Source organism: Cornus florida, unplaced genomic scaffold, assembly GCF_030987335.1.
Source record: "Cornus florida cultivar Cherokee Brave unplaced genomic scaffold, ASM3098733v1 CherokeeBrave_3.0.0_Hap2_Chr03, whole genome shotgun sequence".
NCBI lineage: Eukaryota > Viridiplantae > Streptophyta > Magnoliopsida > Cornales > Cornaceae > Cornus > Cornus florida.
The window spans coordinates 4,364,090-4,508,268 of record NW_026775573.1 but is presented as its reverse complement, the minus strand read 5'-3'; the positions used below and the strand labels follow the sequence as shown (position 1 = coordinate 4,508,268).

Below are 144,179 nucleotides of genomic sequence, written 5' to 3'. Positions count from 1 at the left end.
CTCTTCTTTACCAAATACATAAAGTGTGACAATGATTATAGTAATCTTTATCATGTTCCTGAAGCATATTTAATAGCAACTTAATCAAATATTGACAGGTGATAAATTTAGAAATTTATATTTTTAATAAGGGGTAAGTGCAAAAAGTATATCTTTCGTAGCATTTTTATTCCTTATTTAAAAAGGTGTGCAAAAAAACACCCCTATTCCTTTCAATTTGTACAAAAACACCCCTTAATTAATATAATACCCATTTTACCCTTTTACTCTTCCAAAAATGCCCTTACTAAACCTTACTTCTTCTTCCTTCTTCTTCTTTCATCTTTTTCTTTGTGTGCGCGCGCGCAGAGGAAAGACATCTAACTCTCTCAAACCACTAATGGTTAGTAAGGCTTAAAAGCCTTAAATTAGAAATAGCATGCAGTAGAACAAAATTAAATGAATCAGATAATTAAATTAATTATTTTTAGACAAAATAACACAACAGATTGAATCAATACATTGCACTTGTAGATCAAGCAACAATGTATGAAAAGAGAGAGAGAGAGAGAGAATTTGAGAGAGAGAGAGTATCAGCGCATCTCCTAGAATAAGGGTAAGACCCACCATGAGAGGGTTGTCGTTCACAGCAGAGACTCCATAAAAGGACTCCAAAAATGGTTGCTCTGTTATATTCAAATACTCATGCTCAAACCCATCAACCCATTTGCTAATTAACACAAACCCAGTAACAATTAGACCCCAAAAACTCATAACCTTCCCCATCTCTCTCTCTTTCTCCTCTGCTAAGCTATTGCATTACAAAACATATATGTGTGTGTGTGTGTGTGTTTGTGTGGTATATATATATTTATATATGAGAAAATTTATACTCTCTAATACCTAGGAGCTAAACATGGAGACGAATTGAAACAATGTTAAGTATATTACTAATTTGGCACCATACGGGTATGTGTAATGAATCTGGTTATAGAAGGAAAGAGGGGTTCTAGAGAGAGAAAGAGGTGTAGAGAGAGAGAAGGGGGAGTCAGGAGGTGGATCTCTGTAAAATTAATTGGCCGCGAGACTATGGTGCTTTTGCCGGGCTGTTTAAAGATTTCACACACACCTGGTTTTGCGGACATGAACTGGTCGGTAAGGCTTAAAAGCCTTAACCACGAACTGAGTTTGGTTTCGCCGACACTAGGAGCTCGCAACTGGGTTTCGGTATTACTCACATTAAAAGCCAACCTAGAAAACTTCAGAGAAGATAGAGAAACCTCAATCTATAAACCTTTTTTCTTTTTTCTTTTTTTTCTTCTTCCTTTTTTTCTCTGAGAGGTATGCTTTCAAGTTTCAAACATGTCACTTCCACATCATGTATATTGGGATTCATTATATACTACAAATTACTATGTTTGTGAGCATTTTCTATTTTCTGCCCAATAAAAATCAGCTCATTTTAAATACTGTACAAAATAGTGGTTAAAGAGAAAATCAATACTAGTTTTCAATTTAGGGAAAATGAGTGGTTTGCAATTCCATTGATAGATTCAGTTGGACAGAGAGCTAAGTAAGAGTTCAAATAGCATGGGTTTCGGTACTTGAAGCTTCACCGGAAAGAATGGAAGCTTATGTTCAAAGCTTTAGAAAGATGGATTCTGGTTTCGCAGAGGTGGGTCGAAGACGTCCAAACAAACTCTCGCCCGATGTGCCCAGTTAGCAGCTCCGATGATAAACTGGATCTCCAAGCTCCAAACTTGAGTGACAACACAGCTCCGAACTGTGGTTTAGACGCGATCTTGTTGATTCTGAGGTCGCAGAGAGAGAGGTGGAGGTTGCGGACGGCCGAGAAGAGGCTGCCGGAGAGGTCACAACAGAGAGCTTGTGGCCGGGGAAGAAGAAGAAGAAAAAGGAGGGAATATGGTTTTTTTAGCTACCCTTTTTAGTAATTTCACAAAATATTAATTTTTTATATATTAAGGGCAATTTAGTTCATTTTTTTAAAGAGGACCTATTTGCACAAATGTCATAGTTTAGGAATGTTTTTTTGCACGAAAAGGGTGCACTATAGGCGTGTTTTTTGTACTTGACTCTTTTAATAAAATATTGTAATACAACCACTATAAATGTTTGCATGACTTATTTGTCAACATACACAAGGCAAATTTTACGAAACTCCCAATACTATCTTCTTTTTTTTATTAAATACTCTCAACCTACTTTAAAAAACTCCCGATATTATGAAAACTGATCACATTGCACCGTGCCTATGATAAAAGGATGAAACTACCCTTCTGATAAACCAAATCAATTAAAAAAGCCAAAATAAGGATTTTGTCAATTACTAAAATACTCTTGGTGACATTTAAGTCACCAAAGCACAAAATGACTGTGTGTTGATGCAAATAGAGCAATATATAGAGAGAGTGAATAGTTTTAGAGAGAGAAAGTAAAGGTTGTGTGATGACTTCGTCGGCCAAAGAGGTGAAGGAGAAGAGTCGAGATCGATGGAGAAATGGCAAAGGCGGCAGCTTATGTGGGCTTTGGTGGTATTGACATGGTGTAATGTGAGTTTTGTCCTTTTATCACAGATATGATGTAATGTGATCAATTTTTATAGTGTTGAAGGTTTTATAAAATAAGTTCGAAGTATTTAATACAAAAAGTGATAGTATCAAAGGTTTTGGTGAAATTTGCCCACATATATATATATATAACACTTTAAGTTGTGATGTGACGGGACAATTGTTAGTTGCTAGCATATGGGCCCTTTCCAACTACGAGAAAGCATAGAATAGAAATAGAAGCTGCTCTAAGCACATAAAAACTATAAATTAATTAATCATGTTAGTACAAATATCAATATCTTATATAATACCAAACTTATTTAAGAATAGGTAGTTAAATATTTCATTTTCTATGTTACTTCTTTATAGGAATTAAGTTAATTGGATTGTAATTTAAATTCGAACACTGTTAGATCCCCCAAATCTGTAGGTAGTAGAGAAAGATTTGGCTGTTAGAATTATAATTTTAGTTACATACATTGTATCATCACACTGTATTGTCAAACCTTACCTACAACCTAAAACATTTTAACTCAATTTTTTAAGTTTAGTTTTATAAGAAATAATATTTTACTCCATGTATATTAAATAACTTTGCGTCATATGGTTACATGTTACCTATCATTTCCATTTTCTAGTTTTTATTATTATTATGTTTTTAACTAAATTAAGATATAACTAATTTTTTTATTATTATTTTTTAAAGATATTTTAATGCTACTAAACACAACACAGAGTACTTAAAAAATATATAAAACATAAAAAATAGAAAAGCTTCAATTTGGAGTTGTATTAAGCTCAAAAAAAAAAAAAAAAAAAAAAAAAAAAAAAAAAAAAAAAAAAAAACAGAATACGGAAGTACAGAGGGCATACCCTCAATTTGGAGCAATTTTTTTACGCATAGCAACGATAGATATAATGTCAGTGTATTGAAGTTAGATTTTTTACATAACTTGAAATAAAGTGACATAATTCATATCTCATCTCACGTTGAGTGTTTTTCATTTTTCATCTATAAATCATTAGTGTTGTATACTAACCGTATTAGAACATTTTGTTGTATGGAAATTTATTGAAATATATAGTTTATTATTTTCATAAAAATGTGCATATGATAAAATTTGTGCATGTAGAGTAGTTTTAGGCTGCTTCTTTGTTTTTAAAGATTCATTCACACACATTTTTTGTCCACGCCCGAATTTGAACTCTTACGCTTTCTCTTTGAAAATGAAAAAGTTATATCATTAGACTATGTGCTCTTTGATAAAATATTTATTAAATTTATCAAGTAACGATCATTCATCGATAAATTTTAATAAAATTTTTGTATCTTCAAGACAAAATAGATCATAATATATATATATATATATATATTGGATGTATATATATATATCCAATATCCAAATTAGCACAGTCCGACCCCCTTCTTAAAGCTGAGAAATAGAAATGCCACGGACCAACAAAAAGTCCCGGACATACCCTAGACACTTTTAGACACAATAAAAAATCCACATCTGGTCTTTTTCTTTTTTTTTGTTATCTCAATCACCATCATAAGAACTTTTTTTTGAATAATATAGAATATATAGTAATGTGTATATGTAAATACAACCATGTTTGGATCCTACATTTTCTAATACATGAAATTTTTTTTTTTTTTGGATGGTAAAGCAAACACACACACATACTTTTTTTGCCCACGCCCGGGCTCGAACCCCTCCCCTCTTCTTTGAAGATGAGGAGGTTATACCATTAAGCCAAAAGCCCTTTGGTCTAATACATGGATTTTTATACTATATTTGTGGCAGCTTATTGATGGTCCATGAGTCATGACATACATAGTATTTTTTCTTTTACATTTTTATTTAATAATATACATTTTTTTCTCTCTTATATTTGTATTTAAAAATATAAAAGGCTAAAATTAATATATATAAAAAAGTATGAAATGTTGAGATAAGAGTTGGTAAAAATTGGTACATTGGAGAAAATTATAGAAAGAATAAAAAAAATTATAAATATATATATTTAGGTGGCTTTTTTATAATCGCATTGTAACATGATATGAATCAAATACAAGACCAAACTACCCATATACAACAAAGTGTAAAAACAAAAATATATATATATATATATATATATACAACAAAGTGTGACCTACGCTGGTCCCAAGTACTTGCACACATAATCCTTTTATGTATAAGTGTCTGTACACGAAAGTTAACAACCTATATATCTGTAAGAAGCCCTTTGAGTGAGCTCAAGGTAAAGTTACAAGAAGACCTAAATGTCAGCCTGTCACCCTCTGTTTTCATGACCCTACAATTCTTTAACAAATCACCCTTTTTTTTTTAATCAACAACTTTAAAGAGTTTAAACACCAACTAAACAAAAGCCAATTGAAAGCATTTTCAGAATTACAACTCTTTAACGACTTGATTGGATATCCAAATATAATCAAAGCTAGATGACTCTGTTTCCCATAGCAATTGAAGGCACAAAAATATCCTTCCTACATATGCCCTTAAAATGAAGGTATCACCACCATTCACAACACAATCTTTTGAACATAGTTACATGCAAATAGATATGCATTTATTTAGCAGAAAAAAGTTAGAGAAAAAATATGTGTGTGTGTGTGTGTAAAGAGCCAAAGATAGGGGACCTCATTTGAAAGGGGTGGGTGAGCTCATTAAACAAGTAAAAATGATTATAATAAGTGAATTATATATAAATTATAATTATGATTATAATAATGGGGTTGTTTGCAGGGCCAAGAGTACTTTCATTGTCAATAGGAGCCAAACTATTTGGTTTAGTAATAATAATAATAAAAGCCAAAAATCAATCTCATATGCAACATGGTTCCAATGGTTTAATATAATGATTGTGCTTATGAAAGGCATAATAAATTATAAAATGATGAGCTCCCAAGGAGGGGAAAAAAAAAGAAGAAAGAGTTTAAACTAATCATGTAGTGGTCCAATAGTACAAGTAGTCCCATGTGATTTGGATCAGGAGAGACATAAAAATGGTTAAACAAAACATCAGCAAATTCAATGTATGATAATACCAGTGTTGGCATGCATAAATTAGTTGATACACTAATATAAAATATAAACATACAATAAAAACAATAATAAGAACAATAGTATAATGCACCAACCATAATAGACAATTAGCAGAAAATACAAGCAATTGTGAAGTTCTTCAACAGGTGCATGTAACTAAGAGGAATTTAAGCCAACATCCTATGATTGAGACCTGCATTGCTCAAAATCTGTTGACATCACACCGTCACGATAACCATCCTATTTTTATAATCTATAGCCTAATGTTTAAACATCGACCTTCCCAATGGTCTTGCTTGGATGAACAATATATACTAATTCATTATTCCAAACAATAGCCGAACATACTGAAACATATTTGGGAAGAACAAGATTTGCGAATTCTCGGACTCAAATCTAGCTAAATTGTGCCTTTTTTTGTGCTTGTGTTTGCCATATACATATGCTAATCGTACCACCTAACAGAGAAGCAAAAGAGAGGGTGACCAGAACTAAGTTTTTCGATCAAGTATCAGACTCGAATCAACTCACTCTAAAAAGATGGTTCAATACTCATCCTAGGTTAGCACTAAACTGAAAATCAAAAAGTATACCAGAATCTATACTGGCAAAATAAAGTAGCAACTAAATTAAATATCAAATGAAGTTTTGTAAAGCTCTTATTTGAGCAGCAGTTAGTTAAGAAATAGAAATATTAGTCCCAGTCGGAACAGGTTGAGATTCTAAAAATCAGAGAGCTTCAGCGGAATAGAATCTATACACATTCTGAAGCTGACAAATTTAGGATTCATGAAATAATCAATTCATGGAAAATAATGAAAGGGGAGAATTAGCATACACATAAAACAATCTTGAAAGAAGATACTAGAGGTTTTACAGAATTTAGCAAGAATATGGTTATGCATACAAAGATATCTAGTAATAAATCAGAATAGGAAAATCCATGCATGTTAGAAAATAACAGGATTGCGTGAATATTTTTAGAACTTAAAGATTTTACAAACAATTTCACAAACAATTTGGGTTTCAACAACACATTTTTAACATTGGTTATGTATGCTAAATTGAAATAGTGCGACATTGTCAAATTCTCCACATATATGGGTTCAGATTCTATAACAACATGTAACTGAGAAAATACATCGAAACATGCAACACAAAGACATCAATTTAAAGGGTTGAATTCTTATTTTTTCCATTTCTTGTTTTGCCTTGTCATCAAGTGTACAACAAATAGCCACCAGGCCCCAACATAATTAGCACGAACTGTTGTTTTTTGCATGGTAGCACGAAACACCATAACAGTTATATCCATATCCAACACAAGAGACTGAAAGAAAGATAACTATACTAAGACCATCCAGTTACTAAAACATCTGGTTCTTTTTACTTGGAAACAATCGACCTAAACCACAAAGACAATTAGCAAAAGAAAATCACAGGCAAGATAACTGAAAAAGATCAGCTATTATAGCAGTAAGTTATGATTCATGAGGCACCTTCACACGGGACATGTTGATGAACTTGATATCACAATACCGCTACTCAGCACCTCCAAGCTGAAGCTGAAATGAGCTCTTTTCGCTGCCAGCAGAGAACAAGTGAAGACTGTTTCTTCTCAATATGGAATCCCTGAACTGGAGTCCTCTTCACTACACACTCAGCTTGGGATTCTGCAAAATTACTGAAAGTTATCGGAGAGAACCCTGATGACAAAAAAAGGGTCCTCCAATGTGTTGTCTTCTCAGGGGAACGGTAGCGACCCATTACATTTTTCTCAATTTCTGGTTGGAGCAAGAACCTCTCAATCTTTTGCCGAGCATCCATATTCACATTAACAGCATCAAGAGACTCGAGTAGGTTTGAATAAGATTGAAGGACATGAATTACATGGTTTGGGAAAATGAGATCAGTCCGGTCGCAAACTCTGTCCACACAGACCACAATTTTTGGCGAGAGTTGTTTAACAAAGCGGAGGACCAAAGGGAGAGACAATTGGTAATTGGAAATTGAACCAATTGGGAGATTAACCGCAATAGCCTCATTCTCAGAGACATGAAGAGGCAGAGACCATGAAGCAGTGTTCAAGCAATCAAGGCTTACAATTTCGAACTCAAATGACATATTAATTTCAGTAGCAAAGTGGTTCAAATTTTCATTAGTGAGACCGAGCTCGAACTGGTCATGGGTTGATGGAGAGGCAAACGCAGTGATTTTAAGGGATGGAGCGCCACCACTTCTTAAAGCAAGCTCCTGCATAAAGGAAGCCCATTGCCCTCCAAAGCCAATATCAAAATCTATAATATGAATTCTATCAAATCCTTCTAAGACTTCAAGCAGAGCTTGATTGCAAGTAAAATTAGCGAATTGAAGGGAAGGTGAGACTTCAGAGAAAGATTTGTATGCACCGATCTTGAAAAGGAGATTGAATGGTGAGGAATAAAGTGAAGGGGATGTGGAGGGTGTGTTTGTGTGGAGGAGCATTTGCAGGGCCTCCTTACAGTAAAAAGCAGCCCTATGAAAAGGCTTACCAATTTGAGAGAGCTGGTGATTGAGCCGCGCCAATATCCCTTGCGCGAGTACTGAATTCCCTGTCTGGACCAGCTCCGCCGCGTTGTATAGCTGATCGATTATTGCCTGCTGCTGTTGCTGGTACTGCTGGTGTTGAAGCCCCATTTCGTCGCCTACCATTTTCGGCCTTGTCACCATTGTTGGCCTCTGTTGCAGATAATGAGGAGCCAACTGAAGCTGATGAACAAGCCCCTGAGGTGATTGCTGCTGTTGCTGTCTCCCAATGAGTAACTCTTGCCCAGAATCCGAAAACGGGACCTTTGGGATCGAACAATTTGGTTCAAACCCTCCAGAGTTGTGCCTCTTGGGCTGTGGTGGCAAAAAAAGGTGCTGCTCTTGTTGGGTGTATGACAATGGCAAGAAAAAAGCTGGGTTTTGGGTATGCTGTGCTTGGTGCTGGTTAATTAGCACTTGGGGATTGAAAATCTGAGGCTTGACATCAGAAGAATCAAATGGTGGGTGTTGATTAAATGTGGATGGAGATAGTGAAATGGGTATAAGATTGTTAGATAATGGAGAGAACATGTGATTTGGAGTAGGGTTAGGAAGCTTGTGATTAGGAAGAGTTGATGATGAGTTTGGGGCCAAACCCACCTTTTCATTGTTGAATTTGTTGGTGGTACTGTGAGGAAACCCTGAAGTGGGCAAAGTAGGGTTGTTCATTAGAGCCATCAAATTCCCACCACCAGAGATAACTGGGTCCAACCCCAGACCACCACCACCACCCCCACCCTGATCTACAATACCAAACCCACCATTGAATTCAAAATCCGCCGCCGGACCACCACTTTGCAGCAACTTGTTCAATCCCATAGATGGGTCCTCCACGTCTCCCATGATCCACCTCAGTATAGACTGCTCTTGGCTCGGCGACCCCGCTGCAGATTCCGACAGAACCCCCTCCCATTCCTCCATTCCCATCCCACATTTCTCCCCTCCGCCGGTGGCGCCGCCGCCGCCGCCGATCTCCAGGGCGGGTGGAATTGGGTGGAGCTCTGAATTCCCACACCCTGATTCAACTCCTATAATGGAGCTGCTGCTTTCTTGCTGCACTGGCAGCCATTTTTGGGAGGAGTTTCCTGAAACTGCCGCCACGCCGGCTGTATCTGTAGAACCCCCGCCGCCGCCGCCGCCGCCCAAAGAAGACGACAGCGTTGAAGTGGAAGTAGGAGGGCTTGGGTTACTGATAGTCTCCAGGACAGAGGTAGGCTCCCAATCTACAAAGCAAGCCTCCTTTTCCCACTTCTGGACAACCAATGGATTTGAGGATGGTGAAGAAGATGATGATGATGATGATGATGTATTCTCTGCAACAAGCTCCAACTCTAACACCCCCTTCCCCTCAAAATCATAGGGTAAGGGCATCCCCTTCATCTAAAACACCCACAAACCCACAATCTCTCTTCAGCTCCAAAAACCCAAAATCAAAACTACCCAAAAGTTCTCAAACAAAGATAAACAACATATCTATATCTATAATCACAAAAAGAGAAAGACTACAATAAATGGAAATTTCAAAGCTACACTAGTTAAATGCATAGAACTGAAGAGACCCATTTCACCAAACAAACACATGAAGCAGCTCCTCTGTGCGTATGTGTATTTTTAGCATGGTATGCGTGTGTAAATATCTCACAACCCCATGTTTGCTATCTCCTTGTTTGTTGTTGTTGTTCTCCTTCTTGGGTTAGTCTTCTTGGTTGTGGTGGTGGTGGTTGTTTTACTCTTCTTCTCTTCTCTTCTTCTCTTGTCCTTGTAGTACTGTCTTCTGTTTTCTGCCATGGATGCGTGCAACATAAAAAAGTAGAGGAGTGCCCTTCATCTCTCCTTCTCTCTCCTCTCTCTATCTTTTGTTTGTTTATTTTATTTTATTTTATTTTTTCTGTTTTTTATTTAATTTTTGTGGCTTGTCTGTAGACGTAGTTATCTTCCTGCCAGGGTTTCTATCACTGTCTCCATACCCACGCTAACTTAAAGCGATTGAGATCACGCTCTGGTTAAATGTCGACATAGCTATATAGAACTATTTGGCTTCTCTTTACCTTTTTTTTTTTTTTTTTTTTTAAAAAAAATTATATATATAAATAAATAACTATTTGGCCTTTTTTTATCCAAAAAAATAATAATAATAACTATTTGGCTTTAATTGACTAAAATTACTTTCTCTTTACTTTGTAGAAGTCCAATTTCAGGTCCTCTTTATAAGGACAAAACGTGTATGTAAGTGTAATTTTTAAATAAATGGGGCGAAGTTATTTGTAAAAAAAAAAAAAAAAAAAAAAAAAGAAGTCACAGTTAATATTAACAATTATACTTTTTAGTTGGGTGACATTAAAGCAAATATGATTGCGGGGATTGCCGCTCATAAAATAATTTTTTTTATTTTTAAAATACTAATAATCAAAAAATTGTTCAAAAATTCTGTTTGATTTTAAAGACTCAATTATAAAAAATAAAAAAATTAAGAATACTGTCGTTTATAGTTTTCAGAAAATGTAAATTTTTTAGAACTATACAAATCAAGCAATTTTCTATTATTTATATATTTTTAATAGAGGAGTTTTTTTGTGACAATTCTGTAATTGAAAAATTAGCATTGATATATAAAATGTTATATTGAATGCAATTTGTTTTATTTATGTGAGGATAGATTTGTCCGTGTTGATATATGGTCAAATATTTTACAAAACTTATTGGTTCTTGTAATAAAAGGCAAAATTTTCAATGGAGTGGAGTACATTGCAAACTATTGTTAAAAAGTGCTTTGATAAATGTAAGAAGAATACTTCTAATATGAAAAACATTTGATTATGACACCTCCAATAATATCAAATTCTAAGTAGACTATCCTTATTAGCTCTAAAAAGGACACTTAAAATGCTATGATTGGTGGAATGGTTGGATTAGTCTTCACGAGCCAAAAGGCGCGTGTAGAACATATCCTCAGTGCTTTTCTCTTTTTATGTATTTTTTTACACTGACCAACGCGATATGGAGAGAAAGGTGAAACATATCATATTTCAGTAGTACCCTTATGTTTTTCAACTATATTGTGCGTTTTATTACATTGTAGGCATTAGCGGAAGGGGGTATTATGGTAATTGAGCCAAGCTGCTCCTGATGTCCTGAATTTCGAAACTGAATCTGACGGCACGAGATGTTGAGAGGCTCTCTCTCTCGGGGTGATTTTGAAAATATCGAGAAGGATTTGACGGATGAGATTTTATGAGATGTGTGGCTGTGATTGCAGTTGTGTTACATATTCGTACAAATTGATAATGCACCCCTTAAAATTACATTCGTGTCCTTGAAATATTTTGTTATTTATACTAAATTTTACATCACTTTAGTTAAATGTATATAAGTTATAAAAAAATTATTTTTTTATTTAATTTAAACTCTTCTACTTTAAAATCACTACCGTTACTAAAAAAAAAAAAAAAAAAGTGAAAAATGTAATTTTATTATATATAAAAATGTAAATAGGTCTATGTACATTGTACCTCTTAAGGCTCTTAAGAGGGCTTGGGGTTGAGACTTTGGATCAATGAGTTTGGTTTCAGTTTGATTAAGTGTCTTTACACTCGAAAAGATCTCCAAAAAAAAAAAAAAAAAAAAAGAAACACAAGTAATGTATATACGTTTTGTAAGGACCAGGGGCACTTTTGTCAATTTAAGGAAGGCTGAACTAGTCATTAGTGTATTTGGTATGGGTATATTAGTCTAAAAGTTAAGAGTGTTGTGCAATGGGAATGGAATAATGTGTTTGGGACTAAGCTACCAGCAACTAGGTGAAGACAATCCAACACTTTTGGTATAGAATACTACAAAGAAAATCCCTTTAATTTAAGCCCTTTTAATCTACTATGAACTTTATTACACAAATATTGAAATTTGTTTATTGAACTCTTCAAATTTAATTGATTTATGGAATGATATATATCACTAGTGAGATTCATTTGATATTTAAAATATATATATTGTATAAGAAATCTATTGGAAACAATTAGTTAACTCATTCTGATGGGAGTGATTGGAATTGTTGTTTCAATGTGTAATATGATTTCTTCTTGAAATTATGTTGATTTTGACAATCAAACTACCTTAACTAGCTTGCTAAAGATTGCTGCAAAGGCTAGATTTTCACCACCTTTATCTACCCAATGAGTCATAATTCCTTAATTTACTTTGCTAAACTCGAGTTATGTACCAATTTTGGGCTATCCTTCTTGCATTTTTCCAACCATGAATGCACGATCTTACTTTCTTTATGTTTAGGTAAGAGCCTACTGCTTTGCTACACAAGTCTTCGGCTGTAAGGAAATAACTTCTTCTCAATATTAATGTGATTAATTCGTAATCGCGTGACTGGTCGGATTTCTTCAACATTTAATTATCTTTAAGAATTTGAAACACTACCCAACAAATTATCCTATAAATATATATATTTTTCCTTAATATATAAAGGACTGGTTTCAGAGAACTATCTTACTAGTTATTATAAATGCTCTTATATTTTGAGACTTGGGTTTGTGAAGACATCTTATGAGGAGGTACTATATAATATGATATTTTATTCGAAGTAAAGAAATTAAAGAGGAATAGAGAGCATAGGAATCCCAAAACCAACACTAGTACCCAAGCTACAAATCTATCCCAATTTATTGATATACTTGCTTCCATTTTCACTCCCAAGTGTTTTGATTAATCTCAATGATCACCAAATCATGGTGACTTTTATGGTAGGATATCAAATGCAAAAACTAATACATATTAGGGCAATATAAAAACAAAAGGACATTATGCTACAAAAGATGGCATAAGTACAAATTTCAGATAAAGAATCATATAAAGTGGGACTATAGAGCATATATAGGGCAGCACTTTGTAGGCACTGAAGATTTCTCTGACCTTACACAAATATCATACTTCATTCACATTTTTCTTCTCAAAGTTGCTTTTCAGTGTTTTGTTTAGGTTCATAAATGATCAATTCTTTGGCCACATTAATAGTATTATTACTTTATATACTCTATAGTCTATCCTTGCCCCAACAGTTTAAAATGCTGAGGGTACTATGGGAATATGAATTAATATGTGGGATGGGGGTGGTTTAGTTTTCTAGACAAGCTTGAATTTTTAGGTATTTATGTGGAAGGAAAGGAGGACAGTTGGGTGTGGCATGAAATTAACTTTGGAAACCATATTTTGGAGTTGTCAGGGAGAAGGATTAGTTTAATCTCTTCCCCCATGTGATGGCTAACATCAACAACTCTTTTCTTCTATATGAAGTGGAAAGTGAACACAACTCAAACCCTCTTTTATTGCCTCCCCCTTGTTTTTATTTTTCTATTCATAATTTTATGTTTTTTTTCTCTCTCTCTCTCTCTCTCTCACACACACACACACACCTTTTTTATTGGCTAAAAGGGATGATAACATGTACTTTTCTCTCCTCTCAAGGCACCCTACTACTCGAGCAATAGTGTAATACAAACACGAACAACTGTTACAACTTCCATTCTAAACAACTAAAAGCTAGAAGATACAATTTAAAGTCAATAATCAATTTTTTTTTTTATTTTATTTTATGAAATAACAAAATATTTGTTGGTAACCAATGGAAATTACATCAGATGATATAATCACTTATTTTCGAAGGAAGGTTGAGTCTTCCATTTTGTTAGACGACAATCTTGAACAACAATAATGTGTGATGAGGTATAGTTAGAAATTGAGTGAGGGTATTTTTAAGATTTGTATAAAATATAAAGATATTTTTAAAAATTTACAAAATTTATAGGTAACTTTGTAAATAAAAAAAATTAAGGGTGACTACCCCAATCGAACCCTTAATCGGTCCAACCCTAATTGTGAGTACACATCATACAACATAGTTTGTTTCTAATTGAACATTCCTAGTTGAGTTTGTTTCTAATTGAGCATTTCTAGTTGAAAAACAAGTAACATTATTTAGGTAGGAGAGTTTGAACAAAATAAGGGAGATAAGGCTCCCAACTTGAATACATTCAATTGAATCAAAGTACTCCTAATTGAGTGTATCTAACTAATAGAAGAGTCTATAACTCTTCATTCTATTCAAACTCTTTAATTTTAAAATTATTACCATTGAAAAAACAAATATAAAAGTCAAGTAGAAGTATCTCCCAATATCTGAGGCTGAGTTATTACTTTGTAATTCACAATGATTAATGAAATTCATGAAAGGAAATGGATATATAGATGAAGAGCAATTGGAACCGCCTTTAGATCCAGGGATTAGTCGGTCACAACTACTACAGATTAAAGATTAAAAAATAAAAAATAAAAACATTAGATACAGATTAACATACAATGCATGCAATCTCACATAGATATGCAATTCGAATATTTTGGTGTTTGACCTTTCTATATATATTTCTTTCCAGAATCTATCGTTCTGAATGTTGAATGTGTGTAGGGTTTGTATATAGACACATTGTTGGTAACAATAAAATATATCCATTTTTAATTGCAGTAGTCATCTGTAGCATTTCTTATTAAAATGTTCATTTTTAATAAGAAAAAAAAAATATTGACCAAATAATACTTTACTTTGTCTGTTATATTCGTGCCAAATAAGAATCTGTTTGATTCTGTTCATAACTGTTTACTATTTATTAGATAATAAAAAAAAAAAAATACAGAAAACAATTCAATTTGAAATGACACTCCTTCTCTTTTATGTGAAAACTGTTTTTTTATTCTCATTATTCTTCAAAACTGTTTAATAAGAATCGGAACCAAAAAAATAAAAAAATAAAAGAAGAAAAAGACCTGCCACGCCTAATATCAACCGGACTGGGCCTGGTATGGCCTGCTAAGTATCGTGCGATCCAAAAGTACTCAAGGATGTCTCGGCCCAACGGCCTGGGAATATTGGATTCTCTGGGTAGAGTGGCTTAGCAATCAACCAAAGGCACTATTATTATTATTATTATTATTATTATTATTATTATTTCAACTCGTAAGGGCGCTGTGCCCAAGGACCGAGCCAATGAAGGCCTAGGGGGGCACATGCCCCTCCTGAGTTAGTCAACAATCTATAATATATGTGGTAATTTTTTTAAAAAAATTTCATATATATGAAAAAATTTATATCGTGCCCCCCTAAATTTTTAGTTCCTAAAATTATTTTTTTATTTTTTCTTTATTTTCTCTTTTATCGCATTCCTTAAATTTCCTTACTAAAAAAATTCAAATTTTTCTTCCTCAATTGAAACTTTTCAACTATTTCCTTTTAAAGTTCTCTCATTTTTCTTTCCTTTTATATTTTAATTTTTTTCTTCTTTATCTTTTGAATTTTATAGTTATTATATATATATATATATATATATATATATACTCCGTATTATTATTTTTTTTTTTGACAGCGTGTCCCCCTTCACTTGAAATTCAGGCTCCGTCACTAGCTATGCCTGTGGCCAAATGGCCTAGGTTCGGTCCGATTTCCCATCCTATATATGTCAGTTGTTTTAACCTTAAAAAAATAAAAACTTGTACGTACGTAGGGAGAGAATTAAAAAAAAAAAAATACAAAATACAAAATTTATTCCAAGTTTCTTCTAAGTTCTAACAACTAGAAGAGCCCGTCCAAGCTTGTGGTGAAGGGCATGGACATGCTCAACCTCATTTTGAAGATTTTTCCTTGTTGTTTTCTCTCTTTCTCGCACTCTTTTTTAACTTGGGGGGAGAAATGGCATCCTGGAACTCGTCTCCCCATCCTGAGGGAACAGGTATATCGTTCGTCATAGACCATGCAGGAGGATTGAACTTTACATAATATGCATTCGTTCCGCTGCGAGATTCAATCCAGAATGCATCTGCGGGCTTTGGTCCCCACACTCTTCCTTCTTCAATCCTTTTAATTTTTAGAGCCTCTCGCTCCATCTGGGATTGTAGACGGCGTTGTTCTTGCTCCTCGGATTTGTTCTTCCTCGCTTTCTTGTTTGAGACTTCCATCTTTCCGATAGACTGTTTGAGCAGGTGACAATTAACACTACAACACAACACTAGTATGATTATCGTTACTTTGATTAAGAAAGAGATTAATTAAAATATTATAGGGGAGCGGAATTACCTCAATGTTTGAACACTGCAAGTATGGTGTTATCGGCGTTTAGTTGATTCTATGGAGTAAACGTTGCCTTAGCTACCCCTTTCACTTTCTGTTGTAAGACATGAATCTATATAAATATTAATACGCAGAAGGTTCTAGGTTGCAGGTTTGCCTGCAGGTACGTTACACGTTCAAGTTTACCTGATGACACATTTTTTTGTATTAACATACACCTGTTAGTTTCGCTACGTTATTAACATGCAGAAAGTTGCATGTCGCGTACTCACCAGTAACATATGTTGCACTGCATGCATAAAGTTGCATGTTATGGTGTCACAGCAACAAATGTTGCATGTTCAAACGTTTTATCCCTATACGTTTTATATATGAAACTCATATTTTTTAGGTCTGAGTTCACGTTTAGTTGTTTGTAAGAGAAATGACTATATTTATACATTGGATATGCACAAACATCAACACACAGATTATTATGCACAATAAGAAACAACACTGTAAAAACATAATGCCCACAGAAGGCGGCGCTCAAGCTATATATATATATATATATATATATATATATATATATATATATATACATATACATACATACTCCCTAATTGTATAATATATCTTTAGCAGAAAAACATAATAAAGTTGCATACGAAAACAATTATAGATTGTTAACAATGAGGGTAAGGTGAAGTCATTCATTGATAAAACAGAAATCAAATTTTAAAGTGATAAATTGGTAAAAATCCCAACCTCATGAGCAGAATGGTTGTGCAGTGAGAATCACACCATTAAACAAACTATGTTGCAAATTACCCAAATAATTGTGTTGAAAGTGATAAATTGGTAAAATCCCAACCTGAGCAGAGAGAATCACAATAACAAACAAACTATGTTGCAATTACCCAGGTCCAAAAGTACTACTTAATTATGTCATGACCAGAAAGGTTGGTTCTCTGGGTAGCTAATGGAGGAATTGCTACCTGTTCAGGAACTTGTGAGACTGGACCTGTCCAAAAGTACTTAACTATGTTTTCTTTTTTTCCTAACCCTTTTTTTTGTTTTTTTTTTTTTTTTTTTTTGGCAAACAAGACTACATAAGGATTACATAGTTCAGGTGTTGCAAACATAACAAAAAAACGAAAAAAAAAAACAAAGAATCCACCCAACAACAGCCCACATACAAAGCCACCATAAAAGAGACCCAATTACACTGTAAACCCAAAGGCACAAATAACTGATCATTAAGCCCATTGGACAATACCACCAGCCCATCCAAATATTGAACAACAACAGTAATAAGTAATAACCACAAGTAATGGGCCGAACACATCAGAAACAGCTGAAATGATGTCCTTCCCACGCATCATAATTACCATCAGTACTATCTTTGATAGGTGGGCCCACAACTGACCCACCATAATTACCATCAGTAATTTCTTTGACAAGTGGCAACAAACTAGGTCGACGTAACAGCGCAGCACATTGCCGGAACGGAATGGAGTAAGAGATCGCCGGCGTACAGGCATCCTCATAGGCTCTATCATCATGAGCGCCAACTACAACATAGGACCCCCACCAAGCATATTTAGTAGTAACAAATATCCACATCGGGTATGTACTAACCTGGCCATTCAATCTGGCAACGTCTAGCCACGACCCATAGTCAGTGGCGGCCGGAGTAAGCACAGCGTTGATCGGGGCTGAAAATAAGTCCGGTAAATAACCTACCACATCATGGCCATGAACCAACAGAACATAAGCCTTGAAACTCCAGATTTGATGAAACATAAACATGACCCTCTCAAGAATGATTAAAGTTGGCAGCCAGAGGTGCCCAAAAAGACGTGGATAATTAGCCAGTATACGTGGTCGACACCAATACAGCAAAGACAACTCTGCATCCCTATCATCAATAACCTCCCTAGACAAACATCGCCGATCATTGCAATGAACGAAAAACCCATGGGAAGAGGAAAAGCAAAGCAAGTAAAATCTTGAAAACAATAAACACTAGGAAACACAGCACAATAATCAGGAAAACAAAAGAAAAAGGCCCAATACCCAGATCAAAAGGGAAGAGCAGCAAGGATTGGGTCTCAATCCTTACTGATAGGGAAAAATATAAACTTACCATACCCTCGATAAGATTGATTAGATTTCATTATCAAGAATAATGAAATCAAATCTGACGTGGTTCAACAAGTAAGAATAATCCTACTATAACTGAAGGAGGTCAAAAGGATTAAATCATATCCCGACAAATCTGGCAATAAATCTTATATGATTTCGCACAAGCGAAAGATAAGATTAACCATCGACATCAGCGGAACGATTTTGATTCCAATCGACAGCCATAAATAGGACATCAAGCCATTAAAGAAGGTACGACGTAAAAATTATGATTAATCTATGCCTTCTTTTTAGACCTCCGTGACTAATTTGATCATCGGAGAGCTCTTGGCAGACACCATACTGGTGCCATTAAGGTTTATCGATCTTCTCCTCTCTTCCTTGCAGGAAAACGGTATCGTATCAGACTGCGCGAATTTCAGCCTCAACAGTTGGCGTCGTCTGTGGGAATGACAATTCCCTTGAATCAATTAATTACTCGTTGGGTATATACGTTTGCAGTCCGGTATGGTTACCGAAGGAACACCGTCGCAGGGATCTGGTCAAAGGGTAGAGTCGGGTGAAAACCTAGACGTCCCAAACGACCAGGCACGGCTTGCAGCGTTGGAACTACAGGTTCAAACTCTGAGTCAAGGTATGAACCAGTTGATCCAGCAAAATGCAACGCTCTTACAACACCTTGTTCCACCGGTTCAACAAAACTTTCCAAGACAAGATCTCTCAAGTCCAAACGGAGGTAATGGGAATCTTGAAGAGAGGGATAATCATTCCCCCCAAAATGAGACTAAAGTGGAACAAAGCCAGGTAGGAACCCGACATAGAGAGGTGGTTCACCCATCTCTCCCATGGAGTTCCCGACCTCCTGAAAGCATAGCCTTATGTCTTAAGGAAAAGACAAAGAAAGTTACCCATCTCGACTTGCAGATCAAGGATCTCAAGGGGAAAATGGAAGATGTAATGCAGGCTATGAAAGGGAAAGGTCCTGCAGCCGTAGATGACCTAGTACAAAGGACCAACTTGCCTTTCAGCCCCGCCGTTATGAAATGTCCACTACCTAGCAAGTTCAAGATGCCCTCGTTCGAAAGCTTCGATGGGACCAAAGATCCCCTCGATCGATTGGAAACTTTTCAAGCTCTTATGCATTTACACGCTGTGCCAGATGAAATCATGTGCCGAGCTTTTCCCACTACACTTAAGGGATCGGCGAGAGTTTGGTTCAACAAGTTGAAGCCAGGAACCATCAACACCTTCGAAGAATTGAGTAAGCAGTTTTTGAGCCACTTCATTGCAGGTCAGAGGCATAGGAGGCCAGCTACCTACCTGTTTACTATGGAGCAACAAAAGGAAGAGTCGATTAGGGAATACATCACCTGATTCAACGCAGAGATGTTGCAGGTAGAAGAGGCGGACGACAAGGTAGCTTTGACCGTTTTCATAGGAGGACTCCAAACCTCCAGATTCTTGTTCTCCTTATCAAAAGAACCTCCCACCAGCATGATAAAGTTGCTGGTCAGAACGCAAAAACACATCAACGCTGAAGACACCATGAGTGCACGGAAGGAAGGAGAGGACAAGAAAAGGCCAGCCCCTCTCGCCAGGGATGAAAATAATACCAAATATAAGAAATCGTTCTTCAGCCAGAGTGGCAGCACATATCATGAGAATGACTCAGATGAGTATACCGACTAGAAATTGTCTCACGGCTGGAATTAGCCTTATCAAGTCATTCACAATAAAAACTGGGGGCATCTTAGTTAATCATTTTAAATGGAGGGTAGCTCCATCACGTGTTATTTTGTTTTTAATAACCCTTGAGGCAATGATGGTCTTTAATAAAATTCCTTTTAGTTTATACGTGCAGTATCCTCGTACTATAAGGGATAGTAAATGAGTGTCCTGTATTATAAGGACCCGGGCTAAGTGAATCCCATAATCCGTATCCCCGTACTATAAGGGATAGTAAATGAGTGTCCTGTATTACAAGGACCCCGGCTGAGTGAATCCCGTAAGCAGTATCCCCATACTATAAAGGATAATAAATGAGTGTCCTGTATTACAAGGACCCAGGCTGAGTGAATCCCGTAATCCGTATCCCCGTACTATAAGGGATAGTGTAATACCCCTGATTTTAAAAGGATAGTCTCGGTATTTTTTTTTTAAAAAAAAATTATTTTAATTGCATTTAATTATTTAGTTGATTTCTTGGCTAATTGTTTACTTGTTTAATTGATTTAATTATTTGTTAAATGTGTTAATTGATTTAATTGTTTAAATGAAATTGCGTGTGATGATGTGTATTTATTTAGGAATTTAAATATATATATATATATAAGGAAAGTCATATATATTTATATATTACATATAAAAAGGATTACACATAGATTATACGTACCATATATTTTAGTTACCTTTTTAGTATTTAGATTTTATTTTATTTTTATTATTAGTTTGGCTTGGATTGGGAAAAGGATTAGTGTTATTTTATTTGACTATAAATATATAATTATAGGGTTGTGAAAGAGGTTAGAAAATATATTACGTACTATATTTTAGAGAGAGAAAGAAGGAAGAGGAAGGAAGAGAAAAGGAAGAAGGAGGTTAGGGTTTTTATCTAATCCCTAAAGGCAAGTTCTTTTCTAACTCTTCTCCTTTGATTCGTACCCTATGCATGCTCGATTAATTCTAGATTCTTTAAATAAATTGATTAGATTACTTTGGAAGCTACAGTTCGTGTGTTTTAGTAATGAATTTGTGATGAATTTAACTCTTTACGGAACTGGGTATGGTTTGTTGGTGGTGTCATTATTAGTATTTTTTTTAAACATGAATTTGTTTGCATGAATAATGGCTTAAAAGAATGAATCAGTTTGTTACCACAAATAGAATTCGTTTTGCATAAACTAAGCACGCCGAACGAGAAGGAAGGGATATGAAGTCAAAGGCTTTAAATAATGATGCAGCAGTTTACTTTTCTAATTTAAATTTCCTTCTCTTATAATGATGCATCAGTGTGCTTTCTAGTGTAAATTTCGTTCTCCTCTAAATGACGCGTGAGTTTGCTTTGTAAATTTAAATTTCGTTTTCTTTTAATAATGCATTAGCTTGTTAATTTTAATTGAAATTTAATTTTTGGTTAGGTGGGTAGGAATAAATCTTGTATTCATGGAAAATAATAATAATAATTAGTTATGCATTAAACAGTTTTTAAATATATATATATATATATATATATATATATATATATATATTTATTAATGTTATAATATTAAATTAATATATTTTTGATTGATGAATCTGAATTAAATATTTATTTAATTTAATTAGATTCATTAAGAGTTGGAATGCATGTTTTAAGTGTACATGCTAAGTATGGAATTTAATTAATTTTAGAAAGGATAAATTAATTAAATATTGTTGGATTAAATTAGTTTAATCAATTGTTTAGATTTAAATTAATTTAATGAGTACATGGGGATGTACAATTTAATTGAGATGCATGTTAAATTCTTGTGATGTAAATTAAATGCATGCTAATTAGAATTGATATTTTTGCTGAAATAAATGCAAAGGACGTGTATAAGATTTATATCATATTTATTTGGTTTCTTAGATGTCAAAATATATATATATTTACATTATCCTTGGATTAGAAACTGTTATTTGGATATGTTATGGATTAATGCACCATTATGGGATGGGGGCATATTAGGGACGGATTAACTTACGAGTTAAGTCCTACCTATTTTTAATAAGGGAACGAATTAACCATAGTGTTAAGTCCTACTTAGTCGTGTCAGGTCAACGGAATAGTTGGATGACATAGTATTGAAATAATAATTGGATAGTTTATTTTTGATGGTTGGATAGGACGGATTTTAAATATATAATTATACACCATGATATGAGCTTGAGTCTCAGGATCAGTGGTTAGGGTGCGTATATTGCCAGGGATGTGTAGCTAGATATAGCGTAGTTGTGTACCCTGGTAGGTCTAGGTACTCATGCCCACTATATGTGCGTTTTGCATGTTGCCTACTATTCAGGTTGAGACAACTCTATAGTCTAGTGAGGTTCCTTTAGTGTGTGTATATATCTATATATGGACTATTTGGTTATTGTTGAATTAATTAGGATGTGCACGTGTATCGGGTCTCTGTTTGGGATGTAGTAGATTAGAACTTGTATGTGGGCCTGACCCACCATTATTTTTCAGGTGTTCGTCAGTTCCAGTCTTAGAGATTGTTCGTGCCGAGCAGAGACAGCCATTCATTCTTCCGACTCTACGTAGGACTCTTCTTCATTAGTAACTTATTATTTTTTCGATTCAGTTATGTCAGTTAGGATATTATTAGGGGTCCACAGTATGGATTCCCGAGTTGTAGTTTAATTAATTACTGGTATCAGAAGATTAGAGGATTTTATTATGGAATTTTAATCATTATTTATTTGAGGATTTTTAAATAAGAATTTATTATTTAGTTTTCCTTTCAGCTTATCTGTTTCTTTTTAATTCATCTTGTGTTCCAATGCTTGTTTAAATATTAATTGTTTGATATCCCTTGTATTCTGTGCTCGGACTTGATCACCCGTGGCTCTAGAATCGAGGGGTATCACAGTTGGTATCAGAGCACTCCAGGTTCAAGTGTCTCTAGGGATCTATCGTTTTAAGACTTCCGCGTAGCGTATTCTTTTATTTAGAGCCTAAGATTAGGATTCGTTGTATTCTTTACGGTTCGGTTAAATCGTACTAATGTCTGTCTTTCTATGTTAACAGAATGGTTAACGCTAGAAGAAGACGGGACAATCAGAGAAACAGGCAACGAAGGGAGGCGGCTCATAGGCAGCGTCAGGAGGATGAGGGTCAGTTCTATGTGGAGCATGAGGAAGTTCAGCAGACTCGGGATCAGGGAGGAGATCCAGAGTTTCCTCCTCACATCAATGACCTTATTGCTCGGGCTATAGAAGCAGGGGTAACCGCTGCACTTCGGAATCAGCCTCAAGTACAGCCGGCACCGTTACCGGCACCGGTTATTCGGATTGATACTTGGGAGAAGGCTAGGAGTTCTTTCACAAAGGGGAGCCCACCTGAGTTCACAGGCTCCACCGATGCGAGAGCAGCTCATCAGTGGAAACAGGACATCGAGCGACATCTTCGCTTGGTTCAGTGCACGGAGGTTCAGAAGCAGATGCTTGCTACTTTCAAGCTAGTTAGGGATGCACTACAGTGGTGGGAGTCAGTTACCACCGCAGCGGAGAGGATGGCATTGACTTACGATCAGTTCAGTGCACGCTTTGATGAAAAGTATTTCCCTTATGCAATCAGGGCAGCCATGAAGACTGAGTTTCTTAATCTGCAGCAGGGGAACATGACAGTAGCGGAGTATGAGCAGCAGTTCACACGCTTGTCTCTCTTTGCACCGGAGGAGGTGGATACAGAGGAGAAGAAGCGCAACAGTTTCGTCAAGGGACTGATGTGGTCTATCAAGAGAGCTATTACGGGTAGTCCAGCCTATACTACTTATGCTCAGGTGGTAGACGCCGCTCTACAGCAGTATCAGTTGACCGTGAATTTTAGACAGGCCAAGGGTGAAAAGCGGGGTGATCGAGACTCTGCTAATCAGTCAGCTGAGAAAGGGAATGGGAACGGACACCGACAGAATGACAAGGGCAAATTCCAGGGACATCAGCCTTGGAAGAAGCACAAGGGTGGTTCAGATGCTCAGCAGAATGGGGCACCTATTCAAAGGCAGCAGAATGGGGGACCACAGGCAGGACAGGGTCAGCCACAGGCTAACCGACAGAGGAGGCCATTTGGTACTTTCCAGGGTAGTTGCTATACTTGTGGAGAGTATGGTCACACTTCCAGGCAGTGTCCTACAGTAAGACAGGGACAGAGACAGGGACAACATGTGCAGCAGGGGCAGAGGGCACCAGTGCCTTTACCAGCTCCACAGGTTCCACGGATTCAGGGACAGACATATCCAGCTTTACCAGCGCCGCCGCAGCCTCAGGGACAGGCATCGCAGCAGTTACATTATGGCAGGGTGTACAACCTCATGCCACAGGATGTTCGGGCACCTCAGGCTATTGAGGGTAAGTTTCCTATTCATGGTTTACATGGACGTGTTTTATTTGATACGGGTGCTACACACTCATTTGTAGCTAGGACTTTTGCTGCTTTATCTGGGATGAGGACGAGGGTATGCACTAAACCTTAAGGTATTTCTACACCATTGGGCGATACAGCCATTTTACATGAGAGTGATGGGCCTGTGACACTAGATATTGGTAGACTCAGATTTCTAGCCAATCTATTGGTCCTGGACATGCACACTTATGACGTGATACTTGGGATGGATTGGTTATCGCATTACCATGCCCAAGTTAATTGTTATGATAGATCAGTTATTTTCACTATACCTGGTCAGGACATGTACGTCGTCGCTATGCCGCGTTCTAAGGGGATCACTAGCACCTATTTGTTTCATATGGAGGAGGAAACGGATGAGGGGACTACTGTATTATTGGATAACATACCAATTGTACAGGATTACCCGGATGTATTTCAGGAGATTCCAGGGTTGCCGCCTAGTCGCGAGATCGACTTTGTGATAGACTTAGCTCCAGGCACTACGCCTATTGCTAGGGCACCATATAGGATGGCACCAGTGAAGATGCGCGAGCTGAGGGATCAGATTCAGCAGCTACTCAGCCAGGGTTTCATTCGCAGGAGTACTTCACCCTGGGGAGCACCGGTTTTATTTGTGAAGAAGAAGGATGGTTCGCTCCGCTTGTGTATAGATTACAGGGAGTTGAACAAGGTTACTATTCGTAACAAGTATCCTTTGCCCAGGATTGATGACTCGTTTGATCAGTTGAAGGGAGCTACGTATTTCTCTAAGATTGATCTGCGGTATGGATATCATCAACTTCGGGTTCGGGAGCAGGATGTCCCGAGGACAGCGTTTCTCACTAGATATGGATCTTATGAGTTTCGGGTGATGCCGTTCGGGTTGACTAATGCACCAGCGGTTTTCATGGATTTAATGAATAGAGTCTTCAGAGCTTACTTGGATCAATTTGTCATTGTCTTCATAGATGGCATTTTGATTTACTCGAGGTCAGAGGACGATCATGCTAGACATCTTCGGATAGTCTTACAGACGCTTCGTGAGCATCAGTTGTATGCCAAGTTTGAGAAGTATGAATTTTGGCAGCGGGAAGTGAAATTTCTGGGTCACGTGGTGTCAGAAAGGGGAATAGCGGTGGATCCAGCCAAGGTTTCAGCGGTGGTTGAGTGGGGACAGCCTACATCACCTACCGAGATTCGGAGTTTTCTCGGTTTGGCAGGTTATTATAGAAGGTTCATCCAGGGGTTCTCAAAGATAGCGGGACCACTCACTCATCTGACTAAGAAGGGTGTACGGTTCGTGTGGGATGAACATTGTCAAAAAGCTTTTGATGAACTGAAGACTAAGTTGACTTCTGCACCGGTTTTGTCTACCCCACAGAGCGGGATTGAGTATCTTGTCTACACAGATGCTTCTTTGCAGGGTCTGGGATGTGTCTTGATGCAGGAGGAGCGACTAATTTCGTATGGATCTCGGAAACTTAAGCCTCATGAGCTTAATTATCCAACACATGATTTGGAGTTGGCAGCGGTGGTCTTTGCCTTACGTATTTGGAGGCATTATCTGTTGGGTGAATCCTTCAGATTATTTAGTGATCACAAGAGTCTGCAGTACTTGTTCACTCAGCGAGAGCTGAATATGAGACAGCGCCGATGGTTGGAGTTTGTGAAAGACTATCATTTCTCTATCCAGTATCATCCAGGGAAAGCGAATGTGGTGGCAGATGCACTCAGTCGTCGACCTGTTAGTAGTCTTTCCACTCTGTTCATTACTGAGTGGAATGCGTTGAAGAGGGTGGATGAATTGTCAGATACTTTCTTGGCTTGCATGGTAGTTACACCTTCTATCATTCACAAAGTTTTGAAGGCACAACTCATGGATCAGCAGTGCATTGATAAAGTTGCAAAGATAACTTCCGGAGAGGTTCCATTCTACTATGTTGGGGCTGATGGAGGTTTGAGGTACAAGGGACGGTTAGTGGTACCTTCTGCTGATGAGTTGAGGAAGGATGTGATGACTGAGACTCACCACTCTGAGTTTTCGGTTCATCCTGGAGGTGACAAAATGTATCAGGATATGAAGCGGCAGTTTTGGTGGGCAGGTATGAAGAGGGACATTACTCTATTTGTCTCACGATGTAGTACTTGTCAGATGGTCAAGATTGATCATCAGAGGCCGCCAGGAGCTCTACAGCCACTGCCGATACCGGAGTGGAAATGGGAGAGCATTTCTATGGATTTTGTAGAGGGATTACCTAACTCGTTTAAGAATCACAATTCCATTTGGGTCATCGTTGATAGGTTGACTAAATCTGCTCATTTCTTGCCTATTCGCACTGATTACACTTCGGAACAGTTGGCGAAACTTTACATTACAGAGATTGTGAAGTTGCATGGCATTCCGTTATCTATTATATCGGATAGGGATTCGAGCTTTGTATCAGGGTTTTGGAAGAGTTTTCAGCAGGCTTTGGGTACAGAGTTGCATCTTAGCACTGCTTATCATCCTCAAACTGATGGACAGACCGAGAGGGTTAATCAGATAATGGAGGATATGCTTCGTTCTTGTGTCCTTGACTTTAAGGGCCATTGGGAGGAGTATTTGTCACTTGTGGAGTTCGCATATAACAATAGTTTTCAGAAGACTATTGGTATGGCACCGTTTGAGGCATTATATGGACAACCATGTAGATCTCCTGTTTGTTGGATGGAGGTTGGCGAGAGTCGTTTTTTGGGTCCTGAGTTCATTAAGGATACTTCTGAGAAGATTGCTCTTATTAGGGATCGCATGCGCACTGCCCAGAGTAGGCAGAAGAGTTATGCGGATCGTCGTACTCGTGTTTTGGAGTTTCAGGTTGGGGATCAGGTTCTGCTCAAAGTGTCTCCTATGAAAGGTTTAATGCGCTTTGGAAAGAAAGGGAAGTTATCACCACGGTTTGTGGGTCCATTCATGATTACCGATCGCGTGGGAGCTGTAGCTTATCGGTTGGCACTTCCGGATCATTTGGATCGCATCCACAACGTGTTTCATGTTTCCATGTTGCGGAAATTTCTGCGCGATGAGGATAGGTATCAGCACATAGATGTGGGTGAGATTGAGTTACAACCGGATGCAACTTATGTGGAGCCACCATGTCGTATTATAGACCGTAAGGATCATGTTCTTCGCAATAAAGTCATATCGTTAGTGCGTGTCCAGTGGAGTCACCATAATGAGGCTGAGTCTACTTGGGAGCAAGAGGATGTCATTCGCTCACAGTTTCCAGATATAATGGAAGAAGGTAAGGGCGAATTCCGAGGACGGAATTCCTTTTGTTAGGGGGGAAGAATGTAATACCCCTGATTTTAAAAGGATAGTCTCGGTATTTTTTTTAAAAAAAATTATTTTAATTGCATTTAATTATTTAGTTGATTTCTTGGCTAATTGTTTACTTGTTTAATTGATTTAATTATTTGTTAAATGTGTTAATTGATTTAATTGTTTAAATGAAATTGTGTGTGATGATGTGTATTTATTTAGGAATTTAAATATATATATATATATATATATATATATAAGGAAAGTCATATATATTTATATATTACATATAAAAAGGATTACACATAGATTATACGTACCATATATTTTAGTTACCTTTTTAGTATATATTTATATATTACATATAAAAAGGATTACACATAGATTATACGTACCATATATTTTAGTTACCTTTTTAGTATTTAGATTTTATTTTATTTTTATTATTAGTTTGGCTTGGATTGGGAAAAGGATTAGTGTTATTTTATTTGACTATAAATATATAATTATAGGGTTGTGAAAGAGGTTAGAAAATATATTACGTACTATATTTTAGAGAGAGAAAGAAGGAAGAGGAAGGAAGAGAAAAGGAAGAAGGAGGTTAGGGTTTTTATCTAATCCCTAAAGGCAAGTTCTTTTCTAACTCTTCTCCTTTGATTCGTACCCTATGCATGCTCGATTAATTCTAGATTCTTTAAATAAATTGATTAGATTACTTTGGAAGCTACAGTTCGTGTGTTTTAGTAATGAATTTGTGATGAATTTAACTCTTTACGGAACTGGGTATGGTTTGTTGGTGGTGTCATTATTAGTATTTTTTTTAAACATGAATTTGTTTGCATGAATAATGGCTTAAAAGAATGAATCAGTTTGTTACCACAAATAGAATTCGTTTTGCATAAACTAAGCACGCCGAACGAGAAGGAAGGGATATGAAGTCAAAGGCTTTAAATAATGATGCAGCAGTTTACTTTTCTAATTTAAATTTCCTTCTCTTATAATGATGCATCAGTGTGCTTTCTAGTGTAAATTTCGTTCTCCTCTAAATGACGCGTGAGTTTGCTTTGTAAATTTAAATTTCGTTTTCTTTTAATAATGCATTAGCTTGTTAATTTTAATTGAAATTTAATTTTTGGTTAGGTGGGTAGGAATAAATCTTGTATTCATGGAAAATAATAATAATAATTAGTTATGCATTAAACAGTTTTTAAATATATATATATATATATATATATATATATATATATATATTTATTAATGTTATAATATTAAATTAATATATTTTTGATTGATGAATCTGAATTAAATATTTATTTAATTTAATTAGATTCATTAAGAGTTGGAATGCATGTTTTAAGTGTACATGCTAAGTATGGAATTTAATTAATTTTAGAAAGGATAAATTAATTAAATATTGTTGGATTAAATTAGTTTAATCAATTGTTTAGATTTAAATTAATTTAATGAGTACATGGGGATGTACAATTTAATTGAGATGCATGTTAAATTCTTGTGATGTAAATTAAATGCATGCTAATTAGAATTGATATTTTTGCTGAAATAAATGCAAAGGACGTGTATAAGATTTATATCATATTTATTTGGTTTCTTAGATGTCAAAATATATATATATTTACATTATCCTTGGATTGGAAACTGTTATTTGGATATGTTATGGATTAATGCACCATTATGGGATGGGGGCATATTAGGGACGGATTAACTTACGAGTTAAGTCCTACCTATTTTTAATAAGGGAACGGATTAACCATAGTGTTAAGTCCTACTTAGTCGTGTCAGGTCAACGGAATAGTTGGATGACATAATATTGAAATAATAATTGGATAGTTTATTTTTGATGGTTGGATAGGACGGATTTTAAATATATAACTATACACCATGATATGAGCTTGAGTCTCAGGATCAGTGGTTAGGGTGCGTATATTGCCAGGGATGTGTAGCTAGATATAGCGTAGTTGTGTACCCTGGTAGGTCTAGGTACTCATGCCCACTATATGTGCGTTTTGCATGTTGCCTACTATTCAGGTTGAGACAACTCTATAGTCTAGTGAGGTTCCTTTAGTGTGTGTATATATCTATATATGGACTATTTGGTTATTGTTGAATTAATTAGGATGTGTACGTGTATCGGGTCTCTGTTTGGGATGTAGTAGATTAGAACTTGTATGTGGGCCTGACCCACCATTATTTTTCAGGTGTTCGTCAGTTCCAGTCTTAGAGATTGTTCGTGCCGAGCAGAGACAGCTATTCATTCTTCCGACTCTACGTAGGACTCTTCTTCATTAGTAACTTATTATTTTTTCGATTCAGTTATGTCAGTTAGGATATTATTAGGGGTCCACAGTATGGATTCCCGAGTTGTAGTTTAATTAATTACTGGTATCAGAAGATTGGAGGATTTTATTATGGAATTTTAATCATTATTTATTTGAGGATTTTTAATAAGAATTTATTATTTAGTTTTCCTTTCAGCTTATCTGTTTCTTTTTAATTCATCTTGTGTTCCAATGCTTGTTTAAATATTAATTGTTTGATATTCCTTGTATTCTGTGCTCGGACTTGATCACCCGTGGCTCTAGAATCGAGGAGTATCACAGATAGTAAATGAGTGTTCTGTATTACAAGGACCCCGGCTGAGTGAATCCCGTAATCTGTATCCCCGTACTATAAGGGAATAGTAAATGAGTGTCCTGTATTACAAGGACCCGGGCTAAATGAATCCCGTCATCCATATCCCCGGACTATAGGGGATAAGTATCCTGTATTATCAGGACCCGGACTGAATGAATCCCGTAATCCATATCCCCGTAATATAAGGGATAATAAATAAATGTCCTGTACTACAAGGACCTGGGTTGGATGAATCCCGTAATTAATATCCCCTTACAATAAGGGATAGTAAATAAAAATCCTTTATTAAAAAGGTGAGCTGAGTAAAACTCGTAAAGTTCAATTCTCTTACTAAAGGGACGAGCTGAGTAAAACTCGTAAAGTTCAATTCCCTTATTAAGGAGTGAAACTCATATAATTTATTCCTTTATCAAATGAAGAGTACTGTTCCCTCAGGTGCAAAAAAAAAAAAAAAAAAAAAAAAAAAAAAAAAAATCCTGAGTTACTATTCAATTGAATAGTGCCCACGAGAATAGTACCCACGGGTACTGTTCACAGCGGTATTAAAAAAAAAAAATCCTGAGTTACTATTTACGTGAATAGTACCCGCGGGTACTGTTCACCAGGGTTGAAAAAAAAAAAATTTATTATTATTATTTATTACATTCCCAAAGCTAGACGTGCAAATTTGGGAATGGGGGGCAACTGATAGGGAAAAATATAAACCTACCCTACCCTCGATAAGATTGATTAGATTTCATTATCAAGGATAATGAAATCAAATCTGACGTGTTTCAACAGGTAAGAATAATCCTACTATAACTGGAGGAGGTCAAAAGGATTAAATCATATCCCGACAAATCTGGCAATAAATCTCCTATGATTTCGCACAAGCGGAAGATAAGATCAACCATCGACATCAGCGGAACGATTTTGATTCCAATCGAAAGCCATAAATAGGGCATCAAGCCATTAAAGAAGGCACGACGTAAAAATTATGATTAATCCCTGCCTTCTTTTTAGACCTCCGTGACTAATTTGATCGTCGGGGAGCTCTTGGCAGGCACCACATCGGTGCCGTCAAGGTTCATCGATCTTTTCCTCTCTTCCTTGTAGGAAAACGGTATCATATCGGAGTACGCGAATTTCAGCCTCAACACTTCCATTGCACGAAATCCCCGACTTTAAATCCCACAACTTGCTTGTACCTTTTCAGCCGAACAAACCAAAGGGGAGATAGAGATGAGAGAAGGATGAATTCATCTCCATCACACAAGATCAGAAAAGATAAGGAAAAAAAAACAAAAAAAAAAAAAAAGCAAAAACCAAACCCAAATCAGTGGAATGGACAAAGGATAAGAAAGGGGAAAATGAATGAGCCACAGAACACTTCTTTTTTTCCTAACCCAACCTTCTGTTTTAGATGTTATTACTCTTTTTTGTTGGTGTGATTAGTATTGGCCCCGGTAAAGAGTTTGTGTCGGATGACTAGTTAAAGAGTTAAGTCGCAAAATCCTTCGCAACGGGCGTCGCTCTCATGCGCTTCTGCTTTCACGCTCGCGCACGTTCTTGCTCAAGTTTTCACTATTTGTGATTTAATTTTGTCGTTTTCGCACTCCCGCTCTCGAATTCGCTCCCGCTCTCGTTCCCACTTTATGTGACTTAAATTAAAAGTTTGTTTTGGTTATTACTATTTTAAACTTATACCTCATCACATGATAATCTACTTACAATTTGATTTCCAAACCAAAGTTCTCATTGGCTAATAGTACAATTACTTAATCTTAATCAAAACTAAGGTCAACAAAGATATTAGTTGAATATATAATATATTTAAGAAAATAGAACTAATCCATTGAACAAGAGGAAAAGAACAAGGAAGTTTAATATTTACAATATTATAGGACATGTATATAAATGATAATTAAAAACAAAACTGGATCATTAATGTTTAATAAAGTACAAAAATATTAGGCTGTTATCCCTTCTCTTAAAATTACTGCAATTCTATCTCTTTATGTTTATTGGTGCCCAATTGGTCCCACAAACTTTTGTTAAACAAAATAAAAGGAAAACTCAAGTCCACGTTGCTGATAAAATTAACAAAATAAAAGGATGACTCAAGTCCTGTCAACCTTTATTCTCTCTCGTTCCCTACCAATAATGGATGTTTTTTTTAAAAGGTTGCTTCATAGTTCAAGGAACCAAGCAACTTTGAATCAGTCTTTCTTTCTTTCTTTTTTTCTTTTTTTTTTTTTTTTCTTTTTTTTTTTTTCCTTTGTATACAAACAAGTTTGATTTACTGATAATATGAATCAATAATTTATTGGAACTCAGTCCATCCATTTCCAAACTCTGTGTACAGGGATATGCAAAGTCAACCATTTTAGTTTAGAGAACAATGACATATATAGTACTAATTAATGAATTCACAACAACTTTATTACTAATGAAGTATGGTACATGGGAAATAAAATATTACCTCTCTAATTTTTTTATTTATTGTTTTTTTGATTTTGTAATTGATTATATGTGCATTTGTACTCTAAGTAGAAATGACATACTTACCGGTGATTAAATAAGTCTTGTTTTATATATTAAGTATTTTCATACTCTTTTTAAAAAAGTAAATTATTGAAAAAAAAGAGAGTAAAAGATAATAAAATAGAAATAAGCAAATTGGGAGAGAGAGGAGTGCTACTAGTGAAAGAAACTCAAAATTGAATTCTAAATAAATTACTTATTTAGTATTAAAACTTATTACAAATAAAATAATAATTAATTATCAAAATTAGAGAAAAAAAATATATTATTAAAAAAATAATTATTAATAATGTACTAAAATTTTTTGTACTTTTAATAATATATAGTATAGATATAATTAGATTTAAAAGAGTATTGTGTATGAATTGCACGTCTAATTTTTAATCAAAATTTAATTCTAAATAAATTACTTATTTAGTATTAAAACTTATTACAAATAAAATAATAATTAATTATCGAATTTAGAGAAAAAAAATATATTATTAAAAAAATAATTATTAATAATGTACTAAAAATTTTTGTACTTTTAATAATATATAGTATAGATATAATTAGATTTAAAAGAGTATTGTGTATGAATTGCACGTCCAATTTTTAATCAAAATTTATTTATAATTATATTAAACCAACTTAATTTGACCAAATTAAGCTGATATAATTTATTTTAAAATATTTTAAACTGATTTTTTTTTTTTTACAATGAGATAACTTTTAACAAGGGCCAACATAATAACGTAACTATAGAACTTTTTACTCAAAATATCAAATACCGTTCATGCCAATCAAATGAGGTTGACCACAGGATAGCCTTGCTCAATAAATAAATAGAGTGGGGCTTAGCAATTCAACCAATGGCGCTATATTTCAACCCTCTTCATCACGGAATCAAACGCTATCGATAATTCCTCAAGAACTCGCAGAGAGACAAAAAGAGATAAACACAGTTTATTGTAAGTTTCTTCATCAGCAATTCGTTAATTCGATGTATTTCTGATGTTCTTAAGTGTTTCTTCAGCAATACTGATCGTTTCAAGTGTTTAGTCTTCGCAGAGTCCGAGTTCTCGTTCACCCTTATAATCCCATCTATGTATGTTGTATGGATCTTAGGGTTTCTGATTTCTTTTGATACCCATTTGATCGACCATTAAATTTATAGTTTTTGATTGATATTTTGATTTATTCTCAATTTGTTTTTTTCAAATTCAGGTTTTTGACTTTTTATTTTTGAAGTTATTGTTGATTTACATTATAGTTTTAATTTGTTCTCTGGTGTTCTTTTGATGGGTTCTTAGTGCTTTTCAGTTGTTCCTATTGAATCTAATTAGGGTTGTAAAATTTTGGAATTGGGCTCTGATCACGTGCTTAGTCTGCAGTCCCAAAATAAGGGTTCTTATAACTTTAACAAAATCTAATATATTTTGTTATATCTTAATAGTAATAATGGAATCGCACTCGTGAACATTTGAGTCTCTCATTGCAAGATCCCCAATTGCAAGGGCTTTTGGCAGAGTTTGATTTGACTTTGATATTCATGTACAATTGTACCCTATCCCATTAGGAGAATATTATGTTTGACTATCTTGGATTCTTGATTATGCGATTTTTTCCCCCTTTTGCAGTGTTTGCAACAAAGATGACTAGAAGTTGCTTCAAACAAGAGCATGAATTTGGTAAGAACTTGAAAATTTTAAGAGTTTGTTGTATAGGCCTATCTTTTTGTTGACATTGTTTGCATATATATATTTGTTATCTTTAATTAGTTGGAAAACAATATTTTGACTTACAAAAAAAAGAGGAAAATGTTATTTTGATTTTCAATTGACTACTTAAGTATATGGTTTTTCTTCAGAGAAGAGGCGTGCAGAGGCAGCAAGAATTCGGGAGAAATATCCAGACAGAATTCCGGTGAGGATAGGCATTAACATTTGTTCCTGTCTAAATTTCGCCTCATGCACTCAATTAACTTGTTCAGTTTTGTTATATGGTATCCTTTTTATAATTTTTATTCAATATTAGAGCTCTGAGATGCGAATTAATTCCTGGGTATGCATCTAGTGTGGCAGCGACTGCTTATCAACATTTCCATACTAAGTTTAGCTGTTGTTTCACCAATCACAATAATCACATAGCTTACAGCTGATTGTGATTGCTTAAAATGATGACATGCTTCTTTCTGTTGACTTTTTTCTGGAACTGGTAAATGATAGGTGTATTGGAAGGTTTGGTGGCTTTTACTTCAGATGCAAAAGCCCCATGCCTAGATCTTCTGAAATACTTGATTCTTTTGATGTCTATGTTTTCACTCTATTATTTTTAGAATTCCAAGGGCATGAGGCCATTTTGTAGGTTTGTTTTAGAAAATGCAGTTAATCACATTATGTAAAGGAACAAACTGAACTGCTAAAGTTAGGACGGCAAAACAAACCAAGTTTGTAGACTCCTTGTAGATTGACTCGTGAAAAGTATACAATCATTTGGCTTATTGGTTTTGCTAGCTGCACCAGCAGAACTTTGGAAATCATTTCTTTCGCATCCAACAGGGTGTCATTTCTGCACATCAGCAGAATTTGTTGTGCTGTTTCCTAAAATGTTTAAAGTTCTGAATGGTTTAGCAGTCTCAAATGTTTTAAGGATTTCCATTTGATATTGAATTTTGAAGCTTTTTAGAATGTGAATAACTTGGTTTTTGTGATATACATTTTGTGTTGTGAGAATGTAAGCAAAATTCTTGTCACGATTTGAGGATCTGCATAGCATTATGATTTGTGTTTCATGAAATTCGGAAGAAGGATTTGTTGTCTACATGTGAGCAAAATATAGCATGGTGACTAATACAGTTGTCCTGATGTGAATTGGGTGTTTTTGTAACTTGAATTATTTTCCATGATATAGCATCTGAACTATTAAAGCTGCTATACCTGAACTATTAAAGCTGATGTTAGTATGTCGTCCAAGAACAAGATCAAAAGCATGACTGTCCAAATTAGAATGTATCTTAAGATCAGATTTGTCTCCAAAACATGTACTTAATATATGAATACACCAATTATACCATTCATATATGCCTAGAGTGAGGCACATGTAGGTTGCAGACACATTGAGAATGCATTTGAGCATCTGTAAACTTCTTGAAATTGAAATTTTACCATCAAAATTGTAAGTTTTGCAAATCTAATTGCAAAATTAAACTTTTTGAGCTCAAATCCAATTACTCAGCAGCATGCTCTGTTATGCAGTTTATGATTAGAACTTGAATTCATGGACTACTGTCTATTAATTTGAGTGCTATCTCCTGCCATCCACGAATGTAAAGGTGCATGGTTCCAGTCCCGGATGGAACATGGGTAAAACTTTGCAGAAAAAGAAGGAAACCTGTATCTATGAGAAATTTTGAAATTGGTTGTAACCTCTTATATATTTGTAGATCATAATATTTATGATTGTGATGGATGATAACAGCAATCAAATGAGTATCGTCTGGAGATCAGAGTTTGCTTCTACTGATATTTCCTTTTATTTTAAAGGTGATTGTGGAGAAAGCTGAGAGAAGTGATATTCCCAACATCGACAAGAAAAAGTAAGTTAAGATCTCACGTGCTAATGATTTGCCTTTGATTTCTCAGTCTTTCTGTGTCTGGGTCATTCATCTTTTCTTTAGCTTGAGTAAAGCTCATGACTCTAAGCCTTGGCCTAGGCTTTCTTTTACATCCTTTTGATTTACTGTTGATAATAAAGACACCACCTTGAGTGTTCCCTCTGTGATGAGAAAGGTATATATACCACAGGGCTGCTTGGACAGTAATTATTTTAGTCCTTACATGCTTAAATGCAGTAAGTCTTTTCTTTCCTTGAATCTAATAAAATCTTCACGGATTCTTTGTATTGGCTGTCCTAATGATTAGGCAACAATTTACCCGAGTGCTGAGCTAACATTTACTGGCGAAAAGCCAGGAATAGTTTTCGTGTTTATATTCTTATTAAAAGTAGTGAAGCATTTTTCATTGACTTGAATAAGAAAATTACAGATACCTTGTTCCAGCTGAGCTGACAGTGGGGCAGTTTGTTTATGTAATTCGGAAGAGAATTAAACTGAGCGCTGAAAAGGCAATCTTCATATTTGTGGACAATGTCCTCCCACCTACAGGTAACTGCATTCAAGTTCGTCTTGGGTCATAATTCATGTCCATTTATATTTTGCAATCTTAAGGCAATGGATGTTAGATGACGTTGTTTGTCTTCACGAATTTTTATTTTCCTTTTGATATTGCAGGAGCAATAATGTCTACTATATATGATGAGAAGAAGGATGAAGATGGCTTTCTTTATGTTACTTACAGTGGAGAGAACACATTTGGATGCCAGATTCTTCAGTAACTCAAGGTTACCATAGTGTCCTCTTATTTATCATGTGTGTTGTTAATCATCACCCCCATTTTCTTATGTTAAATAAGTAACTCTTAAGTTGTACAGCTATACACTGTGAATATATATATTTCCTTCAAAAATCTATTTCGTTTCTGATTAATAAATGGTTCGATTTTCTTCAATTTGTGTGCCTTTATGGCTGATCGTTTCTCCCAAATTATGGTTTGTGTATGCAAGACATTTCCTTTTCCTTGGGTTGGCTTGACAAGGTAATCAATCTATTTTGTTGTTGCATTAAAAATAAGTCCATTGTCTTGAATTCCCTAGCGGTGGAACACCCGGACTTTTCCTCGTAACTGTCAAAAGTCTCAGTAACTTTCAGTTTATGTGGAACCTTTCAGTTTATGTGGAACAGAAGATTGTATGTGTCCGATTGATGAATAAATAAAGCAGAGCCACATGTGCTATCATTTATTGGGTAAAAAAGTTTCGAAACTACTAGAAAAGTAGAAACTAACCAAAAGTACCAAAGTCACAAGGTCATAAATTAGAGTAGTTTAGCATAGAAAAGGGCCAACCACCATGAATGTAGTCCCCTGCCATCTCATTAGTTTTTCAAAGTGAGAGAGCTTGATGGTCAAGCACTACTATGTAGGGCCAAAATGTGTTAGTAGATGTGTTATTTATCATTAAATAAAAAAATAAAAAGCGAAAACAAAAACACATATTGGCTATTAATCTTGTGTCCCTGTAGCTTAGCACATCACTTTATACTTAAATGGGACCCTCAAAATGTGTTAGTAGTAGACGTGTTATTTATCATGAAAAACAAAAACAAAAACAAAAACACACGTTGGTTATTAATCTTGTGTCCCTAGTTTAGCACATCACTTGATCCTTAAATGGGACCCTCAGACACATTACCATTCCGTCTTGTGATGGTTCGGGACTATATGGTTTCGGTCTATCAGAACATAATACATAAGGAAATATTTAAATAAAATTGACACATTTTTTTACATATCGAGTTGTGATTAACCAATCATATAGTCCCAAACCTTGAAAAAAATTATCCCTTTTTGCTTTAGCCTTCCTAGTTTTATCCAATTAGTGTAAATTCGAGAATAGTCACTTTAAGGACAGTATCTCTCAGGACTGCAACTCGGGCGAGTTTGAAATATAACTTGACATCAACCCACCACATGAGATGCTAAATTCAAGTTCAATCCTGACTATATCTTCAACCTTAACTATTCAATCCAAGCCCAACCCATCCTTCTACTTTTAAATTCGGACTTACAACTCGGGCTTAGATTTTAGATAAAAACTTCGTGTTAATTCGGGTTACTCATGTGGCTAATCATTACATCGAAAATTTAATATGATTTTAATTAGTTTTAGATTAAATTACTCTTAAACAATAAAAAGTTTAAAGATTTTTTTTTTATTTTTTATAAATTTTTAATAAATATAATAAAATTTTTAGAAAATTAATTCTCTTTTTGTTAACATACAATAAGTTAAGATTTAACAAAAGAAGTTACAAAAAAAAGAAAAAAAAAAGAAAAAGTAATCATAGTTTAAATATTATATATAATGTATTTAAAAGTAAAAATATATATATAAATAAGATTAGAATTGAGGTTCGGGTTAGCTTGGGTTTCTAGCACTTTAACCAAAGTTCAACCCTAATTAAATTCGGGTTGAGATTTTTTAACCCAAACCCAACCCTAATTATAAAAATGATTGCCCAAGCTCGAGAAAAATCGAGCTGGGCTCGGGTTGGATTCGGGTTATCCAACCTAAGTTGCACCATTGGTATCTCTTATTCACCCGACTTATATTGGATAATGACTTTATTACCCTTCAGAACTCACCACTAGCAAACTAATAGGGAGACTGTTAGTCTAGAGAGAGAGATTATCACGTGAATGTGTACAGAACTCTAAATTAAACATCCCATGGACATTTAGCAGTAAATCTATGGAAGAATGATGTTGCGGTGTTTAAGAAAAATAGACGCCGTGGAGACAAGGGTGCTGAGCAGACCGAGAATGCTAATGTTTTTGAAGACATCGTGGAGTCGATTGTCAAAACTCTTTCACTAATCCCAACTCAACATATATGCACACATCATAGGAATGTAAACCAAACCCATGCATCAAATGTTTTTGTCAAAATGTGTGTGTATATATATTTATATATTGAAATACTTGGAAGTAAGTGAGGTCAAAACAAATGTACCAGAAATAAACAAATTAACAATGTCGCACCAAGTCTTTGGCGGTCATGAGTCAGAACGTGTGTGGGACTAGGTTCACGTGCCAAATTCCTCTGGTCACGCGTGTAGGTGGCACGTGGCTTCTATGACCGGTATTGACGGTTAGGGTTCTCTCCTTTGTCCCTTCCAACACCAACATGGTAAAATCGCGCCCACGATTCACGCTCTCCTGTACCTACCTCTCTCTATCTCATTGGACTACTTCAAATGTCTGATTTAGAGGCCTCTTATGAGTGTTAAATTGGTTCAAATTCAGACTGCAAATTACATTCTTAATTATAATGTCATTGTAATGAACTTATATAAATTTTGTAATGCCATTTACCCAAAAATAATATAAAAAAAAAAAAAAAAAAATGGAATGCCAAAAGTTTTGGACTTCTTTATTTCGTTTTTGCAGGCGATCGTAATGTCAAGTCTCTTAGAGTATTTTATAAATTATCACTTGACACATACAGTTTCCCTATCCCACATGACAGGTGCAAGAGCCTATCTATAAATTTTAGGTAATTAAGAATGTAAAGTGATACCATAAGAAGAAAAGGAATGCATGCATTTTTGCTATGTGCTATAGTCATACTATAAAGGGTGTGATTTGGATGTCTTTGAGCTAGCTAGTTAGCTTCCATTTTCTTGTATGGATACAAATAAAAGTCACACCCTTTGATCATCACTTTGGGGAAATCAAATATGAATTGAAAGTCTTTCAATATTTTATACATACAAAGACCAATCACCCTTTGATCATCACTAGGGTAATATCAAAGTCTCAAATTTTTTTTTTTTTTTTAAAAGGTAAGTCTTTCAATATTTTATAATTCATATTATTCTAGCAATGTTAATTTGTAGGGAGGGTAAGGGACATATATCCTTGTCATATATTTTAAATATTAATATATCTTGCTGGCTCCAACTTGAAAAGGGTTTTTACTTTTTGATTTTGGTCTACAATAATAATAAGTGGGCAAGAGAAGTAAAAACAAACAAGGACCACAAGCCATGAAAATTAAAGAGCTAGAACTCTACACAAATTAAGACAATTAATTAATTAGTATTTGTAGTACTACTTCTTTGGTGGAGCAAATTAAATATTGGACAGGCTCTTGCTTTTTTGTTTTTCTTGTACTTGTTTTACTTTCTCATGCACTCCTCCTCTTGACCTTCCTTTGCTTCTTTATTCAAAGTAAAATCTCTCTCTCTCTCTCTCTCAATAAATTCACCAGAAGTCTCTGTGTTGCTTCTCTTTTCTTGGTGAGTCTGTGTCTCAAGTCCCAATTGATTGATCATATCATATGTGAGAGGGAAGAGACAAAAGGGACACCACCCATATCTTCATTTTTCCATATATCCTACTTCTCATCACCCATACACCTGCAACTTCTGTAAATTAAAGAACCTCTTAACTCCAACAAACACTACTTTTCTTCTCTTTCTTGGGGGGGCCATCGAGTACATGTATCTTTGCCGATTAACCAATTTTTAAACGCTGGGGTAGATCGTAAAGAGTGTTCACTTTCTTCCTAACTACAAATATCACCAGCTATTACTTCTAGCTACTACTTCCACCACTATACCTATACCAATCTAAGAACACAAAAGTTTTTTCATCACAATCTTCCATCTCTTCGAGCACTTAAATCCATCTTTAATTGCTTAATATGTCCATTATATCTTCCTTTATTGTGTTTCTTCTATGTCTCTCTTTCCATGCATGTAATGCTCGGCGTCTTGATGCAACTACTAAGATGCCTGAGAATAACTTTTACCTTTCTACCAAGGTTGGTGCAAGTTGTCTATCATTTTTTTTTTTTTGTTGTTGTTGTTGTCAGTACTAGTAATTAATTGATGAAGAGATTTAAAATCGATCATCTTCTTTTTTTTTTTGCAGAATGATGAGAAGGTAAGTACTGTTGAGTTATCAGCTTCATCAAAGGTGAAGGCTTCCTTGTCAAACCAAGAGAGCATGCCTAAGGAAAGTAAGGTTGATGGAGCTGATTATAACAAGGGATTAAGTTCAAATCCAAAAGATGAAAGAGTTGAAATTTCAAGGGCTGTACAAACTCATGAATCTCTTGCTTCTGTTTCTTGGCGCATGCCTCACAAGAAACACGGCGAACCCCAACCGGGGTTTAATTTGGACTACTCACCTCCAAAGACACACCCTCCTGTCCACAACTAATTGAGCAGCTGCCTTGCTTTTCTTCTTCTTCGTCTTCTCCTCCCTTTTTTTTTTTTTTTTTTTGGTATTTTTTTTCTTCACTTTCTTCTTGTCTTCTCTTTAATCACAGAGGGAACAAACTGGTAATCCGAAGTAGTTGAGCCTTCTAACCTTAATATATGCTCCTATGATCATTACTGCCTGCATTGACATAGTAATCTTAGATGATGTTACATGAATTTATGGATGATATCTATCGTGCCTTGCGTTTTAATGTACATTGACAATGTACTAGAAATTTTTGAGCATTAATTTATATATATACTATCCTTCAAGCTAGAGATGTTTGTTCATGACCATATATATAACTGAATGATAGGGGAGTTCAAGAAATGATATATGGCATTCACTTTTCATATGGTTTTGTCATTGGCAACTAATTATATATATATATATGTGGTGCAGATTAATTAATTGGTTCATGAGTAGTACTATGTTTGGAAAATCTACATTATGGGAACAGTACTTGTGACCAAGAATTATACTAGCTAGCAGATTGGTGCATGGGCAAATTAAGTTAATTGTGGAATGTGGTTATCAGTTAGTAATATTAAGTCAATTTGCCCTAAATTAAACTTCTTGGTCAGCTAAATTAGACCACAAATTAAAATACTTTTACCACCAGAGTGAATGCTACAAGACTGAGAGCTAATGTCGTTGATGGTTTAAGCGAACAAAGTGGATGTATGAGTGTTATCCGCTAGGTAAAAGAAAGAAAAAAAATATTATTATTATTGTTGAGAAGCCTGGTGGATTATTAGTCTAGCATGATCAACCATAGTCATAATTAACTTGAAGTGTACTCAACAATACATTCAATCATAGATCTATACATATTTAGGCCTAATGATGCTAAGATTGTACTATATTTTTCATTCTACCTTGTTTTTTTACCTTTTCTTTTCTTTTCTTTTTCTATGCTAGTTGGTAATTAACAAATTCATAAGACTGCCTATCAAAATGAATAGTCCAATATATTATCGTACTAAACTAAGTACGTACTGTAGTAAATTAGCAATTTTTAAAACATACCTTCATTTGGCATCGATTGGAGGACGTGTCATTGCTCTTACCAATATTCTGCAATTTTACAATATCCTCACAATGATAAGCTATTTATCTTATGTTAAATTGTGACTCGTGATTCTGTGAGAATATGAATATATTGTGCTTGGATGCTGATTGATATCATTAAGAAATTTGAATTTATTTATTCTCGCATCATTCATAAACCGTCTGATTAATATATGTAATGCACCTTTTTTGTGGCTCATTTCAAAATTAAGATCTCCCCTAAATTATGTACTTTGCTTTTGAAGGTCATTGACGATAGAACATTATAAATAACTCGTACCATCCTCCTAAAACTCTCATATTCAACTGGTTTTTACTGATCCCACAGTAATGTATCTGCCCTAGTCTAGTTGTGTTTGTGTATGTATATGTGTCTATATATACACATACACATTACATATATACATATATGTATATTGCATCTAAAACATAACCAGGACATAGGGTGCAACCATCTCGAGGGTGTTTCCACAACAATTAAAAAAAGCATGTAATTCAATGGTACTTTAAAATCCCAATAAAGAAAACTAAGAAAAAAAATGTAAAGAAAATGTTTATGGTGCAATGAAAACAAACATTCCGAATTAGAAACCTAAAACAAGGTGACAGGTCAAAGAATGTGGTGGTTCCCAATGGGATCGAAAAGGGAGACGAAGTTGCACACCATCAATTAATTCCCCAAATCGATCAGACAGCTTTGTTAAATCATGTTCTCTCCAACTTTATTTTAAGTTTACTAAAGTACAATTACAGCTAATAATAATTGTTTAATTAACACAAATCCAAATCCCCCACCTTTGTTTGGATTAATCTCTCCACCTCATAAACCAAAAGAACCAATTTGAAATTATTATCCATCATTATTTGTTTCTCCTAGTTAGATTACCTGAAACTAACCCATTCCTCAACCAATTAAATATAGTATAATGTGTGTGTAGATATATATATATAGATTAAACACTAATCATCGATGCACGCTTCTGCTTCGAAAGGTGAGTGTTTTTTGTCACTTTATGATGAGTAGCTAGTATAAGAGTATATGTTTATGCATATTATTCATACATGCACATTCTGTACAGGCCAAATTGACACATATAACGGGTGTTCGACAATCCCATGGAAATGAAATCATATAATTTCGTATAGGGATTTAAGAGATTAATACCTATATAATTGACTTTTGACCTTAATGCTTTTCACTTAAAAAAGCTGCTTTAAAGTTTAAACTAACTTTTGTTTCAGTACGTAACACCTGATCAGAATTGTTCAAAATGATTCTTATTATTATTTTTTTTTAGGTCTGTGTAGCCTAAGAATTAGTAAATGAAAACAGTGCTACATTGGCCCACTATTTCGATGAATGTTGGCTCCTATTTAAGAGTAATATACTGGCTCGACGTTTTAACCCATATGAGGCCCAATAAGCCCAATTTATTTTATTTTCTTTTATCTTCCAGACAATCTGGCTTCGAACATGCTCCACGATAGAATTGGATCAATCGACGAGATAGAATTGGATCAATTTATTTGGTTAGGAGGAGGTTGATCAATTTAAAGGCCCGTTTGGCACTGCTTGTGTTTTTAGTAGACAAAAAGGAAAAGTAAAAGCGATCACTTTTATTTAATTTATGTGTTAATGTTTGAAAATTGCATTTTAAAAGATTTTTTTGATCACATAAGAGTTTTTCTATTTATTTGACAAAATATTTGTTGAAAGCATTTTTTTGGATTGCTTGGTAACTTAAGGTAGTTAACTTGGTTTATTTATTTATTTTTTATTTTTTATATCCAACTTTTTTTTTTTTTTAACACACACAAATAAACCAAAGGATTCAAAGTTATGATGTTATATTTTTATTTTATTTTATCATTATATCAGTTTATGAAATTTAAATGCGTGAATGTAGAAGCATTTCTTTACATATATTTCATATAAATAAACAAAGGCCTCAAACATTTTATACTTATTTTCTTAAAATCAATACATAAATGCTGGTATTATTATTATTATTATTATTATTAAGGGTAATTTTATGTTCATTGTATATTATTATTATTATTATTGATAAATGATGTGAATCAAGTTAGTTACGAGTTATATTCAACTTCACTCATAAGATTACTTTCCTTCGTCAATGAGAGAATGAGATCCTTGCCAAGAAATGTAAAACAACATTTGAATCATGTAATACATCAATATGTAACAGGGTTTTGTTTAGAAGTTAAATTTTTTAGATTTTAACTGACTTTACATTTTTATGAAGATATTGTAAAATGCAAGTAGTATGAAGGGATCATCATACCATTCTTGCATGAAATTTTCATTTATAAAGTAGCATACTTTTGTGGTAGTGACACAAATGGTGAATGTAATTAATTTAATCCAAAAATTTTAGATGAGTGTGGTATTAGAGGAAACTAATAAAAATAATTACATGATATAGCCTTCAGACTAACTATTTTTTTTGGGCAGTAATATACAAGGCGTTCAACTACAGTTTCTGCTTTTGAGATTGATTTCTTGCCGTTGGATAAATCAGATTGTATACTAAATATTTGAGTGTCTACTAATTCAATTAAAAACCTACCAATTCGGTAGGAAATTGTGATTCTTTGAATATCAAATTGCTCTCAATAATCTATTGTTTAGGAAGAACTAATCAATATATTTGAAATAGTTCTAAACCATTATGAATGGATGGAAAAAAAAAAAGGTTGGGTTGAAACAAATGCAAAAACAAATTGAGCTAAAAAATTCAATAATATACTCAGCATTTTTTTAGTAGTAACAATTTAAAAATTAATTATAAGTCACTCCTTTTGCTAAAAATTCAATAAAATTCATTAAGATACATTAAAAATCTATTTTTTTGGAATTATATTATAAAAAGTAGCGTGCATTTTGTAAATTATGTGCAAGATTAAAAAAAAAAAAAAAAAATGCACGACTTAGCTAATGTGGATAGAGACCCAATTCTATTACATGCCAACCGATATAACAACAATTACAAAATTCTAAAAGGTGAAATACTGTTTACAAATGCATGACTACAGGCGAATCTCTTGCTGCAACACTGTTTACAAATGCATAGCAAAGCTACTGACCTCAAGCTGCAATCTACCCTACCTCATTTCATACACCAATCACAAGCAGCATTCATCAAAGGGAGAAAAATAACTGATCCTATCCTTCTAGCACATGAGTTACTAAGGGGTTACCACAAGGATTCAAAACCTGCAAGGTGTGTCATCAAAATTGATTTGAAGAAAACTTTTGACTCTGTTAAATGGGATTTCATCCTCGATAGCCTCAAGCTGTTCAATTTTCCAGAAAAATTCATTAACCTAATTCATGCTTGTATCTCCACTCCTTCATTTACAATTGCCCTCAATGGGGAATTTCAAGGTTACTTCAAAGGGAAGAGAGGGTTGAGACAAGGAGACCCCACCTCACCCTTCCTCTTTATCATTGCAATTGATGTTTTATCATCCATAATCAAAGAGTATGTGGCAAGGGTCCATACCTTCAAATATTATTGGAGATGTGATGCCCTTAAGATCACTCATCTATCTTATGCTGACGATTTGTTGCTGCTTTGCCATGGGGATATCTCTTCTATTTCAGTCCTGGAGTGTGCCCTTGACCATTTTTGCACAATGTTAGGTCTGCAAATTAATCTTTCAAAAAGCAACCTTTTCTGTTCTGGTGTGGACTATCACACAGAAGCTGCAATTTCTGAGCTACTTGGTATTGGAGTTGGGGCTCTTCCAGTGAAGTATCTCAGGGTTCCATTGATATCTACAAACCTAAAGTCTATCCACTGCAGTTTACTCATTGAAAAGTTGACAAGTAGAGTATTCCACTGGACCTCTAGAAGCATTTCTTATGCTGGGAGGTTGGATCTCATCAAATATGTCCTTGTATCATCCCAAATTTACTGGTCCAGCATCTTCCTTCTCCCAAAGGCAGTTATCAATGAATTGAACAAGATACTTAGATCATTTTTATAGTCAGGGCCTGAAATGAAGTCATCTGGAGCTAAGGTTTCTTGGGACAAAGTTTGTAGACCGAAGGAAAGTGGTGGTCTGGGCATCCCTAACCTTGAATTGGCTAACAAAGCTGGCATTCTTCACCACATTTGGGATTTGAAAACTGGAGACAGGGATCGGCTTTGGATATCATGGTGCAACACACACTTAATCAAGTCCAGTAATATTTGGTCCACCAATATTCCATAATCATGTTCTTGGAATTGGAGGAAAATATTGCAGCTAAGGCACTATGCAAGGCAGCTGATCAAGCACAGAGTTGGTAATGGCAATGACACACCCTTTTAGTGGGATAACTGGAGCATTGGTGGTCCACTATGCACAAGGTTTCCACTATCCACACTTACAGAAGCTGGATTTAATGTCAATATCAAAGTCAATCTTCATTGTCAATTTTACTTGGTTATTTCCTGAATGTCTATCAACTATAATCCTTGAGCTACTCTCCCTGCCTCCACCATGCTCCACAAGAAATGACAAGCTCTCCTGGATAGCTTCCAATTCTAGTAAGTACAACTTGAAGGAAACCACCTTATTTCTTGCAGGTCAATCCTCAGTAGTTCATTGGTTCAACTTGGTATGAAAAGCTCCTATAATTCCTCGCATGAAATTCAATATGTGGTTAGCTGTGCAATCAAGATTACTTACCTTGGACTCCAAAGCAATGGCACTATATCACAACATGTGTGTTCTATGCAACAGCAACCAAGAATCCCATGATCATCTTTTCTTCAAGTGTTCTTTTGTTACTCCTATCTGGCGATTCATCCGTGACAAATGCAACCTAATTATGCCGAATGTGAATTGGGAAAACCTAATTAGATGGCTCTCCTCACAGTGGAAGAGGAATTCAGCACAGAACTTTCTGCGGAAGGTATGTCTCTCAGCTTTGATATACCACACATGGGAAGAGAAGAACGAAAGAATCTTCAAAGGGAAAAAGTCTTCCACTAGAGTGGTCTCAAACAAAATTTGCTACACCATAAAATCGATCTGAAGCTGGGATTCCTTCATGATTGTTCAAGCTCTCGAAAAATCCTCTATGAGTGGAACCTGTCTCCATCTTGTTGCCGTCCGCCACCTCGTCCACCTGATCTTGCTTCTTGAGTTGCAGATGCAACTCATCATCATTACTTCACTGGAATTGCTTCACTGGAACCACCATTAACGGTCTGATCCGTTAATACTTGTTTGTTATATCTATTTAGGTTGGGCTAGGTTAGGCTTTTCAGCACTCTGGATTGGGCTTGCCTATTTGGGCTTTGTTTTCCCCTTCATTGGGGCTGGTCTCTGACCAAAGGCCATTCTATTCATATATATATTCAGTTGCTTTAGTTTCCAAAAAAAAAAAAAAAGGTTTAGTAGAGAGTTAAAATTCCAATTCAAATTTAAAACTTACAAACATATTCTATTATTGAAATTTTTTGCTTCATGTAGTTTAAAATGTTAAATTAAAGTCTTCTTAATTAACAACGTATCCATTTTTAACCACGAAGAATGCTGCAGAGTTTTAAAATCTGAGTTAAATCCATCCAATTCAAAATTTTCTAAAATAAAATGAGAATATTATATTCACATATAGTTTTAAATAAAATTGTTATTGTCAAATCCTTTTAATTCAAAAACATTGCAAGAAATGCCTTTAGCAACAACATAGTTTTGAATTTGTATTATGGGTTAATTGCAGTGTCACACTTGGAGGTTTTGGTCAAGTTCACTCAGCTGCTCGCCAGCGTGAGTGTAGTCCCAGAGGTTTGAAAATTTTACATACACACCCCTTCGGATCTCTGATGTACAACAAAATGACCTTTTAACCATTTAACTTGTCAACAAAGGCAAAGAAGTGTGAATAAACCAATATAACCCTCCATATTCCTACAACTACATGTTCTCAACAATATGTTGGAGTTATCTTTCAAATTAATATAGTAACTCTATATTTATGAAGACAAAGTATTGATATTACAGATATTACAAACTTTAAACTTTAAACTTTAAGTTTTTCACCTGATGCATTTAATTTACTATATTAATATGTTATTTATGAGTTAAGTTTAAAGTTACATTAAATACTTAATTAATGTCTTCTAAATATATTAGTATAAATAATATGGCATATGAAGCCTACGATACACAATCTCTAAGCTAGTTAGAGTTAATCAAAAGGGATTTGAAAAGGTGTTTTCAAACTATTGATTTTGAGTGTGTGAGTTTCATATTTTCTGTTGATCGGATAGAGATAAATACATAGGTTCATGAAGAAGAAATGCAACCTTCATGAACATACAGTTTTGATATATGGGCTTAGTTGAATCCCAGAGATAGTGCTGCCATTTGTCTTCCGTTGCACGTGGGAGAGACTTCAACTATCTTCAAGAAGCGATTACGCGCCTCTAAGCCTCGATACTCACCGTTTTCAATATTTTGGTTCCAACAATTTGAAAATAGTTTTCTCTTGAATGGATTCATTTTCGTTGTTGTCCATCACTGATTTTTCGGTTTCTCAACCGAATATCGAGGCTTTGATGGCGTGTGTATATATATATATACACCCCAACGGTGGAAAAGAAAATTTTATTTTTCCTTCGATAATTAAAAATCGCTTATGTCATGATTAAGCCATGTCCAGCTGTTCTGGGTGACAAAACACCATTTGATCAAATTTTAATTTGATTAATGAGAAGATCACAAGGTGGATTGAATTGGCATCTCATCTTACTAAAGGTTACCAGAATTCTTCCATACCTAATGGGGGAATCATGTAACCCAATATCATATGTTGGTGGGCACAAGGGCAATTGGATGAAATTGCAATTCTAGTAAACTGGTCATTCTAAAGGATGAACACCATATTCCTAATATTCATATGAATATGGTTTATAATTCATTTCCTTTCGAGTGTGGCTTCAATGTTATCTTTGAATATGGTATGTTCCTTGAAATAATCTTTTCATTAAAGGTATGTCTAAATTTGTGCAATAATTTATATTTATATTGCCAAAGTCATTGATTAATAACGTGTTATAAACATGGTTAATGAACTGAATCTTTTATCAAAGGATTTGTCAGGAATTGATCGAAAGGTTATGGTAAAACCTATATGGGTCTATGCATTATAGATAACATTTGAAAATTTAGTGGTCTTTCATAGATGTTGAAAGAAATATGGTACCTTTGAACTAATCCCCATCGGTCACATTATTGATGCTCATTTTGAATATACTTATGTTTATTCCTTGAATTTTAAAAGCTCTAGTAGGTCACTTTTCGTATGATTATATCATATTTTGTGATGAAAGAGAAGATCACAAAAGAAGTTTATTACCTTTCGGGACGCATGCCATCAGTTGATTGAAACTAGATAATCTCTGCACATTACAATTAGTTAAAATCATGCAAGATCTATGACTTGTGAGGGGGATCAGATGATAATATAAGAGGAGAACTCTTCAACTTCTAAAGTGACATGCATAAGCATAATTTCTGGTAAGTGATGCATCTGAAAGATGTCTTTAGATTTGTAAATAATGGCTTCGAGGTGAGTTCTAAATTCATCAATTTTTCATCCAAAATTGGTATGATTGTCGATTAACGGTATGCTTTCCAGTTATAAAACTGATTTTTGGTTACTATAAATTTCTTAATTTATGGCATGTCATATATTTGATTACATGAGTTTAAATTCATTAATCAAAGGATAACCATTGGTAAGGTTCATGTGGATCAAAGCATTACATGTAGCATGTAAACTTTTATTGATGTGTTGAAAAGACACTAATACTGAAAATTTGATCCATATTGACATGTTTGAAATGAGCTAATTATTTTCATGAAAGAAAGTGATATGTTATCATTTTATTGATGATACTAATTTTTATTCTTAAAAACTCATTTTTGAAAGCTCCTAAATAGAGGAATGAAAGTTTAGGAAAGCAATGATTGCAGCTGAATTTCATATTGATGAAAGGAGATTCCAAGGGAATTCTAGCAATTATTATTTGCGTATTAGTTCTTAATTTGAACTTTTGACATGATGGATCTTAGGGAAGCTAGTGTGATTGTGTAAATCAAAATGTGGGGCCTCAATATGGATTTACTCTCACGCAATCCAATTTTATCAATTAATCTTAAAAGGTTCAAAATCTTATCAGATGCTACAGTCTTTGTTCTTATTGATCCTAGATCAGAGTCAATTTGCAATCAAGGTAGTGCACTGAATCAACTTGAATTCTCAAATTATTGGTGGTCATTATGATCCAATGAATTGCACCAGGGTAAATACAACTTGTTATCAAGTACAGAAATAATCTGGGAAGAGATCATTGAATTTCTCTTATGAGAATATAGAGGTACTTGCAGTGTACTATGGATCATGGGTTGGATTATTGCAAATACCTAGTTGTTTTTGCTATGGATGCTTAAAGTTCGTACCAACTTGGATCTTCACCGTGGGCAGAGTTATGATTTATTGAAATCAAAAGAGTGGACTTGTATAACTTATTCCTCGATGGAATCTGAATGTTATTGCACTTTCTTTGCTGGAGAGGAAGTTGACTGGGTAAGAATCTTACTGGAGAGTATTATTCCAATACGAAGTAAGCCTATACCGCTCTTGAAATATTTTCATGACAATAAGGTTGCGATGCTTCAAGCTCATAACGAGTGTTACAATGAAAAGTCTATACATGTGTAGTTGAAGCACAATCATCTGGAAGAGATCCTGGTAAATGGATTATCATAATTTACTGTGTGAAGGCCAAATCTAATTTGGCAGATCCACTATCGAAAGACATGTGAAGGGACTCAGTGCCCAAGGCCAAATCTCATTTGGCAGATCCACTGTCGAAAGACATGTGAATGGACCTAGTGTCCAAGGCCGAATCTAATTTGGCATATCTAATGTCGAAAGACATGTGAAATGACTTAATGTCTAAAGCCATATCTCATTTGGCATATCCACTATTGAACGACATGTGAAGGGACCTTGTGTCCAAGATATCTAAAGAGATTGGAAAGAGCCTGTAATCGATGTTATGATGTTATGGGAACCCAACCCAGTGATATTTCTCCTGGGTTCAATGGGAAAAACAAGTAACATAATAACTTGTGTGAGCACATTAATGTTCCTTTCCTTATGATGTGATGTGGGTGCTCAATCTTGTAACTGAGGAGGTTAAGATTTTAGATCTCTTAATGAATCTGTAGATCAATTTTCAATTGAAGTGTACATGATCACTCTTGATAGATTCACCGTATAATCAATGAGGAGGTTAAGACATGAGTCTCTTAATGAATTCTATAGATCGGATTTCCGATTAGGATGTACACAACCACTCTTGATAGATTCACCGACTTATCTTGCAATGAGGATGATGAGATTAAATTCTCTCAATGAGTCCATAACTGGTATTCGGTTGGAGTGTGTAAGGTCACTCTTGATGGACACACCTATCTGAGTGTGGAAGTAGGGCCGCTTCTATAGGATCCAGACAGGCTTGATCCTTAACGACACTCAGAAGTATAGATTTCGGACACATGGCCGAAACGTGTCGAGCTTTAGTACTTTATCTCCGAACAGAAGTGTGCATGTAGTATTTCTTATTCATCAACATGGTTCTTAGTTCAAGACATCGTTCACTAAGTTCCTAGATGAAATCAAGGGTGCTTACACTAGGTAATGGTTCAAGTCCAAAAGACACCATTATTGATGCACATGACTGTATCGATCAACAAAATGAATTTGAAACAAGTGGGGGATTGTTGGAGTTATATTTCAAATTAATATAGTAACTCTGTATTTATGAAGACAAAATATTGATATTACAGATATTATAAACTTTAAACTTTAAACTTTAAGTTCTTCACCTGATGCATTTAATTTACTATATTAATATGTTATTTATGAGTTAAGTTTAAAGTTACATAAAATACTTAATTAATGTCTTCTAAATATATTAGTATAAATAATATGACATATGAAGCCTACGATACACACTCTATAAACTAGTTAGATATATAAAAAAGGATTTGAAAAGGTGTTTTCAAATTATTGATTTTGAGTGTGTGAGTTTCATATTTTCTGTTGATCGGACGGAGATAAATGCATAGGTTTATGTAGAAGAAGTGCAACCTTCATGAACATACAGTTTTGATATCTGGGCTTAGTTGAATCCCGGAGATAGTGCTGCCATTTGTCTTCCATTGCACGTGGAAGAGACTTCAACTATTTTCAAGAAGCGATTACACACCTCTAAGCTTCGATACTCACCGTTTTCAATATTTTGGTTCCAACACAATATATATACATATATATATGTCACCTGTTGACAGCAAGATTGGGTGAGCTTCAATGATGGCGATGACCAATAGACCAAACAACTTATTTATTTATTTATTTGGACAGATAAATTTTACTCTCATTATCGAGTCGATGTTGAGTGAACCTGGTATGCAATGCCAATGATACGCCTAACCAATGAACATGCAAAATTTAATCAAATTGATATCATCTATACATAAAAACTGTTTAATTGAGCTGGTGCAACTTATACAGAAAAGTTGTTATTAGTCCAGAGAAGTTATTTAATGCTCCTGACGAATCAGTATTTAACATATAAACAATTGTGTCCGAAAGATATTAGCTTTTTCAGGGCCTGTTTAGTAACACTTTTACTTTCTGATTTTTACTGTCAATTCCTAAAATTGTGAAGTAAAAGTGAAAATTATGTTTAGTAATATATTTTTACTTTTTACCTATTAGAAAGTACTTTCAGATTTAATGAAGGAAAGAGAAAGTGAAGATTTGTTACTTTCTCTACTTTCTGCACTGTTTATGAGAAGTATTTTCTCTACTGTAGCTTTATTTTCCAAAAAAAAAAAAACTTAAAAATTATTATCACCAATCTCCACGTTGCCTCCCTCGACCATGGCTACCGGCCTATCGCTGCCGCCATCACCTCCACCCACCTCCTCCCTTTGTTGACATATTTATTTGGATTTAGTCTTAATTGAAACACACTTTTGAGGAAAAGGAAGAAGAAGATCAGGATAGTGATGGTGTGCGCTGATCTGTAGTGGAGAATTTGCCCAGAGGTTTCTCAGATCGGAGGTGAACAGAAAGCTCCATTCGCAGAAGATCGTAATTTCCGAGAACGACCACTTTGTGGTGGTGGATACTGAAACCACCAACTCAATAATGTTGGAAACGCTGTGGGAGGTGCAGAGAGGATTCGTCGCAAGGGTGATTTGCGGCTATGAGGAAGGGTTGTTGCTGGTTCAGTCCAGAATGAAGACGCTTAATTTGTGGAACCTTAGGATTGAAAAACAATTCTTCATGAACTTTCAAGTTTCTAGAATTGAGAGGAATATAGAGAATTGAAAAAAGAACGTTCGTATGGATATGATGTATCCCCTACCTCGGCTAGAGCTTGCCCCCTTCCCTGAGATCCGATGCGCCTTGCCCCTATTCCACCGGAGCTGGCGGCAGTGAAAGTCTCGCGGGAACAACGATTTCTTGGCAACGCTGTCATCGAACTTTCTTCTTTCTTCTCTTGGAAGCGAATTTACAGCTTTTCCTTCTCTTCAACTTGCCGATCAAGAATGGGTCGGTCTTGATCAATACAGCAATGATGATGATGATGATGATATATATATATATATATATATATATATATATATATATAATAAAAAAGTAAAATTATAATTATAATTATTAAACTTGCTTCCTAATTTTTTACTTTAAAAATATTAAAAGCATAACAAATTAATAAACATAATTTTACTTTATATTTCAACTTTAGGAATAAAAATTATGATTTTATTTTTGAAGAAAGTAAAAATAAGAAAGTGAAAGCGTTAGTAAACGGGCCCTCAATTTTTTGTTTCCGTGTGATTCGTGTGAAATAGCTATTGATTGGGATCAATGATTACAAAAATCCGAATAAAACTTATATTATTCACACACTTTTTATAAAGGTAAAATATACAGTATTATTTACACATTTGATTGGCTTGGAACCAAGGTCTTGGAAATGTGTAATAATTACTGATGCATATTATTGGTAAGTTGGTAACCAAATGACGTGGTATGTGGACTGGCAATATCTTCCATTGTCATGCTTTCCCGCCAATACGACATTTGGGGTTTTAGGGATTCAAATTTCAACTCTGCTCACTTCCGATTTCTCCAAAACCTGACTCAGACAATTACAGAGAAGAAGAAGCTAGTGAGAGAAAGTAGAGATGGATGTGAAAGAAGCAGGCTCTTCACTCGACTCTCTGATCTCTTCATTCAACACACGCATAGCAGAACTTCAAGAACTCGTCATCGCTCGAAACAGTAAGTCTCATAACCTTCGCATTCTCTCATTCATCTTCAAATTCCATCGAAACAAACTCGCATATCTCCAATCGTTGTTTTTACAGTGTACGCTGCGAGCAGCGTCACCGATTTGTCGGCCGTCGATGACACACTGAAGGCCATGGAGCTTCAGGTACAGCAGATCAAAGACCGATTGCGAGAAGAGACCGAAGCTATCCCCAAAGCTAAAGTACCATTCCCTTCACTCATTCTTCACTATTTTCTTCTGTATTACTTACAATTAAGTGCCCTAATTTTAATTAGGGTTTTTTTGGATGGCAATGTTTGGCATTTGATTCAGGAATTCTAATGATTTCTTCTTCTTTTTTTTTTTTTTTTTTTTTTTTTTTTTTTTTTTTTTAAATATTTGTTGATTTGGCGAAAAGATTAAGTAATTAATTATAGTTTCTGAATAATTGGGAAAAAGAAGAAGTTGAAAATTTCGGGTTGATGGTTGTAATTTTATAAAGTGAGACAAATTTGGATATTGGTCAATACTATATCTTTAATTAGTGAAATTAAAAGCTGTGATTAAAACTGAATTGGTTTTCTTGTTCTGATTGTAGAAACTCATTGAGGCTTCGTTGCGGCAGCAGAAGAAATTGGAGAGTATGTCGGTTTATGTTCCCTTGCATTTGCCTGAAAGAGTGGCGGTCATAAATCAGGATCATAGTAAACGGTAATTTTAATTATTTGCTCCATATTTGGATTGTTTTAATATCATTTTCTTAGGGTAGATATGCAGAGCTAATTCTCCATTTTTTTTTTTTTCCCCATTTATTTAGTTTTATTGAATTTATTTATTTATTATTTATTGGTTTCAGTTTGCTGCCAGAAACCTTGCAACAAGATTTTGGTTTTGGATCTATGAAGCTTGAAGAGGAGTCGGTGGTGGTACCCAAAGTATTGGACTCTCTCTCTATGTGTGTGTGTTTGTGTGCACAAATTTATGAATCTAACTATCGAACCATATATCTGTTTTTGTATTTATATTTAGCGTTTATTTGTTGATAGTCATAGGATTTAGATAAATACACACTCTCAATTTCAGCTCATAATCAATGTGAGACTTGGAACAACTTGAACTTCTTTTGAATGGATAAGCTAAATTTTATTTCTTGCACTCTATTTGCACTTCACATTTGCACTTCAAACACATAATAGTTAAGGTTAATAAACCAATCTCACATTCTTTCTGCATAACTCCTTCCTCCCTGATGAAGAGATGAATACCGAGAAGGGTGTCTGCGCCATAAGGCATTCTAGCTCTTTGCCATGCAACATTCTCTAAACATGCCCTGTGGTGGTCAAACACTCGGTCAACGTAGATAAGTTAACATAGATAAGTGTCAACATAGATAAGTTACCAAATTTTGGAAAAATTTGTGTAGGAACGGGACATATTAGAGATCAACTTAGTCTTGACGATATATAAAATATACCAACTTGCCTTTTGGAAACATCAGATTGGGAATGTATCAAAACTGAAATGGCTCATCCGAAAATATCAAATTGACACTAACCACATTTTGCACAAAAAATGATCTACCAGATGTGAAAATTTTACTGTAATATAATAAAAAAGTGATTTGTTTATCACCATCGGATTGGAAGTTGCTTTTGATAACAATGTCACACTTGCTAAACAATGACTCCTTTTTATTGTACTGTTGGTTTAAAGATACTGACCATCGTAGTGATTATATTAAACCAAGTTGTTTGCTTAACATGGAAAACAATGTGAGGAAAAAAAGAAGCATATCTGTCCCTAGGTGACATTGTTTCAGGATATTGGATGTTATAAAGATTTGCTGAAGATACAGAATAAGGAAATTTATCTTTGATCACTTTTTTATGTAGTCTGTCATTCATAAATTTCAGGAGAAAAAGGGTCGTGCCTCCCCACCATTATGGCACATTACTGCTGATGAGCTGGCTTCCTTGTCATCGTGAGTACATTTTGACCTTTAAGAAGTGTCTTGATCACATACTTGTGTGTGTGTATATATAGATATTTCTTACTTGCAGGATAGTTATGCTACATGGTTGTCACTTATCAAAAAAAAAAAAAAAAAAAAAAAAAAGAAGTTATGCTACATGGTTATCTCCTTATATTCCTTATTCCATTATTATTATTTTTCTTTTTTATTTTTGGAAGAAGGGGAGGGTTTTAGGACATTTTAGATGATCGTATCTCGTACATTTACTATCCCTGATTCTTGCCAATCACAGGTACATGAGAGGAAGGCTCACGCTAGACAAGGTCAATGCGGCTATCAATGACATGGCAGCATATGCTGAGGCAAATGCTCAGCTTATTGCTGCCCCAAGAAAGAAGGTGTATTTTACTCTCTCTCTCTCTCTCTCTCTCTCTCTCATTCTATTCAATTGTTACTAATTTTGTTTTACTGTCCTGATCATGGTACCTTTATTTGTGAAGTTGGCAGAGGATACCTTGGAAAGAGCCCTGGTAAGTGAACTTAATCTAGGTCTTGGAATTCCTTTTAAGGACTGGTTTCATCAGATGCTTAATTCTTCTCCATAAGATACCAGTATTTTTCTGGATTTCAACACCTTAGTCCTTCCCAAATTGTGCTTGGGTGGTGCTAACACAGACTATATTTCTAGCACTAGGATTTAAGATTGAAAATTTTCCTGCCATTTTCAAGAATTTGGCTTGTGGTTTTGTGGGCTCTGATTGCTTCGTCATGTTCATAAATGTATTGGTTCAGTGTTGATGTGCGACTAATTTTCAAAATTGTGATCAAACTTGCAGCAACTAAGAGATATTGCAATGACAGAAGCAGTAAAAGGCAAACACTTTTTTCTTGAAATGGATGTAAAAGGGCCCACCTTGAAGCTTGACAACACTGGAAAAGCAATACTGACTGTGAGTGTTTTTCTTGTTAGCTAGGTGATTAGAAATCAATCAACTGCATGCAAAACCAAAGGGAATACAGTATTGTGTGGCATAACGTGAACAATAACAATTGCTTTTTATTTTAAATGATCCACAAAGTATTCACCTTTTTCTTTTTGTTCCTTTTTTTTGGGAATTAATTGGTTGACAAGAAGATATATTATGGATAAAATTATATCCTCCAAAATTGGAGGGAAGTGGAATTCTCAGAAACAAACCACTTCTTGGGAATTGCTATTTAGGCAGCTCTCATTCATATGATTCTGTGCGAATCCTTACTTAAGAGTGGTAGAACTAGAATAGAAGTTCCATGCTATACGATTTTTTTTATTATTTTAACCTTGATATAGTCTGTAAACAGAAACTACAAGAGCTTTTTATGTTTGTTTAAAGTAGCTCAGTTACTTCAATCATTATGAGTTCATCCTTGCAATGTGGTGATTCACAGGTCCTTCGGCACCTTGGTCGGATAAGTGAGACTCGGATTGAGCATCACCGTGTTATCATCCTTTTAAAACCTCAATGAATGGCTCCGTTTCCACAAATAATTCACGAAACAATGTAAGCTTATTTTTGTTTTACCTTCCAGTTTCTTTTTTTCCCTCTAAAATTGCAAGTTATGACTTGGTACTAGCGCATATTTCCTGAACTTGCAGGAGCAGAAAAGTAAAAGATGCAACTCATGAAGTAGGACATGATGGAATAGTAGACTTTTGAAAGTTGTAAGAGAATTGTCATACGATTTAGATCTCTGTTTCATCCACTCTGCACAGATGAGATTGTATTTTTCAGTTTATTTCACGGATGGCCGTTGTTTCTTTGATTTTAACCCTTAATTCCTAGTCTTCTCTTTGCTGAATATACATTGTAGAATTGGCTTTATTTGTCCTGATGATATGCTAGTCTGGTCTAAGAAGCTGTTTGTTGCAATGAAACCAAATTACAAAGTAAAATTGAAAGTTATTATTATTATTATTGTTGTTTTTTGTTTTACTATTATCATTTTCATCACCTAATTACTCATTAGTCATGATATACTATAAGTATTGAAAAAAATTTAAAGTGAATTTTAAATAGGTAGCTAACATTATTGTTGTCCATGTTAAAACAATTACTCATTCTGGTCAACTTCTATATTGATGCAAGTCTTGACACATCTCATCATAATAAATCGGATCTGAAAGGGACCAAACTCCGCATTTTTCTGTCCTATACACTAACCAAAAATCATTCCATGTGACTCATTTAAGTACTTATAACTCATGCATATAGGACTTAAATGGAATAATGAAGCTCACAAGCATTAGGGACAACTGTGTTGGATGAAATGGCTTCAAAGTCTCTTGCATCCACTGTGCTTCTCCTCTCTCTCAACATTATCTTCTTCTGTCTGATCACTTCCATCAAAGTTACCGGCTTCCTGTCACCGAAAACTTCCGAACACCATCGGGCACGCCCTCAGGCGAAGAAGACATGTCCAGAGAATGTACTGAAGTTCGGGGTATGTGGAGGTTTGATGAATTATCTGATGCACTTTGAGGTCGGTAAACCGCCGATGAATTGCTGCAAACTCATGAATGGCATGTTTGAGTTCGAAGCTGCTGTTTGCCTTTGCATGGCCATGAAAGCCAATATCATGGGCTTCAACATGAACATCCCCTTCGCCATGACCTTGATCCTGGATTTCTGCGGAAAAAAGACCCCCCCGGACTACAAATGCAAATAGTAGTGTTTTATCTCTCATTCTCTCTTCATTTATTTTTTTATTTTTTATTTTTTACCCATTTCTTTAATTACATTCTTGATTTGTTTAGGGTAATTACAAACCCATATTGATTTGATTTTTGGAATGGTTTATTCACACATCTCATCAACGATGACAACCTCCATTTTGATGGTATATGTCACGCTTTGGGAAACAATAAAATTCGCATTGTTGATGAGACAAACGTATTTTCCTTGTGGAAGATCAATTTTTATGCGTTTTCATATAATTTCTTGCATCATGATATAGTTTTTAATGGTTCAGTCCTAAGTTTTAGAAGGATTACCCTATTTTGAACCAGGTAGATCCGTTCAATTTTCCAGCTAGACTTGAACAAGTCAGCTTTAGTGTTGTAATATTATGATATTAACCATTACATTGATCGTATATATTTCGGACTCGTTGTTAAAGGAATTCTATATATTGATTGAGTGTACGTGGTCATTGTAGCCAATAACTATTCTATTTTCATTATATTTTGAAGTTTTAAGTCTTTTTTTTTTTTTTTTTTTTGAGGACTTTGTCTGTCTATTTGGGTGATAAATTGGGCAGAATTGTTAATTCTGTGAAATTTAGTTGCACCCGTTGCACCGTGCAACTGACGCATTTGATCTATCATTATCGTGTAATTCACAGGCTGGGTTAGTCTTTGTGTGCCCTACATTTCCCTACACTCTGACCAAGCGCCCACGCGTGTGTTACACGGACGGTTGAGATATACCCGTTCCCATCCACATTGCTGGCTAACATCAAAAGAGTCTATAGAAGTATGTGTAAATAAGAAAACAACATATTTTTCACTTGACCATTTTTCAGTGAGCTAGACTCAAGCGACATCACTTTCAATTAAAGAAGTAAAATCTGCTCCTAGACATTAATATTGCTTTATTTATTTGATGAACAAACATCAATAGGTACATGAGACACCAATACAAATTAATGACATAAACACCACCACAGAACACACACAACCACATCATACATGGATAGATGCACAAATTTCATTCACATACAAAGCCCTCTGGCACCTTCTTTCCACATCCATTAACAAGCAAACTGAGGGCAATGGGTATCTTGAGCTTGATGACACCCAACACATTGGCTTTAATAGCAGTACACAAACACAATGCAGCTTCAAGATCAGCTAGACCTTTAATTAGGGCACAGCACTGTTTGCTAGGTTTAGCCCCAATAATCTCTTTAACAAGCCCCAGCCATTCACCACAAACACCAAACTTAAGGGTGTCTTTCGGGCACTTGGCTGGCGTTTTAGGGACGGAGGGTGCCGAGGGAGTGGTGGTGCTTGGAGGAGGGCAGGGGACATTATGGCACGAGACGCAGCAAGCGAAAAAGATGATGTTAAGTGAAATGAGAAGAGCAAGTAGCTTAGGGCCAGCCATTTTTTTTTTTTTTTTTTTTTTCACGCAACAAAGTCCAGGCACTACTCATCATATATAGGAAACATATGTGAAATTGAGCATACATTGATGCATATCTATGAACTGGTGATTGACATTGCCTGAAAATCTTAACGTTTGTCCATGACCACTAAAATTGGAGTGGTCCTAAAGCTTGTGACACATCTCATATACCAGTCATGTGTATTCATCTCAAATAGGTGAAGAGATGTGAGTCTAGAAATGGTCTGAGGTGGACCACAGTGGCCACAAAAGGATGCCCCATCTGGTCGGCCGGAACTGCTCATCTCCAAGGGAAAGAAAATTATTTTTGGTGAGTGCCCATTCAAGATTTTTAACTTTGTAATATTAATCTGAAACAAGCAAAGTTAGAGACAGAGATCGCACGATCTTAAATGAACTTGATCGATTGTGAACTCTCTGTAGGCCGATGATATTTTTTATTTTTTATTTATTTTTTATTTTATTATTATTATTATTATTTTTAAATTATGCAATGGAGGACTTTGATTGATTGATTGATTGTACTTTCTTTTTTATTATTTTGAATATTTTAATCCTTCAAAATGTATTTCTTTTTAGGATTAATTACACTCACACCCTTGAGGTTTATACTATTGACAGCCAGATGAAAGTTAGTCTCTTTTTGAACACTCACACCCCATATCAGAAATTGCAGCCAAACAACCCCTAAAAAGATGTAAAATGACACTATTGCCCTTCAATAAAATAATAATTCTTAATCTAAAATATCAGAGTATTTAAATGACCAAAATACCCCTCAGCAGTATTAAATTACAGCCAAACAAGTCCTCACCCTCACCTACCACTACCGCCTCCCAAAACTCGGCCACCACTACTAACGCCACTTCTTAAAACTCCTATACGCCTTCACCACAATGGCCACTGCCACCTCCTCCCGCCATGGCCACCTTGTGAAACCGCTGCCTTAATCGTAACAAATCGTCGTTCTTATCTGTGTTGAAGACAAGCAACAAATGTGTATGATGTGAGCCAGATCAGTCAATTCAGATTGAGTTAAATTTCGGCGTCGGAGGTTTCAGAACTTCGTCGTCATCTAAGGGAAGGGGATGGAACTGTTGGGTTGGATCACCCTTTTTCCGGCCCAACCTTTGCCGGAAGGGGCATCACGCACCCCCACTCACCATCAATGCGCGTGGAGTTGCACCACCTATGTACCTTCATCTTCTTCCCAACAAACCCAGAACGCAACCACCAGCCCACGTCGTCATCTTCTTTACGGGCGTCGTCACAATATGGTTGCAGCGTAAGCAGTGTGATTCGTAGTCGACGTTATTCCCGGGCATAGTCAATTGCCACCGCCCTTCTCCATTTCCACCACAACACAAAAACTCAAATAATTTATACTCAACCATGCCGTCAAAGCCAAACAAACCCCCACAACACACTGCCACTACCATCACCAATTGCTAATCTACATATACAGAAAAACACACGCACCCAATTCCACCAAAATTTCAGAGACCTCTGACTTGGTATAATTTGTTGTGTATATATATATATGTGTGTGTGTGTGTCTGATTCTCTCTGAATATGGGATATATATATATATATATATATATATATATTGCCTATGGAATTTATTTTTGTATGTTGTATGTGGATTTGGACTTGATTAAGCTGGGATTTCGTGATGGATGTATATGGGTGGCGGCGGCAGCTGTGGAGTGGCGGCGGCGGCGTCTGTGATATGAAGGTAAGGGTAAGGGTGGTTTGGTCCAATAAAATGAGTAGTAAAGGTTAAAAATGTAATTCCAAGGTCAAAATAAGTTAATTATCAAGTCAAGGGGCAATAATGTTAATTCACTATGTATTAGATGTGGGAGGGGTATCTTTGTCAACTTTATCAAACCTGAGGGGTGATTATTGTTCAAAAAGGAGTCAACTTTCATCTGACTGTCAATAAGGCAAACCTCAGGGGGTGTGAGTGTAATTAACCCTTCTTTTTAATTATAAAATAAGGTAAAGTACAACCACCCTTCATGAGGTTTAGTAAAAGGACATTCAGAGGAAATTTATCTGTTTTTTGGACAAAGACACCCCTTGAAATTTCAAAAATGGATAAAGACACCCATTTACATGAGAAATTAACCGAATTACCCTTTGACTGTTTAGGAGACTTTTTTAACTTTACAATTTAATAAATTGGACCAATCTACCCTCATGAACAATTTATGCATAAAAAGAAAGTAAAAAAAAAAAAAAAAAAAAACTTTATATTGTTCACTTTTTTTTTTTTAATTTAAATAAATATCCCAAAGTTTTAAAAATGTAGACGTCTAAAATGATTTTTTGATTCAATACATATATTTCAATAAATTATATTTTATTATTACTTATTTTCTTTTTCTTTTTTATTTTTAAATTAAGATGCTTAATTTTTTCATCTTAAAAAATTAAACCAATCTCTTTTCTTTAAAAATAAAAAATATGGTACCAGTATAACTTTATTCATCTTGATAAGGAAAAATATAAACCCACCCTACCCTCGATAAGATTAATTAGATTTCATTATCAAGGATAATGAAATCTGACGTGGTTCAACAGGTAAGAATAATGGAGGAGGTCAAAAGGATTAAATCATATCCCCGACAAATCTGGCAACAAATCTCTTATGATTTCGCACAAGCAGAAGATAAGATCAACCATCGACATCGGCGGAACGATTTTGATTCCAATCAACAGTCATAAATAGGGCACTAAGCCATTAAAGAAGGTACGATGTAAAAACTATTATTAATCTCTGCCTTCTTTTTAGACCTCCGTGACTAATTTGATCGTCGGAGAACACTTGGCAGGCACTACATCAGTGTCGTCAAGGTTCATCGATCTTATCATCTCTTCCTTGCAGGAAAACGGTATCGTATCGGATTGCGCTAATTTTATCCTCAACACATCTTAAATTATATATTAAATTATATATCAAATATTATGCATTTCCCAACATAAAAGGGAAAAAAATAATAATAATAAAACAAAAGAAAAAAAAAAAAAAACAAAGGCATACATAAAGTTAAGATGCATAAAGTTAAGATGGTACCTATTTTCTTTTATGTTGAGAAATGCATAATATTTGATATATAATTTAAGATGCATACTATTGTGCTGCTACTGTATTTTTTATTTTTAAAGAAAAGAGATTGGTTTAATTTTTTTTTAGATAAAAGGATTACGCATCTTAATTTAAAAATAAAAAAAAGAAAAAAAGTAATAACAAAATATAATTTATTTGAAATATATATATTGAATTAAAAAATCATTATAGACTTCTACATTTATAAGAAGTTAGGACATTTATAAAGTAAATAACAAAAATAAATAAAATAAAAAAGTGAACAATATAAAGTTTTTTTGTTTTTTGTTTTTTACTTTTTTTTTATGCATAAATTATTCACGAGGGTAGATTGATTCAATTTATTAAATTGTAAAGTTAAAAAGCCTTCTAAACGGTTAAAGAGTAATTTGGTCAATTTTTTATATAAAGGGATGTCTTTGTTCATTTTTGAATTTTTAAGGAATATCTTTATCTAAAAAATAGATAAGTTTCTTTTTAGTATTCTTTTGTCAAATTTAAGAAATGTGGCTGTCCTTTACCTTATAAAATAATAGAGATGGTATGGCCTGTGAAGCCACATGTATACTAATCATATTCCACTGAATAAAAATCTATATTATGATATAAAGTTTAAGTCATCTAGTAATTTCTCCACCCACTTTCTTTGAAAACAAAGGCAAGAGACAGAGATGGCACGATCTTTGAAAGTGGCGGTGATCGGAGCCGGTGCCGCCGGTCTTATCGCCGCCCGTGAACTTCAAAGTGAAGGCCACCGAGTCGTCGTCTACGAAAAAGGAGACCGACTCGGTGGAACATGGGTCTACGACTCTCGAGTCGAGTCCGATCCACTCGGACTCGACCCGAACAGAGAGATCGTTCACAGCAGTGCATACCAGTCGCTCCGAACCAATCTTCCTCGGCACGTGATGGGTTTCTCGGACTATCCGTTTACTGTTGGGAAAAATGGGGATTCGAGGAATTTTCCTGGGCATGAGGAGGTGCTCCGGTTCTTGAATGATTTTGCCAGGGACTTTGGACTCACTGAGTTGATTCGGTTTGATTCTGAAGTGGTCAAAGTTGAGCAGCTTGACTTAAGAAATGACGAATGGATCGTTGAGTCGAGGACGAGTGGGTTGAGTTCAGCGGATACCTTCGAGGCAGTAGTAGTGTGTAATGGTCACTTCACTGAACCACGGTTAGCAAATCTTCCAGGTACTCTATGCTCTGTTTTTTTTTTTTTTATTATTTTTTTTCCGATAAGGTTTCTTATCTCATACAACTACTATGACTCAATCTATATGCATGTATGTACTGTATATATATAGGATAAGTGTGTGTATATATATAAAATATGAAGTAGTGAAGCCAATGAATTAACCAACTAATTTAAAAAAATCTTAATGCATTTAAAATAATAAGTTGACCTTATAATGCCATTTTAATTTCCAATAAGTTACATTGGCATAGTTTCTGTAACATAGCTCATATGTGATCTTATACTTTCAGTCTGCATCTAATAACTCAATTATATATATATATATATATATATAATAATAATTACACACACAGATAAGAGGTAATGCATAACACACTGCATTGAAGTTGACAAAAATTAATATATTATATATCTTGTCGTTGAAGGTTAAGGCTTGAAGGTTTATTGGACGCACCCAACTGTCAAAACAACAAAATAAAGCTAGTCAACAAAATAAAGCCAGTTCTCATTGTAATGTCCGTTGTATCTTGGTCTAATCTCTAGGCCTACTATCCTTATTTATTTTAATAAATTGACTCCACCTTTCAAAAAAAAAAACCAAAAATATGCCACCCAAGTTGAAATTGAATGTGATTTATGCGTTAAAGAATTCTACTTCTTTGTTGTGCAATAACAACTGTCCGGATAGAATACATTCCTGTATATATAGAATGTTTAAGGAGTAGTCTTTTTTTAATTAAAAAAACCCATTAAAAAAAAATTAAATAAAAATGATTTTCATATGTATGCAGGCATTGAGAAATGGTCAGGAAACCAAGTACATAGTCACAATTACCGTGTTCCCGAACCATTTCGGAATCAGGTATGTTACTCTGCTATTTCCACGTTTTGTGGTTTGAAAATTCTAGGAAAATTAAATTACCTTCAAAACAAGATAGTATCTGGTTCTTAAAAGCAATCTTAAAATGTTTAAAATATAATAGATGAAATGACATGTACTAGAAAAGGTTGGAGACCTTGATGAACCCAAAAATTTTGTTAAAAGAGGGTGCTATTGAAGTTTTTTCATAGTTTCAATGGGCGCATTTTTAAAATTTTACAAAATGTAAAGGTACATAATGCAAATAAAAAAAAAATCAGTGGGACACGAGAAAGACTTTCCTGCACCTTTAATAATTAGTTATTTGTGCCATCAACTAATTATATAATGTTACATAAGTAAAAATATTTTATTTTAGTGGATCCTATCAGTACGTGTCAGTATCTAATCAGTTGGTGATAGCTAAGCCACTAATACAACCCACACAATTAAGTTTTTCAAATTGAACACCACATAAGACCGTGCTTGGTTGGAGAGAGATAATTCACATGGCGGATCCTATTGACGTGAGATTAATATATTAAGACGAGGATGATAATGACGTTAGTGGAATTAGCACACACACCAAATAGAGTTCTTATACTTGTAATTCGATCTATTTAATTGTTGCAAGTACTCCCTGAAAAATTCCAACTTACAGATTGTGGTTATGGTTGGAGCTGGGCCTAGTGCGATTGATATATCCAGAGATATTGCTAAAGTTGCCAAAGAAGTTCATCTTTCATCAAGATCCCCTAGTGTTAAAGTCTCAAAATTAGACAACTGCGACAATATATGGCAGCATTCAAAGGTACTAATATATATGTTCCCTTGGACATCCCATGAAATTTGTATATTTATACAACACTCTTCAAAGACGTCAATTACTTAAAATCATCAATAACATCATGTTGCAAAATCATATGTATATATCTGTTATTTATTTATTTATTTTCAATAAAAGCATTTCAAGATGTGAAATGATGAATTTTAATCTTGTTATAGATTGATTATGTCTATGAAGATAGTACGATAACTTTTGAAGAGGGATATTCTGTTAAAGCTGATGTCATTTTTCATTGTACTGGGTATATATCAATTCCGAACTAGTTTATCTTTTCATTGGCTTGTTCATGGATGACTCTTATATGTTTGTATAAAGGTACAAATACCATGTTCCATTTCTGAAAACAAATGGAACTGTGACAATCGATGACAACCGTATCGGACCACTTTATAAGCATGTCTTCCCACCCCAGCTTGGTCCTTGGCTCTCCTTTGTTGGAATACCTTTTAAGGTCAGTTGTTCCATTTCAAATTGTTGATTTTTTCGTGTCGATTCAAGCAAGCAACTATGAAATTTATGGTAAATTATGTAGCGGAATTTTTTCTTTACAATAATTATTAGGCCATTGTATTTCCTTTGCTGGAGCTACAATCCAAGTGGATAGCGCCAGTTTTATCCGGTAAGGTGTCTCTGCCATCCAAGGAGGAGATGCTGGCTGATGTTGAAAAACTTTACCGGCATATGGAGGAATCCGGGATCCCCAAGCACTATACCCATCAAATTTATCCACATGAGGTTTTCATTCCCCAGTTGCCATTCTTGTTGTACTCTTCACTTTTAAATTTCATTCCCCAGTTGACAAGTATTGAAAAGTTGTTATAGACATTGATGGCTCTAGACATATATGCATGGATATATATTTATATATATATAAATATATTTCATGGTTTGATGGCAGTTTGAGTACATGGACTGGTTGGCTGCTCAAGTGGGAATACCACCTCTGGAGGAGAAGAGAAAAAGGTTATACGTACAAATTTGGAAGCTTGCTACTAGTTCTCAACCGGAAGGATATAGGGACGAATGGGATATTGATAACTGGATAAGCCAAACTATTTAATTACTTAAAAACAGCATACTCTGCCGGGGTCTGAAAAGGGTAAGATATATACAGTCTTTAACTTTTAAAAGATTGTTTTCGTGTTTCGTACCATAATCTTCAAATAACAATGAACCAACTTTATCGTGTTTTAATCTGTATACAAACATTTTATTGAAAGCTCATTCAAGCAAAATGATTGTATGAAAATTACTGGAATAAGATTCGCCAAAGAAATCTGTTTCTTGGTAATGTCCATTTCGTAGTTATGAACAGTAAGGTTTACATTGTGCAAAAAGTGGAACATCCCTCTCTCACGCACACAAATGGATGACCAAAAATTTGGTTTTTTAGTCTTCATCTCACAATCATGATTTTTCTCAGAAACATATATTAAGGCAGGCCTGCATATGCTGATCTTATTTTTGATAATTGCCCATTCAAGATTTTTAACTTTTAAATATTAATTTAAAACTAACAAAATTGGAGGCAAACATATGATACCATTGAAAGCATATGCTGCTATATAAGAAAAAAAAGGCAAATTGAAATTAGGTCATTTTTCAACCGGATGAAGATTTTTGTTTTAGATTTCACGTATATTTGAATCAATGATTTAACATTTTACTTACACCCCAAATATCAAATTTTGAAGAGTCAGAATATTTTTTAGGTGTTAAATGACTAAGTAATCCTTTGACCTCATAGTTTATGCAATGTATTATTTTCCTTATTGTATTCTGGACTCCTTAGGAGGGTTAAGCTTTCACGGATCTGAAAATAATTTTCCTTTCCGGCCAGGTGATTAGTATTATTGCAAAACATCATTACTTTCCACTGGTGTGAGATGCACCTAACGCACTCATAAGACACCCAATATATGGAATCAGACATTTGAGGGAGACTTTGAAATGTCAAATCCAGAATTTGACAGATATGGCTTAATCCCAAACAGATATGAAAAAAGTGTTCAAAATCTAGCGAAACTTTTTTATGCATCAACGAGTTCAAAATCCATATGGAGAGAGAATAGGGGCTTTTTTGTCTTTTAAAATTATATATATTTTGTATTAAAAAATTAAGAATAAAATGATTAATTCGCATGTGTTAGATGTCAAAAAGCATATTGGGATGTAAGTGCAAGTTGAAATCAAAATCTTTATTTAGTTGAAATATAATTTAACTTTAAGGATATCAGTGTAATTTATCTTTATAAAAATTATTGACAAGAATGCCAAGTCCTTGCATTCTCTGAAACACCAAACTCGAGTGAAAAAATAAAAGAACTTAGGGCCTCTTGGGTTTATATTTTTTATTCTCAAAGAACTGAAAATTAAAAAAAAGTACAAAAATTCAATTTGATTGAAAATTTCGTTATAAAATGACATGTTTTGAGAGTTATTTTTATAATTATTCGGAAATAATTTTCTGTCTTTTGAATTTTAATAAATTATTCTTTGAATTACAAACCGAACATACTCTTGATTTTTCCTTAGCTTGAACTCCTTAAATTGAATCAAACTAGTATCAAACAAAGAATAAAATTTGAGAACTTTAAAAATAAATAAATAAATAAAATAGGAGCCCTAAAAAAAACACATATAATGGTTCAACGAGCTAAAGCTCCAACGCAACTTAAACAGGAGTCCATAGCTACAAAAGTGACCGTTAGTCTGGAAAAGTCAATCCGCGGATCACAAATGCGACTTTCAATTTAGCTGCAAGGCACAGTACAAGAAAATTTGTCGATGGTGACAAAAATTTAGTGAGTCTCAAATAAAAAAATTATCATAAGCTACGAAATTATATTATTTTAATTAATTACAATTCGATATACAAACTAATGTATTAATTTTATTTGCGTGTAATTTCAAGCAACTTACTATTTACTGTTTAGAGAACACAGCACACCATTTTTAATTTTTATTACTTTTTATCCGATTATATTATCAACTTTTTCTTTCAACTCTCCCTCCCTCTCTCATTGCTGTGCCCATTGTCTTAGGGCTCAGTTTGGTACAATGAATATGGGAGGAACAGAAAAGGAAAGAAAGAAAATAGAAGAAAATAAAAGATTATGTTTGGTACAAAATATTGGTTGGAAAGGGAAGGGAATGGAGGTGTTTGAAATGAAAAACAAAAGTATAAACAGCAACTTTTGTTATCTTTCAAATTCAAAAAATGGAAGGAAAAGAAATAAAGTTAATATTTTTAATACCAAATTTGCCTTTATATCTGTAATAGAAATATTTTATGAAAAATAATATTATTACATTAGTTTCCTTTCATCCCTTTTCCCATTATTACTATCATTTTCTTTCTATTCTTTTATTAATCAACCAAAAGTCTCAATTTTTTTCTTTAGAGATTTTTACATATTCCGACCAATTAATAACTAGATAAATGGATAATGTGTTAATTTTATTTAATTTTTTAATTACGTGTGGGGTTGTAATTAGTCGACACCATGTACAAATTTTTCTGGTTTCTTCTCCTTTCATGTCTGATTTCGCTCTCTCTCCCTCTCAATTGAGCTGGGTTCAATACAGCTCTCTTTCGTCCTTCAAATCCATCCAAACACACATTTAACAGCTACTCTCTCTCTAAAATACTGTCTCTCTCTCTCTAACATTACTGATTTCTAACAAGGAAACACGCATCCTCTCGAAATTGTTGGCCGATCACTGAGACTCTGACTGTTCCCAGGTAAATGTCTCTCAACTTTAATCTCTGTCTGTATCGCTCTCTCTGTGGATCAATAATTTTATAGGTTTCTTCTAATTCTTCTACGATCTGTTTGGTTGAATGAGAACCATAGGAAAGTAAGAGAAAATTGGGATGTTAAACACCAATTTTTAGCCCCAAATTAAGGCTCGGATTTTTCAAGTTCGCTTCCGATGATTTAGCAGCAATCGAACTGTTAACAGTTTTTTCTCGTTTTTGGTTTGTTTTTTGTTTTGGAAGTGTGTACAGATCTGAGTGTGTGAGGACTCGATGCTTATAAAAATTGATTGAGTTGAGTGGATTTAGCAGAAATCGAACCGTTTGTGTGTATATACACTTGTATATATAATATATGTATACATGTATATGTTTGTGCTTGTTAATGATTTTGACTAGTATTATACGTAACTTAAAAATAACTTACACTGCCACTGAAGTGGTGACTGGTGAGTCTCTCTCTATAATACATCCACATGTGTGTATGTTTGTACATTAGTGTGTGTCAGAAATTTTGGTAGACCATCTTGCACTACTATTTACTATTCTGTTTTCATGTTTCAGCATTGTTCGAGTTTTATTTTACAACTCCCAAATAAAAGCACTCTAGCTGGAAAAAAGGGTAGAGTAATGGGATCACAATAGGCACACCTGGAAAAAAAGGATTAATATAGTTGCTAATCTTGTTATGATATTTTTATTTCTAACACCTATGTTAATTTACTGTACATCAACTATAATGCGATCTTGTTATTTCGAATACTAACCTTGATTTGAGATAATTTAATCTGCTTGATTAATGTAGCAACCGTTTGTTTTCTTCTGTTTAACTAATTTTTTTGAGGCATTGGCCTTTTTTTTTTTACTTATAATTTTTAATTCCCTATTGCAGATGAGGAGAGAAGAATTAGTGAATTGGAGAAGAATCTGAACTGTTCACTGCTAATTACTCCTAAACTTCATGAGCTATAACCTCTCCAGAAGGTATATATCTTCATATCTATATATCTATATTTTTTCATTGTTAAGAAATATACTCACACACTCACATGCCCCTATGGGGACTTGAACACTCAACCTTCTACTTTGGAAGGTGAGGAAGTACCACTAGGCTACAGCCTTTGGTTGTATTTTGTTCTTTTCATCTTACCCTCAAGTATCTACTGTTCTGTCATGGAGTTTTTGTCTCCTGTTCAGTTGTAAATATTTGTGGTAAATATTAATTTACTGGAAGATTTGTTTATATCTATCCTAAGACTATTAAAAATTTCCCTCTTTTGAATATCACAAGGAGATGAAATTGAAGCGAGTTAAGTAGTGGTTAGCTGTAAATTTGATACCAGACATGGTCAGCTTCAGAGCAAATTGGCATTAGTTTGCAATCTTATATTTTTTCCCCTTTGCCCTTGGACATGGAACTTGAGAACTACTGCTCTGCAGTTAGCCACATACCCAAGGATCCAAGGAAAACCTAATTGGACTTTAAGGGAGAATTGATACATGCTGTTTGATGCATGTTTAGATTGAACTGAAGAAATGCAGAATTATCGTATTATCTACTGTATTAAAAGTTGTAATTTGTAAAATATATACCATTCAATCATATGCATTAACTGAAATATGTGATTAGCCCCTATGTTAACCCCTTTTACAATAAGAGTAAAAGTACTCTAGCTAAAATTAAAGTTCCAGAATGCAATTTGCTTTGTGTAAAAGCACAACAATCTGGATTTCTTCAGGTTGTGTTGTGTCAAGAATAATAAGGTAGACTATGACTTAGCATTACAAATAACAGATTGAACTACTCTTAGAGGCACTCTCTTCATGGGTAGCATTTTTTCTCCTTTTATTTATTTATTTATTGTGAGCTGGAGGTAGTAAGATGCATAATTAACGTATAAAAAAGTGTCTTTCTTCTTCTTATTTGAATAGCCCCTATGTTAACCCCTTTTACAATAAGAGTAAAAGTACTCTAGCTAAAATTAAAGTTCCAGAATGCAATTTGCTTTGTGTAAAAGCACAAGAATCTGGATTTCTTCAGGTTGTGTTGTGTCAAGAATAATAAGGTAGACTATGACTTAGCATTACAAATAACAGATTGAACTACTCTTAGAGGCACTCTCTTCATGGGTAGCATTTTTTCTCCTTTTATTTATTTATTTATTGTGAGCTGGAGGTATTAAGATGCATAATTAACGTATAAAAAAGTGTCTTCCCTGGTGTGGGTTGTTGGGATTCTCTTGTGGTTCTCCTTCTCTTTTCCAGTAAACTTCATTTTACCTTACTCTATAAAAAACTATATTTTTTGTTTCTCCTTGCTCTATGGCACTTACCTGATTCTGTTTTTGCATTGGTTTTAGGCTGCATAGGCTTTGAATAATAGTATGATTGATATTCTTCTTCTTCTAGTCACTTGTGCTTTAATTTGAATTTTATGTTGTTTTACAGAAGCGTAATTCTACAAACAAGGTAAATCGTGCCAAGCAACCCACTACACATACCGCTGGATCAAAAAGCTTTGCACGGTTGCATGATGAAGAGGTAATATTTTATTTCCTATGTAGCATACTTCAGTACTATATGTTGTTGTGGATTCAAGTTTGAAGGAGATCTGGAATGTTTTCTATTTTATTTGAGGATGGTCTAAAAGAGGTCTCATGGAGATGATTTAAGCTGGGCAGATATGTATGTAATTACCCATAAGCAGAAGAATGGGCAGCCTATGGATGATGCATCTGCAGCTATCATTGTAAGTTGAATCTTAGCGATATAGAACTCATTTGCAGCTAATCTTTTCCATTTTTACTCGTCAATCTGCAGCTACCCTGACTTTTGATGCCTTTATGTTTTAGTCCTTGAATCTGAAATAAAATGGATAATTTTGTTTACAAGCTACATAGCCTTAATGAAGGAAATGCGACAATATTTATGGGGCTATGATCTATGGTTCTGCAGAATCAGTTCAAAGAATGAGCAAGCCAGCAACCAACACAATCTGCTGTAGCTAGGGATGACTTATTCTCTTGAGTTATGGGAGAAAAAAGACATGTATTTGTGGGGCAGAAGACCTAGTCACATTCAAATTATGAGGACTGCTTCCGAGGCGAGAAGGGAATCCAATGAAGAGCAGATGCAGATAGTGATGAAGAAGATTGCACGACTGGAAGGGGAAAAGCACACTAATAACTCAGACCGACAAGGTTCTACTAAATCATATCCTCATCCTTCTAAACTCTTTGGATTCCCAACAAGTAACATCATTTATATTGTCTATTTGTAAAAGGTTTTAGTTTGTTAAATTGTTTAATTTTCATAGGTTCATAACGAGATCGGAACTTCTCAAGCACCACAACATGCAAGATCATCGTCCTCTTCAAATAAACGTGTTGTTCCATCCTCTAAGGTATATTTTACATCATTTATTTTCAATGTTATGGCTGACTCCAACGTGTGTTTACCTGTAACTGTTTAGTTTTAGACTTTGGTTAGGATATATAAGGTGTTTACTACCTATTTGCTTTCAGGAAGAATTTAAATGATCTGGAAATTGACTGTTTTGCTGGTCTTTTACCTCAAGAAGAGAGAATTGTATTTTTTAGATCATGGCTTCAATGAATATATGCTGTTTACAGATATTTCATAGCCTTGCTTATTGTTTTGTTAACATGCTGTTATAAAACTTCATTGTGGTATTTGTTAATTATATATATGCACCAAATCTAATACCGTTGAGCAAGTTTGTCAAAATAATTTACAGGTGCGGGACCAAATTTTCCAGGTTTAATTTTAGAATTGATAAATCCAAGTCTACTTGATATAGCCGGCTGCTGCCTTTCTTAGCCGGAAATTTCACGGAAATTATATGCAACAAAAAGCTGATCAAATAAATAATCTTTTGTATGCTTATCTTGTATTCCTACACTTTCCTTTTTCCTTCTGTTGGTGCGAATAATTCTCGGATTTTCTATTATTAATTGGGACTTAATTCCTTCTCTTAATTGCTTCCTAGCATTAGTACAATGACCAAAAAGAAAGCTGCCATGTAAAAAAGTGATCATGAGAGAGATGGGTAAGATAAATTAAAGTAGTAGTATTTCTAATACGAGTAGAGAATGCATACAACAAAAGAAGACTTGTGAACTAAAAGTCCATGTATGGGAAGGAAATTAAATAGACTCAAAATCACCATCACCTATTTAGATACAAAATGGTGACACTTCTATTTTTACTTCATCTTTTTTCCTTATGCAAATAATGATGTTAGTTCCTGCAATTCTATTGCTCTTATCTAAAAATTATAATAATTTATTGTAGGAAGGAGAAGAAAAAACAAAATCGTAGCCATTAGACATCCTTCACGATCTCATTTCTTCTCATCAGTTGTATCACTTGCAATGACACCCTGACTTTAAGACTCGTTGTTTGGTACAATGGTAAAATCAGGTTGTCAAGTATGTTGATATATGTTCTTTTTATATCTGCAGGTTCAGGGTCTGATTGAAGTTCTCTTGTTGAGTTCTGAAACCCTACTTTTGTCAATGGATTCTTACTTAGAATAGTTCCTATTGCCACAATAGGAACTATTCTAAGCAAGAATCTAGTGTCAAAAATAAGTGACATTGAACTGGGACCTGACCATTGGGAAGCAAAAATTTTGGTACCGATAGCACGACAAGAGCCTTTACCGAGACCGGATAAGCTGTTTGAAAGTAGTTGGTGATTCTGGTGGAGCAAGTGTTGCTTCGGCATCTTCTCGTGTATGTACTTCTCTGTCAATTGTTTTTTCAAAGAAAGGGGAACAAAATATTGTCATTCCACCTTCCATGTTCTGTTAAATTTGTATCCTTCAGTTCCTTTCCATCCTGCCAAGGTTTTTTCACTAGAATTTAATCCTAGAACACCATATTATTTCATTTTCGCTGCATGTTCATCTTACTTCATCAAGCCTTCTCTGCTCTGTGGTAAAGTCACTAGCCACTGGCTTTTTTTATTGCATTTAGCCCTTGAGTTTAATCCCATGATCATCATCATATATTTCTCAGAAGCTATTTGCTGAATAAATATAATTTACTCCGAACGTAAAATATTTTCCTAAGTAAAGATTGTCCTTTTTCAGTTAATATATATATATATATATATATATATATATATATATATATATATATTTATTTATTTATTGTTTCTGTGTGTTTAGCAAAGGTGTAGGTCAAGTCCATGATAGGCCCATGTGTAAAATAATTTGCCAAAAATTGATGAATAAGCTATTTTTGTTAGATTTTAATATCTATTTTTTTCCTAAATATTTTACGGCAACCAAACACCATAAAATAAAAAAATTGTTTTTTGAAAAATATTTTTTGTATACAGAAAAAAAATAAAAAAATATATTTTATATCCAAACAAACGGAGCCTAAAATCAATATGAATTTATGTTTGAGTAATCGACAATGAAGTTATTTACTTAATGGGGAAAATATCACTTACCTCCCTTGAGGTTGGGCCTAATTACAGACACGATTCCTAACATTTCAAAAACTATACCAACCTCCCTCCAATGTTGCCGACAATGGAAATTCATGTTAAAGAGTAAAATACCCTCCATTGTTATTATAATTTTACTGATTGATTGAGGAATTCTCTTGTAGGCACAAATAATTCGTTTATCTAAAAAGCTAAAAGAATAATTACAATTCACTCAAATAAATAACAACTAATAATAAGAATAATTCAGAGAGAAGCTTGTAATGCTTGGAGGTTTATGCCTCTTTTTATATACAAAAAGATAGTGGAATTATGGTAGGATTCGCCTTGTTTGTCCCCTAATTCATTCCATATATAATTCTTTATTTATGAAGTTCTTTCCTTCTATAATTCTATCCATACAAGACTTTTCCCATGCAGAACTTCCTTATACGAAGAATCCTTTGATAAAGAGGACTCGGTTATGATGTAAATGGGCCGGATGGATCTTTAGCAGGCTGAGAGGTTAACACTAGCAACCTTGGATCGATATCAACTTTGTTTAGGCTTGATCGAAATTGGGTTCTGATGGGCTGTTAGAGATCCAATGAGATATACCTCATTTAAATGATGTGGATGATTCTTATTGGAGGGAGATTTTTCCCTCCACACTTTGCCTCCAATTCTCTCTTAAATTGAACTACGGCTCCTAATTAGAAGGGAATTAAAGTTGCACGGTTGCCAATTTTGCAAGAGACTGTTCGAGAAGTGACCATTGACATTCTGACCAAAGGACTCCTTGAAAGCTTACTCTTGCCTTCACTGCACCAATTGCTTTGTCGTGATATTAGGTTAGTTCTTCATTTATCTTTTTCTGATTTTGTATCATGAGTACTTCATCTACTCACGGTCACATAGAAATTATGGATTCTGAAACCACACCGTCGTCATCTCTTGTTTTTCTTAGAGTTCCTTCTCCTAAGGTTTCCAACCCTCTTGAGTATACGAACGATTCTATTGTGCGAATAGATGATTCTATGCCTCAAGCAGTGGTATCCACTTCTGGATCAGATGATATTTTTACAAAGAGAGAGAGAGATGATTTTGTCAGTCCGGTGTATCAAGTTCACTATTGATTTCGTAATGGAAGAATTTGAGATTCTCCAGGGGGGAGAAATTGCTAAATACCCTAATAACGCCGATTTCAGTTCTGGTGAAGGGGTTGGTGAGAATGAGTTGCTTCTATCTGTTAGCCATCTGAATGCCCTTCGCTTTCCCCTCCATCCCTTTTATCATTTAATCTTCAACAAGTTAGGTATTGCTTCTCTTCAAGTAAACCCTAACTTTCTTCGAATAGTGTCGGCACTTTTTATATGTCAAAGACTGGAGAGTCTTGATTTGACTGTCGCTAACTTATTGATCATCTACACTATTTCCAGACATTAGACCGAGCTTGGCCGTTATTATTTTACTTCCTCTCTTCAACCGAGGATATGTACCGACCTCCCCACTTCCGAGAAGAGATGGAAAGAGATGATGGTTATTGTTAAGGGGAACTGGTCTCTATCTCAATCAAGTAAACTTCCTATTCCCCGTAAATTTGAGATATTAGGTATAGAAGATTTACTTTTTCTTCATAAAAAATGTTCTGGCTGCTTCACATATCAAGTTTTACTTTTTGTCATATTTACGAATTTCTTGATGTTTTTTCAGCAACGTTCCCATCTTCTGTAGCTAGGAAAAGGCTCGTTTTTCTAGAAGAACAAGTTTGGAATAACCCTCCTTCTGCTGAGGACCTCATTTCTTCATCCAATTTAAAGGAACTTGCTTCTAGTGCTTCATCTGCTGACCTCATGGATTTGTTATTCCCTTCTTTCGATAATTTTCCTTTCACCGACGAGGAAAAGAAGAGGGCTGAAGCTCTCAAGAAGAAAGCAGTAGAGGGAGAGCCCCTTGTAGTTATACACTCTACTGAGCAAGAAAAGGAAGTTGAAGAACTTCCTCTGAAGAAAAAACTCAAATTAAACCCTTCTTCAACAACCAAGAACAAGGGCATTACCTTCTCAAAGAGTAGAGGGAAAAAAACTGATGAAGCCGATCCTGAGGAAGAGGTTAGGGCTTTTGTCCTGGCAGAGAAGCAGGAGAACCATGGAGGCCCACTTTCTCTAGGGCTGACAAGTCAGTTCTTCATTATGGGGACTCAATAGTCACAAATCCTTCTGCTGCATTAACAATTGCCCGAGGGATATGGCTACCCAAGGTTGAGGAAATTATAGGTAACATAGGGTTAGAGCAGCTGCTTCCTTCTGCCCCTATTCGCACCATGGAGGTTTGTCCTCTTTCTTCCCTTCATTATTCTTTTGTTTACCTTTTCATTTTACTCATTTCATTATTGATTATGTAGAATCTGTATCACACCATGGCCTTGTGTGCGACTGTAGAAACTTAGTCAATTTCCATCCAGAAACTGGAAAAGGACCTAGCTACGGCTGAGAAGAAGCTCTCCCATGCGCATATGGATGTAAAAATGGCTTATGACGCGAGGGATGTATACAATGGTCACCTTGCATCTGCTAAAGCCAAAATGAATGAACTGGAGGCTGAGAATCTTCGCTGGAGGGATGCGGTTAACACCTGTACCACCGCTAGGAAGCAGATGCAGGAGCGTTATTCCTCCTTAGTGCGCTTGTCTAGTGCAAAGGCCTTCCGATTCGGCTTTGCCCAAGGTTCAAGCGATAAATTAAAGGACTCGGATGCTTTTGATGCAGATATGGAGGTGTCCTTTCCTTATGCTGAGGGTCCGAAGGCCCAAGAAGCTGAGGTTTTATTCGCTGAGATGGTGAAGTCTCACCAAGGGGACACTCCAGCTCCAAGCTCCTCAATTCTTCCAGCTTCAAGCCCAAATGTGGTTGATACTTTTGATTCTACTTCTTTTGATCCCAAAAGGAAGTGAATTAATGTAATATTTGTCTTGAACTAGTATACTTTTGTTTGTGAACAATGGTTGTTTTAATTTTCTTATTTGACATATCTTTTGGAGGATTTCCATATCTTTGAGTATTTCCAAGTTATATATATATATTTTGAGCAGTTTTCCATGCCTTTGAGAAGAATTCGTTTTCTTTGGGGCCCTTGGACTTGTTATGGTCCGAGGACATAAAAAATGATAAGTAATAAGAAGAGAGTTCCCATGATAACCGAGTCACGAACTGGAGATTGTTGTATCACTCGGTGATTTACCTATCAAGGGAACCCTTCTTGTTATGTGTTGGCTTAAGGTATGAGTATATCAATGCCTTTCTTGCTCTTGTATTTTTTCGATGTGGGACAACTTGTACAAGGGATTTAGCCAAGTTCGACCAACTTCATGGGCTTGAGAGGAAGATATCTATGAAGAGTACTTGTCCCCATTCAGGACTATTTATTAACACCTTCGGACTCTTGGGGCCAAAGTACGTAATTCCTCGTGTCTTAAAGGAATTTATTGATACCTTCGGACTCTTGGGGCTCGAAGCATGTAGTTCCTCAGTAATAGTGTATGCCTTAGAGAAATTTCATTGATGCCTTCGGACTCTTGAGGTTCGAAGCATGGAGTTCCTTGGCAATAGTGTACGCTTTAGAGGAATTTTATTGATGCCTTCGGACACTTGAGGTCCGAATCATGGAGTTCCTCGGCAATAGTGTATGCCTTAGAGGAATTTTATTGATGCCTTCGGACTCTTGGGGTCCGAAGCATGGAGTTCCTCGACAATAGTGTTTGCCTTAGATGAATTTTATTGATGCCTTCGGACTCTTGAGTTCCGAAGCATGGAGTTCCTCAGCAATAGTGCATGTCTTAGAGAAATTTTATTGATACCTTCGGGCTCTTAAGGTCCGAAGCATGGAGTTCCTCAGCAATAGTGTATGCCTTAGAGGAATTGTTTAATATCTTCAGATCATTGATATTTGAAGCTTGAAATTGATGGGCAATGGGATATGCTTATGAACTCTTGAGGTCCGAAACTTTAAAAGAGGATGAGACCATGAAAAAGAGTCACCGAGACTATGTAACCTTCCATACATGTGATTGGGAATCTATTTGTCTCGAAGACTCGTTTTATGGCATTTATTTACAGTACGATATGGTTATATTAATTATACACTCTTTTTATTTTTAGTTAATGTGGACAAAAAATAGAGTTAAGTTTTAGGTCAAATATTTTAGGCTTAAAAAATAGAGAATTATTGTAAAGAGTGCCCGCTGGTACAAAGGCTTAAACACAATTCGTGTTGGCTTAAAAATAGAGAATTATTGGCAAAGAATGTCCGCTGGTACTAGGGCTTAAACACAATTCGTGTTGGGCCGCTTTTGTTACCAGTAGGCCCACTTTGCAACATGCTTGCATACTTTAATTTTTCCTTACATAATGTTTAAAGTTATTTTTTATCGATGTGGGACAACATTCATATATATATATATATTTTTTTAAGAGAGAAAATTTCCTTGTCGTAATATCTATTTAGGGTATTGGTTTTGCCCCCGATTACAAATTTTTTTTTGGTGAATTAAGAAACAAATATCCCACATCGAATAGAAAATAGCAAAAATATCAATATATTTGTGTGGGTGGGAATGACCTCATATGGTAATGAAGATCGTTGGATACACGGAACTATTGATTGCTCGTGTATCCAATGCTCTCTATCTTTTTGAGTAGCACTACATCATAAATTTACAAAAGAGGATGTAAAAAGATGTAGTAAATAAGAAATTTTATTATGTGGGCCATAAAAGCCTTATTCGTAAAAGGAAACATAGAAAAATTGACGAAGTTTTCTAATGGTAGTACCTTTTGAGGTGTATTGCATTCCATGGGCGTGCAATCACTCGCCCATCAGCTTCAGTTAGCCTGTAAGAGCCATTCCCCATTACTTTCGTAACTCAGTAGGGTCCAGTCCAATTGGGTTGCAATTTCTTTACGTGTGCTGTCTCCTACTTCAGCACCTAATCTCCTACTACAAAGCTTCTGAACCTAACTCGCTTGTTGTAACTGTTTCGCAACTGCTGTTGATATGAAGCGAGTCGAATTGCTGCAGCATCACTCTTTTCTTCCAAGAGGTCAAGGCTGTGTTTAAGCTGCTGATCATTATTCCATTCGAGTAGCAAGTGTGTCCGAAGAGTTGGGATTGCTATTTCTGTTGGGATGACATCTTCGGACCTATAAGCCATTACAAAAGGACTATCCCCTGTTGGCCTTCGTCGAGTGGTTTGATAAGCCCAGAGCACATTGGAAAGATTCTCGTACCATTTAGACTTGAGTTTTTCCAGTTTCTTTTTCAGACAGTCGAAGATGGTCCGATTAGTTATCTCAGCATGTCCATTCCCCTGTGGATGGCTTACTACTGCCAACTTCTGTTTGATTCCATGCTCGGCAAAGAACCTCATTGTGCTCCTGTTGTCCAGGTTCTTTCAGTTATCCATCATGATGACCTTCGGTACTCCAAATCGGCAGATTATATTGTTCCACAGAAAGCTTTTCACTTGCTCGTGAGTCACACTTGAATAGGCCTCTGTTTCCACCCATTTTGTAAAATAATCCGTGGCGAATAACACGTATTCCTTTTGCTCATGAGTTTTGGGTAAATGACCTACTATATCTATTCCTCAGTGAATGAATGGCCATGGATTTGCCATAGCGTTGACATTTGTCGCACCTCCTGGCATATTCCTCGGTGTTTCTAGCCAAGTACGACCAGAAATAACTTTGAGTTAAAATTTTATGGGCGAAGGCTCTTCCGCCGGAGTGGTTGCCGCAGTCCCCATCATGTACCTGCTTTAATACCTTAAGGGACTCCGTGGGAGTTAAGCACTTCAAATACGAGCCTGAGAATGACTTTCGGTATAATCAGTTATTAATGATGGAGTATTTGGCTGCTGCAAACCTTAATAATCGGTTATTAATGATGGAGTATTTGACTGCTGCAAACCTTACTTTTCTGGCCTCATCCTTTTGATTCGGAAGGATTCCATTTTTGAGATAGCTTTCCAGTGGATCCATCCAGCTTGACTCCCTTGGAATTTTTGGGATTACCATTACTGGCAACTGAGGACCTAAACTAGGTTCTTCCAAGGTGTCGATAGGCACGACTCGGATCAAATCTTCATCCGAGGAGGAAGTCGTGGTAGCTAGTCTGTTTGCTTCAGAATTCTTTGCTCTTAGTACTTGGTGAAATTCGATTTGATCGAATCCATGCGTAACACTTTCGATAGCATCCTTGTAAGCCTTCATTCTTTCTTCCTTTGGTTAATACTTTTTTGTTACTTGATTCACAATGAGTTGTGAGTCACTACAAAATTTTAGACACTTCACCTCGAGTTGGCGTGCCAGCCGAAGCCCAGCTAGCAAGGCTTCATATTCGGCCTCATTGTTGGTGGCGGGAAAATCCAAATGGATTGATTGTTGCAACTTTGTTCCTTCTAGAGTTGTGATGATGATCCCTTCCCCTGCATTAGTCAAGTTTGAGGAACCATCAACATGGAATTCCCACTGTGGTTCTGGGAGTTCTAGCTCTTCAGGCTTGTTTTTATACTTCAGGAGGAAATCGGCCATGGTTTGTCCTTTGTGTGACACTTTCGGCTCGTAGGCTATGTTGAAAGAACTAAGCTTGATTGCCCATTGTGTAATTCTTCCTAACAGATCTGGCTTGGAAAGGATAGCTCACATAGGATAATTTGTAAGGACCACTATGCGATGAGATTCAAAGTAATGCCGAAACATTTTTTTTGCATATACTAAGGCTATTATGATCTTTTTTGCCTTGCTATATCTTGTTTTGGCATCAATCGTTGTCTTGCTTGTAGACTGGATGTTGATTCCCCCCTTCCTCTCGGATCAAAATTGCAGTTGTGGCTGTGTCGAAAATTGCTAAATACATGGTGAGGACTTCTTCAGGCTTTGAGGCACACAAAAGAGGGGGTTTAGTCATGTAGTACTTAAGTCTAGCAAGAGCTTCTTGCTGCTGAGGTCCCCATATGTCTCTGTTCTTCGAGCGTATAGCATCAAAGAAAGGTTTGTACTTATCAGACAATTGGGATATGAAGCGACTGAGAGCTGCTATTCTACCGGTTAGGATTTGTACTTCTCTGCGAGTTTTCAGCTCCTGATTCTGTACTAGGGCCTGGGCCTGAGCCGGGATTACCTTTATTCCTCTTTTGTTAACAATATGGCCGATGAACTGTCCTGAAGAAACTGTAAGGGAACATTTAGAGGGATTCAACCTCATATTATATTTTCTCAGAGTATCGAAGACTTCTTGAAGGTGCTTAGGGTGATCTTCTTTCTTTTCACTTTTGACCACCATGTCATCGATATAAAGCTCAGCTGTTTTGCCCAGCATCTTATCGAAGATCTTGTTGACGAGGCGCTGGTAAGTTGCCCCTGTGTTTTTAAGTCCAAAGGACATAACTTTGTAATAATAAGTTCCTTTCTCTGTGATGAAGGATGTTTTTTCTTCATCCTCTGGATTCATGGGAATCTAATTGTATCCGGAGTACGTATCGAGGAATGTTAGTCTCTCATAGCATGTGGTAGCGTCCATCATCTGATCTATCTTCGGTAGCGGAAAACTATCTTTGGGACAAGCCTTATTGAGATTGGTGAAATCTATGCATACCCTCCACTTTCCGTTCTTTTTTTGGACCACCACCACATTCGAAAGTCATTGTGGATAATGTACTTCCCTGATAAAGTCCGCTTGAAGCAACTTGTCTACTTCTTCAGCAATGATTCGATTTCTTTCAAGAGCAAACCTCCTATGTTTTTGTTTGACTGGTCTGTATAAAAGATCCACCTTCAGGTTATGGCATGATACCGAAGGGTTGATCCCTGGCATGTCTGAATGGGTCTAGGCGAACGTATCTGCATTTTTTCGAATGACATCAATTAACACCCCCCTCTCTTCGGCTGAGGGAGAAGAACCCATGTAAGTGACTTTCTATGAATTATTGAGGTTAACTTCTACAGCTTCAAGAGATTCCTCGGTGGGCTTTGCTATTTCTGCCTCTACTTTGGCTTCTGAATACTTGGGTAGAGGGCTCTGTAATTGCTATTTAGCAACACCTTCAGGGGTTGTATCTGATTTGGATAGCTTAACTCCTTTCTTTGTTTGCTTCAATGTCAACATGTAACACTCTTTTGCATCAATTTGATCTCCCTAAAGGTTAATGACTTCTTTTCCATCTGGAGATAAGCATCGCATCACTTGATGTAGGGTAGACGACACTTCATTCATTCGGTGAATCCAACCTCTTCCCATAATGAGATTATAGGAAGGATGAATTTCTGTCAAAACAAAGTTTTCTTTCAGTGTCTTTTTTGCAGTAATGACTGACAAATCGATTATCCTAATAGGGTCCATTTTCGTTCCATCGAACCCTATCAAGGGGCTGGATGTAGCTCGAATTAACGACGATAGGATCTCTAACTGCTCAAAAACTGTCTTAGTTATAATATTGGCACTGCCGCCAGGATCTACCAGGACTTTTTTAATCATGCAGTTTGCTACCAGAAGACTAATAACGAATGAATCTTCGTGGGGAAGCTGTACTCTGGATAAATCTCCATCTCTGAAGCCGATATTGATACTGCCCGAAGTGATAGTATTTATTGAGGATAATTTTCTTAGCTTGTGGACAGCTCTCAACCGAGAGCGGTACACCTCTTCTGACTCTTGGTCTTTATCCGATTTTTCATGTATTGCATGAATGACCTTTACTTGATTACCTTATACTTTCCAAAGATTAACTTTCCTCGGTCTAGTATGTTCTTTTGGCCCGAGATAATCTGCTAGGTCTCCTCTGGCTATCATGTTTTCTACTTGTTGCTGAAGGGATCTATAGTCATTAGTTGTATGCCTATAATCCCTGTGGTAGGCGCAGTGTTTACTTTTGTCCTTTTGCTCCATGGGTTGTCGCATTGGCTGAGGGATTATGAATCTTGCTTTATTCTCCTGGAATAACCGAGCCAATGTGGTACGAAAATGTGTTACTTTCTCCTCAGTCTTCTGTCTTTTCTCAGGTATTTGGGTAATTGGTCCTGAGGCATACTAATTTCTTTGACTTTTTGAACTCGAAGTTTTTTCCTGAAGCTTATTTTCTACCGTGACGAGGGTGACATGTTGTGTTCGGTGGGCTACATTCTCCTCAAGCCGAATGTAAATTTGTGCCCTGGCATTTAGAGTTTGCATATCTGGAGGAGAGTATTTAACTAAAGAGGTATGAAACTTAGTACCTTGGATCATGCCGATCTTGAATGCTTCTACAACAGTCTCAGGGTGACAATTTGCTATCTCCGAAGCCTCCATGTTGTATCTCTTCTTTTCTACCTGATGGTGAAAAGACTAGCGACAGTATTTTTCTGCTTCTTATTACTGCAGTATTGTGCTAAGACCATAGCGCATAAAGTTTCATAGTTCGGAATGGACTTATGTGACCTATTCTTGAACCATTCCAATGCAGCTCCCATCAGACTAGTTGGGAAAACTTTGCACATGAATGCGTCATTATTGTTATCTAGAGCCATCTTCTGAGAGTAGTGATCGAGGTGACGGGAAGGATCTCTTGTGCCATCGAACTGAGTGAAGGCAGGCATGGTGAATTTTTTAGGCCTGTCGACGTAGTATATTTGATCATTGAATGGAGTCTTCACTAGAGAGGCTTTATGCTCTCTGGCCATCTCGGCGGGTGTCTGAATCTACAGGAGCTTTTTCTCATCAAAAACCTCCTGGACACTATCTTGAATGCCATTTGTCCACACTGTGAGTTTGTGGCTGGATTCGGCCTGTTCGTCTTAGGCACGATAAGGGTGGTTGTCTGAAGCCACTGCCTCGGTTCTTGTCCTATGCTCCTGCCGACTCTCGTTGGCTTAAGCTTCGTCAACAGGAGGAATATTGTGGTTGGGGGGAGCTCCTACTACATTGCTTGGTGGTTGTTGTGGTGCTATCTACGCCATGGCTTTTTGGAGAGCATCGTTCTTTTGCTGAAGCAACGTAATCTAAGTCGTACTGGCCTCATTTGCTTGACGGAGGGTTTCGAACTGTTGCAAGAACTCTTCTCGCATATTTTGCATTAGTTCCGTCTGTTGATTGGCTGCAGCTACAGCTCCTCCAATTAACATTCTGGATCGTAGGAGCATAAAAGATTTCAATTCACTTGTGGGAATATATTTCTATACGGACGGCGCCAAAGTGTAGGTGCAAATAATTCGTTTAACTAAAAAGTTAAAAAAATAAATACAACTCACTCAAATAAAGAACAACTAATAACAAGAATAATTCAGAGAGAAGCTTGTAATGTTTGATGATTTTTATTAGAGGTCTATGCCTCTATTTATATACAAAAAGATGGTAGAATTATGGTAGAATTTTAAGCAAATTAGTAGTTTATCAATAATTAATTAAATATATTATTTATATATACATATAAAAGAGGTTGCACCCTTAGAATTAATAGTCACATGTAAAGAGTTGTGTCGGTTGATGGAACCACACATCTCTTCATATATGAATGAAACGGTCCTAACCCTCACTATATATATGTGTAAAAAGTCTGGAATCCATTGTCTTGTATGCAGAGAGAAGAATAGAGGGTTGAAGAGCGTTTCTGCTTTAGTGTTCTCTTGAAACATAGTTTCTATACCAGGTATGTCTTCCTCTATATAAATTTATGTATTGGAGCCATGAATCCTATTTGGGTTGTAATTACTTACATGTGGTATCAGAGCCAACATGGACTCTAATGGATAAATTTGATTTATTTGTTAACATTATATTATTAATAGTATAGTATAATACTTATATATAATACATATTTGAGATGGATAAGGATAAAGATATATATGTATATATATATTTTGTATTTCATGTATATATATCGTGATAAAATATGTATATACATAAATTTCATGTGTGTGGAAAGCATATTTAGTATGCTTATATTTTATTACAAACATGTATGTACAAGGTCTTCAAAATTTCTGCTAATACTGAAATATGAAATATATGAATTAGTCTCTATACGAGTGTCATCACCCAGTTGCTTTGACGTGAATATTTTTCATGCACTGTTAACATGCTGATGAATATTTTCCTACACAACAGTTATTTATTATAACATCTCTCTAATTTCTTTAGAATGAATAACTCATTCTAAAGAGAATCCTCTTTAGAAGTAAATAAATTTAATCACATGCAATGTGACAAATGCAATGAATGTCGCTTATTTGGGTGTCATACATATTAGACGGCAATATGAATTTATAACATTCATGTACCAGTGTTATGTACTGTCAATAATATTAACAGGTCACGACTGTTTATGACAGTTATAAGTGAAATAGTACCGCTCAAACAGCATCGTACCATGGCATGTTTTAGTTTGGGTCACAAATATCCATTCGACATATATATATATATATATATATATATATATATATATATATATATTTATTTATTTATTTATATGTATGGATGTCATTTCTTTGATTTTCTATCAATAATCATGTCTTATGATATTAATAATCATGTCTTTTGAGTTTAAACCAATAGTCATGTCTTTTGGGTTTAAACCAATAGGCGTGTCTTTTGGATTTTAACCAATAGGCATGTCTATGCAGCTGCTGATTATGCGTGTTGCATGCACTTGTATTTGCGTCTATGCACCAAGAGTTATACATGTGGTATTCTAGGGGTGTTTTGCTATAGACTCATAGCAAACTCAATTAGAGGGCATACACGATTCTACTAGAAATTTCTTACATTAGATGACACATAAGATTCTTTATTTTGTAGCATGCATAAATTTTAAGGCTTGAGATTTGATTTAGTGCTTTAATAATTTTCGTAAATATGTCATTTCTATATCTGTTATTATCACTAGTTGAATGTTTTATATCTTTGATGATATACATGGCATAATCAATGATTTATTTAAAGTTTCATAGTATATAAGTTTATGAAATTATACATGTTATTGAAATTATATACATAATTATGCATGTGTCTTATGTTATAAATTGTTGCATAATATGTATACGTATATGTTTGATTCATTCGGGGAAATTGAATCATATTTTGCAATTTTAAGCACAAGTGTCGTTAAGTTTGATTGAGTATTTAGTCATCAAAGTGGCACACTCGTGAAAATTTAAATGATATTTGTAATTAGTTGTAAAATTATTATTTTATTAAAGTTAAATGATTGTGTTGGCGTTTAGTAAAGACGAGCAATGATCAAGCCCAAAGGTGGGTCATTGAGTTTGTCCAACTAAGTGGATTGAGGTAATTAATGTAGAAGACACAATTGATAACTCACTACGCCCAAAGGAGTATAAGTTGTTATTGTGTTTTCTATAATTAATTGGCTTCAAAAGTGAAAATTATTTCACCCGTGGGAGACTAACATATGATAATTTTGGCCCAAAGGAAAGATTATTATATGCTATATTGATTCCAGTTAGAGTTAATTATTTTGAGGCATTATTTAATTAACTCTGGAAAGTTTAGTTGACATTTCCATCAATTAAACTGTAAATGTGTGGCTTTAGTTATTCTCAAAGTTAGTGGGAGTAAAATTCATCTTTGCGTTAAATGTAAATGATAGTTATAACATTATTTTAAATGAGATTAAACAATTTGTCTCAAATATTTGAGATGAAGGTGTTGGTGAAGCCTCTTTATTGGCATTAAGTTTCACCTAAATGAATCTTGTGAAATTTTTGGATTGTCACAAAGAACCTACTAAGATAAAGTTCTGAAAGTATTTGACATATAACACTGTAGATGTAGAATTGCACCCATTGTAAAAGGTTGAGAAATTTGGTAATTCAATTGCCAAGAAAATATCTATAGCAGTATTAGGTAAAAGACATTTTCTACGCATTTGGAAACCTAATGTATGCTCAGGTTTTGCATATGGTTAACTATAATATAGCATTTGCTATTATAAAGTTAGACAGATATTACAGTGATCCTGGTTAGGATCTATAGTGAGCGGCAAAGAAATTTATAAAGTATCTGCAAATGATTAAGAACCATATGTTTTATAATAAGACCGACAGGTTTGGGGTAGAAGAAAAAACTGACTTTGCTGGTTGTCAGAATAATATACAAATCCACCTCAAGTATTATTTTACTTTTATTATAATTGATAGAAGCGGATTTTATTTGCATGTTATAAGGCCATGTTTCATGCATTATAAAATATTAGTTTTGGACTTCTGGTCAATAATTCCGCTACAGTTTTGTATTAAAGAAACAACAAGAGTTCAAGTTGGTCTAAAATACGACCGTTAATACCTTATTGTGAAATAAAGGATTTAGAACCAGTTAATATTAATTGAGCACATTAGTACATAACAAAAGATTGTTGATCCCATGATTAAGGGTTTGCCGTTAATGTTGTACAACAAACATGCATATTTCCTTAGACAACATTAATTTACTTAGTTAGTGGAAGGTTGTATTTGGCTCAGGTAAAGACCATTTTATTTTGTGATCACATTTATTATCCTCATATACTAGATTTTCCATATTAGTGCGCATGTTTATGGAAAATTTATGACTCAAGTGTCTAGTTTTGAGACACAGTGTGTCTTTATTAAAACACGGTAGGACCGATGCATGGAATGAATATTTTATTAAAATATTTTCACATGCTGTATATATGTGACTATGGAGTTGAGTTTATTAGTATCAGTGACCATTGGTGTCTTATATCATTAATGAAATAATGACGCCCTTGGTCCCATATTTGTAGACTCGAAGGGACTCCAAAATTGAATTATAGAGGTGCTGCTTGTAAATATATGGATTAATTTCTGGAGTGCACTCATGATCAATTTTTTTCTTTTTCTTTTTCTTTTTATTTTTATTTTTTATTTTTTTATCTTGAAGTGATCAAAATTAATTATTGTTAAACTAAGTGGAAGAATGTAAGAAAATTAGTAGTCTATCAATAATTATTTAAATATATTGTTTATATATACATATAAGAGAGGTTGCACCCTTAGAATTAATAGTCACATGTGAAGAGTTGTGTAGGTTGATGGAACCACATATCTCTTCACGTATGAACGAAACGGTCCTAACCCTCATTATATATATGCGTAAAAGGCCTTAGAGTCCATCATCCGATTTTGCAGATATAGGAGAAGGTTGAAAATTGTTTCCATTGTAATTCTCTTAAATAGATTTTCATACTGAATTTCATATCGGGTACGTTTTCTTATTAAATTTATGCATTGGATCCATGAGTTTATTTGTATTCAAAATTTCTTACAAGGATTCGCCCTGCTTGTCTTCTAATTCATTCCATATATAATTCTTTACCTATGAAGTTCTTTCCTTCTATAATTCTTTCTATGCAAGACTTTTCCCATGTAGAACTTCCTTATATGAAGAATCTTTTGTTAAGGAGGACTCGGTTAATCTGAATGGACTTGGGTTATGATGTAAATGGGCCGGATGGATCTTTAGCGAGCCGAGAGGTTAACACTAGCAACCTTGGATCGATATCGACTTTGTATGGGCTTGATCGAAATTGGGTTCTGATGGGCTGTTAGAGATCCGATGAGATTATACCTTATTTAAATGACGTGGATGATTCTCATTGGAGGGGGATTTTTCCTTCCACACCTCTTCTACAAAATAATTTTTTAAAAAAATGAATGAAGGTACGAAGCCTTCAATTTTACTATTGATTTTAGGCTCCATTATTATATTAATTTTACTGATTGATTGATGAATTCTCTCCTACAAAATAATTTAAAAAAAAAAAATGAATGAAGGTACAAAGTCTTCAATTTTACTATTGATTTTAGGCTCCATTATTAGATTAATTTTACTGATTGATTGATGAATCCTCTTCTACAAAATAATTAAAAAAAAAAAATGAATGAAGGTACAAAGTCTTCAATTTTACTACAAATTCCTTCCAACGGAGGCATAACCCATTAATAGGGGTGCACATGGTTCGATTCCTTACGGTTCTGGTCGGAACCAGAATCGGAACCGTTCACAACGGTTCCTAAAAAAGGGAACCAGAATCGGAACCGTATGGATTAGAACCGAACCGGAACCGAACAGTAAAACCAGTTCGGTTCCATGAGAATCGTTCTTGAGAGACAGCGGTTGTCAATTAAAGCTTGCAAACCCAAACTGGAACAGTAGGCAATGGAAACTGAAAGTTATGGGTTTTGATTTTTTGAACACACCATTTCCATAATTTCAGATTTAAAAAACACACCATTTCCATAATTTTAGATTAAAAAAGAAGAAAAGGAAAAAAAACAAAATAACACACAAACCTTAGGTGCTAATAACATCAACAACAAAAATAGTAACTAAAAAATAAATTAACATAAAAATCTAACCAAAGAGAGAAAACATAGAGACAAAGAGAAAGATCTATACTAACTCAGATCTGATGAATAGTTCGGCTGTTCCAGTTCGGCTGAAGCTTGCGAACGGCGAACCCGAACTGAAACAGTGGGCGAAGGAAACTGAAAGATATTGGTTTTGATTTTTTGAACAATCTGAAATGATATGCCGATATGGGTTTTGAACTTTTGATTCTTGCAGACAGATTTGAAATATATGGGTTTTGAACTTTTGATTTTTGTAGATTTTGTAGTTGCAGAGAGAGAGAGAGGGAAAATTCAGAGTCGAGAGAATAGAGATGGAGGCGATTGGGGAGGCTGAGCCTTATTGATTTGCCCTAAAAATAAAATATAATCAAATAATAAAATATAATATATAACATTATATATAATATTATATATTATATTACTGATAATATAATCAAATATATAATACATATATTACGGTTCTGGTTCCAGAACTGAACCGTGAGACCGGAATCGGAACCGAACCGAAACTCAACAGTTCCTCATTTTAGGAACCGGAACCGGAATCGGAACCGGAACCTTGAGAACCGGAACTTCTCACGGTTCTGGTTCCACGGTTCTTTTGTGCACCCCTAACCATTAAAGTGATCATCTACTATTTACCATCACCAGCAATTAACAAACAACCATATTAATGTTATTGGGATTAAAATTCAACAAAACCTTCCGATTAATCCCCTTATTGAACCAACCCAACTTTTTGTGAAGACTTTGTCAAATCATTTTGTCATAAGTTGTAAGGAGTACTGAAGTTAACTGATTCGAGGTTCATTGACTAATGAATATGAGTAATGATATTTGCACCGATTACTTTAAATTTATTTTTCTAATCAACATTGGAAGATTGTCTGTAGTTCTCAATTGGAGGGATTTAGGGACGAATGGGATATCGATAACTAGATAAGCAACCAAGATTTTTAATTGTTGTACACAGCATAACACATTTTTACTGCATTTTCATCTGTTTGCAAACAAGTTTTTGTATGGAATTTTTACCACACTAAGCTTAGCCAAAGAAATGTGTTTCCTTGGAAATGTCACTTTCATAGTTGTTGAACAATAAGGTTTTACATTATGCAAGTTGCAAAAAGTGTAACATGCCAAAGATATGATCAGATGACCTCTCTTTCTCAATCAAATGTACGACAGGACCAAATATGTGGTTTTTAGGACTTTAATTATCACGAATTGCTCCTCTATAAATATTGTTTGCTTTGTACTATCTTCTATAAGTGTTAACAACATCTATTTCCTAACAATGGAGAAAGTCACAATCGCTCCCTCTTAGGACCCAATGTCTTTACTAGCCTAACCCTCGTGGGCTTATGTAGTGTCAACTCCATTTTTGCTAGAGATTAGCTCTTTTTTCAAATTTTCATGACTCATTCTGCTATAAAACACGCTTGAATAATTCAAAGATATCCACAAATATAAGTGTCAACCACCTCTTATATCATCCAACCCATAAGCCAAACAGTGTCAACTTTTTATAACCATATGTTAAGGCGGACTAGTAGAAGAGCATTTTTGCTTGCATCAGAGCATATACTGACCTTATGTTTTTGTTAGCAGACATTTATTCAAGCGCTAAACTTAATGCACTGCCTAACAAAAAATTCTCCACACTTTCTTCACTTTTTGAATGCCTCTCTCTAGAGAAGTTGCTCCGAGTACAAACTGCAAACAGAATTGAAGAATAAAGATCATCTGACTTTATTATGGTCCCCATCTTAGTTACCTTCAACTATGAAATAATGGAAGTAATTGCCAACTCAAAATACAGAACACTTTTTAATTTTGATATGGAAATAAAATATAAAGGTATATGGAGGGCAATTTGGTCATTCAACAGTATATTTTGATTCATTGTTAATTACTTATAGCTTGTGGAAAATTTTGTAATTATTTTTTTGGAAATTTGCCCCAATAAGAACCTTTCACTATAAAATGGTGACTTTTTTTTTTTTTTTTTGGTGTCTTGACAAGAAAAGCCAAAAGGCCATTAAATGAACAGCCATCAACAGGGCAAACAAACATAACAACATCAAAGGAACCACAAAAGAAGAACAACCAAGACGATTCCAATGAAACCTAAGCAAAAGCTACGACATGACCATCGTCATAAGAACCGAAGCTTAAGCAGTTTCTGAAGTAGGAGACTGTCCCGTACCCATCAACATGGCAATCTTGGTAGAGAACGACTGGGAGGAATCAGAATTGAAGGAGTCTGTCAATTGCAGTCCCAAAACCCTTGAGGAAGTGGAATTAACACCATCTCAACGACACCATCTTGCTCATAGCAGCACCCACCATACCCTTCTACCTCTTATCTCCTTGTAACTGAGCCCCTGTAGATCCCCCGAAAGTTATTTGATGTCTTTTACGACCCCTCTTAGCTGGTGAGGAACCCTGATTATTAGAAGTGGCAGATGAGTCAGAGTATGAGCCTTTGCCCACTGAGGACTTTGCCTTTTCTTTTGGCCTCTCCTTGATCATCCTATCCCAACAGTCCAAAAGGAAAGATCCGACCTTTAATAGGAGATGTGACCAGAACAAAGTTAACAACATCATCCACCTGCATTGAAGCAACATAACTCTGTAAGGAGGACCCAATCATTAGCCCCCTTCAGGAACAAGCAAATGGTCACCCCCAGGGTTAAAATCCACCACCACTCACGTACCATGATGCTCTAGCACGGCCGAGTTATCACATCAACAACCCCAGTGGAGCCTTCCCCTTGACCCTCACCACCAGGCGTTCGGTTTTGATCCCCAACACAAGACAAAGCTACCACCGACGGTTGTACAGGAGGCCGAGGAACAAATGAATTTGGACCCAAATGACTCCCAAACAGACCAGGAGAGTCACCAGGCCACTCTGGAAAAGGCCGAGCTAGAGAGGATGAGGGAGAATGACCAACATCATCCGCCCCTTTAGAGTCAGCATCCTCCACATAAAGCCATTTTTTTGTGTGAATATCGCTTCTATTATCCCCCCCATCCTTCTCAGTCTGCCATAAATCCCTACCAATAAAGCCTTCTACTCCAAGCCAACCCCCATACTCCTTAAAACCCATAAGATTAGAACCATCCTTCACCTGACATACCTTCTAGTGATGCCCAATCACTCCACATCAGAAACGAAAAGAAGGCAATTTTTCATACCTGATTTGGGCCATTGAAGCCTCTCCCATCGGGCTGTGGGACACCACATGACGTCAAAGAGGTTGTAAAACATCCAACTCTACATTAATACGTAGCACCCTACTATTAACCATCCCTTTCTTAGTTTTTTCAGCAATACTCTTGTCCCGCAGTTCAACTTTGAGTCGACATCGGCCAAAGGAGTTAGTAATCCGTTGGCCTACCTTTTCAGATAAAAGATCCGCCTTAACCTACGAGAGCTGAATCCAGAATGGGGCAACTTGGATGGACCTACCGATGATGAAATTCCCTCATCTCAAACCTCGATGGCCATCAAAAAGCCACGAAACAACAGAGAATCACACCCTGACCGAGCCACGGATCTAGAATAATTAATTGGAATAAGTTGTGGCCAACCTTATAGACTTGAAGCTTCTGGAACATGGGTTGCTTATGTTGATCTTTAGGCCACAGCTTAGAGAAAAGTTTGCCAAAGGTAAATTTTGCACCTGCAAGAGTAATAGATTTAGAGGTCCAGACTTTAGCAAATAAACTCTCATTACAAACCTGAACGCCTTGAGCCATATCCTCATGTGATAGTTAAATTGGTATTTTCTCAGCCGATGTTAATGTCAAGCCTCCAAGCTAATCAAGAATGCCATGCTCCATGAAAGCCTCAGAGAATACAGCACCATTGAGAAGAAAAAAAGGACCAAAGAGTGTGCACAAAGGCAACAAAGAAATATAAAAAAAGGAAATAAGCCACACACAAACGGTATAACAAGAGAACATCCCATAAATAGCTCTGAGAGCGCCCAAAGTCGAACAATAGATAAGCTCCACCATAGTACCACTGCCATGGCAGAGCCTCGGAGACTGGGGGAAGTGACCCTTGTGCATAGCTTGAGGCAAGAAATGCTTAGAGTCATCAAACCTCAAATCGTATTTCAGGCGGCAAAGAATTCCAACCATATACCCAAACAGGACAGCCCTAGTTATGATAAAAAAAATATATATACCCGATAACGATGAAAGCCTAAGGGTCACCCGAGTCAAAAACTTGGGCCTCAAAATAAGGCCCATCTTAGATCCCAACTCTAGAACTTGCCCTGATGTCAGCAATGAGCGCACCATTCCTTGCCCCAACACCCAGACTGACAGCAAAAGCCGACTCTAAAGGTTCAGCCCGTTTGCCGCCTGTAGACCTCCCGTAAGCTGTAACCACCCTGAAATAGTGGCCCAACAACACCACACCCGCCACCCCAGACTGCAAAAATCGGGTCAACGCAGATCCCAAAAGAGATGGAAGCCCATGAGAGACCCCCCCAACCTTTGCTATTGCCCTCTAACCAGAGCCCCAGCAGTCCCCCCCCGGTCCATTTTCCTCCCCCCCCTCAATGGACATAGCAGCATCAACAAACAGCAGTTTACATAGAAAAAGCAAAGTCCCCTTCCAAAAAGACGGAGACAAAAGCGGATCCAGACTGGTACACCACCAAAACACCAAGCAATGAATGGTAAAACGGAAACGAGTAAAGTTATGAATCAAAGACATAACCAACAAATAAACTCAGCCCAAACCCAGATCAAAACAAAACTCAAAAAGGCACACACAAACCACAACAAATCGAACCCTAAACAGATCAGATCACTCCCAAAAGACAAAACCCCTAGATACACAGATCCGGTGAGGCGTCCCCCAAAACACTCCAACACCCTCCGATTCAGTGATCGCCCTGAAAACAAAAACTCCTAGCAACTGAACACGTCGATCCAGGCAGAACGTCACCTAGCCACAATGAGCACTCCTAACGCCTTAAGGAAAGACAAAAAGACCACTGATCAAACTCTTGATGAACGAGAACCCTCTGATAAACAGAGAAACCCTTGACAGCGCAAGGAACTATTTCTTCCCATTGTTTTTTGTATGCATAGGGCAGCAAAAGTGGTTGGCTTGCATTTGTCAACTAGAGAGAGAGAATAGTAGTAACTTTGAGAATGATGGTTCTTTTATGAAATGGTGACTTCAAAATTTCAAATCGGGTTACTTTTTTATTTTGGTAATGTAATATGAGGTGGAAGTGGAGCTTTTGGGAATTAATGTACTATGACGTTGAAGTGGTGCTTTTGGGAATTAAAAATGCAGCCCAATTTTTTTATTTTTTTATATCTTGGCAAAAAATACACATTCACACTTTGTCGAAATTTAAAACCTCGACCTTCGATTTTGTAATATAGCTAAATAAGTTGCTTCTATGGTGAAGCCATCAACCGATTGTATAATTTGACATAAGTAAAAGATTTTTATTTTAGCGGATTCTATCATTACGTGTCAGTATCTAATCAGTTGGTGATACCACGTCACTAATACAATTGACACAACTAAGTTTTTTCAAATTGAACACCACAAAAGACTCTGTTTGATTGGAGAGAGATAATTTAAATGGCCAACGATGCCACTGATGTGAGATCAATATGTTAGGGCAAGGATGATGATGATGTAAATGGAATTGGCAAACACTCCCAATAGAGTTCTTAGACTTTTAATTCTTTTTTTTCTTTTTTTCTTTTTTTTTTTCATTTTTTTTTTTTTTTTCCTGAATTTAGACTTGTAATTCTATTTAATTGATTAAGTACTTTCTGAAAAATTCCAACTTACAGATTGTGATTATGGTTGGAGCTGGGCCTAATGCGTTTGATATATCCAGAGATATTGCTAAAGTTGCCAAAGAAGTTCATCTTTCTTCAAGATCCCATAGTGTTAAAGTCTCAAAATTAGAAAACTATGACAATATATGGCAGCATTCAAAGGTACTAATATATATGTTCCCTTGGACATCAATTACTTAAAATCATCAATAACATCATGTTGCAAAATCATATGTATCTGTTATTTATTTATTTTCAATAAAAACGTTTCAAGATGTGAAATGATGAATTATATTGATCTTGTTACAGATTGATTATGTTTATGAAAGACGGTACGATAACTTTTGAAGAGGGATGTTCTGTTAAAGCTGATGTCATTTTTTACTGTACAGGGTATATATCGATTCCAAACTAGTTTATCTTTTCATTGGCTTGTACATGGATGATTCTTATATGTTTGTATAAAGGTACAAATACCATGTTCCATTTCTGAAAATAAATGGAACTGTGACAATCGATGACAACCGTAGCGGGCCACTTTATAAGCATGTCTTCCCACCCCAGCTTGGTCCTTGGCTCTCCTTTGTTGGAATACCTTTTAAGATCAGTTGTTCCATTTCAAATTGTTGATTTTTTCGAGTCAATTCATACAAGCAACTATGAAATTTATGGTAAATTGTGTAGCCGAATTTTTTATTTACAATAATTATTAGGCCAATGTATTTTCTTTGCTGGAGCTACAATCCAAGTGGATAGCGCACGTTTTATCCGGTAAGGTGTCTCTGCCATCCAAGGAGGAGATGCTGGCTGATGTTGAACAACATTACCGGCATATGGAGGAATCCGGGATCCCCAAACAGTATACCCATCAAATGTATCCACATGAGGTTTTCGTTCCCCAGTTGCCATTCTTGTTGTACTCTTCACTTTTAAATTGCGTTCCCCAGTTGACAAGTATTGAAAATTTGTTATTGACATTGATGCCTATAAACATATATGCATGGACATATATATATATATATATTTCATGGTTTGATGGCAGTTTGAGTACGTGGACTGTTTGGCTGCTCAAGTGGGAATACCACCTCTGGAGGAGAAGAGAAAAAGGTTATACATACAAATTTGGAAGCTTGCTGCTGCTTCTCAACTGGCGTTATCCAGGGACGATTGGGATATTGATAACTGGATAAGCCAGGCTATTTAATTACTTAAAAAGAGCAAACCGTACCCAGATCTGGGGTGGGTCAGTTATATAGAATCTTAACGTGTGTCTTAACTTTTAAGAGATTATTTTTTTATTTCGTATCGTAATCTTCAAACCACAATGAAATAATTTTATCGTGTTTAAATCTGTATAAAACATTTTATTGAAAGCTCATTCAAGCAAGATGATTGTATGGAAATTACCAGAATAAGATTAGCCAAAGAAATCTGTTTCTTGGTAATGTCATTTCGTAGTTATGAACAGTAAGGTTTACATTGTGCAAAAATGTGGAACATCTCTCTCTCTCTCTCACACACACACACACACACACGCACACACATGGATGACCAAAAATTTGGTGTTGAGGTCATCTAACAATCATGATTTTTCTCAGAAACATGTAGTAAGGCCAGCCTGCATACGCTAATCTTATTTTTTATAATTGCCCATTCAAGATTTTTAACTTGTAAATATTAATTTAAAACTAACAAAATTGGAGGCAAACTTATGATACCATTGAAATATCCTAGTGTTAAAAAATTAAGGATAACTTCATTGACACCTTTTTAGGTTTGGCCAAATATCACCCGTCCATTAAAAACTTGAAAAAAGACAATTTTGCCCATAATTTTTTAATCACATTTATTTCAAAATATCAGATAACCTAAATGACCATTATACCCCTAATTAAAATATTATTAACGTGAATATTTTTTCTTTCAAAGATACTCCCAATTTTCTAAGTAGGCTTTGTGTATATTTGATTGATAAACAAGTCTGTTACGAAAATTTAAAAATATAAGAGAAATAAAGGAAAATTATAATAAATAAAATATATATATTTATATATTAATTAATAATTAGAGTTTTGAACTCTCTTTTTCAAACTCCCTGGCCGATTAAAATAATTTCGGAAAAATTCAAAACCCAGTAGGACGGGATGGATTAGCAATTCAAAACCCACGAGGACGTGGATTAGCAATTTAAGACATGGTGTCTTTTTTCATGAGAAATTTTCAAAGAATATTTTTCAAATAAAATTTTTTAATTAATAATAATAATAAATCAATTTAAGAGGTTGTACGGTAATTTGAAAAAAAAAAAAAAATTCTGATTGTACTTATCATGAAATAATTACGAGTATGCCAAGTAAGAAATATTATGGGTGAAAAGCATACAAATACATTTAAACTGTGTACAAATTGGTCAAACAAATAAGTAGATTGTGAAGAAAATACTACAGAAATTATCAAGAAGATGTGGTCCCAACAAAGAAATTATCATTTTAATACTTAAAGAAATAATATAGTTAGTCAAAAGTCGAATGAGGGTTAATATGTCATTTGAATCATTAAAGAAACAATTTAGTAGGTCAAATCAAAGTCAATGTCTTTCTACATGTAAAAGGTGGTCTGACACATATGTCAATTAACTTTTGAGGCATGAGTGAAAAACAGAACAAACGTTTGTAATGTAAGTAATAATTATTTTCGAAAGATATTTGAGGGTGATATTTGACTAAACCTAAAGGGTGTAAGTGAAACTACCCAAAAAATTATTGACAAGGATGCCAAGTCCTTTTTGCAATCTCCAAAACACCAAACTGGAGTGAAAAATAAATAAATAAATAAAATAAAATAAAAATCCCACCAACCAACCAACCTTAGGGTCTCTTGGGTTTATCACTTGAAAAACGTTTTTTCTGTAGATTGAAATTGTATAAAAAAAAAATGTTTACAGAGTTATTTTTATAATTATTTAAAAATTGTTTTATGTCTTTAGAATTCTTGTGAATTGTTTTTTGAATTATAAACAAAGCATATCCTTGATTTTTTTTCAGGTTGAACTTCCTAAACTGAATCAAACTAGTAGCAAACAAAGAATAATCCGAGAACTTCTAAACAAAAAAATAAAAATAAAATAGGAGATCTAAAAAAACATAATAATGGTTCAACAAGCTGTAGCTCGAACGCAACTTAAATAGGAGTCGTCCATAGCTACAAAAGTGACCGTTGGTCTCGAACAGTCAAGCTTAGGAGATTTTTTAGGTTGAGTTGGGATTTCCACATATTTGAGTGGGACTACCCCATTTGAGAAGGTATTCTAAAAGTTGAAATTGTATCTTATGCTTATAGAGTAATTTATCCATCTTTAAATTATACTCTCTCAGTCTTTTTATATTAGGAATCAATTTTTCTCTTTTTACATATCCTAAATTAGTTGTCCTTTTTAAAAAGTTAAAACATTTATTCATTATATTTGCATCATTGTTCTTTTATCTTTTTAAAAAATTTCAAATTTTATAATTATATATACTTAAATTAAAAAAGATAATTTAATTATTTTAAAAAAAAATAATGCATTAATTACATAATTCCTTAAAAAATCTAATTTCTAAATATGAACTTATATTATTGGGCCACCTACCAAAAATTGCATGTGGCTTATTACAATGTTGTTTTTAATAAAGGTTCGCCAACCTAGCACGACTTGTTAGAAAAATGTTCTCTCTCTCTATAATAATATTGGACAGATTATAAAACTGCCCATTTCAATAAAACAAAGACAGATAGATACATACATACATACAGAGATGGCACGGTCTTTGAAAGTGGCGGTGGTCGGAGCCGGTGTCTCCGGTCTGGTCGCCGCCCGTGAACTTCAAAGAGAAGGCCACCGAGTCGTCGTTTACGAAAAAGGAGACCGACTAGGTGGAACATGGATCTACGACCCTCGAGTCGAGTCCGACCCACTCGGACGCGACCCAAACCGAGAGATCGTTCATAGCAGTGCGTACCAGTCACTCCGGGCCAATCTCCCTCGGCACTTAATGGGTTTCTCGGACTATCCGTTTGTTGTTAGGGAAAATGGGGATCCGAGGACTTTTCCTGGGCATGAGGAGGTGCTCAGGTTCTTGAATGATTTTGCGAGGGACTTTGGACTCGCTGAGTTGATTCGGTTTGATTCTGAAGTTGTCCGAGTTGAGCTGCTTGACGAGTTGAGAAATAACGAATGGATGGTTGAGTCGAGGACGAGTGGGCTGAGTTCAGTGGATATCTTCCAGGCAGTAGTAGTGTGTAATGGTCACTACACTGAACCACAGTTAGCAAATCTTCCAGGTACTCCAATCCTCTGGTTTTTCTTTTTCTTTTTTCGATTAGGGTTCTCTTATCTCTCTTACAACAACTATGACTCAATTCTATATGCATGTCTTTTGTTGTGTGAAAAAAAAATAAATAAATAAAAATTTAAATTCTATATGCATGTATTATATACTCCTATGTGTGCGTGTGTGTATATATATATATATCATAAATTGCCCTCACATCATAAGTAGGTCGAGTAGGACTGTATACTTCGTGAGAACAATTTTTTTTTTTTTTTTTTACAATGTCAAAATTACCTTTTCAAATGGATGAAGTTAATTTTTTTAGGATGTGACAAAATTAATTCCAAGTGTGTTTGGAGTCGAGTATTTTCTGTTTAAAAAAATGAAGTGTATTTGAGGATATTTCGATCATATATTTGGAATTAGTTTTGACACATGATATATTAATTTAGGATAAAAAAAAGTAATCTAGTTTATTTGAATGGTTATTTTGGCATTGCAAAAAATTATTGTGACGGACAAACCGGACCTAGTTGAAACAATGTAGAAGGCCATATTGATTTTTGACCAGGGTGGAACACGAGGGTGATCTACCAAAATATATAACACATGCAGAGAAGCCCAACGAATTAAACAACTAATTTTATAAAATGTTAATGCGTTTAAAATAAAATAGAGTTGACCTTATAATGCAAGTTTAATTTCCGATAAATTACATTGGCATAGTTTGTGTAACATAGCTCATATATGTTACACGCGCATTATGAATCTTAATACTTTTAGTCTGCATCGCATAACTAAATTTTATATACTACTTATAATGCAACAAATATATGAATTGAATAAATAAATAAATAATAATAATAATAACAAAAGAAAAGAAAAGAAAAGAAAGTCAACAAATATATGAATTGAATGTGATTTATGCGTTATCCAACAACAATGAACATTTGGGTGATTAAAAAAAAAACCAATGAACATTTAAAGAATTTTAGTTTTCTAATCGTTGTTGTGTCCTAACAACTGTCTGGATATATAGAATAATATAGAACTTTGTAGCAATAAATATTAGTTTTCAAAAGAAAAAACCATTCAAGAAAATAATTGAATATTAGTTTTCAATGGAAACTTATTCTTAATATATAATTTTGCGTTATATTAATATTATGTAGGCATTGAGAAATGGCCAAGAAAGCAAGTACATAGTCACAATTACCGTGTTCCTGAACCATTTCGGCATCAGGTATGTTACCCTGCTATTTCTATGACTTCCTTCTAGCTTGAAAATTCTTGGGAAATTTGCACGAATTCGTGTTTTGGGAAATTTCGGTAGCATGAAATTGGAATTAGTGGAATTGAAAATTTTTTTTGGTTCAAATTTCCTTTTATCTAATTTCACAAATCTCAATTTCAAAACTCCAATTCCATTCCATGCCAGCCAAACATAGCCTAAAAAACTTTAACTATGGAATGCTGGCTTCAAATTAGGTTACTTTTGTAATATGTTAACGTAATAAGATTAGGAGGTACTAGATTAAGCTTTTGGCAATTTAAAAAATAGCCCAATTTTTTATCTTGACAAGAAATATACATCCACACTATGTCCAAATTTGAAACCTCCCACCATCAACTTTGGAATGTAGCCCAATTGGTTGCTTCCATGGTGAAGTTGTGCGATGGAGATATGAGGCCATGGAAGTAACCAATGACTCAAAATGCAGAACTTCCTGAGCGTCTCTGACACCCCAAAAATGTACCAATTTTACTGCAATGATATACCATTTTTGTTGTACCAATTTTACTGCAAAGATATACCATTTTTGTTGCACACCACATAAGAGTTGCAGGTACATTTTAAATTTGCACGGAGAACGCTATGAAATGAAAATATGAAGTTTGATGGAGAGCATCTTTTCATTTTTCTGAAAAGTCAATGTACTTTTTTTTTTTTTTTTTAACCTATAAAAAGTAAACCATGTGGATTCACTAAGGATAAATTTGATAATTCTTTTACTATTAATATAATATATATATATATATATATATATATATATATATATATATATATATTCTCTTAAAATGTTAGATTTTAAAAAATGGACACTTATTTTGGGACCAAAGGAGTATGCTTTGTTGGTACATTGGTAATTCAAGTTCCAACAAGGTGATTTACCCTCTTTGTCACTCTCTTTTTGTAGCTTTCCTTACAAACATTAATGTGGTAGATTTTAGAGATAATAGACTTAGATGGTTTGGACACATATCAAAGACCTAGAGTTGCGCTAATCATACTAGCAAGACTAACTCTAATAGAAGGTAAGAGGCATAGACGTTGACAAAAAATAACATGGGATCTACTTCTTAAATTAAAGTAACGTTAAATATAGTATGTGAAAAAACATATAGAAAAAAAAAAAATTTGGAGAGAAAAAGAATTGAGGTGTTTGACCCTTTCATATGGAATTAATATATTTAGGCAAGAATGATGAGGAGGACGAGGACGAGGACGACCCCATTCATTGGAATTGCCAAGCACTCCAAAAAGAGTTCTCATACTTCTATTTCTGTTTAATTGATGTAAGTACTTACACAAAAGTTCTTACAGGTAGTGGTTATGGTTGGAGCTGGGCCTAGTGCGGTTGATATATCGAGAGATATTGCTAAAGTTGCCAAAGAAGTTCATCTTTCATCAAGATCCTCAAATGTTATAGTCTCAAAATCAAACAAATATGACAATATATGGCAGCATTCAAAGGTGTGTGTGTATATATATATATGTTCCCTTGGACATCCCATGCAATAAGTATATTTATATATATATACAACACACTTCAACGATATCAATTACTTAAAATCTTCAATAACATCATGTTGCAAAATCTTTTTTTTTTTTTTTTTTTTTTTTTTTTTCTCTCTCAATAAAGACATTTCAAGATATGACATAATGAATTTTAATCTTGTTACAGATTGAATGTGTTTACGAAGATGGAACAGTGGCCTTTGAAGACGGATGTCCTGTTAAAGCAGATGTCATTTTTCATTGTACTGGGTACTTACAGATTCCGAACTAATTTTTCTTTAAGTAAACTGCAGAAAATACCTCTATAATATGCTTAGAGTGCGTATCACACTCCTCATGTGCGGAAAACATTCTTAAAGTATCAATTTATGCAAATAAGTTCCACCTAACATATTTAAGATAAACTTTGACCAAATTACCCTTATGGAGGCAATATACACATTATATATATATATATATATATATATATATAAAGAAAAAAAAAAGTCATTTTTGTGAAATGATGAAAAAGGACAACATCTTAAGATAGATTAAAGTGCGAAAAACACCCATAAGGTGTGGGTGATTGAAAACCATTTTTTTTTTTCAAGGAAAGAAATTGAACATCCATTTTTTGTTATGTAATGAATTATATGTGTGTGTGTGTGTGTGAAAAATTAAGGATTAGAATGTAGTGATGCATTTTTTTTTTTAATTTTTATAATAAAGATTGAACACCCATTTGTTGTTATTTAAAGAATTATATATATATATATATAGATATATATATAGTTGTCATTTGTAAAAATTTATTGCAAATTATGAAGTTTAAAAAATTAAATGTATATTACATATATATATATATATAATGAATAAGTATCTTTAATTTAATTTTTTAATTATATATTTAATGAAAAATGACAACTATACTAAATTTCAATTGGGAATAATTTTTTCTTTTTTATAATTGTAGAAAGAACTGAGGTTTTAATATGACAACGGTGAGATCACATAATATTTTTTTTTTTTGAGATATATTATATATTTTTATCTCCATTTGACCAGTAATATATATATATATGTATATATATTAGAATTTTTTAATTTATGAGTGTCATTTAGTGTTAGGAAATGTCAAACAGTAAACTCAATGACCAATAACACACTGTTAGGGAAATATATATAGATATTTTTTTTTTTTTTTTTTTTTTTTGAAAGGTGAGAGAAAATCTTTAAAAGTGGGTTAAATATAGTTGAAGTATATATATCACCCTTTTACTATAAAATTGTTAGCATACACACCTCGAGTGACGGACTCAGAAATTTTTGTGAGGGCAAACTTATATAGTGGGTTCATTTTTGTAATTTTAATATAGTTTTCTTCATAAATTTTTATAAATTTAAAGTATAAAATGTAAAAAATAAAAAGTTTAGTAGGAGCAAATTGAAATTTTAATGGGGGTATCTTCATAAATTCTTAAAAATTTGAGTTAAAAAAAAAAAAAAATTCCCAATGGGGTGAATTGTAATTTTAGTGGGGACATCTTCATAAATTCTAAAAAATTTGAGATACAAAATAAAAATATAAAATTCAGTGGGGATATCCGCCCCCACTAGTCCTATGCTGATGCGTGCCTGCACACCTTCTTAGACATTTTTGAAAGAGTAAAAGAGCAAAACAGACATTACAACATTATTTTATGTCAGGTCTCTGCAAAAAGTAATTTAAAAAATGTTTCCGTCCTGTTAATAACTTTATAATACACTTTTAAAAATTGGGGGTGAAAGTGTCATACAGAGTACACTTAGGGATATTTTTTTCAATTTATCCTTTTTTTTTTTTGTTTCTTTTGTGTTTTCCTGAACATAGACGTGCACATGCATTATTCTTATATGTTTGTATATAGGTACAAATATCGTGTTCCATTTCTGAAAACAAATGGAATTGTGACAATCGATGACAAACGTGTCGGACCACTTTACAAGCATGTCTTCCCACCCCAACTTGCTCCTTGGCTCTCCTTCGTTGGAATACCTACGAAGGTCAGATATTTTTTGCGCTAACTCAGTTTTTTTTTTTTCCCTGCAAATCATCTACTAATTGCAATTGATATATGAATTTGTTAGTCTGATTACCTAGATTCTATTTAGGAAGGAGACTGTGACGTTTCGCAAGGTAAATCCTACTGTTATAATAATGGTGGGTTGATTATAGGATTCCACTACGTGAACCTACCATTTCGTTATGAACATGAATGCCTAAACTTTTGCAATGTGATGTATGATGTAGCCATTGTGTCTAATGGTATTTTCAGTGAGTTAGGGTTACAAGTGTTCTAGAACACAAACGCATCCATTACATTGGTAACTGTTAGTGACTGTATGTTGGACTGTTGGTGAACAAACAATTAATACCCAAATGATGCATTTGGATTTTAACAGTACTTGAATGGTTGTGTGGGTTGAACCGATAAGAAATGTTGTAATTAAAGAGACAACCATTCCCAATAGACACTATTTACTTTATAAATTTTCAAAAAAGAAACATTTATAAGAATGAGCCATATTGCAATTGTTCTGAGTCATTTGGTTCGAATCGAACCCAATTCATTATTTATCTAGAGTAGATGTATTATTGAGTCAAAAAGAGTATTATATAGAGGAGGCTTATCGTATGCACGAATTTGAAGTATTGCTAGTAAATAATGGAGACCATTGTATCATGGGAGACAATCGTCCTGGAGTCCACTAGCACCACGCGGTGCGTAAATTGTCTTAAGAACATAGCATTCAATACTAACCCCGGTCTAAATTCTTTATTTATTATTATTATTATTTTATTACTTTATTTTGCATGTTTAATTAAATTTTAAGTTACTTATTTAATTAATTATTTCTTAGCATATTATCATTTATCTCGTAACATATTAGTATAAAATTTGTTATATCTTATTAAATGTAAAGGTTAATTACAACGACACCCTCTGAGGTTTGACATATTGACAGCCATATATAACTTAGCTACATTTTGGACAATGACACCCCTTGTGAAAATTTTGATCCAAATAAGCCCTTAAAATGTTTGAAAATACTACTTTGCCCATCAGTGTTTAATTCATTTTAATGGTAAAATATCAGAATTTGTGAAAAGTCAAATTTGCCCTTATACATACACAGTATTACATCAGCACCCTCATATATATATATATATATATATATATATATACCCACCGTCTCAACCCACCTACGGTACAACACCGTCTCCACCCACCTACGGTCCAGCACCGTTGCAACTTCCACCCTCTCTCTCCACTGCAACGTCCACCACCTCTCCACTTCCACAATCTCACCGCCTCCTTCCTCCACCTCTGCCACCACCCCATCCACATCCGCTGCCGCCATCTTGATCCGCCGTCACCGCCTTTCCCCAACCACATCCGCCGCCGCCATCTCCCCAACCAGAACCGTCGCCGCCATCTCCCTTCAACCACAATCGCCGCCAACATGTCCCTCCTTGTACCGCCACCATTTCTCAACCACAGCCGCTGCCACTTTTCCTCCACCACAGCCGTCGACAACTTCGACCTCTGGTACAGATCCCTGACGCCGTTGCCTTCACCTTCTTCTCTCCCCGTGACATTTACAACACACATACACACATAACCCCAGCTGACACCGGAATCACATCGCCGCTGCTAGCCACCATCGCCAAAGTCCAATCTCATCACTTTGGTCGTCGCCGGAGCCCAAGAGAAAGACTTGTAGAAGTTCAAAGCGAACCAATCTTCTCTGATCCGGACGGATCTCATCAACTGTGAATGTTTCCATCAAAATTTTGAAAGCAAAGGTTGTGGGTGTCTCAACCGCAATCTTTTTGCCCTCGCCGGTGGCATAGGTGGCAAAAATTCTGAAATTGGATTGGGGTTTGGGGGTTGTTTGGATTATGGGTTTGTTAACAGAGGAGGAGATGAGATGAGATAAGATGAATGGTATAGAGTGAACCCAATTGAAGGAAGCAAGCTTTCAGTGAGATTTGAGCTTTTCTACAGAAGGGGCGATAGGGCTGTGAACCGGTCATGGTGGGTGTGGTACGGTTACTTTACTTAGGGTATTTTGGTCAATAAAAAAAAATTATTGGATAAATTGGTAATTGAATGTATCAAAGGACAATAATGTCAATTCACCCATATGTAAGGACCATTGGGGTGTCTTTATTTACTTTATAAAACTTAAGGGGTGTCATCGTTCAAAAATGGTTCAACTTGTATATAGCTGTCATTATAGCAAACCTCAAGGGGTGTCATTGTAATTAACCCTAAATGTAACATGAGACAGAATATTTTCCAATATTATGTACCGGAGTTTTTTTTATTTACAATTAGGTCATTGTATTTCCCATGCTGGAGCTACAATGCAAGTGGATAGCGCATGTTTTATCCAGTAAGGTGTCTCTTCCGTCCAAAGAGGAGATGCTGGCTGATGTCGAGCAACATTACCGGCATATGGAGGAATCCGGGATCCCCAAGAAATTGACTCATCAAATTTATCCACATGAGGTTTTCATCCCCAAGTTGCCATTCTTCTTCTACTCTACACTATTAATTTTATATATATACAGACAAGTAAAGAAAATTCGTTAGACATTACATGTATGGACATGTATAATTTCTTTCATTTCATGGTTTGATGGCAGATTGAGTTCTTTGACTGGATGGCTGCTCAAGTGGGAATACCACCTCTGGAGGAGAAGAGAAAAAGGTTATACATACAAATTTGGAAGATGGCTACTAATTCTCAAGCTGAGGAATTAAGGGACGAATGGGATTTTGATAACTGGATAAACCAGGCTATTTAGTTGCTGAAAAGGTGCAAACCTCACTTTGATCATAGGGATCAGATGTACGGAGTTTTAAGTACTGTTTTCTTGTTTCTGTTTCGTATGGTGATCTCTAAATCATAATGAAATAACATTAAGCTATGTTTGGAGGTATGGAATTGGAGAAAAACCGTTCAGAAAATTGAACCAAATCTTTTTACAATTTCAAGGTTCCAATTTCATACCGCCAAACTGAGTCTTACTGCATTTTAATTTATTTATAAATAGTTTATTGAAAGGTTATTCAAGTAAGATGATTGTATGGAAATAACCAGAATAAGTTTAGCCAAAGAAATCTTTTCCTTGGAAATGAAATTTTCATAGTTGTGATCCCCATTCAAGCAAGATTTTTAACTTGTAAATATTACTTATTAATTTAAAACTAGCAAAATTGGAAGCAATCATATAATACCATAGATTATTAATTTAAAACTAGCAAAATTGTTAGGATTTGTAATGGTGTGAGGATAGCAAAAGACCGATTCCATGGCAAGGCTAGGAAAACCACTCGCAGCAGGTAACATGCATGTTGCTAGCCACGAACGGGTCCCACTTGTAACTAATTGTCAACAATTCTAGTAGCTCTATTTTTAACTTTACAAAAGCTCTGTTTCTTCTTCTTCTTTTAGCTATCAACTGCTATGTAAATTAACAAAAATAAATTATAATGTTTCATGGGCTACAAAATGTGAAAAAAAATATTTACAATTTTGATTACTTTATTTTTGAAAATATATATATGATTTTTATTTGTTTGCCTTTAGAATTTTTTTTTTTCTTTAAAATGTGTTAACAAATATACGAGAAGAAAAAAAATAAATAAATAAATAAATTACATGAGAAACAAAAAAAATAATGATTATTCATAACGTGAAAAATTGGTAGCAATGCACTATTATTAGTCACATCAACAATTGTTGATGTGCCTAACAAGTCACATACACATTGTTAGCCAGTACTACTAATGATAGACTGCCGTGAGGAACAATCAATAAAGTTGATATCACTTAAGAGTAGTAAACAAAAATAAATAAATGGTTACGAGAATTATAAACCCAACTCAAGTGACAAAAAAAATATTAAAAAAATCATGAATTCCTTAAAACTGAATCAAACTAGCATCAAACAAAATTAAACTCCAAAAACTGTATTACAAATTTACAACTAGAGGTTCCAAACTAGTCGAGAGCATACCTGGAAACTTTATTTGTTTAATATATATATATATATACACATATATTTAAATTAGGGAGAGGGGAGATTTGAACCGGATATACCTGTTCATCAACTAGTGGCCTAAATAATGTATCTGACAGAAAAGTTCTATCCATCACTTTTTAATTGTATCTCTCTAACATTTATGATTTCAAACAAGGAAGCAGAGCTATAACAAAGCAGCCTCTGAAAATTGTTGGCCGATTGATTGTTCGCAAGTTACAGGTAAATGTCTCTCAATTTTAATCTGTGTGTTTTGCTCTCTCTATCTGGATCAATAATTTTCTAGGGTTTTTTTTTTTTTTTTCTGGTTTTTCTACAATCTGTTTGGTTGAATGAGAACAATAGAAAATTAAGAGATATACTTGGTGCAGTTTTCTGCAACTGCCCCTGCTAATAGCGATTTGTCGCTTTGGAGATCTGTGTTTAAGGAACTTCATAACTTCTTTATTGCTTCGTCAATTCAGTACACTAAGTCAATGATTAGGTTCAGAACTTTATGATGTGTTTAGGTTACGTAAATTTCTTCTGATTTATCTACTGTTGGGCTAGCATGTATAAATTGCTGTTCCAATGATGTCTTGGTTTTCTTGAAGTTTGGTCTTTGAACAGAGGGTTTCATATTGAAGCCCCATTACCTTACCACCCCCAAATTGCTACGTTATAGGGGCTTCATGAGTTTTTTGGGGCTACTGTGTTGATTGTCACTTCCCTGTGAATTCCACGTTCTCATATGATTAGAGCCCTAAAACGTATCCTGGAACTTACCACACACCTCTCTCTCTCTCTCTCTCTCTCTATATATATATATATATATATTTTTTTTTTTTCCGAAAAGTTAAGCAATTTATATAATGAAAATGATGCATTGAGACAAGGCCCAAAAAGGGAAAATGTAAAAGATACAAGACCATGAAAAGGTCCAACACAAATTCAACCTAACCAACCCCAACAAGTCCAAGAGACCAAGAGGCCCAAAAACCCTGAAGCCAAACAACTTTAAGTTGTAACTGTAAGTTGCTCAGCAATCACCAACTCCGGCAAGACAAGCCATGTCTGGCATCAAGCAACCTCACTGCTGCAATGGTGGCTCATCCGGAGGACGAGGAGGCGGACGGATGAAGGAAGAGGGAAGATCCCAGACCTGACGGGCACGTCGAGCAGCCACCCCATGCTTGAGTGACAAGGGCAAGAGTCTTTCTCTGATGGAATTAGTGATATTCAACAGGACAGAGTTTTGATTGCTTGATATGTCCTTGAAGATTCTTGAATTCCTCTCTACCCAGATGTGATAAATGGATGCTGAAAGTGCCAGTTTGTTAATAGCATTTGCAATGCTCTTTGATGACCAGTGATGTGAAGCCCAAAAAATGAAATCATTCCACTGAGATCTTGTGTAAAATCCACATATGTTTTGTAAGTGGGACCAAATTGGAGCAGTGAATGAGCATGAGAAGAAGATGTGATTCAGGGATTCTCCAGAGGATAGGCATAGTGCAGTGGTTCGGTATGAGCTTGTATGCCATGGTATGGCTATCAAGTGTGGGAAGTTTGTTTAGAACTGCTAGCCACAGGATGACTCTATGTCTTGGGATTAACAGTGAATTCCATACTAGCTGATACCATGGGGCAGGGGGAGCAGGTAGAGCTAGTGCTTCAATTGTGTGCTTGAGAGAGTACTTGCCTGTTGATGATGGCCTCCAGATGAATGAATCAATACCTGAACCAGCAAAGGGAATGTGTTGCAGGCTTGGTAGAAGTGAGATTATGTTTCTTGGGAAGTTCCATGTATGTGCTGACATATAACCATTCAGTCTAGCATTGAGAGGGATTCCAGAAGTGTCAATTTGAGCATGGGAGAATCTGTTGCAAAGAGGGCTGTCCTCTAACCAATTGTGATGCCAGAAGGTAATTCTCTCCCCATTCCCAATATTTACTTTGATCAATCTCATAAATGCAGGCCTAAGTTGCAGTAGGGATCTCCAATTGTAGGAGCATTTTTGTGGAATATTCAGTTCCCAAAAGCATTTGTCCTTCAGTTGGTGATCAATTATCCACTGAGCCCAAGAGCTATCTTTGCAATCAGTGATGATTTTCCACGTCTCATCATGGAAGCCCTATTGATGAGTTCAACATTTGGGATGCCAAGGCCACCCAACCCTTTAGGTCTACAAACATGGAGCCAGGCCACCTTTGCTTTTTTGTTGTTAAGACCATTGCCAGACCATAGGTAGTTCCTGCATAACCTATTAATTTTATGGATCGCCTTGGGCAGTATAAACATACTAGCCCAATACATCTGAATGCTAGCAATGATGGATTGTATTAGTTGAATTCTACCTGCATAAGAAATTGCCTTGCTTGTCCAGTGATTCATTCTGCTTGATATCTTATCAACCAGTGCTCTACAGTCATGGGCTTTAAGTCTTGTGGTAATGAGGGGTACACCAAGGTACCTAATTTGGAGAGATCCAATTCCTATCCCAATTAAGTTAGAAATTGAATTTTGGGTGGCTTGATCCACACCACAAAAAAAGATGGAGCTCTTAGACTTGTTGATGTTGAGACCAGAGATAGTTGAGAAGATGAGTAGTGCATTGTGTAGTATACTCACTGACTGTAAGCTTCCATGAGAAAAAAGTAGGAGGTCATCTGCAAAAATAAGATGGGTGATGGCTCTCTTTTTACACCTCCAATGGAACTTGAATGATTGAGACTGTGAAGTGATTGAGGAAATGATTAATGATAGAACCTCCATAACAGTTGTGAACAAGAAGGGGGACAGAGGATCCCCTTGTCTCAACCCCTAGCTTCTTTGAAAAAACCAGTAAATTATCCATTGACAGAGACAGTAAAAGATGGAGATGTAATGCAGGCCTTGATCCAATGAATAAGTTGTTGTGGGAAGTTAAAAATGGTGAGCGTGTCAAGCAGAAACTCCCAGTTCACTGAGTCAAATGCCTTCTGAAGGTCAATCTTGATAGCACATCTAGGTGAGGTAGTGGATGAGGCTAAGTGATATCCATGCATTAGCTCCTGAGCAAGAAGTACATTATCACTGATAGCTCTCCCTTGAACATAGGTTGATTGACTAGGATCAATTAAGAGGGGAAGAACTGGCTTAAATTTGAGAACTAGGAGTCTAGAAATGCATTTGTAGATTGTGTTACAAGATGAAATAGGTCTGAACTCATGAAGTGAGGAAGGGTTTGGGGTCTTTGGAACCAGTGAGATGTATGAACAATTTAACTCTTGAAGTAATTTGCCATTAGTAAAGAACTCTTGAATGGCTTTGATGATATCATCATCAATAATAGCCCAAGCTTTGTGAAAAAAGAAGGCATTAAAACCATCTGGGCCTGGGGCTTTCTCTTTGTTGAGAGAGAGGAACAGTGTTGGATTTCAGCATGTGTAGGCAAAGCAGTAAGCTGCTCAGTGAGGTAATCTGGTACAGACTTAGTAATATATTGAATCAAACAATTTCTACCTGGATAGAGATGAGGGTTTGTACCAAGAAGGGCTGTGAAGTGGTTAAGGATAGCTTCCTTAACATGGCATTCACCAACAGCCTAGCCCATCTCAACATCCTGGCCATGGTGATGTGGGTATGAAGCTTATATTTCAAGCTTATATATTGATTGTATCATGTTTAGCTACTGCTGGTTAGTTTCACATTCTCCACGATAGTTACTTTATTTGATTTTTTTCCCAGTAAAGAACTTAGTTTATATATATATATATATATATATATATATATTATTTTTCAGTAAAGAACTTAGATTCTTTTAGTTGTCATCTACATCGGACGTATTTCTTTGAAAAAGTCCGGTGGAAAATGGAGCTGTGACCGCCTTCTTCACATTATATTAATGTTATTTAGGTAGTTTCTCCCTAAATTCACATCAAATTTGATAAAACAGTGGCAGCATCAAGCGTGGAAAATGCTCTTTTATTTTTTATTTATTTTTTGTTACTATTAATTGAATTTTTTGTTTTGCTAGACTGGTAGGTAGCATTTCCAGTCAATGATATATGTGCTAATCACGTGACTATTATCCCACACCTACACTTGGTAGATCATCTTAATTTTACATACTGTTATTTGTTTCCATGATTCTGGCATTCACAGGATCATATATACCATTATATGAGAGCTGGATATTGAAAATTATTATTACAAATTTTCTGCCCCTTACTAGATTTGTTATTATATTATGTAATTAATTAATAACCTTGTTGCAACTGAGACCAGAATATTAATATAAGAATTGTACGTTTTTTGGGTCTTAATTAGATCATTGAGGATGCAAAAGACTCTTGGGGGCACAATTTGCCTCGATATATGGAGCATGCAAGAGGTCAGCCAGCCCATTGGGAAAGAAGGTGGGACTTTGGCCCAGTTTCTTGGTACTGTAGCATGGAAAGGTGACTTGTTGCCACTCACTTGCTCTGTTAGAGCAAAATACCAAATGCATCTTTGGAGGTCGTTGGGAAAATAGTTTTGATATGATAAACAGACTATTTTTCTCTTTGCAAATGATAATATTAATGTTAAAATTGATATTAAATTGTTTACTTCTATGGTGTGTGAGAAGTTTGATCTTCCACCATATGCTAGAGATTGGGTGGTACTATCTATTGCTAACAAGTGGAAGGATTGGAAGGCAGAGCTGATGAGGAAGCGTTACATGACACATGAGATTGACGAAGAACGTCTAGCAGATTGGGATGATCCAGTCCTTCCAGATCAATGGCGGTTACTTTTGGAACTCTGTCGAGGGACAGGTATGTTCTTGTCAAACATTTGGTTGTACCTTTCTTGTGTCTAGATTCTGTTGGCCGATTTCTTATGAGCTTTGGTTGCCTTCACTTTGGAGTTTGTGGCATGATCTGGTTAGTGTTCTCTACTGGCTGCAGTTGTGTGGTGGCTTTGTTTTGCTCAGGTTGCTGAATTTTCATGCATGAGTTGTGAATCTGTTTTTGCTTATTGCCTTAGATTGTTAGTTGCTTTGTTTCTTGTTTTTTGCATGGTATATTATTGTCTGATTCTCTTGTATTTGATTTCTTATGTACTCTTTTTAAAAATTATGGATTCCTGAATAGCACAGATCTGCTCATAGTCTCTTCTCCTTCCATGCTTAATGTTATCCTCTAACAAATTCAGCCCAAAAAGTATAGTAAAAGTTTTGCAAGTCAAGTCCTTTAGCTATTAATGTGTTGCCTTCAAGAAAAGGGAAATGTAAATATTTGCTCTAGATGTCAATTGTTGCTTGCAGAAATGGGCCTTAGATCTCACATGTCCTTCAAAAATTTTCACACTAGAAGTGATACTGAGTTCTTATTTGTTTACAAATCTTCCAAATTCCACATGGAAATTAATTAAAGTTTATATATATTGGTTTTGCAAATGAAACAAAAATGTTCCTTACTCGCCATCCGAATCTGACAACAAGAGATTCAAAGTTGCAGTAGCTGAAGCTCTCCATTTCCAGTGCAAAAATTGTTGATTATAGTTTGAATTCCTGTGGTTCCCTGGAATCAGAACAAACATATTGCCTGTGACAGCGGATACAGATGCATTTACAGGAAACATGAAAGCGAATATTATACTTCTAACAATAGACTCCAATTATTTGCAATGGTAATCATAATTAAGATCATAAATATTGGTTTTAGCATGTTCATATAGACCCTGTCAAGAGATGTATAAAATTATTCATCGAGTCCTGTGATAATCACTATTGCATAAATCAATTACTTGTATCATGCAGTAGTACTTTTGAAAACAATTTATGCCCTGCTTATTTGTAACATGAAACATATTTCTTTGAATAATAATGATAATTATATGTCCAAGTACTTGTTTTTGGCTTCCCTTGTGTGCTAATCTTTTCCATTTTTACGCATACATCTGCAGCTATCCTGATTTTTGATGCCTTTATTTTTTAGTCTTTGAATCTGAAATAAAATGGATAATTTTGTTTACAAGCTACATAGCCTTTAATGAAGAAAATGCTGCAACTTAATGCACAATATTTATGGGCTATGATCTATGATTGTGCAGAATCAGTTCAAAGAACGAGCAAGCCAGCAACCAACACAATCTGCTGTAGCTAGGGATGACTTATTCTCTCAAGTTATGGGAGAAGAAAGACATGGTAGGTTCTGACTCCATCAGATTTGTTGGCATTCAGATTAGAAGGGAATCCAATGAAGAGGTGCGTGTGTTAAAAGAGCATATGTAGATAGTTATGAAGATTGCACAATTGGAGGGGGAAAAGAACACTAATAACTCAGACCAACAAGCTCCTACTAAATCATATCCTCAACCTTCTAACTATTTGGATTCCCAACAGGTAACATCATTTTTATTGTCTATTTAAAAGGTTTTAGTTAGAGTGTTAAATTGTTTAATTGTCATAGGTTCATAATGAGATTGGAACTTCCAAAGCACCACAATATGCAAGATTATCCTCCTCTTCAACACGTGTCATTCCATCCTCTAAGGTTTCTAAACCATTTATTATCAATGTTATAGCTGACTCCATTGTTTGTTTACCTGTAACAGTTTAGTTTTAGTCTTTGGTTAGGACATGTAAGATGTTTACTACCTATTTGCTTCCGGGAGGAATTTAAATGATCCAGAAATTGACTGTTTTGCTGTCTTTTAGCTCAAGCAGAGAGAGTTGTATTTTTTGGATCAGGGCTCAGATGAATATATGCGGTTAACAGATATTTCATATCCTTGATTATTGTTTTGCAAACATGCTGATATAAACCTTCAGTGTGGCATTTGTTTAATTGTATATATGCACCAAATCTAATACTGTCTACTTGATATTGCTGGCTGCTGCCTTTCATAGCCGGAAATTTCACGAAAATTATATGCAACAAAAAGCTGATCAGTGAATAATGTTTTGTATGCTTATCTTGTATTCCTACACTATACTTTTTCCTTCTGTTGATGCCAATAATTATGGATTTTATTGGGATTTAATTCCTTCTCTTAATAGCTTCCTAGCATTAATACAATGACCAAATAGAAAGCTGTTACGTAAAAAGTGATCATGAGTAAGATGGATAAGACAAATTAAGTAGAAGTAAGTATTTCTAATAAGAATAGAGAATGCATACAGCAAAAGAACACTTGCGAACTAAAAGTCCATGTATGACAAGGAACTAAAATAGACTCAAAATCACCATCACTTATTTAGATACAAAATGGTGACACTTCTATTTTTTACTTCATCTTTTTTCCCTATGCAAATAATGATGTTAGTTCCTGCAGTTCTATTGCTCTTATCTAAAAATAATAATAATTTATTGTAGGAAGGAGAAGAAAAAACAAAATCGAAGCCATTAGACATCCTTCACGATCTCATTTCTTCTCATCAGTTGCATCACTTGCAATGACTCCCTGACTTCAAGACTCGTTGTTTGGTACAATGGTAAAATCGGGTTGTCAAGTATGTTGATATATGTGCTTTTTATATCTGCAGGTTCAGGGTCTGATTGAAGTTCTCTTGTTGAGTTCCGAAACCCTACTTTTGTCAATGGTTTCTTACTTAGAGTAGTTCCCGTTGTGGCATAAGGAGCTATTCTAAGTAAGAATCCGGTGTCAAAAATAAGGGACATTGAACTGGGAAGCAAAAATTTTGGTACCGATAGCACGACAAGAGCCTTTACCGAGACTGGATGAGCGTTTGAAAGTAGTTGGTGATTCTGGTGGTGCAAGTGTTGCTTCGCCATCTTCTCGTGTACGTTCTTCTCAGTTCTCTGTCAATTGTTTTTTCAAAGAAAGAGGAACAAAATATTGTCATTCCACTTTCTAAGTTCTGTTAAATTTGTATCTTTCAGTTCCTTTCCATCCTGCCAAGGTTTTTTCGCTAGAATTTAATCCTAGAACAACATATTATTTCATTTTGGCTGCATGTTCATCTCACTTCATCAGGCCTTCTCTGCTCTGTGGTAAAGTCACTAGCCACTGGCTTTTTTTTATTGCATTTAGCCCTTGAGTTTAATCCCTTGATCATCATCGTATATTTCTCAGAAGCTATTTACTTAATAAATATAATTTACTCTGTTTGTTTCGATGTAAAATATTTGAGATTGTGTATAATATTGTTTTGGTGTGTTTAGCAAAGGTCTAGGTCAAGTTCATCAGGCACATGTATAAAATAATTTGTCAAAAATTAATGGATAAGTTATTGTTGTTAGATTTTAATATTTTTTTCTTCGTAAATATTTTATGACAATTAAACGCCAAAAAATAAAAAAATTATTTTCTGAAAAATATTTTCTGTCTATAGAAAATAAAATAAAATAATTTACATCTAAACAAACAGAACCTAAAATCGTATTGTTTTTACAACAATGTGGGAAAAATCAATATGGATTTATGTTTGAGTAATAGGCAATGAAGCTATTTGCTTAAAAATATCACTTATTTTCCTTGAGGTTAGGCCTAATTACATACATCACCCCTAATATTTCAAAAATTATACCAACCTCCCTCCAATGTTGCCAGCAATAGAAATTCACGTTAAAGACTAAAATATAATAATTTTACTGATTGATTGATGAATCCTCTTCTACAAAATAATTTTTAAAAATAAATGAAGGTACAAAGTCTTCAATTTTACCATCACCAGCTATTAACAAACAACCATATTAATGTTATTGTGATTGAAATTCGACAACCATATTAAAATTGAAGACTTTGTACCCTCGTTTATTTTATTTTTTTTTAAATTATTTTGTAAAAGAGGATTCATCAATCAATCAGTAAAATTATATTATGGAGCCTAAAATCATCCATTATTGATGAATCCCCTTCCTACAAAATAATTTTAAAAAAAAAAAAATGAATGAAGGTACAAAGTCTTCAATTTTACTACAAACTCCTCCCAATGGCGACAAAACCCATTAAACTGATCATCCACTATTTACCATCACCCGCTATTAACAAACAACCATATTAATGTTATTGTGATTGAAATTCGACAAAACCTTCCAATTAATCCCCTTATTGAACCAACCCAACTTTTTGTGAAGACATTGCCAAAGCATTTTGTCATAAGTTGTAAGGAGTACTGAAGTTAACTGATTTGAGTTGCATTGACGAATGAATATGAATAATGATATTTGCAACGATTGCTTTAAATTTATTTTTCTGACCGAATAATTTTTATTTATCAGATATTTTGGACAAACTCAAACATGAATTCCATTTACTATTTTAAACGGATAGAAATTTTTAAGCCTAGCTTAGATATTTCGTTATAAGAATCATTTTCGAATGAGTATTTATTTCATCATTGCTGTAGGAGAATGGGTGGGGGATGGGACAGGTGGTCAAGTTGTAATTGGATGCGAACGCCATTGGGAAAAGCCGCCACTAAATCTTTGTCATTTTCTTTTATAAAAAGACTAGATACTTCTATGATGAAAATGTTCAAGTTTGCAAGTGTTTGTAAAGGTTAAATAAATAAATAAGACTGTATTGTCAACTTTTTTTAATGTGACCTTGTACATAAAAGGCCTTCAGATTTCTATTTATTAGTATTATTATTATTTTTTCCTTTTGTTTATTTCGAGCAATAGGATCATAACTTGCCCTTATTATAATATTACCTCCCATATTAGTTGTCCAATTTTAGTTTTATAACTTTTTGAGAAGACATGTAATTAATGCATTGACTCTTTTTAAAATTATCAAATTATTCTTTTAAATTTAAATATATATAATTATAAAGTTTAAAATTTTTTTAAAAAAATAAAGAATAATGATAGAAATATAAAAATAAAATACTTGAATTTTTAAAAAGGATAATTAATTTAAAATACGTAAAAAAAGAAAAATAAATTACTAATAAAAAATGGAGGGAAATTATTATTTCTCGCCAACCTTGCCCGACTTATTAGAAAAATGTTTTGTTTTTTTGGGAGAAGGTCACTTGTAAGAAAAATGTTGTCCCTCTATAAATAACAGTAAGTACATATGCACCCACCCACCTGAATAAACAAAGACAAAAACACATACTAATAGATACAGAGATGGCACGTTCTTTGAAAGTGGCGGTGATCGGAGCCGGTGTCTCCGGTCTGGTCGCCGCCCGTGAACTTCAAAGAGAAGGCCACCGAGTCGTCGTCTACGAAAAAGGAGACCGACTTGGTGGAACATGGGTCTACGACCCACGAGTTGAGTCCGACCTACTCAGCCTCGACCCGAACAGAGAGATCGTTCACAGTAGTACGTACCATTCGCTCCGGACCAATTTCCCTCGGCACATAATGGGTTTCTCGGACTATCCGTGTACAGTTAGGAAAAATGGGGATCCGAGGAATTTTCCCGGGCGTGAGGAGATGCTCGGGTTCTTGAATGATTTTGGGAGGGACTTTGGACTCACTGAGTTGATTCGGTTTCATACTGAAGTCGTCCGAGTTGAGCTGGTTGAGTTGAGGATTGATGAATGGATCGTTGAGTCGAGGACGAGTGGGTTGAGTTCAGTGGATATTTTCGAAGCGGTAGTAGTGTGTAATGGTCACCACACTGAACCACGGATAGCGAATTTTCCAGGTATATATATATATGTATATGTATTTGTAGTGTTCGTTTATTCTATAACACGTCTTTTTCTATCTTGTTTATCATCTAGTTCGATCGTCTCTTGAATTTACCTAAAAGTTGGCCTGGTGGACCACATCTCGTCTTCACTTTAATTAGTGGTTGGGCAGGTTGCTTGTTTTAATCATTGAATACATTAGGATAGACAAAGAGAAGACCACCTTGACGAGGGGTGTACAAAGAATCCACCTGTGCATCTGTTTCAATTCCTAACTTTTCCGATTCCGGTTTTAAAATTTTGAAATCGTTGGGAATGGTTCCATTTTCGATTCCATTTAGCCTGGGAAGTGTATCGAATTGAACTCATCTGCAACCCTAATCTTGTCAAAAAAAAAATTGAAAAATAATTTACAAGCTCCATTTCATCTGAAATAGTGGGCCAAATTCATTCACTTGCAGTTGAAATAGTAGCATAACTTAAATAAATTTTCATATGAATAATGATTTTGAGTTCAAAAGTTGGACACTTATTGATTTATGTATATGAATGTTGATGTCATCATCATGTATTTTCATATAAAAAGAATTTGGACCCACTAAGTTGGTTGTAATGACGTTACCTGAGTTGTGAGGGTTGACTCGACAAACCTTGAGTGAGCCATTGAGTCAGGAAAAAATGATTTGAACTACGAGGTAGTATCTGAGGCTGTATGCAAATTGAAAATTAAGACGAAAAATCGAAGAGAGACATATATATATTTTTATATATTCAATATATTAGTATAAATAGATTTATTTTCCATTTAGTATGGAATTCTTATAAATAATTATAAGTTGTTTGGCAATATATAATCTTGTATATATTTTCCATATGTGTGCAGGCATTGAGAAATGGCCTGGAAAGCAAGTGCATAGTCACAATTACCGTGTTGCTGAACCATTTCGGAATCAAGTATGTTACTCACTATTCCCATGCCTTTTGCTTTGAAAATTCTTGGGACAATTGCCCCATAACAACATGAAATTGTGGCTTCAAATCTGTTTACTTTTATAATTTGGTAATGTCAGTATCAAAATTGGATCATGACCCAAAGTTCTTAGCAAACTTGTTTCGTTAATGTATCCAAGGATTATATATGTCAAGCATTCAATTTTATTAATTCTAGTAGTGTTAGAATTGTTAAGGGGCTCGAACCTCTCACCTCTCACCTCCTCTTCGAGGGAGGAGACGTATTCCGAGCTAATTGATTCAAGTACTTATTGAACAATTCCAACTTACAAGGTTGTGGTAATGATTGGAGCTGGGTATAGTGCGAACGATATCTCCAGAGAAATTGCTGAAGTTGCCAAAGAAGTTCATCTTTCATCAAGAGCCTCAGATGTTAAAATCTCAAAATTAGACAGCTATGACAATATATGGCAGCATTCAAAGGTATATTTTTATACAACACCCTTCACATATATCAATTACTTAACATCTACAATAAAATAGTACGTGTTGCAAAATCATGTTTATCTGTTCTTTGTTTTTTTTTTTTAATAAAAGCATTCCAAGATGTACCATAATGAATTTTAATCTTGCTTTAGATTGATTATGCTTATGAAGATGGAACAGTAGCCTTTGAAGACGGGTGTTCTGTTAAAGCAGATATCATTTTTCATTGTACCGGGTACGAATCGATTCCAAACTAATTTTTCCTTTTATTTTCTTGAACATATATATATAAACTTGCGGATGCATGATTCTTATATGTTTGTATATAGGTACAAATATCATGTTCCATTTCTGAAAACAAATGGAATTGTGACCATTGATGACAACCGTGTAGGACCACTTTACAAGCATGTCTTCCCACCCCAGCTTGGTCCTTTTCTCTCCTTTGTTGGATTACCTTTTAGGGTCAGTTGTTACTCTTGCTATTTTTGTTGTCACTGTGGATTCTATTGTGAGATTCACGGTGAATTGAAATATTTTTCTCTGCAATTAGATCATTATATTTGGTATGGTGGAGTTACAATCCAAGTGGATAGCCCATGTTTTATCCGGTAAGGTGTCTCTGCCATCCAAGGAGGAGATGCTCGCTGATGTTGAACAACTTTACCGGCATATGGAGGAATCCAGGATCCCCAAGCACTTTACTCATCAAATTCATCCAAATCAGGTTTTCATTCCCCAGCTGCCATTATTGTTGTATTATTCGATGTTTGTCATTTTATATACATACAAGTATAGAAATTTTATTATAGACATTGATGCTTATATACATGCATGAATATATATATATATATATGATTTCATTGGATTTCATGGTTTTATGACAGAATGAATACATGGACTGGTTGGCTGCTCAAGTGGGTATACCACCTGTGGAGGAGAAGATAAAAAAGATATACGCACAGCATTGGGAGATTGTTCATAGTTCTCAAGTGGAGGGATACAAGGACAGATGGGATGTCGATGACTGGATAAGCAGCCAAGCTTTTTAGTTGCTGGAAACAGCATATATAAGATGCATGCATGTTTTTACTGCATTTTCGTTTGTTTGCAAACATGTTCTTGTATGGAATAAAATTTACCATAATAAGTTATTTACTTTTATGTTGTTAAAAGGTCTTCTAACAGGAGAACTACACCCGTACCAGCCAGTCCGGGTGAGATTTAAGTCACGAACTTAAGTAGTGGAAGGATTCAAACTCACACTCTATACACTCGATACACGTAAACACCGAAAATCCATTCTACCATTCAATTGTTGTTCTTGTTGTTGGGAAACGTGTTAATTTTAAAAACTTTTTTAGGGATTTAAATTCATAAATGTTGATTCATCACATAGAGACAAGTTTTATGCAAAAATAAAACATGATGTATCATTCAATTAAGAGATTGAATACTTACATCAAGGTTTGAGTAAATTTTAGATCTCTCCTCTAAAGTGAATGTTCTCACTTATTGTAGATCCCTTTTGCTAGACACGTTTTCCATGAATCTCCATTTTCTTGATAATTGTTTTGCCTTTAGGAATCACTCATAAGCCTCCATGAATGACCTTAGAAAACTAGGCTTGTGGGAGCCTCCATTAGATGAAAACACTAACCCTAATTTTTTTAGAGAGAGAAAATTTATTCCTTTTTCCTTCTTCCAAAAATCACCACCAAAATATACATAGACCATGTATATTTATAGGCAACATAAAAATAAAGAAAAGGAAATAACAAATCATTCTCAATCTCTAATTCATATGTCTCAAATCTAATATGATTCCAATATCAAGTTGGGCTATGAGTGAGAATCCATTGGGCCTATTATTTTATTGGCTACAATGAATTAATAATTGGTCCGGTCCATAAATCCAATTCAATTAATTCATAAATTAATTTCTACTCCACTAAAAGAAATTAATTGAACTTCAATTAAATAATAAATAACCTCTAAGTCAATATTGCACTTTGACTCCTCTATGCATAATTAGTTATCGGATAAATAAAGCCATCAATCCGACTACTTAATTAATATATTTATTTTGGTACCTTTGATTATTTCTGACTCGATCACAATAAAATATTTGTTTGACAAAAATAATAATTTAAATAAATAAATATATAATAAATCATTTTGTCTAAAAACACACGAATGCCTTCGAATTTACTTTGTGATCAACCATAATCAATACAAAATAAATACAAGTAGTAATGATGCAAATATTAAAAATATAACTATCTAACTATTAATTACATAACTACCCAAAGTGTCGGTCTAAGGATCCCGAAGAATCCGCCGAACAAATCAAAGTAATTATTAATTAACAAAAGAGTCTATACATTTCTCATGCTTAAGAGTCAAATGCCATGACGGTAATAGGGAGCAATTGCATACGACGGCTCTCGCAATATATCTCAACCTAAAGCGGATTCAGTCCAAGTCTTAATTAATTATGATTCCATCCATAATTACCGACTATAAACAATTTATGATTACTATTTATATTAATGTATTGATCGCCATCTCATATATATATAAATATTTCTTGTAATCAAGAGGACACTATCAATTCTATAATGAATCGAAACACAATACATTAAATTCACCAATTATATAAATTATAAATATTTCAGATATGTCAGGAATATATGTCATTTTAAGCCAAATAGGAATTTGCTATGCCAGGGCATATAAATCCCAACACTTGTCACCGGAATAAGCTTAGCCAAAGAAATGTCAGTGTCATAAAGTGGTGAACAATATATATATATTGCTAATTGTACCTCTCACGCCTGTTGATCTCCGATATATATATATATATATATATAATTATAATTATATATCCCTAAAAATAATAATTAATGAAGTGTTTTAAAAAGGACTACTTACATTGCATCCCCTAAATTTTTTAAAAGCCTTGTTTATGGGCCTCTAATAATTTTTAGGGTTAATTACAACGACACCTCTTAAGGTTTGTTATAATGACATTCATATACAAGTTAGACATTTTTTGAACAATGACATTCCCTGACAAAATTTAGAACCAAACAGACCTTTAAAAGATTTGGAAAAACAAAATTGCCCATCAATATTTAACTAATTTTAATTGTAAAATATTATATCTTTAAAATAACACTTTTGCCCTTTTACCTATCTCTTCTAACCCATCGATCTGGCCCTTTCTCTCTTCACCCACTGCCATCATCTCATCAACCACAAACCCCTTAACCACAGCCACCACCACTTTACCTTCAACCACATCCCGCTGCCACCATCTCCTCAACCACATCCCGCCGCCACTTCTCTTCAACCACATCCGCCGCCGCCGTCTTTCTCCACGCACGGTGATTGCACAATATCACATCTCTTATCACCACCACCATGCTTGAACTGTGCAAAAACAAACAGAGCAACCCACAGATCAATCCAAATCCATTTGCATCATGAGACCGTGGTCGGAGGTTACGACGGAGGTGGTGGTGGTATCACTAGAATCAACTGAATCAGATTCATTTAATTCCTTTGCGCGATTTGAAATCTCGCTTAAATCTACTCCGGGAAGCAAAAGGCTCAGAGCACTTTGTTCTGCCATAAATCAATATATGTGAGTCCATATATATATATATATGGTCTGTAACTTCTATATACATATAATATCTCCATATTGGCAGAAACCCAAATTGCGTAACTGGTCTGTAACTTCTATATATATATATGCATATAATATATCTCCATACAAATCGTGCAAAGTGAGTTCTATAGTCTATATATATATATATATGTCAGGTTATGTCTACAGAGAGATGTGAGAGAGGTTATTTTGGACATATTAAATTTATTAAAATAGGTAATTTAGTAATTTTGCTATTCAAAAGTGTCATTTTATAAGTTAAATGGCACTTAGGTTATTTTATCACATGTCATTGAGGGGTGTTTTTGTCAAAGGCAGCAAAGCTTGAGTTCAGTGGATATGTTCGAGGCAGTAGTAGTGTGTATTGGTCACAACACTGAACCACGGTTAGCGAATCTTCCAGGTACTCTACTCATCTTATTTGTCCCTTAAAACTGTTGTCTTTAGGTGGTCAGGTGCATGTATATATATGACACAAAGGTTAATTTTTTTTTTTTTCGAGACACCAAGAACGAGTTTTTATTCACTTGAGACAATTCTTAAGATTTGTTATTATAATTTTTTCTTAATTTGTAAAAAAAAAATAATAATAATATCAAATTGTAGCAAGATTAAGATATATATCCTACCAATTCAACTCGTTGGTCTACAAGAAAAACAAAAAAAAATTGTGTTTTCTCATTGTTCCCTGATGAAACACTTAATCTGAGGTAGCAGAGGATTTGTTTTTCAACATAACATTGATAACATCTTACATACGACAATTACTTAAAAGCCAAGGGGGGCAATAGGCCCAGTTTTACTACAATTACTCCACTTTGAAATGCGTTTTTCCAATTGGGTAGGGCTCTATAGATATTGGCCCTATTTTGGGAACTCACTGCAACCTCAAAACACCTCAAAAAGTCATTCCATGTTTTAAAAGTTGTGATACTTGGTTACAAGTGTGTAAAGGGCTTTTTGGAAAAGCATGAATTGTTAGGAAGTTCATTCAGAAAAGTAAGAAAATATTGTTTTTAAAATATCTTTTTAGAAATTTAAAAAAAATTTAAATGTAAATTTGTTATTTTACTAAATTGTCAATGTATTTTTGATAGATTGACAAAATTATCATATATTCTCTCCTGATCCTTCGTTTCTCCACCACATCTTCTACCGCTGCCACCTTCCACTCCCAGTCCCCCACCACTGCCGCAATCATCTTTCATAATCGCGATCGCCATTCAGCACTGTCACCTTCACACTTTTAGTTAGAGATTTGCAATAATTGTCAAGATAAGGTATATTATTATATATATATATAAAAATAATAATCCAAAAAGTTAAAGTAAATGTAAGAAATGCACCGAGGTCTTTTTTTTTTTTCTCATGAAGTCCTTTCAACAAAATTCCTTATATAAAAGCCATATGAAAGACTTTTGATATTAAGAAGCTCAATCAATACTGTATATATATATATATATATATATCCATAAAGCATAGACTACTAAACTCTATTTGATGCCAGCTATCAGACTTAAGTGTGAATCCCATTCATAGTATCAAATGGATAAAAATTTCTTCCACTAATCCCTGCGACTTGAAATATATTAAAATATATATATTCTTGTTTATTATTATAACACTTCTTTTTCTAACTTGTTTATCGTCTCAATCTAATAATTTTTTTTGGTAATTAATTTACCTAATAAATTCTAAAAGGCCGGATGGATCTCATCATGTCGTCACTTTAGTGGTTGCATAGCTCGCTCGTTTCATCCATTGTGTAGTCATTGGCTTTGCGGGCATAGACACAAGCACTGATGCAAAATTATTTTTCAGCCAAGTGACCAAGTCGACTACATCTAAAATAAGATTTCATATTTGAATGAAAAATAATAAGTGAACCGATCTTCTGGGCCGAAATAGGAAGGCTTCTTAGCAATGAGATGCATTCATACATGGTGTGGGTCCCGCATGCGTGAATGCATTTAACTGAGGAGCCTTCGTAGGGCAAGCAAGATTTGCTTAAATAGCATTGTCCACCACGTGAAAGCATTTCATATTTTCATGGTTGGGATGTTTGGAGTGTTGGGCTTTTAAAGCCTTTTCCTTTCAAAAAAAGGAATTGGACAACAATGAAGTCGCCTGAGTTTCGAGGGTTGACTCGAGGGAACTAGAGTGAGTCATGGAGTCAAGAAAAAGTGGTTTGAGCTCCGAGATAGTATTTGAAGATGTGTTAGTTAGTAATGCAGATAGAAATTTAAGGTGAGAAATCTAAGAGAGACAATTTTTTATTTATTATTTTTATATTCAATATATTAGTATGAATAGATAATTTTCCATTTAGTTTAAAATGCTTATAAATAATTTAAGTTGTCTGGGGAATATGATTTTCATATGTACGCAGGCATTGAGAAATGGTCAGGAAAGCAAGTACATAGTCACAATTACCGTGTTCCTGAACCATTTCGGAATCAGGTATGTTACTCTGCTATTCCCATGACTTCCTTTTGGTTTGAAAATTCTAGGAAAAATTAAATTACCTTCAACTATGAAATAATGGAAGTAACTGCCAACTCAAAATACAGAGCACTTTTTAGTTTTGATATGGAAAGAAAATATGAAGGTAAATACATGGAGGGCAATTTGGTCATTGAACAGTATATCTTGATTCATTGTTAATTACTTTTGAGCTTGTGGCAAATTCTGTAATTATTTTTTTGGAAATTTGCCCCAATAAGAACCTTTAACTATGAAATGGTGACTTCAAATTGGGTTTTTTTTTAAGATTTTGGTAATGTACTATGACGTATGACGTGGAAGTGGAGCTTTTGGAAAGTAAAAATGCAGCCCACTTTTTTTTTTTTTTTTTTTTTTTTTTTTATATCTGGGCAAGAAAAACACTTCTACACTTTATAGAGATTTGAAACCTCAACCTTCGATTTTGTAAGACAGCTGAATAAGTTGCTTCTATGGTAAAGATGTGCAAAGGAGATGTGAGGCCAAGGTAGCTACGACTCAAAAAGCATAAACTTTTGAGTGTCTTCGATACCCCCAAATATGGTTTACTTCAAAGATATACCATTTTTGTTGCGCATCACAGGAGAGTTGTATGGGTACATTTTAAATTTGCACCATGAATGATATGAAGAGAAAATATGAAATTTGATGGACAGCAATTTGTTAAATAATACTCCCTCCGTCTCAAAAGAAAGTGTCCATCTTTTTTTTTGGATTGTTCCAAAATAATTGTTCATTTTTTTTTTTTCAAACAATATATTTCACATTTTTTCGTATATGTTTTTGGAGTTTAAAATTTTAAACTTAAATATTCAAAACTGAAAAAAGCAAATTAGTAATTTTTTAGGTGAACAATGCATGTCCCACGTATCTCCGGTCTTAAAAATTTATACTCCCCAAGAGATATACTCTTTTTGGGACAGGGAGTATTTTTTATTAATTATTTATTTACTTTGAGCATTTGGTAAATTTTGTAATTATTATGTCTTTGTTGACACAGTTGACCATGTAAGTTACCCTCCTAGATTTTAGAGGGAGAAGAATTAGACGGTTTGGGTACATATATTGGAGGCCTAGAGACACGCCAGTAACACGAAGATTAGTTGTAATAGAAGGTAAAAGAAAAAGACGATAACAAAAAATAACATAGTATCTAGTTCTTAAAAACGACTTTAAAACGTTTAAAATCTAATAAATGAAATGACATGTAATAGAAAAGGTTGGAAATTGTAATGAACCCAAAAATTTTGTTGAAAGAGGGCACTATTGAAATTTTTTCATAGCTTTAATGGGGGCATTTTCAAAATTTTACAAAATTTAGAGGTACATAATGTAAATAAAAAAAATCAGTGGGGGCAGCTATCCCCATTAGACACTAGAAAGACTTCCATGCACCTTTAATACTTCGTTAACTGTACCATCAACTAATTTATAATGTTATATAAGTAAAAATATTTTATTCTAATGAATCATATCATTACGTGTCAATATCTAATCAGTTGGCTGATACCACGCCACTAATACAACCGACACAATTAAGTTTTTCAAATTGAACAAAACACAAGTTTTTGCTTGGTTGGAAAGAGATTATTCACATGGCTGACCCCATTAATGATGATGTAAATGGAATTAGCAAGCACTCCAAATAGATTTCTTAGACTTGTAATTCTATTTAATTGATGTAAGTACTTTCTTAAAAATTCCAACGAACAGATTGTGGTTATGGTTGGAGCTGGGCCTAGTGCGTTTGATATATCCAGAGATATGGCTAAAGTTGCCAAAGAAGTTCATCTTTCTTCAAGACATCCAGATGTTAAAATTTCAAAATTAGACCTTTATGACAACATATGGCAACATTCAAAGGTACGTATTTAATACGTACATACATATGTTTATAGTACCCTTTGCGTTTTTCAACACACTCACTTACCTCTGTTTTCAACACATGCAAGTGCGTTAAAATGTAAAATAAATGTGTTGAAAATAGGTGTAATAAGTGTTTTGAAAAATGCTACAACACTAAGGTACCACAACAGAGGATTCAGGATCATGTTTATAGAATACCCTTTGCAGATAACAAGTTCTTAAAATCTACAATAACATCATGATGCAAAATCATGCGTATCTTGTTTTTTTTTTCAATAAAAGCATTTCAAGATATAACATAATGAATTTTAATCGTGTTACAGATTAATTATGTTAATGAAGATAGTACAGTAGCCTTTGAAGACGGATATTCTATTAAAGCAGATGTCATTTTTCACTGTACTGGGTATTTATCAATTCTAAATTAGTTTTTTTGTTTTCTTGTGTTTTCTTGAACGTAAACTTGTACATGCATGATTCGTATATGTTGGTATATAGGTACAATTACCATTTCCCATTTCTTAACACAAATGGAATAGTGACCATTGATGATGACAACCGAGTAGGACCTCTTTACAAGCATGTCTTCCCACCCCAGCTTGGTCCTTGGCTCTCCTTTGTTGGAATACCTTTTAGGGTCAGTTGTTACTCTTGTTATTGTTGCTATTAACCAACCTACTATGAAATTCATGGTGAATTATGTACCGGAATTTTATTTTACAATTAGGTCGGTATAATTCATACGATGGAGTTACAATCCAAGTGGATAGCGCATGTTTTATCCGGTAAGGTGTCTCTGCCATCCAAGGAGGAGATGCTGGCTGATGTTGAAAAACTTTACCGGCATATGGAAGAATCCGGGATCCCCAAGCACTATACCCATCGAATTTATCCAAATCAGGTTTTCATCTCATTTTTCATTTTATATACATACAAGTATAAAAAATTTATTATAGACATTGATGCCTATATATACACATGCATGAAGCCATGAACATATATATATATATATATATATATATATATATATATATATATATAATTTCTTTGATTTTATGGTTTGATGGCAGTTTGAGTACATGGACTGGCTGGCTGCTCAAGTGGGAATACCTCCTCTGGAGAAGGTAAAAAGGATATTCGCACAGCATTGGAAGCTTGTTTTTAGTTCTCAATTGGAGGGAGTCAGGGACGAATGGGATATCGATAACTGGATAAGCAACCAAGATTTTTAATTGCTGTACACATTTTTACTTCATTTTCATTTGTTTGCAAACAAGTTTTTGTATGGAAGTTTTACCAGAATAATGTCACGGGCCTAGAGATTTGGCGCAGCGGCACGGCCCGTGCGGCACCAAGGCGTTGCTTCAGCTCGCGCAAGCGCCCTGGTCAGCCACCACGACCTGCCCTCCCAAGGATACATGCTGACTGGTTTCGGCCTGCCATGGCCTCGTCAGGGGAACGGCTCCAGCTCCCGACCAGTTTGTGCAGGGATGGCCAACTCCCTTCTTCATAGTCAAGTCCAAGACCAGCGACAAGCACCTCGAACTGAACCGAGTCGACCTGCCTGAACTCTGAAGAGGTACCATCCTGTGGTCCTGCACGCCCCTTCCCTGGAACCATTCCCAGTCAATGAATGTTCTTAGCCAACCAGCATGCGTATCTTTTATGCTCATGGCGTCGTTAGGAATCGGATCGTGACATTCTCCCCCACCCAAATCCTGCGACGCCCTCGTCGCAGTGCGGCGCTGACTCCGCTGCGTCCAACATTCCAAAGCCTGTCTCCTCCAAGTGGTATGCTCGCCTGCCCACCATCGCTTCCTTGTACAACCCCTGGCTGCACTCGCCCAATGATAGGGTTTCGGGCTAAAGGGACGCCCACTTCTTCGGGACGCAACCCCACGTTATGCCGCCTCCGCGACACCCCGAGCAAACAAGCGCCCTCCGGCTAACTTGATACCCGCCCTTCACAACGGTTTGCACGCCTCTTGAACTTGCAAGAACTTTGGTGCGCGCGGCCCTCCGGCCATCCGATGCGCGCTGCCCTCCGGCTTAACGGACGCGTCTTCATGGGGAGATGGAGGCTCTCCTCCAACAGCATTGATTGCCCACCGACGCTTTAGTGCACCGTCTTCATTCTCAAGACCCCCGGATCGACAAGGGGGCACACCTCTGTGCTTTTCCCCAAGTCCTGCTCTGATACCATTTGTCACGGGCCTAGAGATTTGGCGCAGCGGCACGGCCCGTGCGGCACCAAGGCGTTGCTTCAGCTCGCGCAAGCGCCCTGGTCAGCCACCACGACCTGCCCTCCCAAGGATACATGCTGACTGGTTTCGGCCTGCCATGGCCTCGTCAGGGGAACGGCTCCAGCTCCCGACCAGTTTGTGCAGGGATGGCCAACTCCCTTCTTCATAGTCAAGTCCAAGACCAGCGACAAGCACCTCGAACTGAACCGAGTCGACCTGCCTGAACTCTGAAGAGGTACCATCCTGTGGTCCTGCACGCCCCTTCCCTGGAACCATTCCCAGTCAATGAATGTTCTTAGCCAACCAGCATGCGTATCTTTTATGCTCATGGCGTCGTTAGGAATCGGATCGTGACAATAAGCTTAGCCAAAGAAATGCGTGTCCTTGGAAATGTCACTTTCATGGTTGTTGAACAATAAGGTTTACGTTATGCAATTCGCAAAAAGTGCAACATGCCAAAGATGTGATCAGATGACCTCTCTTTCTCAATCAAACGTACATACTGGACCAAATATATGGTTTTGAGGACTTTAATTATCACGAACAGTTCCGTTCCGTAGATATTGTTCGCTTTGCACTCTCTTCGTACCTACGGTTTTCAAAACGTGTCTACACAGTTCAAAGGTATTCACACATATTAGTGTCAACAACATCTCCTCCCTGTAGAGTCACTATCGGTCCCTCTTGGGACCCAATGTCTTCACTAGCCTAACCCTCATCGGTCCCTCTTGGAACCCAATGTCTTCACTAGCCTAACCCTCATGGGCTTTCTCAGCTCCACTTTTGCTAGAGAGTGGCTCTTTTTTCAAATTTGTCACGACCCATTCTACTGTAAAACGTAAACACAATTCAAAGACATCCACAAATATAAGTGTCAACCACCTCTTATGTCATCCAACCCATAAGCCAAACAGTGTCAACTTCTCAGAACCACATGTTAAGGCCGGCTGCAGAAGAGCATTTTTGCTTGCATCAGAGCATATACTGACCTTATGTTATTGTTAGCAGACATTTATTCAAGCGCTAAACTAATGCACTGCCTAACAAAAAATTCTCCACACTTTCTTCACTTTTTGAATGCCTCCCTCCGGAGAAGTTGCTCCGAGTACAAACTGCAAACAGAATTAAAGAATAAAGATCAATTGACTTTATTATGGTCCCCATCTTAGTTAACCATCCTGTTCTCAATATCACCGAAAATTGCTTCTACAAGTTGCCTCACGCTGTTGATTCCATGCATCTACACACAAAAAATGGTGAAAAGAATGATAGGAGCTGAATCAAATAGGAGGTGAGAAAATGTCGTCACCCAGATGCGAGGAAATTTTAATTTTGAAGAGGAGGCATACATATCACACACACACAGAGGAAGAAGACAAAGACATACAAATTACACACACATACACACAGCAAAATGAACTTGAGCAGATGTTTCTGTTAACCAGACTGACCACTAGTACATTTAATAGCACAGTGAAACTGTTCCTAAATGGTTTCTGTTCAAAGTTGACAAAATTAATCATTCAAATGTCAATAATACATGGTGCACAAATTTTTTACACTAGAGTAAAAATGTCACAGAAATTTTCTTACAGCAGAACACCGCAAAATTTTGACGTTGGTGTCCAGACAATAAATGGCAGATTGCTCGTACTGCAGCTCTTATGTCTTCATAACCAGCCCAGCTCTGCTTATCTCTCTTCTAATCAGCTCATTCACTGTAAAATTTGAGTCATAGCAATCCAGAGCAAGCATAAACAAAAACAAACAAGTTCGAGTATTTACTCAGCAGCCTGGGTGGTAAAAATGCAATAGAATCATGCTAATGCAAGTAGCAGCCATCATCTAATCCACAGAGTTTGTGGCAAATGACACTCCTCTTTTGAACTAGCCAAAATAAATAAATAAATAAATAAAAATTTAACAGAGATGCTAAAAATCTTTAAGATAGCAATCAAGATAAACAGAGATCACATGGACAACTGTATAACTCCATTCACCAATTTATGTTGACAAATTCAAACACTTTTAATTTCTCAAATTGCAAAGTTACATACGATTTGGTAACGTATATTAGTGTCAAGACACCCCACACCCACACCATCTCCTACCACAAACCTATAAAACAAAAGAAAAAACACAAGTAAAAATTGCTTTACAACTTCAATGCCTTCCAGCTCTTCCCTCAAGTCTTACGTCTCTCGAGGTACATTATTGTGGACAACTTCAATGCCTTCCAGCTCTTCCCACGTGAAACATTGCTTTACTTATTAGAAAATTGTTTGTCTGTGTGTATATAGAGACAACTACCCACTTGAAAAAACAAAGACAAATACATAAATTATGGTATGTCCCTAATAATAATAATTAGGGACACTGCACCCCCTCACGCTAGCTGTTGATTTCCGATATGTATATTTTTAATTATATGTCCGTAATAATAATAATTAATGGTGTGTTTTAAAAAGTACTACTTACATTGCACCTCTTAAATTTTTAAAGGTACACAATTGTTTTAAAAAGTAATATTTATAGGTAGATTTGTCAATTGATCGGATTCTGATTCGAATCCAATCCGATTATTCATATTTGGATTGAACAAAAAATTCGATAACCTGATTACGATCCAAATCCAATAATTCAATACCTTAACAAATCGAATATGAATTTATGTTGATCCAATTCGATTAAAATTATATTATATTATATATATATATATATATCATAAATACACCCGCAGATTTGTACCGCTGTAATCACAACCTTATTGTACAATAAGGCCAGTGTTCTCATCCGCATGGTAATAAATCTCCACAACCTATGTGTTAATACTCCTGTATACTTCGGAAAACGCAAGTAATCGAAGGGGGAGACTTTGATCGACGGCAAGAAGGGGAACCGACAGCAAGAAAGGGAAGGGGAACACAACGATCCACTGGTGAAACCTTTCAGAGTAATTTCTTAATACTTATTCTCTCTCATTTTTCTTCTATTTTTCCTATTCTTTTATCTATTACAAACCCTAATTTTGCATCTTTCCTCTCTCTTTCTGTTTATGATAATGATTTTAGTTCTTTGTGTCAAAGTTGTGGCTTTACTTCTAAAACATGAAACTTGTTTGACAAATCTGGGATTACAGAACCCATTTTGCTTGTTTATGTTTATGTAAATTGCAAGAGGGTATATAATTTACAATCGGATCCGATTTATAGGATCGGATATCCGATAGAGTGAGTATCGGATTCGGATTGACTATGTATGAATCCGTCCGATTCTCGGATCGGATTGGACTGCTTATTTTGCTTATCCGATTCGGATCGGATGGATCGTGATCCGGATCGATCTATATTAAGTTTAAACAAATTACATGTGATCCGTCCAAAGTTCTTTGACATCGTTTTAGCTATTTGACACTGACATTCTCATTTATCAAATTACAACTTGTTCCCCTCTCTTTCTTTATGTTTGTCTCTGTTCATATAGCTTATTTATTTAAGTAGCAGTTTTTTCTATGTATGTGTGTATATATATTTGTAACGTTGCATGTTCTTCATTATTTAGGTTATATTAAACAACTTACATGTGATCCGTCCAAAGTTGTTTGCCAACTACTACTTATTAGAAAATGGTTTGTCTGTGTGTATATAGAGACAACTACCCACTTGAAAAAACAAAGACAAACATATAGATAGAGAGTAACAGAGATGGCACGGTCTGTGAAAGTGGCGGTGATCGGGGCCGGTGCTGGCGGTCTGATCTCGGCCCGTGAATTTCAAAGAGAAGGCCACCAAGTTGTCGTCTATGAAAAAGGAAGCAGACTCGGTGGAACATGGGCCTACGACCCTCGAGTGGAGTCCGACCCACTCAGTCTCGACCCGAAGAGAGAGATCATTCACAGCAGTGCGTACCATTCACTCCGGACCAATCTCCCTCGCCACGTAATGGGTTTCTCGGACTATCCGTTTACTGCTAGGAAAAATGGGGATCCCAGGAATTATCCGGGGCATGAGGAGGTTCTGGGGTTCTTGAATGATTTTGCGATGGAGTTTGGACTCACTGAGTTGATTCGGTTTGATACTGAAGTCGTCCGAGTTGAGTCAAGGAATGATGAATGGGTGGTTGAGTCGAGGACAAGTGGATTGAGTTCAGTGGATATGTTCGAGGCAGTAGTAGTGTGTAATGGTAAACACACTGAACCACGGTTAGCAAATCCTCCAGGTACTCTACTCATCATCTTAATTGTCTCTTCCATAATCACTATTGCCTTTCACCATTGTCACCTTCACACTTTTAGTTAGAGGTTTGCAATAATTGTCAAGGATAAGGTATATTATTATCAAGAAAAAAAAAACCTAAAGTAAATGTAAGAAATGCACTCCCTAGACGTATTTTTTCTCGTGAAGTCCTTTCAACAAAATTCCTTATATGAAAGACTTTTGATGTTAAGAAGCTCAATCGATACTGTATATATATGTATATTTATAAAGCATAGACTACTAAACTCTATTTGATGCCACGGATGGTACTAAGTGTGAATCTCATCCACAACATCAAACGGATAAAAATTTCTTCCACTAAACACTACGACTTGAAATATTAGTTAAAATATATTTATTCGTGTTTATTATTATAACACTTCTTTTTCTAACTTGTTTATCATCTCAATCTAATAATTTTTTTCGGTAATTAATTTATCTAATAAATTACTTATCAAAAAAAATAAAAATAAAAAATAAAAAATTATCTAATAAATTCTAAAAGGCCGGATGGATCTCATCATGTCTTCACTTTAGTGGTTGCATAGCTCGCTCGTTTCATCCATTGTGTAGTCATTGGCTTTGCAGGCATAGACACAAGCCCTGATGCAAAATTATTTTTCAGCCAAGTGACCAAGTCGACTTCATCTAAAATAAAATTTCATATTTGTATGAAAAATAATAAGTGAACTGATCTTCTTGGTCGAAATCAGAGACGGAAGGCTTCTCAGCTACGAGATGAACGTGCATCTTGTAGCTGAGAAGACTTTGTACGGCAAGCAAGATATGCTTAAATAGCATTGTCCACCACGCGAAAGCATTTCATATTTTCATGGTTGGGATGTTTGGAGTGTTGGGCTTTTAAAGCGTTTTCGTTTCAAAAATGGAAATGGACAACAATGAAGTCGCCTGGGTTTCGAGGGTTGACTCGAGGGAACTAGAGTGAGTCATCGAGCCAAGAAAAAGTGGTTTGAGCTCCGAGATGGTATTTGAAGATGTATTAGTTAGTAATGCAGATAGAAAATTAAGGTGAGAAATCTAAGAGAGACAAAAAAAAAAATTTATTTTTTTATTTTATATTCATTATATTAGTATGAATAGATAAATTTTCCATTTAGTTTAAAATGCTTATATATAATTTAAGTTGTATGAGCAATATGATTTTAATATGTATGCAGGCATTGAGAAATGGTCAGGAAAGCAAGTACATAGTCACAATTACCGTGTTCCTGAACCATTTCGGAATCAGGTATGTTACTCTGCTATTCCCATGCTTTGTGGTTTCAATATTCGTGGAAAAATTAAATTACCTTCAACTATGAAATAATGGAAGTAACTGCCAACTCAAAATACAGAGCACTTTTTAGTTTTGATATGGAAAGAAAATATGAAGGTATATGGAGGGCAATTTGGTCATTCAACAGTATATTTTGATTCATTGTTAATTACTTTTAGCTTGTAGCAAATTTTGTAGTTATTTTTTCAGAAATTTGCCCCAATAAGAACCTTTAACTATGAAATGGTGACTTCAAATCGGGTTTTTTCATAAATTTGGTAATGTACTATGACGTATGACGTGGAAGTGGAGCTTTTGGAAATTAAAAATGCAGCCCAATTTTTTATTTTTTATTTTTTAATATTTGGACAAGAAATACACATCCACACTTTGTCGAAATTTGAAATCTCGACTTTCGACTTTGTAAGGCAGCTGAATAAGTTGCTTCTATGGGGAAGATGTGCAAAGGAGATGTGAGGCCATGGTAACTACCACTCAAAAAGCAGAACCTTTTGAGTGTCTTTGATACCCCCAAAGATGGTTTACTTCAAAGATATACCATTTTTGTTGCACATCACAGGAGAGTTGTATAGGTACATTTTAAATTTTAACCAAGCATGATATGAATAGAAAATATGAAATTTGATGGACCGCAATTTGTTAAGTGAATAGTACTCCTTTCGTTCCAAAAGAAAGTGTCCATCTTTCTTTTTTGGACTGTTCCAAAATAAATTTTTTTTTTTTTTTTTTTCAAACAATATATTTCACATCTTTCTCTATATATTCTTAGAGTTTAAAATTTCAAACTTGAATATTCAATACTTCCCTGCACCTTGAATACTTCGTTAACTGTGCCATCAACCAATTGTATAATGTTACATAAGTAAAAATATCTCTCTCCATCAAATCCATGATTTCAGTTAGGTGATACCAAACCACTAATACAACCGATACAATTAAGTTTTCCAAATTGAACACCACATAAGTTTGTGCCTGGTTGGAGAGAGATTATTCACATAGCTGACCCCATTGATGATGATGTAAATGGAATTAGCAAGCACTCCAAATAGATTTCTTAGACTTGTAATTCTATTTAATTGATGCAAGTACTTTCTAAAAAATTCCAACTTACAGATTGTGGTTCTGGTTGGAGCTGGGCCTAGTGCGTTTGGTATATCCAGAGATATTGCTACAGTTGCCAAAGAAGTTCATCTTTCTTCGAGACATCCAGATGTTAAATTTTCAAAATTAGACGGTTATGACAACATATGGCAACATTCAAAGGTATGTATTTAATATGTACATACATATGTTTATAGTGCCCGGATAACGCCTTTGCGTTTTTCAACGCACTTCCTTCTGTTTTCAGCACATGTAAGTGCGTTAAAATGTAGAATAAATTTGTTGAAAATAGGTGTAAGTGTTTTAAAAAATGCTACAACACTAAGATACCACAACAGAGGATTAAGGATCATGTTTATAGAATACCCTTCGCAGATAACAAGTACTTGAAATCTATAATAACATCATGTTATAAAATCATGCGTATCTTGTTTTTTTTTTTTCAATAAAAGCATTTCAAGATATAACATAATGAATTTTAATCGTGTTACAGATTAATTATGTTAATGAAGATGGTACAGTAGCCTTTGAAGACGGATGTTCTGTTAAAGCAGATGTCATTTTTCACTGTACTGGGTATTTATCGATTCTAAATTAGTTTTTTTTGTTTTCTTGTGTTTTCTTGAACATAAACTTGTACATGCATGATTCGTATATGTTTGTATATAGGTACAAGTACCATTTCCCATTTCTTAACACAAATGGAATTGTGACCATTGATGATGACAACCGAGTAGGACCTCTTTACAAGCATATCTTCCCACCCCAGCTTGGTCCCTGGCTCTCCTTTGTTGGAATACCTTTTATGGTCAGTTGTTACTCTTGTTATTGTTGTTATTAGCCAACCTACTATGAAATTCATGGTGAATTATGTACCGGAATTTTATTTTACAATTAGATCGGTACAATTCATATGATGGAGTTACAATCCAAGTGGATAGCGCATGTTTTATCCGGTAAGGTGTCTCTGCCATCCAAAGAGGAGATGCTCGCTGATGTTGAAAAATTTTACCGGCATATGGAAGAATCCGGGATCCCCAAGCACTATACCCATCAAATTTATCCAAATCAGGTTTTCATCTCATTTTTCATTTTATATACATACAAGTACAGAAAATTTATTATAGACATTGATGCCTATATATATATATATATATATATAATTTCTTTGATTTCATGGTTTGATGGCAGTTTGAGTACACGGACTGGCTGGCTGCTCAAGTGGGAATACCTCCTCCGGAGAAGGTAAAAAGGATATACACGCAGCATATGAAGTTTGTTTGTAGTTCTCAATTGGAGGTATTCAGGGACGAATGGGATATCGATAACTGGATAAGCAGCCAAGATTTTTAATTGCTGTGCACAGCATAACACATTTTTACTGCATTTTCATTCGTTTGCAAACATGTTTTTGTATGGAATTTTTACCACAATAAGCTTTTGCCAAATAAATGCGTTTCCTTGGAAATGTCACTTTCATAGTTGTTGAACAATAAGGTTTCCATTATGCAAGTTGCAAAAAGAATGCAATCTTTATAAACTGCAAACGGAATAAAAAAAATAAAGTATATGTTTGGTTGCATATAATTAGAACTTTGGAATTAAAATTGATAAAATATAAAATAAAATAAAAAATAACAATTACATGTACCTGAAACACATTCCATTAAAAAATAAAATATGATATGTCCCTAATAATAATAATTAGGGACATTGCACACTCTTCACGCTAGCTGTTGATTTCTTATATATATATTTTTAATTATATGTCCCTAATAATAATAATTAATAGTGTGTTTTAAAAAGTAGGGTTAAGTACACTAAATCCCTCGAGTTTTTTTCTCTTTCTCAAAAAATCCCCCTAGACTTTGGGAAAGACACTTAACCCCTTGAACTAGTTCGTTGCAAAAAATAAAATTCCGTTAGTTGTTCATCCAATATTCAACGCCGGACACGTGACCCATGTGCACAGGGGAAAATTTGTAATCTCAAATATACCCTTATGACCTCAACCTGCTGAGCCGGCTTCTTCCATCCTTTCTCATCGAAGCCTGCAACTTCTAATGATTATAATATAGCAACACCCAAAAACGCCAACCCATATCTAGAAAAATTCATCGGTGTCATGGCACCGACCATGAAAACGATTAGGTGATCACCCAAAGATTAATGGTTTAAAGTGATTCAAGGCCTAGAAACTAAGATTCGAGTTTCAAAATTTTGATTTCACAAAAGGGTCAGATTTTCGAGGGGGTATGGCGAGATTTGGCCGGAGAATCCCATGCTAGGGAGAACGAGCTCGGTGATGATGCTGGACTGGCAGCTCACACCGGCCAGTAGCGTCGCTTAGGAGGGGTCGACCATCGACGGTGACGTGGAGAGCGAGAAGCACCGTTTTGTTTGCGACGAGGTTTGATTTTCCGGTGAGAATGAAGAGGAGTGAGAAGAGAATGGTAGTGAAGAAAATCACCGGCTCTTCATTTTTGAGTGGTTTGGTACTGCTGTTGGGTTTCATGAAACTTTTCTTTTTGTCTGTGTTTGATTCATCAATCATGTCCCTGTTTTGTCCCAATTAAACAAACAATTTTGTTATCATATTTTTTTCTACCTGTCTGAAGGGATGGACAAAGTAGCAATTGTAGAGAGAGAAAAGCCGAGAGAAGGAAAAAGTTGAAGAAGCCTGGCTTATATTGGTTTGACCCAAATGCATATATATATATATATATATAGGCTAGGTGTCACTTCTCAGTTCTGTAGAATTTTTTATTGCCAAACAAGGGCTAAATAGTAATTTGATTTTTCTGTTAACGATTGTTTACATTGAGTACTTGAATGCAACGAATTATTAGTCTAGGGGGTTATTTTTAATTTAGGAGGGTTTATTGCACTCAGTCCATAATTAAGGGGGTTTAATGCATTTAATCCTAAAAAGAACTACTTACATTGCACCCCCTAAAATTTTTTAAATTCTTGTTTATGGGCCTTTAATAATTTTTAATATTAAGTTTAAACAAATTACCATGTGATCCGTCCAAAGTTCTTTGACATCGTTTTAGATATTTGACACAGACATTCTCATTTATCAAATTACAACTTCTTCCCCTCTCTTTCTTTATGTTTGTCTTTGTTCGTATGGCTTAGGATGCATTTAGTAACGTTTTCATTTTTTATTTTTGCAGTCGCAAAGAAACAGAAACATAATTTTATTTTTCAAAGTAAAAATAAAAAACAAAAATAACTTTTAGTAACCTTTATTGTTGCCACAATTTTAATAACAAAAAACAAAAAACAGTGTTTACTAAAACATTTGTTACAAAAAAAAAAAATTTTTGGAAAACTTTTTTAATTTATTTTTTCATCCATCTATCAAAATCCAACTTTCAATCACAATAAAAGACATAATCTAAAAAGGAATATATATATATATAGGGCAAGATAAACGTACAATTGTATAATATATATATATAGAATATAAAAATAGATTTTATATATACATATATATTAACAAAAAAATCTGAAAACAAATCACAACCAATACATGTATAACAATTAGAAAAATAAAAAATAAAATTACAGGGCATACAGTTGTATAATGTATATATATAGAATATAAAAATAGATTTTGTATAATGTATATATATAGAATATAAAAGTACTAATGGAGTAATGTCAATGGTTGTGTATTAATTGAAAAGTAATGTCAGTTGTTACTTAAAAAACAAGAGAAACAGTGATGAAAACGTTTCCTCTGCTACAGTGAAAAAACAAGAAAACATCATTTTGATGTTTTCTCTTTCTTTCATAAAAATAAGAAATGTTTTTCATTAAGAGGAAATAAAAACAAATTACTAAGCATAATTTTTGTATTTGTTTCTCCTTTTTAAAAAGTGACAAAAAAAAAAAAAAAAAAATATTTTGGGTTACTAAACACACCCTTATTTATTTAAGGTGTTGCTTTTTCAATGTATGTTTGTGTGTGTGTGTGTGTGTGTGTGTGTGTGTTTAAGGTTGCACGTTCTTCATTGTTTAGGTATATTATGAATAGGACAAAGTTATGATGAGAGTCCCTTGGCTAATGCACTGTAGCCATTGAACTG

The 144,179-nt window shown here is 35.1% G+C and overlaps 12 protein-coding genes and 2 long non-coding RNA genes across 24 annotated transcripts; 12 read left to right on the top strand and 2 right to left on the bottom strand.

Annotated features, from left to right (window-relative positions):
* Positions 1-6,789: 6,789 nt before the first annotated feature.
* On the bottom strand, positions 6,790-10,065 carry LOC132299138 (scarecrow-like protein 6). The gene has a single exon (XM_059795600.1). The coding sequence runs from the start codon at positions 9,563-9,565 to the stop codon at positions 7,166-7,168; it is 2,400 nt and encodes a 799-aa protein (XP_059651583.1). The 5' UTR covers positions 9,566-10,065; the 3' UTR covers positions 6,790-7,165.
* Positions 10,066-33,861: 23,796 nt separating this feature from the next.
* Positions 33,862-37,581, top strand: LOC132299136 (autophagy-related protein 8f). 2 transcript variants are annotated; one of them, XM_059795599.1, is made up of 7 exons: positions 33,876-33,984; positions 34,076-34,121; positions 34,654-34,704; positions 34,884-34,939; positions 36,559-36,611; positions 37,060-37,178; positions 37,305-37,581. In XM_059795599.1, exons 3-7 carry the CDS (start codon positions 34,668-34,670, stop codon positions 37,406-37,408), a joined length of 369 nt encoding a protein of 122 aa, XP_059651582.1. In that variant the 5' UTR covers positions 33,876-33,984; positions 34,076-34,121; positions 34,654-34,667; the 3' UTR covers positions 37,409-37,581. The 2 variants fall into 2 exon arrangements, with proteins under 2 accessions (XP_059651581.1, XP_059651582.1); XM_059795598.1 differs by lacking the exon at positions 34,076-34,121 and having other exon boundaries at positions 33,862-33,984.
* Positions 37,582-41,425: 3,844 nt separating this feature from the next.
* Positions 41,426-41,859, top strand: LOC132300972 (root meristem growth factor 10). Its single transcript, XM_059798273.1, has 2 exons — positions 41,426-41,458; positions 41,569-41,859. Exons 1-2 carry the CDS (start codon positions 41,426-41,428, stop codon positions 41,857-41,859), a joined length of 324 nt encoding a protein of 107 aa, XP_059654256.1.
* A 13,308-nt stretch (positions 41,860-55,167) lies between these two features.
* LOC132298608 (spindle and kinetochore-associated protein 1 homolog) lies at positions 55,168-59,183 on the top strand. Its single transcript, XM_059795009.1, has 10 exons — positions 55,168-55,360; positions 55,447-55,571; positions 55,948-56,060; positions 56,206-56,284; positions 57,263-57,330; positions 57,614-57,719; positions 57,822-57,851; positions 58,158-58,271; positions 58,750-58,862; positions 58,958-59,183. Exons 1-9 carry the CDS (start codon positions 55,264-55,266, stop codon positions 58,825-58,827), a joined length of 810 nt encoding a protein of 269 aa, XP_059650992.1. The 5' UTR covers positions 55,168-55,263; the 3' UTR covers positions 58,828-58,862; positions 58,958-59,183.
* Positions 59,184-59,628: 445 nt separating this feature from the next.
* On the top strand, positions 59,629-60,027 carry LOC132300971 (14 kDa proline-rich protein DC2.15-like). The gene has a single exon (XM_059798271.1). It carries the CDS (start codon positions 59,629-59,631, stop codon positions 60,025-60,027), a length of 399 nt encoding a protein of 132 aa, XP_059654254.1.
* Positions 60,028-60,906: 879 nt separating this feature from the next.
* On the bottom strand, positions 60,907-61,499 carry LOC132299135 (putative lipid-binding protein At4g00165). The gene has a single exon (XM_059795597.1). The coding sequence runs from the start codon at positions 61,464-61,466 to the stop codon at positions 61,068-61,070; it is 399 nt and encodes a 132-aa protein (XP_059651580.1). The 5' UTR covers positions 61,467-61,499; the 3' UTR covers positions 60,907-61,067.
* Positions 61,500-65,174: 3,675 nt separating this feature from the next.
* Positions 65,175-69,078, top strand: LOC132299134 (flavin-containing monooxygenase FMO GS-OX-like 4). Of its 2 annotated transcripts, XM_059795595.1 has the most exons (7): positions 65,177-65,793; positions 66,589-66,659; positions 67,318-67,467; positions 67,662-67,744; positions 67,819-67,954; positions 68,065-68,238; positions 68,402-69,073. In XM_059795595.1, the coding sequence occupies exons 1-7, from the start codon at positions 65,271-65,273 to the stop codon at positions 68,561-68,563; spliced, it is 1,299 nt and encodes a 432-aa protein (XP_059651578.1). In that variant the 5' UTR covers positions 65,177-65,270; the 3' UTR covers positions 68,564-69,073. The 2 variants fall into 2 exon arrangements, with proteins under 2 accessions (XP_059651579.1, XP_059651578.1); XM_059795596.1 differs by lacking the exon at positions 68,065-68,238 and having other exon boundaries at positions 65,175-65,793; positions 68,402-69,078.
* Positions 69,079-71,008: 1,930 nt separating this feature from the next.
* LOC132299132 (uncharacterized) lies at positions 71,009-76,187 on the top strand. Of its 6 annotated transcripts, none has more exons than XR_009480021.1 (7): positions 71,011-71,248; positions 72,156-72,247; positions 73,712-73,804; positions 73,945-74,012; positions 74,219-74,463; positions 74,580-74,666; positions 75,748-76,187. It is a non-coding gene; the product is annotated as an uncharacterized LOC132299132 (long non-coding RNA). The 6 variants fall into 6 exon arrangements; XR_009480020.1 differs by having other exon boundaries at positions 73,914-74,012; XR_009480017.1 differs by having other exon boundaries at positions 73,901-74,012.
* A 250-nt stretch (positions 76,188-76,437) lies between these two features.
* On the top strand, positions 76,438-79,202 carry LOC132299131 (uncharacterized). The gene is made up of 3 exons (XM_059795594.1): positions 76,438-78,299; positions 78,437-79,052; positions 79,128-79,202. Exons 1-2 carry the CDS (start codon positions 78,257-78,259, stop codon positions 78,928-78,930), a joined length of 537 nt encoding a protein of 178 aa, XP_059651577.1. The 5' UTR covers positions 76,438-78,256; the 3' UTR covers positions 78,931-79,052; positions 79,128-79,202.
* Positions 79,203-96,704: 17,502 nt separating this feature from the next.
* LOC132300970 (flavin-containing monooxygenase FMO GS-OX-like 3) lies at positions 96,705-99,160 on the top strand. The gene is made up of 6 exons (XM_059798270.1): positions 96,705-96,794; positions 97,969-98,118; positions 98,266-98,288; positions 98,424-98,541; positions 98,670-98,843; positions 98,999-99,160. Exons 1-6 carry the CDS (start codon positions 96,705-96,707, stop codon positions 99,158-99,160), a joined length of 717 nt encoding a protein of 238 aa, XP_059654253.1.
* A 2,593-nt stretch (positions 99,161-101,753) lies between these two features.
* LOC132300969 (flavin-containing monooxygenase FMO GS-OX-like 3) lies at positions 101,754-109,903 on the top strand. Its single transcript, XM_059798269.1, has 7 exons — positions 101,754-102,279; positions 103,442-103,512; positions 104,875-105,024; positions 105,236-105,318; positions 106,956-107,091; positions 109,431-109,604; positions 109,742-109,903. The coding sequence occupies exons 1-7, from the start codon at positions 101,754-101,756 to the stop codon at positions 109,901-109,903; spliced, it is 1,302 nt and encodes a 433-aa protein (XP_059654252.1).
* A 1,284-nt stretch (positions 109,904-111,187) lies between these two features.
* LOC132299129 (uncharacterized) lies at positions 111,188-119,059 on the top strand. 3 transcript variants are annotated; one of them, XR_009480015.1, is made up of 4 exons: positions 111,188-111,364; positions 115,434-115,924; positions 117,204-117,495; positions 118,639-119,059. It is a non-coding gene; the product is annotated as an uncharacterized LOC132299129 (long non-coding RNA). The 3 variants fall into 3 exon arrangements; XR_009480013.1 differs by having other exon boundaries at positions 118,469-119,059; XR_009480014.1 differs by having other exon boundaries at positions 111,188-113,047; positions 118,469-119,059.
* A 1,781-nt stretch (positions 119,060-120,840) lies between these two features.
* Positions 120,841-124,302, top strand: LOC132299130 (flavin-containing monooxygenase FMO GS-OX5-like). Its single transcript, XM_059795592.1, has 7 exons — positions 120,841-121,718; positions 122,588-122,658; positions 122,989-123,138; positions 123,294-123,376; positions 123,471-123,606; positions 123,695-123,868; positions 124,029-124,302. The coding sequence occupies exons 1-7, from the start codon at positions 121,196-121,198 to the stop codon at positions 124,191-124,193; spliced, it is 1,302 nt and encodes a 433-aa protein (XP_059651575.1). The 5' UTR covers positions 120,841-121,195; the 3' UTR covers positions 124,194-124,302.
* An 11,891-nt stretch (positions 124,303-136,193) lies between these two features.
* Positions 136,194-141,589, top strand: LOC132299127 (flavin-containing monooxygenase FMO GS-OX5-like). Of its 2 annotated transcripts, none has more exons than XM_059795591.1 (8): positions 136,194-136,381; positions 136,990-137,646; positions 138,863-138,933; positions 140,095-140,244; positions 140,576-140,658; positions 140,752-140,890; positions 140,981-141,154; positions 141,274-141,589. In XM_059795591.1, exons 2-8 carry the CDS (start codon positions 137,133-137,135, stop codon positions 141,433-141,435), a joined length of 1,293 nt encoding a protein of 430 aa, XP_059651574.1. In that variant the 5' UTR covers positions 136,194-136,381; positions 136,990-137,132; the 3' UTR covers positions 141,436-141,589. The 2 variants fall into 2 exon arrangements, with proteins under 2 accessions (XP_059651574.1, XP_059651573.1); XM_059795590.1 differs by having other exon boundaries at positions 136,195-136,381; positions 137,077-137,646.
* Positions 141,590-144,179: the final 2,590 nt, after the last annotated feature.

Excerpts from the sequence above, each read along its gene's own strand:
- LOC132300971 (XM_059798271.1), top strand. The coding sequence starts at position 59,629 with ATGGCTTCAAAGTCTCTTGCATCCACTGTGCTTCTCCTCTCTCTCAAC.
- LOC132299134 (XM_059795595.1), top strand. The coding sequence starts at position 65,271 with ATGGCACGATCTTTGAAAGTGGCGGTGATCGGAGCCGGTGCCGCCGGT. Across the intron at positions 66,660-67,317 it reads CCGAACCATTTCGGAATCAG|ATTGTGGTTATGGTTGGAGC; the intron begins GTATGTTACTCT and ends TCCAACTTACAG. Across the intron at positions 68,239-68,401 it reads ATCAAATTTATCCACATGAG|TTTGAGTACATGGACTGGTT; the intron begins GTTTTCATTCCC and ends GTTTGATGGCAG.
- LOC132299130 (XM_059795592.1), top strand. The coding sequence starts at position 121,196 with ATGGCACGTTCTTTGAAAGTGGCGGTGATCGGAGCCGGTGTCTCCGGT. Across the intron at positions 122,659-122,988 it reads CTGAACCATTTCGGAATCAA|GTTGTGGTAATGATTGGAGC; the intron begins GTATGTTACTCA and ends CCAACTTACAAG. Across the intron at positions 123,377-123,470 it reads ATCATTTTTCATTGTACCGG|GTACAAATATCATGTTCCAT; the intron begins GTACGAATCGAT and ends GTTTGTATATAG.
- LOC132299135 (XM_059795597.1), bottom strand. The coding sequence starts at position 61,466 with ATGGCTGGCCCTAAGCTACTTGCTCTTCTCATTTCACTTAACATCATC.
- LOC132300969 (XM_059798269.1), top strand. The coding sequence starts at position 101,754 with ATGGCACGGTCTTTGAAAGTGGCGGTGGTCGGAGCCGGTGTCTCCGGT. Across the intron at positions 102,280-103,441 it reads ACAGTTAGCAAATCTTCCAG|GCATTGAGAAATGGCCAAGA; the intron begins GTACTCCAATCC and ends AATATTATGTAG. Across the intron at positions 107,092-109,430 it reads TCGTTGGAATACCTACGAAG|GTCATTGTATTTCCCATGCT; the intron begins GTCAGATATTTT and ends ATTTACAATTAG.
- LOC132299127 (XM_059795591.1), top strand. The coding sequence starts at position 137,133 with ATGGCACGGTCTGTGAAAGTGGCGGTGATCGGGGCCGGTGCTGGCGGT. Across the intron at positions 138,934-140,094 it reads CTGAACCATTTCGGAATCAG|ATTGTGGTTCTGGTTGGAGC; the intron begins GTATGTTACTCT and ends TCCAACTTACAG. Across the intron at positions 140,245-140,575 it reads ACATATGGCAACATTCAAAG|ATTAATTATGTTAATGAAGA; the intron begins GTATGTATTTAA and ends ATCGTGTTACAG.
- LOC132300972 (XM_059798273.1), top strand. The coding sequence starts at position 41,426 with ATGCCTGAGAATAACTTTTACCTTTCTACCAAG. Across the intron at positions 41,459-41,568 it reads ACTTTTACCTTTCTACCAAG|AATGATGAGAAGGTAAGTAC; the intron begins GTTGGTGCAAGT and ends TTTTTTTTGCAG.
- LOC132299131 (XM_059795594.1), top strand. The coding sequence starts at position 78,257 with ATGATGGTTATTGTTAAGGGGAACTGGTCTCTATCTCAATCAA. Across the intron at positions 78,300-78,436 it reads CTGGTCTCTATCTCAATCAA|CAACGTTCCCATCTTCTGTA; the intron begins GTAAACTTCCTA and ends ATGTTTTTTCAG.
- LOC132299138 (XM_059795600.1), bottom strand. The coding sequence starts at position 9,565 with ATGAAGGGGATGCCCTTACCCTATGATTTTGAGGGGAAGGGGGTGTTA.
- LOC132300970 (XM_059798270.1), top strand. The coding sequence starts at position 96,705 with ATGGACATAGCAGCATCAACAAACAGCAGTTTACATAGAAAAAGCAAA. Across the intron at positions 98,119-98,265 it reads ATATATGGCAGCATTCAAAG|ATTGATTATGTTTATGAAAG; the intron begins GTACTAATATAT and ends ATCTTGTTACAG. Across the intron at positions 98,542-98,669 it reads TTGGTCCTTGGCTCTCCTTT|GCCAATGTATTTTCTTTGCT; the intron begins GTTGGAATACCT and ends AATAATTATTAG.
- LOC132298608 (XM_059795009.1), top strand. The coding sequence starts at position 55,264 with ATGGATGTGAAAGAAGCAGGCTCTTCACTCGACTCTCTGATCTCTTCA. Across the intron at positions 55,361-55,446 it reads ACTCGTCATCGCTCGAAACA|TGTACGCTGCGAGCAGCGTC; the intron begins GTAAGTCTCATA and ends TTGTTTTTACAG. Across the intron at positions 55,572-55,947 it reads AAGCTATCCCCAAAGCTAAA|AAACTCATTGAGGCTTCGTT; the intron begins GTACCATTCCCT and ends TTCTGATTGTAG.
- LOC132299136 (XM_059795598.1), top strand. The coding sequence starts at position 34,668 with ATGACTAGAAGTTGCTTCAAACAAGAGCATGAATTTG. Across the intron at positions 34,705-34,883 it reads CAAACAAGAGCATGAATTTG|AGAAGAGGCGTGCAGAGGCA; the intron begins GTAAGAACTTGA and ends GTTTTTCTTCAG. Across the intron at positions 36,612-37,059 it reads CCCAACATCGACAAGAAAAA|ATACCTTGTTCCAGCTGAGC; the intron begins GTAAGTTAAGAT and ends AGAAAATTACAG.